We start from the raw sequence: 144179 nt of genomic DNA on the forward strand, positions 1-144179 counted from the left end.
TTTTAATCAATCCTTTTAAATTAGTAAGTTCTAATAATACGAAACATTTATGACTTTCAGTTTTGAAAAAATTAATGACTTTCATTTATGACGGCAGATGGCTGCCGTTCATTGGATTCGAAAGTAAATAAAATTATAAGATATTATTGATGAATTTACAAGTACAATATTTTATGAAACACACTGTATAACAGATACACACAGAATCAGTAAGTTACCGAGCCGGATAATGTAAAACTCAATCACTGTGATTCAATTTCTGACATTTACTACCCCACAACAACATTTTCACTCGTTCCATTATATTCCAATTTCATTTCAGTAGGTTGTATGTTGTGTTGCCTATTATCCTACCATATCACCATCAAACCTCATATATTTTCTATACCTTCTCTCCTCCTCAAAAACCAACCACCAGTTATTAATAACTTCAGTAGCTAGGTTGTAGGTAGGTTAGGTACTAGCAGTACCTCTTCGCTGCTCCCTACATGTATATACATATATACAGAGCTAACTAGCTACATATACATGTATATAATATACATAGATATCTATAAAAAGAAAAGGAAAAAAAGAAAAACCTAATTATATTTTTTTAAATCCTATTACAATGGTTAGTTGTTCCTGTTCTGTTATTTATTATATTAAATTTTAATTCGGAATTTACATTGTTTGAATTAATTATTTATTAATTTATTTAAAAATGTTTTATTATATGCTTTACTTTTTTTTTATTATTATTTTTAGTTTTTATTTTACCATCTTGGTTAAATAAAAAATCTGTTAATTTTTTTTTTAAATTTTATCTTATAATATATACGAACACCAAAGAAGATTTCCTCCGAAAAATAACGTTTTTCGAAAAACTGTTTTGAAAAACAATTGTCATTTTTTTTATGAAGTTCAACTTTCTAATTTAGACTGTTTTTCTATCTCTTACCGTTTAAAATTTAAATTGGCTATTAAAGCAACCCGAAGAATTAAGTCCAATCTGATCTGTCAGAACATAATGTCCCCCATCAAACTCTACATTTTTTGTTTAAGTAAGTTTTTGATTGGTTGGCTACAAAATGAGCTATTTGCACATATACATTAAAATGACCCACCCTGTATATGAAATATATCAGAAGAAAATTAAATTTACTCCAAACTTTGTAACAGTCGAAAACTTGAGAATGCCACACTTACAAAGGCTTATCATAATTGGGTAACATAGAAATTTCTAGAGGTGAATGAATGTTGCACCCAGCGATGTTATCAAAATTATTGTAGACCAAAGAAAAGTATTTATTTGTGCAACTGTAACTTGGTTGCAGGTTGCAGAATCCTAAATCAATTTTCATAATTTTCAAGGATATGTTTAGGAATATGACTAATGATAAAATATGTATGACACCCCTCAATTTGAAATGACAAATGTTTTATTTGTACATTTCCAATATTAGATTATCAATTACATATTAGGACATATGTGGCCCCTCTTAAATTTCACTTATGCATGATATAATAAATAATATAATGTAATGTATAATGTAATGTATATATCTTTCTGTATATTTGAATGTAGTTTTCAATTGCATGAAAAAAAATATAATGCACATATAATTATCATAGTATCAAAATAAATTGAATTATATAAATATACATAGTTAATTTGCTAGCACTAATTTTTCAAAATAAAACTGGGTACAATTTTATTTATAATTATTTTTAAAATAATTTATTTAGTGATATAATTTATTTTTTTTTACCATAAAAAGCTATATAATATTGAAGAAAATACAAAACTAAAGAGATAGTATAGGCATAGAAATCTATTACATGTATGATAAACTTTAGAATCACTCTTAATTATAATAAGCAAAAACTCCACAGAAAAAAATACTTTTTTTTCTGAATCAAAAATATTTTTACATTTTTAAAGGATGAAAATAATATTTTTCGAGCGGAAATGTATTAACTTGAGGCTAGAAATTTGTTTTCTTATTTTAAGACATTTTTTGCCTTTTTATACCATGTATGTATGAAATATACATAGTATATTAAGTTTAGTCCCAAGTTTGTAACGCTTAAAAATAATGATGCTAGGAAAAAAATTTTGTAATAGGTGTTCATAAAATCACTTAATTAGTCCATTTCCGGTTGTCCGTCTGTCCGTCCGTCCGTCCGTCCGTCTGTGGACACGATAACTCAAAAACGAAAAAAGATATCAAGCTGAAATTTTTACAGCGTACTCAGGACGTAAAAAGTGAGGTCAAGTTCGTAAATGAGCATCATAGGTCAATTGAGTCTTGGGTCCGTAGGACCCATCTTGTAAACCGATAGAGATAGAACAAAAGTTTAAATGTAAAAAATGTTCCCTATCAAAAATTAAACAACTTTTGTTTGAAACATTTTTTCGTAAACATTACCCGTGAGGGCACCAATTAGGCGGAAATTTTATAATATGTACTATACTTGATTATCAGTTATGTATGTGTCACATGTTTGTATGTGTAATGTGATAAAGAAATTCATAAATATTTAAACTATTCAATAATAAAAAAATTACTAAAATTTATTTAAACGAATAGGCAGCTCTACTTTACGTATTCCATTCAAAAGTATTGGTTTTTTCGATTTTTTGGAATTTTTTTAATCCTTTACAAAAACCGAAAAAATCGGAAAAAAAATGTTGACTCCGATTTCGATAAAACTCTGTTTATAAGGTAATTTTGACCCATAATTTACAAAAATCGTATTTATATAACGATTAGGAAACTAGTTTCGGAGATATCGAGCCAAAATATGGGATAATGGGTGATATTTCAAAAACTATGCTTCCAATCATCAAATGAATACGATTTTTGAATTTTTTGGGTCAAAATTACCATATATACTAAGTTTTATCCAAATCAGAAACCATAAATTTTTTTCGATTTTTTGGAATTTTTTTAAGGGGTACCCCTTTACAAAAACCGAAAAAATCGGAAAAAAAATGTTGACTCCGATTTCGATAAAACTCTGTTTATAAGGTAATTTTGACCCATAATTTACAAAAATCGTATTTATATAACGATTAGGAGACTAGTTTCGGAGATATCGAGCCAAAATATGGGATAATGGGTGATATTTCAAAAACTATGCTTCCAATCATCAAATGAATACGATTTTTGAATTTTTTGGGTCAAAATTACCATATATACTAAGTTTTATCCAAATCAGAAACCATAAATTTTTTTCGATTTTTTGGAATTTTTTTAAGGGGTACCCCTTTACAAAAACCGAAAAAATCGGAAAAAAAATGTTGACTCCGATTTCGATAAAACTCTGTTTATAAGATAATTTTGACCCATAATTTACAAAAATCGTATTTATATAACGATTAGGAAACTAGTTTCGGAGATATCGAGCCAAAATATGGGATAATGGGTGATATTTCAAAAACTATGCTTCCAATCATCAAATGAATACGATTTTTGAATTTTTTGGGTCAAAATTACCTTATATACTAAGTTTTATCCAAATCAGAAACCATAAATTTTTTTCGATTTTTTGGAATTTTTTTAAGGGGTACCCCTTTACAAAAATCGAAAAAATCGAAAAAAAAATGTTGGCTCCGATTTCGATAAAACTCTGTTTATAAGGTAATTTTGACCCATAATTTACAAAAATCGTATTTATATAACGATTAGGAAACTAGTTTCGGAGATATCGAGCCAAAATATGGGATAATGGGTGATATTTCAAAAACTATGCTTCCAATCATCAAATGAATACGATTTTTGAATTTTTTGGGTCAAAATTACCTTATATACTAAGTTTCATTCAAATCAGAAACCATAAATTTTTTTCGATTTTTTGTTTATGTATATGAAATATACCAAGGTATACTAAGTTTTGTCCCAAGTTTGTAACGCTTAAAAATATTGATGCTTTGAACAAAATTTAAGTATAGGTGTTCATAAAATCATTAAATTAGTCCATTTTCGGTCTGTTTGTCTGTCGTCTGTCCATCTGTCATCACGATAACTAAAAAACGAAAAAACATATCAAGCTGAAATTTTTATATAATGCATCTAAGTGAGCAGTATTATATACATTCTGTTTTCTCCCACTCTATGCAGGCACACAACAGAAGAACTGTTGTATAGCTAAAAAGACATCGAAGCCACGATACAAGTCTTTTTTGCAATTTCATATAATATCTCTTACTTAGATGCATTGCTTAACGTATGTACTTTGTCATACTCGCGATATTTATATGCCTAGATGTAAATCGAACTAGTGGTATATGTGTGACATGTATGTATGTGTAATGTGAAAGAGTAATCAACACTGCCTATACATGGTATTTCAACAATTAACTCAGTCAATTGTTTGTTTTCACTTGTTTTTTTTTGTTCTCGAACCAGGAAAACATTTTTCTGAGCAACAATATTTCTCGAATCATAATTAAAAACCATTTACTTTGCTTAGACTACTACGGAAACTTTTAAGCTAGTTTATCTTCCAAATAAATAAAAATACTTCAAAAAAATTTGTTAATGTGGTAAATGGGTAAAGTTACTTATTAGAGCCTGTATAATATATTTTTTTTAATTCTTTGAAACCTATCAGCCTTTTCTCTTCCTATCAAGCCGCTATCCCAGTGAAGGTAGTTGTAAAAATAGACGGGAAGTATTTGAAGAGTTATAAGTCCAGTTTATTTCTTTTAAATATTATAAGTTCTTAGATGTATTTGTAGAAATCCTATTTAGCCTAAACAAAGGATTCGCCCCAATAATCGAGGAGAAAAATAGACTAAATTTCTAAATTTTGACTTATAGCACCGATTTTAATGAAAATTTTGGATTAAGCTTGACACACCCTTTAAATCAAAATTTACATGGTTTGTAGTGGTGCTTTTGTCCAGGAGGTGGTAACCACTCCTTCTAGAGTGATGAAATATAAGCAAAAAGGGTTATTCAAAAAATTTTTTGAAAAGTCAATCCTTTCCGAGTATTTAACGTGAAATAACTGAAAAGTTTGATGTATTTTGGAAAAAGTATGTCGTTAAAAACTTTGCAAATGCAAAATGTTTGAAGTTATTTGCACGAAAATTAACGTAGTTATAATGAAAAGAAAGTTTCTCGCACCTTTTCTTTATGTTTTTTTCAGCACAAAAACGGTTGAATTTTCCACGGGAAGAAAAATTACTGTTTGTCGCTTTCCAATTTATTTTATGTAAGTACTGACAATATACTCAAAAAGTTCTACTGATTGAAGAACTTTCATATCCTGAATAAGGTGAGAAAATATTCTGTACCATATTTGGGTCCTTTTTCCCCAGTTTATTCAGAAAGCGAAAGTTGTGTAGTCAATTATAGAACTTCCTGTATATTTTTTGATATATTTGGACCATCCTGTATATCCATTTTACATAGATGAATCTAGAAAACCAACTAACATCCAACCACAGGAGAATGATAGTATATATACATATAGTATATACTATACGTACATATAGCTCTCAATGAATGCACGCGACTCTGGAGTCACGTGATCAAGCATGACAGTTGTAGTTATAGGATCACATCACCACCAACCAATACAAATTACTATTGATTACGGTTATTTTAACATTTAAGTATTTTTTCTGTATTATTAAATTTAATATGATTACATTATACACGGTTTTAATATTGGAGCATTATATTGTATGCTCTGTGGCCATATAGTCGTCACATTATATTAAAGGTAGGTATATATAGTCTTTATAGATTAAAATGTTTGTTTTCTATGTTTGGTATACCTTTAATTAATTATTCAAAACATTTAACTTTTATAAGTTGGTAATAACACACACATCTAACTTTATTTAATTAGATAAGTAAGTAATGATCTAGACGTACATCACGTTCTATTTGACTTATTGTATATAATATTAGTTTTGGTACTATGTTCTTTATCGCACGATATTTGTTTGCTGGTTGGGAGACCAAAAAAACTTCAACAGACACTAAAAACCGACATCTAGGATACCTAGGAAACTAAAATTTTTTCAGTCGATTCAGACTGTCATGAATTTTGAAAAAATGCCAAATCTGTCAATTTGTAATTTTGGTCAAAATTTTACTTTTTATCATTTAAAAAAGTTGAGTTATGAAAGTTATCAGAAGTTAAAGAAAACAGAGGTAATTTCAAGTTAGTACAACGCAATTTTTATGCTATGAAATAATAAATATCTTAATCAAACCGAACGTAATGTACTCACATATTGGGTTGACCATTAAATCAACAGTAGTCTTTTTTAAACTAATATTACAAATAATTCATACAGCAAAAGCTAAAAGTAGTTATTAAATTAAATTCTTCATCAAACAATTATTTGACTTTTAAAATTAATACCTTAAATTTTCAAGAAAATTTCTTGTAAATACAAAAAGTAGGCGCTACATTTATTATGTACGAAAGGGATATAGTTCCTATCGGGTGTTCTAGAACACCTCTTGGTCCTTATTTTTCATAGCTATTCGATTAGTTATCTAACTTATAGGCCAGTGGAAAATAAATAATATGCGTTTTGTAACTCTAATAAGAAGTTAATACACAATAGATGCAATAATTAAAATCTTGAGCCAGAATAAGTAGAATTACAACAATTTACACAGATACAGATGTAAATAAACTTTTATTCACTTCTCGCTAGTATTGTATTTAACTAAAGTGTGTCGCATTTAAGTTGAAGACATCATATTTTCGTTATATATTAGAACTGACAAATACGTCCGATTAAATATTTGCCTAGCGCTACAGATGTTTAGAGTTAACGAAACAATTATTAGAAACAGTTGCTTAGAATATTTTTATACACCTACATTATCGATTTTCATGACAAAAGTAGCTTTTTTAATTTTTTTCATTATTTTGGTCTACACTCCAAATTATTATAAGTATATTGAAATATTTGAATACATAACACAATTAAAATAACAATTTGTCCAGTTTATACATGTCATTGAACACTCGTTATAAACTTAAAAATTAAACTTGTAATAATTTTGAGTAAAGACCAAATGAAAAAAATGCGACTTTTCTCATGAAAATTAAATGGTATAAAAAATATTTTAAGCTACTATTTCTTATAATTTTTTTCGATATCTCTAACCAGCTCTGTATGACTGGAACTCTTAAATAACGAAAATATGAGGGTGTCTATATCAAAAATGCAATAAACTTTATTCACTGCGTGTTTGAGACTTCCTATATTTTTATGAACTTAAGTGAAACAGAGGAAATGAACATTTATTTTAAGAACGAGTCCTATCAACAACATTAGAACTACTACTGTCTAAATTTTGTACATCATATCTTAACTATACAATAGTAAAGTGTTTTCATAATTTCGAAACTTTTGTATTACGTTTTAATCAATTAGTTTTTCTTGGTTTTTCCATAAATAAGACAAAATGAAATACATAATTTTTTTCATGATTCGGTACGAAACAGTAAATGATATTTGATACAGAGATTTATATTTTATGCGTATAGAAAATGACTTCCTTTGTTATTTTTTGTTGTTGTTATTTAGAGAATTGATTGGCAGCTAATTGCAAAAGATTTTACGATTAACTGAATACTGTCAATACAATTTCATTCAGGATTATGTTTGTTTGCAAGCAAAACGCCCTTCCATTCGTTTGTTCTATTGTTTTAATATTAACAAAACCGAATGTGGTCTTTACGAACAACAAAAAATAAGCTGTCGCATACTGAGAGTATTGTTATTTAGTATTATTTCAATAAATATAAACCACAAAAATCAAACAAAAATTAACGACAATACTACCCAAATTTCTATTGATAATTTTAGGCTTTTATTTTTATAACAAAAATATAATAATGGAAACACGCTGCTTGATATTTATAATTAAGCGTCCCTTAATTGGATGACATTTCTTGACATTAAAAAGAAAGTTATTTTATCGTCAATGAATGAAAACAAGTGAAAACAAACAATTGGCTGAGTTAATTGTTGAAATACCATGCATAGACCGTGTTGATTACTCTATTACACATGCATACATGTCACACATACATGACTGATATTCCTATATAATACAAACTATAAAATTTACACTTAATTTGCGCCGACACGGGTAAAGAGTGATGTTTACGAACAAATGTTTCAAACAAAAGTTGTTAATTTTTTTATAAGGAAAATTTTTTATAGTTAATCTTGCTCCTTCGAACACGACCACACGTTTTACGTCCTGAGTACGCTGTAAAAAGCGTACTTGATATTTCAGCTTGATATCTTTTTTCTTTTTTGAGTTATCGTGTCCACAGACGGATGGACGGACAGACAGCCGGAAATGGACTAATTAGGTGATTTAATAAACACCTATACCAAAATTTTGTGCGTAGCATCAATATTTTTAAGTTCTACAAACTTGGAACTAAACTTAGTATCAGAGTTCGTGTATGTTCGGAATCACAAACGATGTTAGAACTCATTCTTAACAAGGCATATTTGAGATTACCTATGAAGCAAAGAGTCTTTTACATTGCATTTCTACTAACCAATAGATAAGTATTCGTGCAGACGCATTGGAGTGAATGACAAATTTTAAAGGGGGATAGGAGTAAATTTCTTTTATCACTTTTCAAATGAAGATTTCTCACTGGACATGCAGAAAAAAGAACTTGGTTTAAAAAAAAGTGTAACTTGTAGGCCGAGGCAAGGATAGTGAAAATTGTACCTCGGCCAAGGTGAGGTGAGGCTCAAATATCAGTTTTCTACCTAGAACGTATTAACTATTAAAATAATTACGTAAATCGTTTATCATTTGATATGGAAAGAAATAAACGAAAAAAGTTTCAAAACAACATGAATATAAATCGAATATATGAAGGCCATTTGTAAAATTTGCTTTTTTTCCTGTTGTAACAAAATCTGTTACAAAGAAAGAGAAAAGAATTCTCATATATAGAAGAATTGTTAGCCGTTAGCAAGGAGAGATATATTTAATAGAGAATGAGTAGTTGCTATATTCAGTCTATCTGCAAGATGTCCTTTCCCCTCCCTTTTACTATACTCTATATATACACATATATAGAATATAACATGCATGTCTCTATATTCCCTCGGGACACCATTTTGTAGCTATCCCTCTATCAGCAATGTACAATTTCGTAAACTAAAATTGCAATAGACTAGATGATTTTTATATTATACTCATGGTTATACAATATACCACTTAAATGTAATATCTTCCTATGTAATAATCAAAAAAATGTATGCACTTTTGTTTTTTTCTAAGCGGTGCTCTCACTAAATTTTAGTAGGATATTACTTAGAACACTAGAACAAACTCTAGAATCTGAAGTATCATAAGGGATAGCAACTTTAGTATACCTTGTATATATGAAATATATCAAAGTATACTAAGTTTAGTCCCAAGTTTGTAACGCTTAATGATATAGGTGCTGCGAACAAAATTTTGGTGTAGGTGTTCGTATAATTACCTAAGTTCCCATTCTCGGTTGTCTGTCCGTCTGCCTGACTACACGATAACTCAAAAACGAAAAAAGATATCAAGCTGAAATTTTTACAGCGTGCTCATGACGTAAAAAGCGAAGTCGAATTCGTCAATGAGCAACATAGGTCAAATGGGTCTTGGATTCGTAGTACCCATCTTGTTAACCGTTAGAGGCAGAACATAAATTTAAATATAAAAACTGTTCCTTGTTAAAAATAAACAATTTTTGATTGAAACATTTTTTCGTAAACATCACTGTTTATCCGCGAGGGCGCAAATTAGGATTGAATATTGTGCATACATACTGCTATATGGGAATATCAGTCATGTTTGTGTGACATGCATGTATACCTGGCTATCTAAGAGTGGCTATCTCTCTTTACTTACATGACGTGTGAAAAAATAAACTTTATATCAAATTTACTTTCAAAAAAATCAAAATAGGTTCCCCCGTTTAGTATCTACGATGCTACAAACAAATCGATTAGACCTGACTGTATGTCGGGAATTCCTTTAAAATTTTAATATTGAGACTTCCAGAATTTAATTTTTTTTTAAATAAATTATTATCAAGCTCATTTTTTATTTGAGATGGCTGGTACATGATGCACTTTAACCCTATTGTTCATTGTGTTATCTGAAGAGATATAAGATATGATATATTGACCGTTCCTATATTCAAATAAAATTAACAAATAATAATAATAATAATAAATTATGGTCAAAAAGACCATGATTAACGTATATTGTAGGTTTTCCATCTCTAAGATTGTTGGAATTAAACAATTCCCCAAAGTTCTTACAAAAATCAAAGTGTTATGTAGCCATTTGCAAAGCAAGTGCTTAGTTTTAAAAGCAGAGAGAATATATTTGTTTACGACTATCACAGAATTTACCCCGTACATTCGATCTTTTTTCTATTTGATTCTTGAATTCATAAAGACGCAAATTAAAATCTCTGTAAACAATGTCAAATCGTACAATAACGAAGCTACAATATATTATTCTAAAATTATTAAAACTCTGCCTCAAACTTGTAAATTTCTGTCGACTGTTTAGAGTCGAAAGCGTATACGATTTTAATTTGATTGAATGAGATAAGACTTACCTGTCAATAATAACTGGATCTGATGGTGTTTCATTTCTATTACCACAGCTTTTTTTATCACAGCATCGACTGAAATGTTAAAAAAAAATAACATTCATTAAACATTTAAAAACAAAAAAAAGGTAGTAGATATATATAAAAAAGAGTTAGACATTAAAATTGTCCTAAATGTTATAACTTTTCAACGATATTATAGTTACTGTGACTCTGTCTGGTGAATGCTTGCCTATAGTGCTCGTCAAATTGTCATTTTACAGAAAATAACAATTTAAAAAAAAAAAAAACAAAAGCTCATAGAAACTAAAACTTTTTTGAAAGCTGGTTTATTACTTTTTACTTAGATGGGAGGTGTTAAAATTAAACCATTCTTTACCCCATATAAATTTAAACGTTCACCCGACAATTTTATAATTTAGGTTTTTTTCACGCTAATGGTATTTTTATAATATTTAGATGCATATTCTTTTAATTTAATTTATAAAATTTGCTTAGGCATGCCCGTTAACATGGAATGTCAATTCATAACAATTAATATCACGCCAACGTGTGACTTTACATAAATTTTTTGAAAAACTAAAAACAAAACTTTATTTTTATGACAAGCTAGAAAATTCATTGAAATAATTTTCGTTAATTATTTTATTACAGAAATAAATTTTGCCAGGTATTCTTCTTATGTGATTATTATGTAAAATTTCACTAAATTATCAGTTTTAACGAAATTGTTTCAATGTCAATACAAAGTTAAAATAATTTTGTACATATAGAAAATACCGAGACATACGAATTTAACTTTCAGCTGAGATTGAGTCACCAAAAACATCGAGTGATTGAAGATGACGAAAGCGATGAAGGAATATAGTATAAATGTATGTAGGTATGTATGTATGTATGTATGTATGTATAGTTTTAGGTTTGTGTTGTTTGTTATGGTAAGACGAGGGGAAAAGATAGACTCCCTCGGGAGTATGGACCGCCTATTCATGGATAAGAAAAAGGGGACCCTTTGCCTTCAACATCAGGAAGTGTATAAGAAGATTCACTCTCTTTGCCTCTTGTTCCTTGATGGTGTATACGTGAATATATATCACCATCCCCGATATATATAACATTGTGTTAGCTTGGCATTGAAATTGTTGCTGAATATTATTCACCCTCACATTCAATTCATTCAAATCCAAGTAGAATCATCTATAGCTATACCATTAAAATTTATACAGCATGTTTTCATCTTTCCATCGATTTTCATGGATTTTTGTCAAAATGTTTAAACATCGATAAAGTGATGAAGCGCGCTATATTTAATCAAAACGATATACTTTTAATTACCACAACAGTAAGAGCAAGTCTTTTATCTATAACTTTATATTTTGACAAAAACGATGAATATGAGGTGTCCAAACCTGACAAACCATGTGAAAAAGAAAGGAGAATAAATTTTCAGTTCATTTTATATGACTTTAATTTATAAAACAAAATCTTTGGGTAATGATGCGCAGAACTTCTAAGTGCAAGATCACAGTGGAACCGAAGATTAGAGACAAATTTTTTTTGATTATATTTCAAACAAACTTATACGTCATAAGAACAAAGATAGATTAGTCTTGGTTTCTTAAGACGGAAACTGATAAACTGGCTAAAATAGAAATAGAACATGATAGTTTACGGCGTTGACTTAAGTACTTAGACCGTTAGATAGGGATATATTTGAATGCAACACTCTATTGTCATGATGGGAGCTGAAGAGTATATCAACAAAATTTTTTCTACTAAAATTATGTTAAAGGGATGGGGTGATAAATAGATCTTCTTTTCGCTGCTCAGGGTAGAACTACGACCAAATTATTATATTTTATTGAGCAATTAGGTTTCAATCTTTCAAAACCTTAATCTAACTCCGTCATTTGCAAGCTTTATGCCAACTCTTTAGGCAGTAATTTCTAAAACGAATAAAATTTTGATTGTTTTTCCTAACAAAATCCGGTCCTTATGGTTTTCGTTAGAATTTATTTCTTAAATATGGCAAGCAAATTTTTCGATATGCATTAACCGTTTTCCATAATTAAGTTTAATTAAGTACGCCTGGCATCTGAGAACCATTGTGATAAATAACCAAAATTTTCGTCATACTAAGATTACAGACCCACTTCAATGGTTGCAGAAAGTTTTTATTATGAATTATCTAGCATACTTTTAGCAACGGAAAAGCTGTCTGGAAAACATCATTTATATTGCTTATAAGAAATCGGACAATGATCAAAAATATAGTGTCTAATAATGATTTTAAAAATCAGCAGCTTTTCAAAAGTTCGCATCCCTGCGAATGGTAGGAATGAAGTACATCAGCTGCCAGATATACTTCATCCCTTACCTAACTTCACTAAAACCATAAATTCCATAGAGGCTCAGTTATCCGATCACTCGATAATTTGAAACGTCCAATTATCTGAACACTTTTCGTTCGCCCTTTCTACTCCGCTTCCTACGCCCGTGAGAGTACAATCATATAAAATTATATATTTCCATACAAGCAAACATTCTATGCAATCCCAGTAATCCGAACAAACCGTACATTCTGCAAGCCCTTGTTTTTTATTCTATCCAGATTATCAAAACTACTGTATCAAAAATCCAACCGTCTTAGGATCGTGTTTTTCGTGGCATTGCTTTCTGTTGTACCAAAATGTTTTTATTCCAACATGAACATCCCTGTATATAATATGTACACATTTTGTGTAGTTAACAAAACTGTACAAGCTTCACTGTATATCTGCCCGCCCCGCCTTCCTTTGACTTCCCCAAGTTTTCGAATCTAATATAAGAAATAGGTGGTAGGTAGGTAGGTAGATAGATGGATATTATTATGTTTTTGCTGCCTTGGTTACAATAATAAGTACAAGAAACGCATTTACAATGTAAGCAGTTAACAACTTAATTTATGTTATATTTATAATGTCAAGTTTAATTTTCAACTGTATGTATGTAAAACGTTATACCGATTTTTTTGTTTTTTAAATAATTTGAATAAGTAACCCTTTTTCATTTTTATGACTATGTAAATGACGACATTTCTCCAATATAACATAAAACCGTAAAAGAATATTTATATGCAATTAAAATAGAATTCTTCTGTCTCTTCAGTTGAAAATTCCTATTCTAATTTTTTTTTTATTATTTAAACTTTCAAAATAATTTAAAAGTATTAATTTTTATTTCTTTTGGAGAAAAATACAATTCTCTGTAGATTAATAATAATCGAACTTCGAATTTTTTTTCATTCCTGTAATTTTTGGTTAAATAGCAACAACTTTTATGAATAGGCCCAGTGTATACAGGGTAGGCTCTCATCTTGCGTACGCATTAAACTTGACCTAGGTTTTCAAGCTCAATGAAAAGCTTAGTCTACTCACAATAACTGATAATCGATAGATGAACACTCTGAATTAGAATGTTGTTTTTGATTAAAAAAGTAACATTTTTTGTTCGAAACATTTTCCCGCAAACCGTACAATTTACACTTGTCGAATTTGCCAATCAATCCAATAAAAGTGGTTTGTTTTCTATAAGGACCATTTTTGTTCAAAATGAGTGAACAAACACCGAAAAAAGCTAGATTTTTGTTATTAAATTCTGTCGGTTTACAAAAAAAAGTTTGAAACAAAATATATTTGCATTTTTATAAAGAACAACTTTCTAATTTCAAGTGTTCGTCTTAAATTTTGCCACTCATGAATAAGACTTTTCTTCGATTAAACTTATTTTTCGTGTTTCACGTATATGTCAAATTAAAAAAGAACCCTGTATAAAGTGATTCGGAAACATGATAATGACTACCCTATATAACATATAGAAAATTTTTGGTTGCACAGTAAAATTTTGCATAACAAATAGAAAATATTATTTCTTAACTCACCTGCACATAACTTCATGTGTTAATAAAACTCTGCACATTTCTGGATTTTTATCTTGGCCTTCATACATGATAGCCTGAAAACAAAAGTTGAATATGAGAAATTTTTAAAATTTAAATTAGTTTTCTTATATTAAAGGCTTTAAAAGTTATGGAAAAAGGTAATGACAAAAACAAGTGCAATAAAACTAGACGCGTGCAACAAAAATTGTCGATGAACTTTCCAAATTTAAATTTTAAACAAAATTCAGTTTTAACAAACTAAAACTGAATTAAGATTCCTTTTCTGTCAATCAATAAAAATATTACATCAGAACTTTTGTATTCATGTTGTAAATGTTTACTATTGGCCGGTGATTATGACAGTTCACCTTTCTAAAATAACTGTGATAATAAAATTTAAAAGATGCCGATGATATAAAAAAAAGACTAAAAAAAAAGCCAAGGGAACTGAATATTAAGAACTCAATTAATTTTAACACCATACTTAAATTAATCCGTTAATTATTAAATTTTGTCAAGTGATATGTTATACTACACCTAAATATTTATTTCAGTCAATTCAAATATAAACATCATAAATAAATGTTTAATGAATGTTATTAAACAAACAAAAGTCACAAGTACTCCGTACATACACGGAGAAAAATTTCTTATATTAATACTTAGCTCTGAACTACCAAACAAATATTACTTGCAATCATCATTCATTAAAATAGCAAATTTCAAGTTAAAAATGGCTATATATTTCATTACAAACGTTAATATGGTAAAATGGAGAAAATTTCTAATTTATATTATTTTTTAGATTTCAAAATATTTCCGATCGTGTCAAATAAGATCATAACTGGCGTTTAAAAGTACAAAATAAAATATGGATACTATTTGGTTAGAATTTTGAAAATTCCTATCTTTGTAAAATATTTCAATTTTCTATGAAAGTTCAGCTATGAAAGATTATCGCATTACTAAAAGTTCAAGAATGTTCAAGTTGTAGAGTTTGAAATCAACATAGTACACTATCTACTTTGTCGATTATAAAGAGATAGAAATTTGTGCTTGTAAGTTGCCATTAAGCGTGCCTCTGGTCAAATATTTAGCAGGCCGTCATAAAACAATATGGTTTTGACAAATTTTTGTGATTTTGATAAATGCTTTGATTATTTTACTTATAGAAAACTAACACTTACAGAGAACTGTGTAATAATAACGAAATTTTTCGATATCTGCCTTGGTTTTCGAAATATCGAAGGCTAAATAATCATCATCTGTCAAGTTATCTGCCAAGTTATAAAATAAATCACCATCAACATTGAAAATATTCTTTTCCCATTAGACTAATGTTAAACATGCCTACTTTTGAAATCATTTATTTATTTATTTAAATAAACGAGTAACTTCCACCCCCCTAAAATTTTCGAATTTGATTTAGATTTAGCCAACTTTATATTTATACAGAATCATGCTGTAATTTTCCTGGCGCTCCTACATCCTTAAATGCATTTCTATCGATAAAATTTAACAATACCACGATTTAAAAATCAAAATTTTGATTACATACAGAGTAAAGGTGAGTCGCAAAATATAAAGAAAAATTCACCGCATACATTGTATAGTATAACACATACGTGGCAGATCTAGATAATTTTATCCAATGTGATAAAATTTTGGTGTTAGAAATACCTTCAATTTAATTTACACAATCATAAAATTGCCATACCATATTGGAATAAAATGATAATTTTATATATTATTAGATGTAATAATAAGGAGTTGTAAGTGTAAGTATTGAATTGCTAATTGACAAATAACTTGATTACGAGTTTGAAATATCGTAAAATTTAATTACAGTTTATACAGTACATTATATGGCCTGGAAATGGTACAATTACAGATAGCGATAGAATACTATATACCTACTAGGATACTATATATATGGGATATAGAATAGCCTCCAATGGTTATGTCGTAAAATGACGGTCGACGATCGTTTCAATGTACACGTTACGACCTCGAATAGCCCTCAGGACGTTACGAAGATCGTGTGTCGATAAGGATAACGTTTGTTTGTGTGTAGTTACATCGCCCGACAACGATGCAATTACTATGTTTAACTACTATCCTCATTGCCACAAACCTTTTACTATAGTTAGCTTGATATGTGCTATATGTTATATCTATGTATGCTACGGGAGTTTATTTGTATCCACGATATGAATACTACCAAACAAGAAATTATTGAAGAATGTTATAGACTACTATCTGAGTACAAAAAATTGAATTCTTGAAACAAATGAAAATATGTCAAAAATAAACTTGAAATTATTTCTCAAACCATTAAATAATTACTATAAAACTTTTTTGAGATATTCTTACATTTAAATAAGATGTTTTTAAGAAACAAAATTTAAAAGTCCAAAATTTCTTACTTCACAAACCAGTATTGAAATTTTCAATGCTTCAAAAAAATTATTAAATATAATTATCTGTCAAAATATTAAATAAAATTAAAAGTAAGGGGAATTTGTTAAAAATAATTTTATTGCTTCAAAAGACGTTCGATATCAAGCCAGTATTAGTATCAAGTATTATTATATTGTCAGTTTCAACCAGTAGATGTTTTGTCAACAGAGTATTCAAGTTATCCACACACGCGCATTACTAAAAAGTGAAAGGTAATCGATCACTTGATTTTAATCCTCATACCTTTTTTTCATACTAAGCGCCTTATATGAAAATTGATTCTTAAGGAGTGAACTCCAAAAATTATGTAGTTATGGTAAGTTATTATCGTTATTTGGTCATTTGAATATGTGGCACCATAAGGATCGCACTCACATGAACAGTTTGATTCATCTTGTATAACGTAACTCCATAAAATATAAAGTTGTACCATTGGTACAAAATATTTATAGGATTTCACAGAGAGTTGACTAACTAAATTTAGGACAAATTCAATGTTAGTAACAACCTGCTACCTTTGAGTATATACAAATCTAAATACTAAACTAACACTTTAATATCGAATAATAGATACGTACATATTAAATACAATACAAACTAATATGTATTATAGGAAATACCAACCAACTATAAGAGAACGATATACACAAACATACTATTTATCACTAAATATTATCATGGTTTTGCTTATTCTATACTTATTTAGTTGATACTCGTTGAAATAAAACAATGAAATATTCAAAGTTACTTGATTTTAACTACGCTTTTAGAATTATGATCCTTATTGCATGATATTTCTCGTTTGCTGGTTGGAAGATAAAACCAAAAAAACTGCAACAGACACCAAAAACCGACATCTAAGTTACCTAGGAAACTAAAACTTTTTCAATCGATTCAGGTTGCCATGAATTTTGAGAAAATGTCATATTCTTTTTAACTTGTATAAAATCAAAAATAAAATCAATAAATAAATTTTTTTATCAAATAAAATCAATATACAAATTTAGAACTTTTAATTAATGTTTTGCTGCAGATGCATATCCCTGTCTCTATATATTATAAATGTGAAAGTAAGGATGTTGGTTAGTTTCTTTGTTTGTTTGTTTGTTTGTTACGCTTTCTCGCTAAAACTAGCGAATGGTTTTTAATGAAACTGAACAGTAATATAACTCATACATCAGAATAACACATGAGCTATAATTTATAAAGATATATTAGAAAAAAATTACAAAAATTAAATTTAATCTGATATTTACTATTTTAAATTTTTACAGAAATCTTTAATTTATGGTTCAAAATGATGATTATAGATGGAGCAGATGTATGATCATAATTTTGAACTATAAATTGAAGAGTTCTGTAAAAATATTAAATGTCAAACAATTCATGGTTATCTTTTATTATATACTCAATGAATTATGACTATTTTACAATTTAAAAAATTGGAAAATGTGCATACCTTTTAGCTGCATAAAACAATGACTTCAAGTGTTATTGAAGGGAGATAAGTGAGATACAGCGAGGTGGGGGCTATAAAGCGGTGATTTTAACTTTTAATCCCAGTGAAGCGGCGCGGCGGGTATCAAGTTAGTATTCTTATAAAATATTGGAATATTTTCGTAAACAGGTATTGAGGACCTTCAATGAAATATTGTATATATTTGGCAGTTAAAGTTAATATTATGTATACAAACCTTTAAATTCAGTATCTATAACCTATACTTTGGTATCAACTTTGCCATAGATATATTGCGTAAGTATATTTAGATAATCATACCAAAACTAAATCTATACATGCATAAATATTTAACGCTAAGTTTATTTTAGGGGGTATCATTAGGCAAGCATTGTTCCTATTTGTTATTACAATCTAAATTTTCAATTCCAAACATTTTCCTGAAATATACTACAATATGTACATAAAACTGGATTTGCATTTAATACCGCCTATTTTAAGGAATGTTGCTAAAACAGCCGAATAACTTTCTTGTGATTGTTTCAAGAATTTCTGAATGTGTCAATTTATAATCGGTTACATTAATTATATAAAAATAGCGATAATATTAATAATAATAACCAAATTATTGTTCAAATTCTGCACAAAAACCTGTAAACTAAACTAATGTTTTGGTTTAGCTCTTCAGTTTTTGACACAGCATTCAAGGAGTGTTAATGATTCAATAATACACAATTTTGGATCAGAACAAAAAATATCTATAGAAGTAGATAGGTTAGGTTAGGTTATAGTGGCTGTCCTGGGGTGGGACACACTTAAACCATAGGGTCCGTTGAGATACTGAAAAAAGTGATTGTCCATCCCCGGTCACTACTCCATGAACCATTTGTAGCTGTTTAAGAACAGCAGGAGAGCTTTGACGTCGACGGACTTTAGGTCGAAGAGGTCGTCAAAGAGAGGCTGGCTGAAATAAGTACATCTCCTGATGAAAAGAGCTGGGCAGTGACAGAGAAGATGAGACATTGTCTGCTCCTCCTCACCACTGTGACAGCTCCTGCACTAGTGGTGATACACTGCCAAGTCCAAGCGTTCAGCATATGCCTGCCGCCCAACGAGTGTCCTGTAATAGCCGCCCAACCAGTGTCCTGTAATAGCCGCAACAACTTTGCGAACAGAGGCCCTTGGAAGTGATATAAGATCTTCAGAACGCCTGTGCCATTTCTGGCAAGCTCGTCGGCTTTGCAATTTCCTGAAATATCCTTGTGTCCCGGTACCCATGCCATGTTCACATTCATTTGTACCGCCAGCTCCTTTAAGGATGTACGGCAGTCCTGTGCTACCTTTGGCGTTAGATATACTGATCTGAAGGATTTAAGAGCTGCTTGGCTAATAAATCGAAGTAGGTAATATCAGTAGTCTTTAAACTTCAAAGCATGAAACAAATCATTTACTTGTTTTCAAAAATTTTATTCCAAGATGGACTAAATCGGTGCATTAGGAATTTTAATCTAGACTTCTATTATATGAAAGTCCACCATTGTATTCAGGTAAACATTATACTAATTGAAACATTTATACATCCATTTTGCTAATGCATTCGAAAATATTTTTTAAAAATTTTATAATATTCGAATGTCAATTAAAATTTGCAGACAAAACAAATATTTGAAAAAAAAACATGATAAATAATTTAATCCACATAGAATATATTGTTTTTAGTTTTTTTTTTAACAAAAAATTGTTTCTTTAATTCGATAGACAATATTTGATTAATTAAAAAAAAATTTATTAAATAAATAAAAAAAACTATTCAAAAAATAATATTTAAAATACAGAGTTTTGTTGTTTGTTGCAATAACAACATCACACAAGAATTATTTGGAATATTTCCAATATTGTTATCATACCCATTTTTTGTTATTGATATTCAATGTTTTTGTTTTAATTTAATTTTTCAACACTGAATTTATAAGCTACAACATTTTTTTTTTCATTTGAATTGTTATACGAAAAATATTGGTTTTTGATTAATTTTAAAAAAATGTTTTTAATATTTCATAGTTTTTTAGACTAATTAAGAGCATTTAATTTCATTTATCAAATTGCTTAGTTCATTTACACACACACAAATTATGGATTGATTTTTTAAATTTAATAAAAAAATACATCATTTTGAATTTTAATTAAATCAAGTTTAATTTGATTAAATTTGAATATTTCAAATAAATCATACAATATTTTTTAAAATTTCGATAAATTTTCAACAAGCAATTAATTTTTGGATCATTCCTTAGAGGAACTTTATAACGTATTTTTAACTAATCTGAATATTCTCCAAATAGTGCAAACATATTGTGTTCCGTTCGAAATGTTTTCAATAGATAATTTTTTGTTTCGTTTTGACAGAATTAATAAAAAATTTAAAATGTGTTATAATTATATACAATATACATCCGATAATACAAAGTGCTACAAGATCGTCTGTCATAGATATCATAAAAATAATATTTCTCTCATCAATCCTGATCCTGATATATTATAAATGTGAATTTTTGTGAGGTTGACTGAATGTCAATCTAATTATAACTGCTAACTCGTAGGTATATTTTAAACATACAGGACATGCCATATTTGAGAGTTACGTAATTATTTTAATTCGGTAATTTTTTGCTTTAAATCCGGAACTATTTTTTTAAAATCTTGATTATATACAGGCTATACTTGTCTCTATACATAATTTAACGGGTTGTTTCAATCATTCTAACCAATCCGAACCACTTGGTATCCTATATATTTAATATCTTTGCCTACAAACGTTTTATTACGCTTTCACGCAAAATTACCGAATGGATTTGAATGAAACTATAAAACAATATAGCTCATACATTAGAATAACACACAAGCTATAATTTATAAAGATATATTAAAAAAAATTATTAATTTAATTTGACATTTTAATTAAAGATTTCTGTAAAAATTTAAGATAATAAATGAATTTATGGTCATCTTTTCTGATATACTCAATGAATTATGATTGTTTTACACTTAAAAAAATGGAAAACTGTTCGTATATATTTGATGTGTAAAACAATCCCTTCGGGTGTTAAGGTACGGGGTAAGAGAGCTAGACGCTATAAAGCGGTGATTGTTACTTTTAAGCCCAATGAAGCAGGCGTGTATCACTATTTTCCTATTAAATGATTTGTATTGTTAATTTAAGCAAGTTGTAAATAGCAGCTTTGGATAATTGACATTGAGGTCAAGAATTGGGATATTGATGGATTACCATTATATATTGAGTATAAGAATTGTATCGAGAACACTCTGTATATTATAAGAAGAAAATTCTGAGAAAAGTGTCATAAAAAAATTACCTTTTGATAAAAATTCAAGAAACAAAAATTAGTCGTTATTGTTTTTAAGAAATTTTTTTGAATGCCGCACATAATCAGAGTTATTTAGTTTGAATAAAGACAAAATAATAAAAATAATTAAAATACTACTGAAACACTTTGTACATAAATTTATAAATCTGCTGTGACATTTAAATGCACTTTTTAAATATTTTTATTATTCACAATCTCTTTTTCCAAACCATATACGAATGAATTTTTTTTTTTTTTTTTTTTTTTTTATATAATTTTGTTTTTATTTTTTTTATTTTTGCAGATTTAAAAATTGCATTACATAATATAATAACAATAACAAAAACATTAACTGTCGTTCTGTCAGCAACATTGAATTTTTAGTACATATTATAAATATTACACAACTCTATAGTCCTAGTTCTATGTACCTACCATAGAGTAGACAGATTGTATTTGTATCTCTTCTCTATGCTCCACATATACAATGTATACGAAAAAAGTGCTACTAACAATTTTAAGTACATATCTCTAATATAACAGAGTTATTTAATTGTTTTAATTTTTTTTGGGCTTTTTGATATTTCAATAAACCTAAAGCATTATGTTCGTTTTTTTTGTTTAAATGTACAAAAAACTAAAAGCTTTATAATCTATTTGAATTAAATTACATTTTTATTCTTTATTTCTTCTAATCCATTGTTTAAAAGTTAAAAATCATTTATAAACAAGATTTTTTTCATCCAACTCTGCTTTATTTATAACAAGTTTAATTATTTTAAAATGTGTCTCTCTAAATAAAATTATCACTCTCAAAATAAAACGTTTTAAAAAAATGTGAATCTTTGTTAAATTTGTACTCACCATAATAGTGAAACACTTTATTAACAACCGAAAAACAATCATATAAATGTCGAAATATATCTATCGCAACGTTATCGAAGTTTTATCAAGAATATTTCAAATTCGGTAGTTTTTCACTCATCATGGTCGTTGAGTTGAATTTATTCTTTCGATATATCGCTCTTAAAATTATATGCCAATTTGTATTTTTTTTTTCACGATTTACGTTTTAATTTTGACGTAATAAAGAAACCATGCTCAATAATTATCATGAAGATTCGATAAGTATGAAAGTATTTTTTTTTATTTGAGAAGTATGAAAATATGCAATTTGTGTAATTAAAAAATAATAATTACGCGATAAAGGATCTTGGAAAAATTGGTGAACGTAATACAAACCTGAAAAATAACAATCAACCTAGAATCACAAATAATAAAAAGAGCGAGAGACGTCATAGGACACCTGGTAGGAACTATATTCCGTTCGTATTTTTTTTTTTTAGTTTTACCTCCCAACCAGGAAACAAATCAGAACGAGAACGTGCGATATGAAACATCGTTCCAACAGTTGACTAATTGTACTAACACCGGTTCAATTTAACTGTCCATCTGATACATGAAAAAATAAGACATCTCGGATTAAAAGTATTTTCTGAGTATAATTTATTAAGAATTGTTCTCAACAAAAATGATATGATTAAAAAACAATTTGGTATTGACAACAACAACAATAACAACAAAAAAACACCATAAATAAAGCAAGCAAACACACAAAGACTTTATAAATAGGGAGGAGAAGACCAGAATTATAATAAGGTCTTTTAATACAATAACACATGTTGCTGCAATATAATACATAATCCAAGAGATTTAAGCGCATCTATATTGTATATGTAGGTACACACTATTTAAGTACATAAACATTACATATTCAATTAAACAAAAATTTATCAACTGGTTTTAGTAGCAAAAGCATCTTAATCCTTGCAACACAATTTAGAGGGTATAGTTGTTAGTTTGTATTGGGGGTATTTAACTTTTATAAACATATTTTATATCAATGAAAATTTATGTTGAACCCTATTTAATGTTCAATACGTAATTAAATACATAATTATTCCATGTATTAAAATAATAGTTTTTTTTTTTTTTTTAAATAATTTTTTCAATTTATAGGTTATTAGGTATAATCTATGTTTGTTCGTTCTCGAGGCGTTTTTCCGTTTCTTTTTGCACTTGACAAACAATTTTTCAAGACCCAACTATGTTCCTTATCGCACTTTATCGTTCTGATTTGTTTGTATGTTGGAAGTTGAAACCAAAAAAAAAAAAAAAAAAATGTAAAATAAAAAAATTAAAAAAAAGGATACCATAAAACCGACCATTTTCACCCTAGGTCAAATAGGAAACTAAAAATTTAAGAGATTTATCTTGCCATGAATTTTGCTTGCTTTTTCATTAAAAAACATGAGTAGTGAAAGTACCAGAAAATTTTCTGTTATGTAATGTATATTTATGTGAAGTATGAACATATTGGGCTTACTACTAGACCAAAACTGTCATATATTTGACTTCTAAAATCAATACCTTAAATTTTCAGAAAAATAATATTGTAAATGAAAAAGTAAGTGCTATGCATTTATAATGTACGAAAGTAAGAAAGGGGTATAGTTCTTACCGGGTGCCCATTACACCTCTCGTTCTTTTTGTAATATTTTAGTCTAAAATTATATTTAAGTACTTTGTGCATGCATAACGACTTATGGAAAAGTGCTAGTAAATGACCAATATTTTTCCCCTCCTCTCCTGCATCGTTTATGACTGAGTTATATAAATGATGCGTTAAAGTAAAAGCCACTCAGTTATATTTAATGTTGCACTTGGTCTTTTAGATATTAGCATCTCAAGCTTTTGCTTTTAGTGGTATATGGATGACTTAAGGAAATTTGTTGTTATAGATTTCAATTCTTTAATTTTAACGTAAAACATATAATTATACTCCGACACACAGTGGAAGAAACAAGAAACATAAAAATTAAACTTCCCAACGCTTCCATCATTTTTTGTTACAATATTACAGTATTACTTATTCTCAACTTTTTATCTCAGCGATATATACCTAAATTTTACACATAATTACCAATGAACAAACAGGTAGGTAATCAAGAAAAAGTATTGTAAAAATAAAGATAATTTGTAAAAATGATTTATGCCATTTTTATTACTTTCAAAAGAATATTTACACTTTTAACTGACTTAAGTTAGCGAAGTTTTTTATTTGAAATGGCGCCGTTCATAAATCTATTATAGACATGTGTAAAATTGGACTGGAATAGAAAAAAAAAGTGAATTAAAAATGATATAAACTTGTTGAGAAAAAATGATCTTAACTCGATTGTTGAAGATTAAAACAAGTTTTTGATTGATCGTTGATAATGATTTAATGAAATTGATTGATTGCCTGAATTGATTATTGTTAATGCGTATTAGATTATTGATATCTGTTTTTAATAATCAAAAACTGTTTGTCTTTACACCGATATAAATAATGAACCTATGAACTTAGCAACTTTTTTACTGTTTACCTTCTAAAGTTGCTAGAAGTACGATAATGGGTATATTTATCGATATGGTCAACATGGGAAGGATATAATAGTTTTATCTAGCGTTAGTCCATAAACTATCGTTAGTTTTGCGATTTTTCTGTCTAACTAAAATTGAAGTGGTGGTTTATCAATCCTTTTTTAGATTGATTAAAGTTTATAGAAATTTATTGGTAATAGGATCAAAATGTTGAATAACGTTTCAGTAACTTTCTTTTAGCATAACAGATATAACCACTTGTCGAAAAACACGAAAATAAACTAATTCTATTTTATATGAAATTAACACTCGAGCAATTTAAACTTCGAGTTACCAAGCCTACATTTATCAATTCTCAAAAAAGCAATCGAATCAAGGAAATTTCGGTTCCCGATCTTAATTCCAGCGAACTTTGGACTCACTTTAGTGAAAAATAAAAATTATTTGTGTAGTACATGAAATAACATTAATTTTTCGTAATGCAACTAATTTAAATTTATTGTATTAGCAACAACGTAGAATATATTTAACTGTTTAAAGGGTTATCAAAACAGGATTACTTTCACAATCCAGTAAGATAAACCACTTTTATTGTGTATATTAATGTTAAAGTTAACGTTATATTAGTATAATCAATTCTATACAGTTAAATCATATATCTGTATACGGTGTGTTTAATGTGTAAACTTCAAAGCTAAACTATATAGCATTTTATACATACTGAGTGAGATTGAGATCAAAAGACTACCCTTTTTCACTTTATAAGACAACAAAGTTGAAAGATATTGCAACACCATTAAAATATTTCAATCATTTCTATAATTCATTTCCAAACAACCACGTTCAAAATTATAGCATTTGGAAACCTTAATAAATTGTCCATTTTTGATATTGTAAATCTTACGATCTTTAAACCAAAAATACCTCAAATAAAGACCAAAAAATTGACAAGGTATTGTGTTAAATTATATTTTCTAGTTCCTTTTACAACAATTGAGAGGCTAGTCATTTGTACTTTGGTCAAAGCTCGATTATTGCATTTGGGGGATAAGTGTCAAAATTTTTTTTTTTTACTTTAAATAGAGTTTAAAAGTTATAAAATATAACACGGACTTCAAAATGTCGTCATCTTTTCCAAACATATAATGATTCGTGAGAAAACCTATCTTAACTAAAGATGAATTGATTCGTGAATATCGCAAATCTTAATCATTTTTCTATGTTTATTGCATAGTTCTTTGGTAGAAGGATCACAAATCACGATTCTTAACAGTCTCTATCAACCATAGTAACGCAGTTGGTTGTAGCCTTGCCTAATTTGTGATTTTGAAAAAAAAATTTATTTTTGTTTTTCAAAAAAATTGTTTGTAAATGATCGTGTAACGTCATAATGTTAATTCATAATTGTATACCATTCAATTAACATTATTACATCACAACGATGTTTCACGAACATTTATTTTGTCGGGCGTTTTCGTAAAGTTCTTTTCAAACTATCGGTAACTTTAAAATGATCATGAAAAATGGGTGACCCCATTTACCTAGACAAGAAAACCATTTTGAAATTAATAAAAAATAAGCTATTTTATAATGAACTATGCTAGGGTTGCCCCTGTTTCCGCAGAATGCTACAGGCTCATATTTAAAATTCTTAAGAATATTTTGTGATAAATGAACGAAAGTTTCTTAAAATTTTCAAAATATTTGCAAAAGCATTTCTTTAGCATCATAAGGGTGCAAAAACTTAATTACAGCTTTGCGTAAAAAGTTCGGTATATAACTTAAGCTTAACAGTACACACATTATATCACCCTTTATTACAAAAGTTAATTACAAATTCCATTTTTCATAAAGATAACGATTATAAATCTATTGATAAATACTATTCAAAAAAGACTTAAATAATAATATTGTATATATTGAATACTGAATTCGTCACTGATAATACCACTATCCAGCACCAACATCGAAAATATAATACAAAAAGTGATTACCAAGTCAGAAGGAGGGCAGTATGAACGATTTGGTAGGGTGAAGGTTATACAATATTACATAGTGAAAAACAACATTACCCTCATATTATTAATAATATTATAGTTGTAGAGTCGTAGAGTCCTAACTCAAATAAGATCATAATCTTTTGTTGGCAGAATATAATAACAGATATTTTAACTTGACTACGAAAAAAAAAAGTTTTTATTTATTTAGGAGAAAAAAATAAATAATAATGACCATTTCATATTTATAAATTTAATATAATATTTGTAAACAAAAAAAAAAACATTTTTTTTTTATATTTTCCATTCTCTAATATTTATTTTTTTCTGGTAGTAGTAATGCAGATTTTTCACGCGATTGTAGTTTTTGTTTTGTTGTCTATTTGGTAAATTTATTTTAATGTTTATATGGTTTCCTCTATTGATTTATACGCGTGTGTTTACATTTCAATATAGGTAACTTTCATATACTAATTTGGGAAGATTTGAAACGTATCTTCATAATAGGATAATAATTTTCCAAAATGAAAAAGAATTTCCAAAATAGAAAGAGGAGAATACCCTACAGTTTTTATCTCGATGTTGAAGCTTAAAAGCGATATCACAATAATGTTAGTTGCTTTTACAAAACAGTTCCATTTTATGAAACAACTGAATTGCGTTCAGCTGGAGTAGCTATTTGTTCCAGGAACAACATTAAAACAATATTTTTGTGGAATTGTAGAAATCAATATTGATGTTGCTACGAAGTTGAAAACAAACGTTTATGACCGATTACTGAAGTTAAGAAACATTAGGTAAGGTCAGTACTTGGATGGAAGACCACTTGAGAACATTGGGCTCGCTTGCCTTTTTTATTATTTATAATAGTTTTTTTATACCCATTAAATATCTTTTATATCTTGTATATCAAAAATTCAACCGGCTAGTAGCCGATCTTGTTAAGGCGTCTTAAATTGCTTTGACTACTGGCTGGAAGGTTGCGGGTTCGAATTCAGGCAGTGGCAGTGTGAACAAAAAAGTTAATGAGGCGATAAATTGATCACACAATCGTCGTTTTATAGTTTCAATTTTCAAATTATAAAATTTAAATTATTGATGCTATATTTAATTTAAAAATTGAAAGAAACACAGTTATTCCAAAGTTTTGAATTATCACATCCATTGGCAGTCCCCATGACTGTCTTTTTTTTTATTTATATGTGGACTTATTTATATTCTAAAATCTTCCAAGAATGAAGCACTAAATTCTAGCGAGTAATAAATGCTTCAAACGCTCGTAAGTACATGAGAGTCATGAAAATTTGTGACTAATAATTTTTTTTATCAAAATAAGTAATCTGTTTTAATAACCACCACTAACAAGATACAAAAAAAAAAAATAAATTTTCATATTCATTTAAAAATCATTAACCTAATATTTGCTTTGAAATAATAATTTATTATTACACATTAACATGCTACAAGTATACATATACCTAATAATATATTAAATAAAAAACATAGTGTAAACATTTACTTTTTACGGGCCAAAATATTGTTGAGTACCTAGATATGCTTTTTAATTTTTTGTTGGTATAAAATCTTTATACTAGATAAGGCAATATAAAATTACTGACATAATAAGTATACTAATGACTGACTACTAGTATTGTTATATTTATTTTATGGCTTTAAAATACCTACCTATAATTTATTTATTTTCTATTGTTTAAAACAATTTTTGTTTATAAATATGTAATAATTGTTATTGTTTTGTAAATAAAAGCATATTTTTTGTTAAGTTTTGTTAATAGGTATATTTTAAGGACTTTGTTGTATAAAAAAAGCATTTCAAAATATGCTGTTCAGGTGAATTCGATCTTTATAGATCGCACATTCAATTCCTCAATTGATGAAAATTTATTTAGCTATCTTCCTAAAACACAACAAAGTTAATTATTGTATGGGAACAGAAATATACTGCTTAGAAGTTAAATACACAATTTCTATGCAAAAGGAACCAAGAGAAAATTAATTTTGATAGATATTAGGACGGCAATTAGACATATTTGATTGCATTAAGACTTTTTGCAAAACTTGACAAAGTTTCACAAATCTTAAATTTAACAGTTTTATTATTCGCATGAGAATAGTTTTCAACTGCTAAATCTCTCGTTTTTGGTAGTAAAGCCCGAACAAAACTTTTATTACAAGATATTTCCAATGTTTATCCAACTAATTTCCAATGAAACTTTACAATTCACATCTATGTATCTCAAATTATGAATTCAGCATCTATGACTTTGTCTTAGTGCAGTCTGGTGACACAGGTGTGACACCAGACTGCAAATTTGCCTTTTCTTCGTACGATTAGTACTTCCTCATATTTAAATATTAGTAAAACTTGATGTTTTTACAATCCTTTCTAATGTAAATTATTTTGTAAGAGAACTTTTATTTCGTTTCCATGTTAATAACTTGCAAGTTTAATATCCAAAGTATGTATGTTAGAAACGACGAACATTATAATAGGAAATTTCTTCGTTGAAATTTTACGGTATTTTGATACCAAAATTGTGTCTAAAAATTTCAAATATCATTTATTAATTAATCATCCTTTTTTACGTCTAGAACTCATGAAGAACCAAAAACCAAGGCCCCATTTTTCATAAACCGTATAGAGAATCGATATGAATTTTTCACAAATTTTAGAAATTTTAGGTTTAGTAGAAATTAACTATGTTCTTTTTACCAAAAAAAGTCTTTCATTTTTATGCACAAATCTATTTTTCTTTTAATGATTTTAAAGCTTAAAATTTGAAGAATATTGATAAAAGTTTTAATGTAAATGGTAAAACATTTTTAAAAGCACTTATTGTCAAAAATGATTATTGACTTGAAATATATTCAGAAGGCGTTTTTGATACTCAGTAATTGACGCACAAAACTTCAGTTTTTTTATGACACTTTCGTTTTGGTATCGAAACACCTTAAAATATTTATATAAATGAAACGAAAAAGTTATTGTTTTTTTTTTTCTTTTTGTAAACCATTTTATTTTGAGCTTGTATATTTTTTTCTAAACAAAACGAATGTGTTTATAGAAGATATTGTAAAAATTTTCGAACAGAGATCACATCAAAAAAAATAGAAAGAGTACACATTACACTTGGCATATGTAAAAATGACAGTATGAGTATTTGTTTGAGTGAATAAGATATATAGATAGTTACGATAGATAAGTGGAGTGGTTTCATGTTAAAACCTCAAGAGTCCAATACCATTTTATGCTTATATATTGACAAGCATTGTCTTCTCCATCCTCTTTGATCATAACTTCTGATTACACTATTTCCAAAGCATATTCAAAAGTACTACATATATAGTCATTCTTAACGATGTTAAACTTTCAAGTAATATAAAAATATATTTTACAGGAGCAACTCAAGTGATATTCATGTTATTATTATTATTAAGCATTTGAGACTCCAAACATTATTTGTGCGACTCAAACAGGGATTAGATGTCCCGCTTGTGAGACTAAACTTACAAACAAAATTGTTATGTAGTATATCAAATATATAAAAAAAATAAAAGATGAGAGATAATATTGCATAAAACACGAAGAAAAAGTATACGAAACTATCCACAACGGGATGGCCTCCTGGTGCAACAATATTATTGCGACACCCCACGAGAATTAAAACCCATCACAAATGTTCCCAATGAGAATTTTCATTTTAAATTCCCGAGGGAATTGCAACAATTATTAGATAACATTTATTTTAATGATTAACTTTGTGTTCATTTCAATAATATTTTCTTTAATTACCACAGTTTACCCCCACTTTTACTAAATATTCCTTCTTCTCTAAATATATATATATTTTCAAATATTTTTCAAAAGGATGAAAAATAATTGAATGCTCCCATGGGAATAAATTTAGTGTGTATTCAAAAATGTTAAGTCAATGTATCATGAATATTGTTTTATTTACTAATTTTAGATAACGTTTAGAATTCGTTATATTTTAGAATAGAATTAGTTTGATGATCCTCCTATGCAAAAATAAAGTGTTCGATGAAAACAGAGTGTTCGTACCATATTCAAGAATGAATTTGAATTAAGTTTTTAAAGTAAAAGTGACTTCAAACTAATGCACAAAAAAAAAAAATAAAATAAAAAGTTATTTTGAAACAAGTAAGATTTCAAAAATTAATGGGTCACAAGGGAACTATTAATAAAAATATTAAAAATTTGTTATTGTTTTTGACTTAATTATATGTGTAAAAAATTTCTTCTATTACTTAAATTAAAATTTTCCTATTAGAATATTGATGATCCCAGTGAATTAATTAATTGGTAATGCAGTTTCTTTTTCTTTCAACTAAAAAATTGTGGAAAAAGGTATTGCCTTACAGACGGGCAGGAGAAATAGAACGTTTCTTTTATGAAGTCGGTTGAAAAATAATTTTTAAACAATTAGGATGTCACTTGGAATCGAGAAGTTGTATGTATTTTCATTTTGTTCAAAAGTTTTAAAAAAATAACAAGAAAAAATTGTTTTCAAATGATTTTCATGTAATTTTACAATTGGAAATGATTTTTCTAAACCTTAATTTAAAACGCCAGTCACGTCAACACATCATATTAGCAATGCCACCGCAAGTACAAATGAAAAATAACTTGCAGAATGATATAGGTTTGTTTCTAAGCATGCTTTCACTATAATTTAACCTAATTATCAATAGAAACAAGCAGAAAAATGTGAATTTAGCGTGATTCCGATTGGTTCACATCCTCAACGAGTGCAAATACGTTTTTTTCGTTGAGGTGTAACATTAACCCGAATTTTTCGCCGAACGATTATGAGACAGGAAAAAATTAATATTGACTTAAAAACTTATTTTATTCCTATATTTACACACGTATAAAAGTCAAAGTTTGTCGTACCTTTACGAAACAAAATGACTGGTATTGATGAAATTGTTCAGTTTTCATTTTTTTTTAAATTAAAGCTGACTGTTTTTAAACTGATGGAAATCAATTTTAACGAAGCAAAATTGCTGAACGGATATTGATGAAATTTTTGTGCATTTTGGAGATGTCTCACACTTTTTCTAATATAGCATTTAACTGTTAATTGTCCAAGTAATTAATGGTATATATGGCCTGCCATTTTATGACTTGTCATTAGTTAATGAAGGCTGTACCGTAGTATTTACCATAACAACTTAATTTGAATAAATTATTATTCCGATTAATAAATTCATACTTGGAGGACATTTTTATTATTTTGGGGTTTCAAGATTTATTTCAGGAAAAAATTCATGTAGCATATAACTTACAACTATAAATACTTAGCGTGTATAAGCTATTAAGAATTTCATGGAGATTTTTACTCGATTATCTAACAAAATGAATGTTGATTAAAGGCCCCGGTTCCCATTGTATTACCTTATAAAATTAATATATATGACTACGATAACTTTAATTATAACGCTTGCATAAAGAATGAACGATATAGGAAAGTCTTTGGTAAGGTCAAAACTGTTTGAATTCATCCCTCATTATTTGTTCAATACTTTGTATTTACGATGGACAATTTCAGTGATCCTCCTCTATTGAACTATATAACATATCTGTCTATATAGTTTGTGTTATTTCTTCCTCGCTATTGTCTCCTTGCTGTGGGTTGTGAAATAATTATCATTTTATGTGATTAAGATTCATATCTCTATGATAAATCGTAATAAAATGTATAATTTATGTAAATAATATTTTTAATTAATTAAAAATATTAGATTAATTAGAGTGATTGTTCATCTATATCTATTCATATCTATCCTAAGATATTAAATATCTAATTTAATAAAACTTCAATTTTGATTATCTCTAATAAATTTGTAGAAATTATTTGAGTGCGTGTTCCAAAACAAATTTGTTTAATTATATTTTAAACAAGGGTTCCATGTTCAAAGACACCGTTTTTCTGATTTCAATCCTATATCATTGATCATTTCAAGTGCAGAACGTAAAAATTTAATGTAATGTTAAAACAGCAGGTACATGATTTGATTTCAAAATATTTCAAAATAATTAAATAAGCTTAAAAAATCTGATGCGACTTCAAAAAAGAAAAAGATTAAATAAGCTAAAAAATTCTGACATTTCACATTAGAAATATTTCACGTAGATGCCTTATACACTAAAAAAATAGAATGATTAAGAAAAAAATCATTTTTTGGTAAAAAAGCGTGGGATGCCAGGTTTCAATTACTGTAAATATTTTTATTGGCAAATATCGATACAAGTAAAATGATTATAAAATATCTTAAAAATCATCCCTCGCTTTTTTACGATAAAATTATTTTTTAATAATAAAAATTAGTTCTGCGTTTCCACCATCAAAAATTTTTCATGTTCAAAAAAACTTTACATAAATAATAAAAAAAAAAAGTGAACTCGACTGGCATTTAAATGTGTTACTTTTTTTAAATTTCCATCCCCTTAAATTCAAAACGAATGAAGTAAAGCTTTCATTGGACAAAACTAAAAACTTTGATTTTTTGTCAATTATGATTTTTATATGCAAATATATACATATTATTGATAAACTCATAAAAGTAAGCACGCTTTTATTTTGGTCACAGCCATATTTCTGTTAAACAATGATTTAAAGATTATGTGTGCTGTCTAAATCACATCAAATTATTATAAAATAAATTATTATTATTAACTAATAATTTTTATGAATTTAATTTAACATATTATTTTCATACAATAAAATTAGTGTACCTAGGTAATTATATATTATTATTTTAAATTATTAAGTTTAAATTTAAATAGTTAATATTAAAATTTATTCGATAATTTAATAAAATATTCAATTATAATTACCTAACAAGGTAGTAATTCTGAACCGCTTCTTTTGTTACATATGTAAATATTGTGTTCTCTATTATCTGGGAGACATTAACGCCGACGAATAAATTGTTATTCCGATTATTCCGCCGACGAATAAAGTTATTATGTTTTTTAGAATGAATGATACAATCAGGACTTTGGATTTTACCGATAGAAAATTCTTGTCCTTGATGAAAAATTCTCTTACTCTTATGTATGAAAAATTCAGCTCTTCATCTGATATATATCATAATCGTGAAAGTTTGGATGGATGATATTTGATTTCGATGAAATTTGGCACAGTGGTAGATTATAGACTGGAATAGCATATAGGCTACTTTGTATTCCGCTAAAATGTATGGTTCCCGTGGGACAGATTTGATTTTGACAAATTTTTCATAGAGCAAAAGATCGACATGATTTTTTGAATAGATAGTAAGTGTTAAGGGGCCAGAAAATGACATAGGGTAATTTTCATTCCGGAAAAATTCACGACTCCTTTGGGATAGCATAAAGGAAGTGTATTTTTTGAAGGGTTTTGTAAAAGTTCGTAAAAGGGAGTACATTTTTAGTGCATTTTTCTTAAGAAGGCTTCATTAATTTACACAGTAACGATCAAAGTATCTTTTAATCGCGGGTAACACATCGGGGCGCAGCTAGTTATTATGAAATGTATTTCTCATTTAGCAGTTGGTACGCTTTAACCAACTGAGCCATTCGAATTTCCTTTCCAATTCCTGTCAACTTTCCTTTAAAATGTGCTCCTCATGTTCGCCTGATTGATGGATTTGTTTGACCATGGATTCTTCGGATTTTATATTTTCAACCCAAGTTTATTTTTGGGAATCTTTCAACACTGCCCACTCTTGTTTTATCTGACTTATTTTATGGTTCATGTTGTGCGGTTAGTGACCACTGCAGTTATTTTTTTATCGCCTTTATAAAAACTTCTTGTCTCGATTTTGCCTTATGCACAGTTAAAATTTTATATTTTTCGTAATACGTAAAATACTGAATGATCCAAATACATAATCAAAGAATTGATAGATATATGGTTCATGTCTGTACAAAACGTAATAACATAAACAAAAAACAAGAGAGGGTTGGTTGATGTAGGTAAGTATTTTAATAAAATTATTTTTACAATACCAATTAATTAGCATGGTGTGTGTGTGTGCATATGCATTTAATTTGTATCTGAACCGCGAATGTTTTATAATTTAATCAACTAATGCACTTTCTTTGTACAAGTGAATATAACTTATATTAAATGTTTGTATGTATATATAAATACAAGTACAACGCTGTATATTCGTATCATATAGTATTTTATTAGTGTACAAACGTAATACAGGATCGGATTTTTATATTTTTACTGTGAAGACTTTTTTGTTAGAATAATCACTATATAAGAGAGTTTTGCTTTTTTCAATATTAAATGGGATTATCGCAGTTTAAGTTTAAGTCTTGAAGGTGAAAATAAAGAATTATAATAATTGAAATTCTGAAAAACCAAAAAACAATGCAGAAGAAAGTTGCCACGTTTGCTAGTAAAGTAACACTAATAGCAATTTACTCAACGATGTTTCATAGCAATGAAGTAGAGTTTTTCGTCAAGTTAAAAATTGAAGACTTGTAGGTAGCTAAAAAGTAACTAAAAGGAAAACTAAAGTAAACTAAAAAGAAAATACTAATGATTGAGGTGCCGAATCGATTTCAAAGTTACTAATCTCAGCTCCACTTATTCTAGATACTCTTTTACTTAAATGAAATGAAGATAAAATAACCGAAAAAAAAAAACTATTTTCCCTAGGTTTAGCAAAATTGAAGTATTCTCTTTCCTGAACTTAAATAAATAAATTTTCTCATACTATTTAAGTTTTCTTTTGTTATTTGCCTACTTTTGAGAAATAATGCATAAAGTTATAATCCATAGAACGAAAACCTTTATAATTCCCAAAATTTATCTTTTACAGTGTGTGATAAGATACCATAAGAGATAGAAGAAAAGTTATAAGACAAAAACGCAATATAAAATAAATTCATAAAAAAAGAAAGTACATTTTACATATCTAATACATTTAAACGAGCAATTCTTGTATATATATAACAACAATCTCGAAAATGGCTCCAACGATTTTCCTGAAATTTAGTATGCACAGGGTTTCGGAGGCGAAAAATCGATCTACTTAGGTTTCAACTTTTGGAAAACGTCGTTTCATTATTATAAACGTGTTTTCAGGAAAGACTGAAACATCTACAGTGCACAATATGACTCTTCCTGGTATCGATTGGCGAGTATCTAAATTGTACGTGGTTTTCTTCGTGTATCCTGTATAGTGTGAACGCCGCGTGGCTTTGGTCAGTTGGTGTGATATACGTGTATTGCAATTAACGAAATAAAGTACATAATTGGGACATTCATATTGGTATTTTTGTGCAGATATTTCCAACAGTTCTTATATTAGTGATTAAATTCGTGCCTTTTCAATTAAAAAAAAAGAAAGCTCGGTCATCCAGGTACTTATACCGTTCAAATACTGATAATCATTCTCATTATCTGTAGATATTTAAGCAATTATATTCTATTAGTATTTTTTCTTATGTTGAATTTACAACAGAATGACAGGCGACAGGCGACAAGCGATGATTTAAAGATAATCCAACGAACAAGTATGAAATTATGATGGAATATCGATTTTTTACAGTTTATTGAACAGCAGTAGCTTATCGCTTTATATTATCTATTTAGCACCTTGAAAAGGTGTAAGTCATACAAAAGTTTTATTTATCGTTGCAATCATTTCTAAAGATTGATCTTGTTCTGCGTTCTGAGTGAGTGAGTTCGGCCCTTTTTCACTATATGTGTACAAATAAATACATCTCTTGTACTACTTTTTTAGTATCCTTCCAGCATGAACCATGAACAGTTTATATAGTTAAAAGTATGTGAGTATATTTTTTTTTCATATACAGGGTGTTTTATAATTGTCTGCAGAACTTTTGCTCACTGAATAAGCTGTGAAAAAAGAAGGAAATATTCTTTATCAAATGTGGATCTGATGCCTAATTTACGAAATAATTAACCTACTCTTATATTAATCAATTATTAAAAAATTCATTCTCAAAATAAAATTCATCCAATAAAATACTATTCAAATAGTGTGTTTTAATGTGTTTTAACATAGTGTGAAGGAGTGACCTAAATACGAAATTACTACAACAAAAAAAAAACCCAAGCAAAATATTAAACATCGTATCAACTTAAAACTTCAACACAATGCACATAGTGTGATTTGTCTGTGAGTACACCGTTTGTGTTGATAAATACAGCTAGAAATATATCATAAGCGTACGATAGGTTGTGTAGTTAATTTACAAAGAAAATGAGTGTAATAAAACTTGGTTATTATGGGCTAGTTTCTAAAATAATTCAAGTAGCCAAATAAAGTGTTTTTTGTATTTATTTTGCATTTAGGCCACTCATTCACACTATGATAAAACACGTCCTCTGTTTAAGTAGTGTTTTATTGGATGAATTTTATTTTGATGAATGTATTTTTTATTAATTGATTAATATGGGAGTAGGTTGATTATCAGCTTATTTATATTATTTCTCAGCTTACTCAGGAGGCGAAAATTTTGCAGTCACTTTTAGAACATGCTGTATATTACCAACATTACTACAATATTATGTTCAAAATGAAGCAAAACAAAGTACCAACACACAACAGGTAAAATGTTATGTGTAATCAGATGAAATTATACTACATATGTATAGTAAAGTAGAACAGATAGTAGTAGTTGGTCATTCATTTACCTAAGTACAGAGTGATCTACAAAGATCCCCCAGTGATACAAATGTTTCATGTCTAGCGTTTACCAGAAGGGAAGAAAAAATATCTGACTTTGATTGGCTAAATTTTAGCAAGTTTCTCGTACGTCATTAGGCTTTTTTTTATGCGTAATTACAAAACTTCTCTAATTTTTCTATGGTTCTATGTATTACAACAACATAACAAATAAGTAGTTTTTACATATTTTTTACAAGTGTAATTTGACCTAATATCTACGCATTTTTTTGACGTGTATATTTTTTGTGACCGCGAATGCCGAACGCAACTGTTAAAATTCGAAATATGTGAAAATATTCGATTTTGGTATTTTTTTCAGATTATCGCTATTATAACTCTATAGGATTTGACGCAGACTGTAAACTACTATGTATAAAGTTCCTGGACTTTAGAATAATTTTAAATGTTTTAATTGATCCAATCCAAAAGTCCGTAAATCTATCTGTTGATCGTTTGTTGTCTAATTGTGTGTTCGTTCTTGTAAAAAAAAGAAATTTAAGGTAGTACCAGCATGAAATCACTTTTCGACAGATTTGGCCGAATTTTTTTTCTCGGGTTTATAATAGCTTTATTTATGAATTCCTAAAATTTCATAATTTTTGACCGTTTAGATCGCGAGATATTTAAAGACAAAGTTCGCGATTTTGAGGGTCATGTCCCATTTAAAGCATGTAAAATGTCCGGTCTCTCCAACTATTTTTTATGATATTATTATATATTGAAGAAAAAGTAGAAAAAAATGTTTATACAATACAATTCTAAAAAAAAAATTTAGAAATTAATTTTCACTTTCGAGATAATAATTTTGACGTAAATTGATCGAAATTGGGACGTTGGCATAATTATTTCCCATTTTAAACGGTCAAAATTTCTGAAACTTTGGGAATTAATAGTAAGCATTATTAAATTCTTAAATTTAATTTTTCGTTAAATTCTGTCGAAAAAAAAATTGTACCATTGCTTTAACATAGAAACTGCAAATACCATGCTGGAACATCGTTAAGAAAATTGGTATCAGAACACTCGGAGAAACGAAAAATATAGATTTGTCACACTAAAATGATCGAAGTAATTTTTATTTAGTAACTTACAATACAATATATTATAGTAGTTACATAGCGTAAAGTTAGTAGGGTAAAGGCTGAGAACTAGTGTGCCAAGGATTTTTTTGTGATGTTATTCGCATACACCATTCGGAATTCCCCAACGGAGCAAAAACTTCAAGCAAAAAATTAAACATGAAATATTAATGTAACACTTTGTACAAGTCCATTATTCTTGACTTTTTATTTGTAATACTTTCAAAATAATATGTTAATGTTTATATCAACAAACTAACAAAGAAGTGAACAAGGCGTGGTACGTAGGTAATATTAGATGTCAGTAAAATTCATGTTACATGCAATGATAAATATCTTACTGCATTTTATTTATCTGAATGTACGTACATGTATGTATAATAATATGATACCAATCATCTTCATATATACCTATCCAACTGATACATTATATTGAATTGAATGAATATTTACGTGATCAAACAATTTAAAACTAATACCACGTATCAGATACCTACTAATTAATTATGATCATCAGATAAGATTTATCATCGTATTATTTTAATTTTAATTCATTTATAACTTGGCTCAACCTTTTGTGAATTAATTAACAAGGAAATATTATTGAATTGAAGATATGTATCTTATTTATACGAATGAATTTATCTGCTTTCATTTATATTTTGAAAATGGCGTACTTTCGTAAGCTGTTTTATACATGATTTTGCTTTTTGTTAGTCCATCGCAATAAGATTGGTATTGTTAATCAATTTTATTGGGAAAATCATTTTGGTGTGCGGCAACCGGTTCCCGAAGGTAAGATAACAGACTAAGAGTAATTTTCCCAATAGCAACAAGGTCCGATTTTTAAAAAGCCGATTCTGTCGATTTAAATGTTCTTCAACTTTGAATCAGTCAGTTATTTAGGAACAAGAAAGATTAACGAAAGTGAATTAGGTAAGTTTAGTAAGCGATTTCCATCTTGTTTGCATTGTCCAAATAAGAAAGATATCTTTAAATTTTGTAAAGCTAAATTTGATTTTATATTGAAATTTTTATTGAAATCAATATCATCTTACAGAGTTAAATAGTTAAATACGTTTTCATATTAAATATCCACCAGCCAATAATTATGTAGATTACGGCATTACCAAAAAATACGGCCGAGAAAATTATCTAAGACCATTAATAGTTATCGTATGAAGTACCTATTATGTGAAACAAAACTTATTTGTTTAAGAAAAGAAAACAATTTTTGTATTTGCACTTTTTTTTTAATAATGTCCGAGTTTAAAGGAAAGACGGGTTTAATAGACTAATGATTCGTGCGTTTCCAATAGGAAAAAATGAAATAATGAAGTCATTCTAAAAACATAGGTATATATTTCGAAATTTTGTTTCTACCATCAATATTTCGAAGCATTACCAACTAAATGTGGGTAATCTTAGAAACTTTAAAAATTTAAATTATGGGAATGTTAATTATTAAATAATGAATCAAATAATTAAAATATTGAATACGTGAAATAACTAAGAATTTTAATTAGGTGATTAAAAAGAGGAGCATTTTTTCTTTACGCTGTATCTTAAATATCAAGTATCTTAAAATTATTACTTATTTCAAATATGAAATGAATCTACAAGTGATTAAATCATCTGTCGGTATTATTTAAATTAAAATGTTATAATTTTTAATCTAGATGCATTTAATTTTATGTTGACGGATTTATCAACTTAAAAATAAATAAAAACAAGTGAAAGCAAACAATTGACTGAGTAAATTGTTCAAATACCATGTATAGGCAGTGTTGATAACTGTCACCTTACACATACATACATATCTGACATATTTAACTGATATTCTCATTTTCGCGCAAGTGTTGATGCGCAATCGTTTGTTTTTTGACGTCACGTAAATAACAAAAGATATTCACTTTGATATTCCTATATTAATACATACTATAAAATTTGCACCTAATTAACGCCCTCGTGGGTAAACAGTGATGTTTACAAAAAAATGTTTCAAACAAAAGTTTTATATTTTTTTATAAGCAACATTTTTTACATTTAAACTTTTGTTTTATCTCTAACGGTTTACAAGATGGGTCCTACGGACCCAAGACCCAATTGACCTATGATGCTCATTTACGAACTTGACCTCACTTTTTACGTCCTGAGTACGCTGTAAAAATTTCAGATCGATATCTTTTTTCGTTTTTGAGTTATCGTGACCACAGACGGACGGACGGACGGCCGGGCGGACGGACGGACGGACGGACGGACGGACAACCGGAAATGGATTAATTGGGTTATTCTATGAACACCTATACCAAAATTTTGTTCGTAGCATCAATATTTTTAAGCGTTACAAACTTGGGACTAAACTTAATATACTATGTATATTTCATATATACATGGTATAAAAACTTGGTACTAAACTTAATATACTATGTATATTTCATATATACATGGTATAAAAACTTGGTACTAAACTTAATATACTATGTATATTTCATATATACATGGTATAAAAACTTGGTACTAAACTTAATATACTATGTATATTTCATATATACATGGTATAATAAACCGTATTAGGATACACAAAGTTACAAAACAAGTATATACTCATAGTCAGTTTAACTAGCAGCATAAAAATGAATAATCGTTTTAATCAGTAGGTAATATCCGGTCGTTCTGTTAATTAAGAGGTCAATTTGGATATTCTATCAAACAAACGGTGGTTATCATGAATGAAAATTCACCTTCGGTCAATGTAAAGAAAGCAGTGGTCACTTTTGAGTTCAAATGCTTATTTTTGCCTTTAGAAAATTAATTTTTAGTTTTCCGATATTTGGTTCAGTAAACAAGTTCAGTCAATAAAATTTAATTCAACTCAAAAAATTGCTATAATTGATCGGTAACCCCCAAGGCGAACATATATTTTATCTTAGCAAAGAAAATTTATATAATAAAAATTATAAAAAACATTCTAAATATTTCGTGAGAGAAATAAATTTAATATAAAATATAAAATAAGAGATAAAAAAACGCCCATTTGTATAAATTTAAAATCAATTATTTAAAAAATAAATGAATATAGATAAGCTTAATTATTTTAAATGTTTCAACACGTTTTAAATTAACAAATTGATAAATTTTTTTCTATGTAGGTGCACTTTTAATAATATAAGGTGGAACGAACATTCGACGTAAATAAGAGAAATTGTATTTTAATTGACTAAAGTGTTTATCCTATACTAATTAATTCAATTAATAAAATTAATTATATACAGCAGTCAAATCCTCAGTCAAAGTAGAAATAATCTATCTTGCAAAAATAGATTATCGACAACTCAAAAACTATTTTTCGCTGCTTTCGAAATTTAAAATTGCAAACTTAGAATCAGAAAAGCTCCTACTCATTTCAATTACATCCCCTTCACTCCAGGGACCACACGGAAAGCAAGAGCTTTCAAATAGATAAAGAATCATCAATTGGTTCACCAAGTCAAAAGTTGTGAGGTAACAAACATTAAAATACTTTTTTTTTGCAAACCTCCTGCAATAATTGTATTGCCATTAACTTTCTTTTAGAGAGTACGGCGAAAAAAAAAAAAGTTGTTGAAAATCGAAAATGTTCCATAATTTTGATATCCAATCGAAGCACGATGAAAACCTGGTTTATTTTCGTTCTCAAAGTAACTTTTATCAGTTCTCAGAAGGCAACGGACAAAAAGAATAATTTAAATTAGCTTCTTTATGGGCGCACGATGGCTTTGATTTCAGACTGAATACTAATCTACTGATCTAAAACTACTAACGAAATAAAAAAATAAAAAAATTTAAATAACATGTAAGTACAAAATAATTTGAAAAATATTCAAATTTTATTTAAAATTTTTATAAGCAGATTAATAATAATATATTTACTATACCCGTTATCTATATCTTATTTGAATATTTTATTTAAATAAAACAAGCAGTATAGTTACGACAAAGGGTATTTTGGATAGTAAGAACGGTCATTTTCTATTTTATTAATAAAATGTCATTAAATAATCTGAGATCATGAATTCTACTTGATCAATTCAAAAGACATTAAGATATCATTTACATTATATTTAAACGTGTACAAATAATAAGAAATCTGTTTGGTAAACGGATAGAAGCTTGAAACTGATTAAATTGTTTTTTTAAAGGTACACCAAATCAATATTTTATCAATATAAATGACATGTTTAGTTTTGTTTGTTATGTTTGTTTTTATTAAGATTTTTTTTTTAAATAAATTTTAGCTTCAGATTATAAAAGTTTCTATCCAAGACAGTTCAGTAGGTATATGCAGAACAATTGTTTCAGTATTTTCGTTTGCTAAAACGAAAATGAACCATCTTCAGAAGCCAGTCACCGACAATCATGAACTATTTTACCAAATCCTAAATTTTCGTTAATAGGTACACTATTATACCTGCTGTTAATCAAAACATAACTAATTTTTCTAACGATAGTGTTAGGTACCTGTTGAGTAATTCACTTTCGAAAGGCGTAAAAATTTGGCCGAGTTCAATAATGTAGTGCCAAGGCTCCCATTTCAATATTTTTAACCCCCAAAAAAGCCAAAAAGGGGTATTTTAAGTTTGACCGCTATTTGTGTAATAAATGTGGACAAACAAACAATTTAACTATTCGGTTGCATGTACGACTTGCTAACAAATTGGGTTATAATTTCGATGAAATTTCATTTTGGACGTAACGCTCAAATGACAACTAGTTTTACCGAAAGGATCTTATCTCGGAATAATACCTTTAGCATTCTTTATCCTATTGCTATATCTTGGAACCCCTCAGGAGAAATCATCTTAAACGACATCAAATTTAATATAAACGATAAATTAAAATGGTCGCCTTATTATTTTGGGAGATAAATTTGTACCTTAATACAAAAAAATTCAAAACAAATTCCAAAAAAAAAAAAAAAAACTATATAAAAACGTATTTTGTTCTGAAATTTTCTTGAAATAAGTCGCAAATATAAGGGTTGTTTGATTGTGCTTCATCTACCCCTCAATCAATGCCACCATCACATTTACAAAGATATTCCATTATCAATTTTTAAACAATCCGAAATTTAAGTTAAGAAATATCCAATAATGGTAAGTTTAATAATAGTTTAGTGATAAAAAAAAGTAGTAAAAAAATGAAAGTTAATTACTTGAAAAACACTGTGTTTTACCAAAAAAACCAAGAATGTATGTAGTTATTGAATTAAATAAAATTTTGATTGCCATTGAAGTGTGTATTTAAACAATTTTGTTTAATTTACTGGAATAATTTAAACTCAGACTACATTTCAGGACAAAATACATAGAGGAATGAATGTATAGCTACAATATATATAATCAAATAGAGAATATACATTTATTAGTGGAAAAAGGTATAACCGATAATGATTTCAACTTAACAAAATGAAAACTAAATATTCGATATAGTGTTTTTGTGTCTACGGATAAATATCAAAATAAACGAGACGGAAAACTCATTGAAAATTCTACGTAACCCAGTCCAATATGTAGTAAGTTACAAAACAAGGTATTTTTTGCAATAAATGTATATTTGTAATTTAGGATTATATTTTTGCAATGCATTTAAATTTGGGATTAAACTATTAAGAATTAGTTCTTTAGAAGGAAATTTTCCCAAACGATTTTGTTTTTACAGTTTTTACGACTTTGTTTTACGGTTTAATATTTAACAGTTTTCAAATTGTAAACTATTTTATATTAACAACAAATTTTACACCTTTGCTCCCTTGAAAGTAGAATTTTTCTCAAAAAATAAACATATCCGTGAAAAATATTAACTTATCGTTGGACATACGAGAAAACAGTCGTACATCGGATGAAAGATGTTCACAAACTTTATGATGAAAAAGATGATACTTACAAGCTGTACATTTTAATGTGGAAAATATGATTGTTATTGAATGAAATTTGCATTCAATTATGGCTTACTACGGCTATGTGATAAGCATTTTCAACTGTAACCATTATCACTCATTTTTTTTATCTCTTAATAACAAGATAAAAGTTATAAATTTGTTATAAGCTCAGAAGTTCGTACTTGGAAAAATTAGATGAAAATTAAGAGTACAATTTTTCGATATATTTATACCATAGTTTTGAAAAATCGCATCACTTCAAATGCATTTTCTTTACTGGAAAATAATTGTCATGCTTTAAAAAATTAATAATAAGAAAGTTATTCTTGTTACATAATAAATCATATTTTTAAAATCACTTCAATGTAGGATTTATATGCTGAAAACGGGAACTTGAACTTCTATAATCTATAAATATAACCTGCTTTCAAAGGGTATTAATGAGAATACATATACACGATTTAAAAATTACTAGAAGAAAACGTAGATCCCAAAAGGACCAAAGATAGCAAAGGCACACATGCCGTAAACAAACAGTGTTTGTTGCAACTATGTTTCTTATCGCACGTGATCGTTCTGATTCGTCAAGATAAGAAAGTAATATAGTTCCTATCGGGTGTCCCACGTTACCTCTGGTTTTTTGTTTATACAGTACTTTGTTTATGTTCATGTTAGAATATTCTTCCTGTACCCTATACATTATGTATCACTTCGGTATACAATCATTGTACCTACTTGTATACTACTCACTCATAGGTAGGTTGATATCTATGTTACGTATTGCAACTGTTATGTTGTTGTATTGTATACGTTATACATAGTATAGAGATGTTTACAAATGAGCAGCAAGTCGCGTGCCATCGTCTAGATGGTCCATTTACTATGAAAGTCGTTGAGCCGCCGCCGGTTACCATGACAACAATAACCACCCCCTATATTGTATATCTATAGTGTAGGTTATATTCTAGTGTTGTTATTATATTGAATGTTTCGTTGTCTCATTTTATTTTACAACAAAATCATATAAAAATAATAATAAGAGAAATAGTTGTCCATCCAAAAATGTTCTAATATTAAAAGTCATTTTATTTTTTAAATTTAGTTGTTCTATTTTCTTATTATTTATAATCTGTCAATAATGCTTTTGATCGTTGTGTCGTTTGTGATATACCATACAAAGGTGAAAATGATTATTAAAGCGATACAATATGATTATAAAAGTCACTTATTATATTTATCGACAAATTCACGATAGCTTTCACGTGATCATAATAATCGTTGAACAAAGACTTATGGCGATGTAAAAGCTATTTGGTGTTCCATACTAAAAATATTAATTCTACTGCTTCTCATTTATGATAAGGAAAATTTCAAAGTAAATTTATTTTTTTTATTAGTTTTCCCGTACTGGTTAAGGTCAATTTTTTACCGATATTCAAATATGTCGTTGCGGCTTAAATAATCCCCTTTGTATTCAGTCAAAAGATCTCTATTTAATGTGTGAAATTTTAATAGGTAAAATAATCCCTCATAAATATGCAATCATGTAGTGGGTCGTGAATGTGTTCATTTCGACGATTATACCTGAGATTTTTGTTTTTATACTAGTCGTTGATGCATCGTAAAAGAACGATTACTATTTAACGTTACCTGTTAACGCATTGAAACACGATCCCTTTTGAGAAATATTGAATAGTTCTAAAAGTTTGAACATATCAAAATAATTTGACATGCCCGTATTGCAACATTTGAAGAACACGTAGGGGGATCGTTTTGGGACACCCTCCACTAACAAAAGTTCCAAATTATCGTCCATGCCTTCTTAGTATTTAGTGGGATCTTGCAGTGGGCTGTAGGACACTGCAAGGGTAAACAGAGGAATGGTTTAGATTGAGAGATAAATTTATCAATTAAACGCCATCCAAGTGAAAAACCGAAAAAAGGTAGAATAATATTTTTTGAATTTGTGAGGGCAAATGTTTGTGTTAGTAAAATCGACGTTTTATCGTAAGCAAAGTTGTAGCGAATAACTTTTATAATAATTTAAATATTGAGTAGTAAAAAGTTTTCCAATAGGTAATACCGTTTTTCTCATTCTTCAGCATTTAACACAATTAATAATTATATAATCAGATTATTTGAAATTGTTTAGAATAAAATCGAGTAATGCATTTTTGACATTCCCAAAAATAGTCAAATCATATTTTATGACAAATAACATAACTAGACATCACATTTTATGCTTTAATAACTAAATAATTATATTACTCACCATCACGATATACACGTTCTATCAAACAAAGGGTAGAATGCTGTACCAGAGATCAAAAATTAATAATAATAATAATAATTATTAAACATAAACGGGGTACCGCAAATAGGTCCATAGTACTTAAGCCAAGGTATCTTTTGTTTCTCGTTAAGAAAAACCTGTCACTCGAAATTGATATATTTCCGGGTAACCGATGCTATTTTAACCAAATGAAGCTTTAGGGTTCTGCCTAGGCCAGACACCACACAGAAAGCTCACAAATTCTAGGCCGGGATATCTTCAAGGATTTGAGGACTGGCGGCCTGTAGGTATTTGAAGGTGAAAATATCATTAACGGAGTCTTCATCGTCCTACACACAGGCCCTAATAGAATCATCAGAGATCCCTATGAATCCCTATGATCCCTTCAATCCGTAAATTACGGAACTAATTATCTAATAGCAAGATGGACAGGCCTAAGTGAAAAAGAAGTTTGAACTCATTCGAATATACTTAGGATCACCCCCCTTGATTATAGGTCTCATCAATGTGTATGTAACCATTGCAGTTCACTCTTGGGAACATACAAGATACGTAAATTTCTTTAAGAAGTTCCCTGAGCATCTAGTATAATCTTCAACTGGCATTTTTATTGGTCGAGGTGGAAGTAAGTTTTTTCCACGATTGTTGCACTAACCTCAACATTATAACCCACAACCGAGAAGAAATAAATTGTAAAATTTAGTACATACCACCTCATTATTTTACATTATGTTTAAAACTGAAATGTGGCATTACAAAATATCCATCAATAAGCAGTGATTTAGGTGGAATGTGACTTAAAACACACTAATTTTGAAACACTAAAAAATGTTATTACTATTTTACTTGAGTGCAAATGAACATGGATTACCATTATCTCGATTGATTCTTTCTTTCTAGTAAGTAAATTTAGATATCACATTTAAATATCAGTCGACAAACTAAATAATTCAAAATAAATTTGGTCCGGGGTTCTATGTATACCACGCGTTACCCTATTATTCAAAACATGTTTAGGAATGTATCTATCTATACAATATTATATTTTTTTGATTTTGTATTTTATGTTTTTGTCTGCAATAATTCACTGTTTAAGAAGTGATATATTACGCTTAATAACAAATAATTACATAGCTGATAATAGATAATATTTATGTATGTACTGGACTAATAATTAACGTCTATTTAGAAATTAATTAAATGCTTTGTAGAATTGAAATTCATTGATCTAAAGATAAAACTTTCAAGTTGTAAATTTTGACAATTAGAGAAAATCTTCAATGTTAACGTGAAAGTATATTTAAGATACACCTCAAAAAACTTTATATAAGGTCCATGATATTTTCGTTTTCTAAATAAATAAAAAATTATATCATTCTCAAACATGAAGATCGAAGTACCTATTACTGGAAACTGTCACATTCTACTATTCTCAGATATTCAACGAGCACGATATTGGTAACACTCATGGGCGCAGCAAGGAGAGGGTAGATCATCATTGATTTTGTTCACTAAGTATGTGTTTATGCCTAAATACTGTTAACTTTAAGAAACTTTTGCTTCAAAAATTTCATATTTGCCCCCGCCTGGACGAAAAATTCCTATCTTACCTCCCCCGTCTTTTAGGCTAAAGGGTGAGTACATCCATGGTTGGACTTTGAAGGCTAGAGTATAAAGATTAAGGAAAATATCCTTCAATGTTTATAGTACTTACGATAACATCAAGATGATGAACAAGAATAACTGCAAAGGATAATTACACCCTGTATACAGAACTAGTTTCCAGTTTGTGGCGCTTAAAAATATTGATACTACTATCAAAAGTTCGGTATATATATGTTCATAAAATCATATAATTAGCCCATTTCCGTCTGATATCAATCGTAAGTAAGCAATGTAGGTCAATTTTGACATAGGTCGTTAGATAATTAATATATATTAAAGATAGAGAGTTGAAAATTTGTGGGTTGCTTCACCTGTTGAATCTCGTAAAACATTTTCGAGAAACAAAAAAAAATGTGTTGTGTAATTATTTCGAAAAATAAAACAAATAGCGGCCTTTTTTTCTAATATGTTAAAAATAATGCAAACATTGATATTCAACACTATCTATACAGGATACTTCGCAATTAACTCAGTCAATTGTTTATTTTAACGTGTTTTTAATATTATTTTCAGAAATAAAATAAAATAAAATTTTTTATAAATTAAATAGAAACTACATGAATGTGTGTGAAATCTCTCAACTTAGGTTGAATATTTTAATTTAAGTAAATGAAAACATCAAATCAAAGAGATTATAAAAGATGGCAATGAAACTTTTATTTTATTTCTTAATTTATTTTGAATGTAATTTGATTTTAAATACGAGAAATGATTTCAACATTTCACTTACTCTTTTCGAAATAAATAAGAATTTTTTTAATTTTTTTGATAGACAAGATTATTATGAATATCAACAAGTATAGATCAACTTAGTCTATTGCATATAATAAATGACACAAAAAGTAGTCAGACAACGTGATCTATATGTGTATATATTGTATATCTATATCTATAGTACAGTAAAAGATGTTACAAACATCGATTATTAAAAGAAAATGAAAGAAAGAAACCGCACGCATTTTGCTAAAACCTCATGGAATGTGTTTCTTGGATGTCAAATATCGCAAGTAAGGCATGAGGTAGTGGTGTAAATGTTTCTACCTGTTAATAAACAATAATTTTTATACCATGTAGGAAATATACATAGTATATTAAGTTTAGTCCAAAGTTTGTAACGCCTAAAAATATTCATGCTACGAAAAAAATTTTGGTATAGGTGTTCATAGAATCACCTAATTAGTCCATTTCCGGATGTCCGCCCGTCCGTCCGTCCGTCTGTGGACACGATAACTCAAAAACGAAAAGAGATATCAAGATGAAATTTGTATAGCGTACTCAGGACCTAAAAACTGAGGTCAAGTTCGTAAATGAGCAATATGGGTCAATTGGGTCTTGGGTCCGTAGGACCCATCTTGTAAACCGTTAGAGATAGAGCAAAAGTTTAAATGTAAAAAATGTTCTTTATAAAAAAATAAACAACTTTTGTTTGAAAATTTTTTTTGTAAACATCACTGTTTACCCACGAGGGCGGTTATTAGGTGCACATTTTATAGCATGCATTAATATGGGAATATCAGTGTGTGTGTGTAGCTATTTAAAAGTGAATATCTTTTTTTATTAACGTGACGTCAAAAAACAAACGATTGCGTCATCAACGCTGTCTATACATGGTATTTCAACAAATAACTCAGTCAATTGTTTGTTTTCACTTGTTTTATTAAATGAAACGATCAATGTGAAAGTTCACTTAAAAAGTTAGTAATTAGGCAACTTTTATGACGTAAATGTTAAGTGTTTGTCTAATAATCGAAAACAATTATTCATGTATAACGTATACGTAATTCAAGTTGTCTATTTATTAATTTCGTAAGTCAACTTTAACATTCACCGTTTCATTGAATTAACAATTTATTGTTTATTAACAAATACAAACATTTGCACCACTATCTCATGCCTTAATAATGATATTTGATATCTAAGAAAAACATTCCAAGAGGTTTTAGCAAAATGCAAGCGGTTTCTTTCATTTTCCTTTATTTGTAACATTTTTAACTGTACTATTAGTGAAAATGTGAATATTCAAGCATTATAATAATTCTATCGCATTGTTGTCATGAATGAATACAACATGGTTTTTTATGAGTGGCATTTTAAATTATCTGTTCAAATTGTCGATGTCGATGACGATGATCATGAACCATACGCGATGAATTCTAAATAATTCTAGCGAATCCATAAATATATCTATAACATAATAGAGATTGATTGTCAAATTCGTCAATGTTTGGTTTGACTATGTTATGCGTTACTATTTTTCTTGGATGTGCCTACAATAAATACTCAAATGCTTGTACTAGCTTTATTTCAACCTTTTCATGGAAATTGAAAGTTGGCAGCATTGGAAACAAGATCATAAGTTCCTTCAGTTAAAAATATATGAACATTACAGCAAAGCTGCTTTGTATTATTTAATAAAAAATGATAACTCTTTGTAAAAATGGATGAAAAGCCCGTGATGTAAATATTATTTTATTTCATGATTAGAAATACGACAAAAATTCGTTTGACTTTTTAAACGGATTAAAGTTAAAATAATTTAGAGTTTCTAAAATTTTCGCAAAATGAATTTTCTTGCAATTTCTTAAAATGATAAAGGTGCCGAGACCAAGTATACCTAGACCAAGTAGACAGCATATATGCAATCAATAAAGTTCTTATGCTATAAGGCTATAAACGAAGTGATGGATTTGATTTTGCACTATCAACTTTATAAATAATGTTTATCTAGTCTATAAATTCAGCCATTGTTTACCATAGGTATGTTTAGTTCAAAAATTTTACGTCTATATACAAACTAGAGCACATTTGAGAGGTTTCTAATATGCAAAACTATTTTGAGGTTTTTAGTTTTCATCAAATTTCGTACAAATAAACATTCATGAAAAGTTTTGAAGAGTTTTTAAATTTTTAACACTTTGTGTATTACAAACGAAAATTCGTAGGGCAGGAACTGCGTTAGCTAAGCGAATTCCCTCTTAAGAGAATGAAAAATAACACATTTATGAGAATTCTTGAAAATTAAAAATCGAATATTGCATTTTGAATTTTTCAAGAATTTTTATTTCGAAAACTAAGCATCTAGAGAAAAAATTAAAAAAAAGAGTATTTGTTTGCTTAAAATTGATCAAAAAATGCAAAAATATTTAAATTTTGAAAAAATTCGAAATTTTGTACTTTTTGCGCTCCTCCAGCTTTTGTTTATCTGTCGATTTTTCTCAAAAACGAACTTGTCCTTGCAAATTTCAAAACTCATCCTGATACCAAATTTTATTCAAATCGGACTTAAATTGCGGCCGCTAAACAGAGAACAGACACATAAACGATGATCATTTTAAACATCTATAAGGTAGGATCCATGAATATTTGAAGAAAATTTTTAAAATTCCATCATCAGTACAAAAGCAATAGCTTCCATTTCCTTCGGAGGCAATTCGCTTAGCAGTGTTAAAATAAAATTTAAAACCTTAAAATCAAAACAAAAAACATTAAGACGAAATTATACTGAGAATCGGAATTTTTTCTTATGGTTTTTCGTTTCCAATTAATTTAAAAACATGAAATGTTTCTCGAATAATTGGACTATTAATAAAACTAAATACAGAGATTGTGTGGCGTTCATATGATTTTTCCTTTTTTTTTTTTTGGTTATACAAAATTGAGTTCAATGAAAATTTGACATAAATAAACCATTTTGTATGCTTTATTTACGTGTCTGTTATATTAAATTTTATTGTCTAATTCATAACCAAGTTTTTGAAATAAATTTAGTGCAAATAATGTTTTGTAAAATTTTTAAAAGCGTTTGGGTACTTTTGTAATTGTAAAAAAAAAACTGTTTTGTAATATCTTTACTGATAGAGCTTAACATTGGTGCTTGGTGAACAAATTGCTCATGAACAAATTTTACGACTATTAATACTATTCTATATACATAAAAACAATTTTTGTGAAAATTGAAAATTAGTTTAAATAATTTGCTTGATATTACTACGTCACTCTTAATTAAGTTTTCAACCACTTGTGGACTTAAATAATATAAAATTTTCTGGATATACAAATTGAGGCGATATAAAGCAACTAAAAGGCGATATAAAGCTGAAATGTGAACTAGTAAGTACAAAATCATTTTAAAAAGTCTCTACATACATTTTCATAATGAACATTCTCATGACGAACAGTCGCAAAGTAGCCAATTTGAAGACTTTGGTATCATTAACATTTAAAAAAATTATTAATATTATAAATTTTAATTCATATCTACAGTTCTACAGTTAATATTAAACAAATTGCTTTTAAATTAAACAGACCTATTCAAAAAATAATAAATGAAATCAATAAATGAAGTTTAAATGAAGTGTAGTATTAAAACACCCACAAAAATAGTTATAAAAAGAGAGTAGACAAAAAGTAACATATCAAAAAATACAGGCATTTATCGTATTCATTAAAATAAAAAACCAGAACTGTGTGTTTATCAAAAATAAATCATATACAAAGAAATTAAATAAGATTGAATCGAGTCGAATGTATAAATGGTTCTGTACATCATTAAAAAATGTACGATCAAATTTCATTTCACAATTTATAATTAAACTTTTAAGAAACAACAGTGGGTCGGCCCTATTTTCGGATATGCGCTTTAGTGTTTTCAACTCTCGATAGAAAATTGTGTTTCTTTGCTTTTTTTAAAAATTTTATCTGTCATTGGAAGGTGATCTTATCCTTTTTTGTAAATGTGATATGTTGAGAAAGTGCAACCTCTGGGAAGCGTAAAAATTTAAGTATGTTCAGTAAATTTGTTTTTAAAACTTGTAAAATTCTAGAACACTTGCATGTTTACAAAAACATAAAATATTTGTTTTTATTTTAATCTGAAGTTGAACTTAGTCTAAATCAATTCTGAAAATTTTAGGGAGTTACCCGATTATTGACATAAATTATTGGCTTCTAAAGTAGGCTTATTTAACACTGGTATTGTCGGGAAACGGTAGATGAATAATATGTTTAGATAGATTTATCTAAAACTAGTCGGTGAAAATTGAGAATAGCTATTTAAATTAAAGTTAAAACCTGAATTAATTTTTGAAAAAAAAAATACGTTGTTTCAGACTAATTAAGGATATATGAGCACGGTACTGGTGACACAAATTAAAGAATATATATATTTTCAATTTTTATGGTGAATTATGATATACCTTGATAATCTAAATCGAAAAGTAGCAATAAAATGTTTCGATATCTGGAGTAATCAAAATATGGAATTTTTTTTTAAATTATTCAGCTTTCGATATTTCAAAAACAAAAGAAAATATCGAAAAATCCTATTCAAATTTTTCATCTACATTCATGTAGTTATAACAAAATTCATCATTAAAGATACAAATAATTTCATCCATAACCTTAAACTTGCCTTAGAGATCGTGCCACCTTAAATTAATGAATACTTTTGGTACGTATCCCCAAAAACATAAATATTACATGCACAATATAATATGGTACAATATCAAAATATATGTAGTTGCTGAAACATGTATATTATAATATGAATGGGAAATACTCAATGATTGGGGGCGTTTTAACGGCGGTAGAAGTGATCAAATAACACGTGATTGCCACGTGTACAAGCGAATGGTGGTCTTGATTGCCTACAATGTAAGTGTGCCACGTTATAGGAAATACTCATTACTCATTACAATGTTATCATAAGCTGATTACTCCATCAGTAAACATACGTATACACATTCATTTAAGAAAAATAAATGCATATAATGTATATGAAAATCTGTTCATGTTTCTCAGAAACTTTATTTACGTATCAATTCTTTTTCCCCTTATTATTTGATGTAATATTCTGTCAATTTTATGAAGTTAATCAGAAAATATGATTCCAAAATTATAATTTGGCACATGTCAGTCAGGCATTATCATCATTTATATTTATTTCTAGTTAAATTTTTAACAGTTCTTATTGTCCATATTTTTTTGTGGATAAAATAAGTGTGATAAGTGTAGATGGGAATAAAAATAAGCAATTTTAAAACACTTCTATCACAATTTTTTTTTTCATTTAACGTAAAACGAGCACCAAGACAAGTTTAGACCTGTGGTTGAAATTATTTGTACCTTATTTTAAACTTTGATGATGAATTTTGTTTTTGAACTTCATGAATGTAGACGTAAGAATAAAATTTTTCCATGTCTGTCTTGATTTTCAAAATATCGAAAGCTAAATAATTAAACAAAATTTTCATATTTTGAAAATTACTTTAGATATCGAAAAGGTTTTTCGTAATTTTTCTCTTATACTGTCTAGTTATAACATAATCCATCATAAAAATTGAAAATATACATTTTTTTAATTTGTGTCCCCACTACCGTGCTCATATATCCTTAATTAGTCAGGCACAACGGGTTTATTTTGTTTTCAATAATTTATTAAGGTTTTTACTTTTTAAATAGTTTTTTATTCATGTTTAAATAATCGGGCCATCCTCCTAAAATTTTAAGAATTAAACTTAACCCAACTTCATATAAAAAAAATCAAGCCCTTTATCCAAAATTACCCTAGCGTTCGTACATCCTTAATATACATCAGCTCTCTGCCTCAACCTTAATTTTGACAGACAAAAAAGACAATAAATAACACTATTTCTAAAGCAATTCAAAAATTATAACTAGATTTTCAGGCCTATACGGTCGACACTTCAGTTACGAAATCACCATTTCATAAACATTTCTAGTTGAGTAGTAGGTATAGTAATAATTATTATTTTAAATTGTAGTGAAGTTGTAATGGAGATTATTATCTACAGCATTCTTAAATTACCAAACTTATGAATATTTAAATAAAATAATTTAGAAAAATAAAAATTATGATTATAACAATTATATAAATAAACTGTAGTGGCATTATGTTAGTGTATACCGCATCATAAACATGTTACAAAAGACTAATAACTTAAGTATATTTTTGTTGTATTTATGAGTAGGCCAATTAACTTATACGCTACACGTAAGGTTGTTGTCTCGCTATGGGCATATCAATAGAAAATTCGAATTAGGTGTTCACTTATTAAGAATATTATTATACATTTACCATTAAAATTTGAAATCAATTGACTGTCTCTAACTCGAGATAAAATCAATTAAAGTTCGGATAATTAACATAGTGAGCATGGGAAAGTTTGTGTTTTTAACAAATTTTTTAATTTTAGAAACAAAATTAGATTTGATATATTTTCAAAAAACTAACTGAACATTCTTGTTTTGAGTTTAAAATAAAAATACCAAAATTATTGACCGCTTGTATAACAGAAACAATTATATTTAGAGTATAAGTAGTAGAAGAGAGATGTTTATTTTATACAGAATGACAAATGTTTATTATTATTATTTATCATACAGAATACATACAGTACAGTACAGTATATATAGTATGTGTGCTAAGCACGTGCCAAGGATGTGTAGGTATACATACATATTATTGCTGTACATATAATAATATAAGTAGTACAGAATATTTAACAATATTTTACGGAGACAACAGCCTTAAGCTATGCGGGGATTAATTTCAATAAATTGTTTAAAATTTCAATAAAATGTTAAATTATGTAAATTTTTTATTTATTTTTGCTAATTTGAATATTTTTCCACTATATCATAAAATTAATTAATATTTTAGCAAATAATTAAATGATACGATATTAAATTATTGTAAATTTATTTATAAACAAAATAATTAGATTATATTTTTATTGGTTAATAAAATGTCAACACACGTGTTAATAAAATGCAAATAAACGGGTCATAATGAGTAAATTTTATTGCAAATGTTTTAAGGGCCTTGTTTAAATTTGATATCGTTTACCATTTCCGATATTCTATTTTAATCTTTTGTAAAATGGATCAATTGTTAGAGAACATTATCTTTACTGGAATTTATGTATGTGCTCGTTACACAAATATTTCATTGGAGAAACAAAAACGAAATACTCCTAGTTGCCCAAATATTTCGACAAGACAATTTTGGACATAATGAAATCAAAAGACTGAATTAACACCTGTTTCCAAGTTCAGTAAAATTACTAATTGTGCCTATTAATTTTGTAGTAAAATTTCACATTATTTTTGTAGTAACTTCTCAAACTGTAATAGGATGGTCCCAAATTTAAATTAAAAACTATAGTGAGATTTACTCAATCAATCTAGAAATTTTTATCGTTTTTGATTTTGCGATATTTGCTTGGTTTTTCGAAATTTCGAAAGCTAGTTAAGAAGAAATAGTCAAACATTATGTTTAATTTTCAATATTTTGAAAATTACTTTAGATATCGAAAAATTTTATTTATTTTAATATAATTTAATTTAATTTAATTTTATTTAATTCACGATCAAAATTAAACTTGTTATATTATTTTTTTAAATTTGTGTTTCCCATTACCGTTCTCATACATCCTCAATTAGTCGGGCGCAACGTGTATTTTTTTTTTCAATAATTTATTAAGGTTTTAACTTAAATTAAAATAGTTTTTTTTTTTAATTTCCACCGATTTTTTTAGCACCCATCTACCGTTTTACCATAAATGTTAAATATATCAAGTTTTTAAGTCATTAATTTATTGAAATAAATTTTAAATTGCTTTGATGCTCGTTCATCCTTAAAGAAAAAACAAGTGTTCAGGAAAAATTCCATTCTCACTTTGCAGTGAGTAATTTTGTCTTGAATTTGAGTACAACAGTTCGTATGATCTGCTACAAATAAAAAACTAATTACTTAAGTGAAAATTGAGTAAAATTATAAACATTTCTTGAAAAAAATAAATAATCGACATAACAATATAAAGATGGTATAAGTTAATGTAGTGAAAACGAGGTAAATTTAAAACATGTTTAAATTTTAAAATTAAATTCTAGTCAATCATCTTGCAAAACTGAGAACGATGGATGCAAGAACATAAGATACAAGTACTTGTATAGAATGTAGTCCAAAATACAGTACAATAAGTACCTAGTAGTAGTAGGTAGGTAGTATGAGAAAATAAAATTTAATTTTATATTGAATCATATCTTGTTGTATATATATTGTGCAAGTACAAGAACAAGAACAAGAACAAGTAGAATAGATTGTGTGTAACTATATACTCAAAAACGAAAAAGCTTTTTCTATAAAGCAGTGGGGTGTATCATGCATTGTGCGAATATACAATATGGTTAAAATCAATATGAAATATTGTATCCAAACTAATCCATCGGACCGACTGTTGTTTATTGTGTTAATCAGCTAAATATATACAAATCTAGATAATTTCCCGTTCCGAAATTACGTAGATGTAGGGCGAAGTTGGAATATTTCTGGCAGCAAATAAATCAGATTTTATTACTAGTACAGTCAAAGATATAACAAATTAAGGAACATGAAATAAACCGTCCACTTTTTGCCAAAAACGGGAGATTTTAAAAATTGATTTTTGTGTGTGCATATTTTCAAAGATTAGACCCTTCAGAAAATGTCTTTGAACGGATTTTTCAAAATTCGAATAATTTTTAATCAAAGTAGCAGTTCGGTTGGTAGAAAAAACTTTGCAAAACATTGCATATGAAGTAGAAGAAGGTCCAATGTATCGATCTGGGATCGCCGATTAATCAAAGGTGATTATAAAATATCATTATCCGAGTTACTCTGCCGGAATTGTCTCTCAAACTTAAAACACATTTTTCTTGAAACAGTATTTTTCTAGATGGTTTTCATGATATTTCAAGTTCTACTCGGCTGATTCCTTGAAAATTTGATAGGAATCTTCTTATTCTCGACCGATTCCTTTGAAATTTGATAAAGGAATTGATAAGATTCTTTTGAATTTTTTAAATTTTAGTAAACCATACAATATCATTTAATTCATATAGAAATAGGATTTGGTCTATTTTAAGGGCTGTAATTCCGCAACGAATAGTTTAAGAACATTCACCCGATTTGGATGCTCCAGGTGACATGTCGTCCTATATCTACGATTTCGTGAGGTTATAGCTAAAAACTTATGGTTTAAAGTTTAAGAGGCTTGTCTATTAAAGTTTTTGGTTCAGTTTGTGAACCAAACCTTTGTCACATAAAAATGTAATTTAAATAGTTCCAAAATAACAGTTAAGTACTCCTAAATGGTGCCTGCTTTATACTTGAAAGTAGTGCATGCTATGTGCTTGAAAGAAATATACTAAGCCTTTCTAAATAATTTAGAAGCTGAAATAATAAACGACAAGGGTGATAGTTCAAAGAGCGCAACATACTTGGCCTCAGGCATCTAAGAGAGTATCGACACTAACGAATTAGCCCGCCCACCTATCTACTGTTTGCTGTGTTTTTAATTTCTGCAAATTCTTTCAATAACTTCCAGTGATTCTTAGCCACCAAACCTAGCGGTTTCTAGACTTTCTATTTACCTCTCTTTATAACTGATCCAACATTAAAAGTTTAAGTAAAAATTTATGAGTTTCGATATTTGAGCAGACCACTCGGTTTTATCACGTAGTATACGAAGTTGTTCGGTGTGATTGTATAACATGTATGTGTATATGTCTTGAAACCGAATAAAATTTGTATGGGATGAGTAGAATGAGTGAATTATTTTAGAATAGCATATAACAACTGTGTTTATTTCATATTATTTTTTACCCTCTCTCGTCTTGCGAAATCTAGTTGAACGAATTCTATAAAATATTCTATATAATGACATGTATTATACATTTATTTAAATTTTACTTTATTCCAATTGAAATTAAATTCTGAAAATTATAACCAGAAATTTTAGTGAAACTTTATGAAATTAAATATGAGCAAAAACATAACGATATAATTAAAAAACATTAATCAGACTGATTCATGCAATCTGTTTTTATGGCTACAAATTTTTTTATTTCTAGAAAAACTTTTCCAACTCCGAGGGAATGGAATAGATAGAACACGATCCTTGAAGCAAAAATTAAATATGATTTTTAGTTTTTATTATGAAAGTTGGTCTAATTATATGGATTCCTATGAGGAAGATAGACTAAAGCTATGTTAGTTCAGTTGTATTAACATTTTTGAGCCGTGAATGAATCCGGTACGATGATTTTCTGAAGTACATTTTTCATTTGAATAAAACTGGATTTTTAACGAAAAACTTTAATATCTCAAAAACTACTTGATAGTTTTAGTCAAAAATTGTGGTTATTTAAGAAACAAACAGATATTTTTTCCAGAATTATCTATTAAATTGGACTCTCTTTGGAGAAATAAGAATAAAAAATAAAAAGGACGGTTTTTCACTATCCTCGGAAATTTTGTATGTTAAAAATGGCTGACATAAAAGTTTTAGATTTTTGTATGATCTAGAGCTTTTCTACTGAACACATTTTATTTTGACCGCAACTTCAGAAAACGCAATTATACAAATTCCCACCCCTTTTTCACCTTATAGCCTCCTTCACCATTTCCAATTGTAAAACTGTTGAATGTTAATATATCTGTTCTAATTATGTTAATATATCTTGTCTAATGGTAATTATTTATTTTATGATTGGTTTTTAGAGAAAATCTATTACCGGTTGAGTTTCATGTCATTACCTAATTAGATTTATCGATCTAACGGTCAGTTTTCTGAAGTGTCACTAGGAAAAAAACAATTTTTTTCTTAGCATCAATGATAATATCCGGCTTTAACTCGATTGAAAGATAAAGAAAATATCAAATATACGCCATAAAATTATTTATCCTTCATAACGGAAACAAATTATATTAAAAGATATAATACTTGACAATTACATGACCTTGTCTTCAATTTCAATGACATTTTATGTTTTGATTCTTAAATTTTTTTGGTCATATTCATTAACCGCACTGATAAGTTAATTAATTAAAACTGTTTTACCACACTTACATTGAAAAGAAAGACAATAGGCAAACTTTATTTAGAACCTATTAAACCTATAAAACGTCCTGGAGAGTACTTGTTATAAAATGATATAAATAAGTTGCCAAAGTCACGGCTCTAACAAGCTTCCTAAGATACAAACGTGAGTACGATCAGACAAGTTCATATCAAGTAAGTTCAGTATGAATAAAAATTTTGATTATTTTAAGAGTATACTATTCCAGCCGTTTTTGGCAGCAAAACACATCGATATGGATATGAGCCATTTAACCGATATATTGCAGATGATGAAATTTTCTAAATCTCTTTTCTAAATCTGAATTTTTGTAAACTTGACCGTTAAATGCAAAATTGAGCTTGCGTCAGTGGTAATAAATTTAGTGGTAAAAAAAAGCTTCCATTTACTATTGATTAAAGGCAATATTACTACATAAGTGATAAAAATCATAGAGGTTTTAAACAGAAAACAAAAAAAAACTTTTGAGTGGAAACTGAAAATATTAAAATATTTTTTTATCGCGAGATAATAATTTAATACACAAAATTTGTAAAAAATTACTACAAACCTCATTTAATAAATAATCTTTTAATGAATAAGAGGATAATTATTTTCTCTAGTCAGTGATGCCCACTTTGGCTTTGCACTAATTGTTCAATATAAGTACAATAAGATGTAAGATTAAAAATATTGCAGAGTTCTTTAATGCGACTAGTGCATATCATCGTTTTTTTTAAATTTTTTAAACTTTTTGTAAGACTAAAAACAAAAAACATTGATTGCTTTGTGCATCAACTACAAAAATAACGTACCTGTTTCGTGACTGAATCAATTAATCTCACGTAAATATCCTGTTCTTGTCTGACACCTAAAAAAAAAGAAAAATATCACATTACTTTAATTTATTAAATGACAAAAAATAAACAAACAAAAAACTAAACAAGATGTTTCCGTAATTATTATTGACAAGATCATTAATTTAAAAATTTTTAATGAATACGAAAAGATAATATTTTGACTATCGTTCATTCACAGGTTCATTTGTCGAATATTATATAATTATTAGTTTATCATTCAATTCATTTCAATTAAAATTGAAATTTGTTTTTTTGAGATATTTGATGGTTAATATCCGCTTCCACTCCCCATATCTCACTTGTGCCGAGGGTAAATAATAGATAAAAATCCTCTAATCGGTTTGTATATCGTGTAAAAACTTGATCTCAATCGGTGCAGAACTTTGTATATATAATAATAAATAATAAGATTACTGTTATTAAGAAATATGTTTTATTTAATGTTTTTATTGGCTGAATCGAAAAATTCATACACTTAATAAATCAAGTGGCGCCTTTATTTTATTAAAATCCATAAATGTAAAAAGACGTTATCATAACCTGTAGAAGAGTCAATCATAGATTCAAACATAAAGGCACCACTTGATTTAATAAATTCAATTGAATTACTACTAAGTATCTCTATATATTATAAATGTGAAAGTAAGCATGTTTGTTTGTTTGTTACGCTTCCACGTCAAAACTAGCGAATGGTTTTTAATGAAACTGTACAGCAATATAGCTCATACTTCAGAATAATACATGAGATATAATTTATAAAAATATATTAATAACAAAAAATTAAAAATTAATTTAATTTGACATTACCATAAATTACAGATTTCTGTAAAAGTAGTCATTTGACATTACCATAATATAGATTTCTGTAAAAATAGTCAATATAAAATAATCCACGGCCATCTTTTCTGATATACTCAATGAATAATTACTGCTATACATTTAAAAAAATAGAAAACCATACATATATTTTACCTCTGTAAAACAATCCTTACCATTATTTCGAGTGTTATAGAAAAGGGATAAGCGAGAGCTATCTTTTTCAATCTTTACTTTTAAACGCAGCGAAGCGAGTGGGTATCACTCTAGTATAAATATAATCAATTAATAAATAGCATTAATAAAATAATAATAAAATTAAGTATACATTTACAAAAAAGAAAATTAAATTGTTGTTGCGTTTAAAAGAATCATTTATACAATAAATACAATGTTTTTTATCATAAATATATTAATAAAAATAAAAAGATTTTGTCATTTTGTTGTTAGAAGAGACATAAAGAAAATCATAAGTGAAAAAAAAAATTAATAAAAGATAAAGTGATACAAATAATATGGTAAATGTATTGAATCAAGACAAAGATAAACAGTGTAATAAATGAACAAAAGAAAGAAGTATAGTATGTAATAATACATCACGAGTTAAGGAAGAGTAAATAAGGATAAAAATGAAGTAGTAGATATAATAATATACATACATACATACATACATACATGTACACTCATGTAATATATATTTTTTTTAGCTTTTTCAGTAAAAGTGGTGGAAAAATTACTCAAATACAGTATGTCTAGAAAATCGTATTCCTAAATTGGCAAATATGATAATTGACTGACGACGCGGACGTTGGCTCAAGCGAAAAATAATAACCGCCAATACAATATTAATCGTACTCTTATTGAAACCAGTCAGTTGAATCCAATCGATTTTGAAAACAATAGAGTAGAAAGAAATTCATTACCATAAATTGCAATGTGCAACAAGTTTTTACTTTGTGTTGTTATACTTTTTAAATTACACAAAGATAGTATCATAAATATATAATAAACTAGCGGACCCGACAGACGTTGTCCTGTGTAACTCCCAATTCATTAATAACTATACTACGCTTAGACTGCCTGCTAAGCCAGTTAAGTCTACCCGCCAACCCATTCCCTCAGGCTCGCTAAATCAACCTTGCTAAACTCAACCCGCCCAATCCCATTCCATATACCTAAAGCAAAATTTTACTCCTATCAATTGCCTCCTATACATCCCGCTAAACCCATCCCCGTAAATCCATCCCGCTAAACTCAAATCTTACTCCAATCTATTCGGCATTTGGCCATTTATATGCGTTCCCATCATTTTTGATGTAGAGAACTCAAAAACGGTTGTAGTGGACTGAATGGTAAATCTAAGCCATCATCAGATTCACTGGAAATCACACAAAAAATGTCATCAAAATCTGCCCTTCAGTTTAGATAGAGTATAGTCACTAACATTTACACACTCGAAATATGTAAAAGAGATAATCACATAATATCACCAATTAGAAATAATGCAGTTTAAAAAACTAAAAAACACGCTTGTTGCTTGTTCTAAGCATATATGTATAGTATGGTTATCGGTAGTATAATAAATGTATATAACTGATGATATCCTATGCATGGGTATGATATAAGACGGTTACATACAAAAATACATACAAACAGGTGAAGCTAATATAAGCGTGTTAAAAAAATGAAGGTTGTTCATATTGCTCTCAAATTCTTCACATCACAAGAACACATCTTGGGGGGTATTTTAAAGAAAATTATGGATGGTCAAGATACTTAATGAAATTCTATACTTTTATTATTTGAAATTATTTATCTGATTAATTTAAAATTAAAATGAATTTTTTCTTTAATTTTTTTAGACATTTATGTATTTATTTATATTTTTTAACTCGTAATAATTATTTTCTTTTGATATTTAACAAACACAAATTCAATATATTCTTTGTTTTTTAAAGACCAGTTAGTTTGTAATTGATTGACCTTCCAAAATAAATTGGTTTTTTGTTTATTTTTATAGTTTGCTTGTTTTATTAAGTTGTTTTTCTTGTTTATTTATGTAAACATTTTTTGCCTAGGATTCTTATTGGACATTACATTTATACCATCTAACTTAAAGTATTTAAGTGGTCTTAACCAAACCCAATTACGATGGATATCAGTTGTTAAGGTCATACATAGTTCAATTAGCAACTGGTTATTACAGTTAATGATAATCGGATAAAATGTTATATGTCAAGATGGTATCAGAGAAAGAAGAAACACATTCCATGTAGTTTTTTGCAAAATACGAGTTGTTTCTTTCATTTTCCTTTATTAGCCGATTTTTGTGACATCTTTCACTGCTCTGTGCTGTAACTTATTGAAAGACTTAAAAATAAATGGTTTAATCATTCTAATTGAGTAGTGAGATTTTGACCTAAGCTTTTTGTCAGAATTACAACGCCATTTATGGAACACCCAGTAGTTTTGATATGTTATAGTAAGTAGGTAAAATAGCAGGTGAATTGAGGAGAGAAGAAGCCTTAGGGTTGTTTTATTCACAGTCTTTTTCAGTCCTAAGAGAGCATTTGCGAGGTTATTTTATTACTTTCGTATAGCATAGTGTACAGTGTATAGAAAAATATTCCTGCGGGATATCTCATCTTCTTAGGTGTATTCGCGTGGCAAATGAGATAAATGGGTAAAAAAGGTAGTACATATGGGATGTATGTATGTAGTGTAGTATCATATGCATGCGTGTTTGGTAGCATTGTCGTTACCATGATATACTTATCATTATTCATATTTTGTGTGACGTAACAATATATTATATTTTTAAAGTGTATCTTTTGTTTTAATATACAAAAAATTTTAATAATTAAATTTATCTAAGAATTTTGGGTAAAAGGTTTGGTTTTTTTAATATGAAGGAAGGAACTTCAAAATTAGTCATATTTAATATTGCTCTTATGGGATCTATTTTACTGTAGATGGATGATATCTTTCATAGATTTCTCCAAAACAATTTCAATTAAAGTTAAAACTTAAATTAATTATTGAAAATAGAAAAAAACCCAATTTTTTATTCTTATTTTTCGTCTACATTCATGAAGTTATATCAAAATGTATCATCAAAGTTGAAAAAAAGGTGCAAATAATTTCAACCACAAGTACATACTTGCCTTGACGCTCGTACTACCTTAAATCAAGTTAATCAACTTTTGTTAAAAACTTATTGAATACCTTACATGCATATTCTTTGGTATTATTTATCAATTTCAGCAATGGCGATTGAATCAAATAATTGTGTTGATGACAAATATCTCTAGATATATTTTGATTTTTGATGTACCCTTGACTCAAAAATTGCAAAGCGCGCGTGCATAACTGAAGGTGGAATATACAAATAAAATATTTTGCTAAAAATTAATTTAATAACTTACATACATATTTTTTGGTATTATTTATCAACAATTTTAGCAATGGCGATTGAATAAAATAATTGGGTTGATGACCATTTGTTACTAGATAAATCTAGATATATTTAGATTTTTGATATGTCCTTGACTTTAAAATTACAAAGTGCGCGTGCATAGCCGAAGGTGGAATATAGAAATAAAATCAATGTAATTGAATATGGTAATTAATTATTTGTTTATATAATATTTTAAGACAATCTAAAAATTAAATTTTTGCTTGATTAGTCACACGACAGCAACTTTAATATTTTACATTCTTTGATCAATATTATAATTAGTCTTTCCTGTTAAAAGATATTTTTTGAGAACAATAAGTAGGTTTATTATACATACGAAACATTTGATCTAGGCATTGGAGAGAATTTGAAATTTCATTTTTTTTGTATGTGAGGAGCAAATCAAAACAATGACTTTCCGAGAAATGTATTTCTCCCAAAGTGATTTAAAAATAAGTATCTAAGTAATTGCGACACTTTTTAATAAGTAAATTTTAATAAAACTGCCTCGTAAGGTGTAAATAAAAATCTCCTTATAATTAAGAAATGTACAGAACCTTGGTATATAAGAAAATAAATTTTCTCGAATTTTCCACTCTGATATTCATCTTACATTTGTACTTGGATTGCATATATATATATCGAAAGATACCTTTTGTTTTCGAATTTATTAATTTATGACAAAGTAGATAAAAAAAATGACCGAAACTTGAGACAAATACAAATTAATTAAGCGTAAAAGCTGAAATTTTAAGGAAGCATTTCCCCACATTTTTTCAAAAATAGTCAAATATCAAAAAAACTAAATACATTTTTGTGTGAGGCGCAACCCGACCCACTTCAATGGGCCTTTATAAGTCTGCAAGAAAGGAGAATTGTTTGACCTTTTGAGGATATAAAACATTTCAAGATGGTATTTGTGGGTATGTTCTCTTCGAGTTTTATATATCTGTAGTCATACACTATATGCGTGAATGAAACTAAAAATTTTGAACACATCTTACATGTGACTGAACAGAATATTTTACTTAACACAAATAAATTTGGCAAAGTACACCTAATATCATGTAATTCGCGTGATGAATATAAATATTGTTTAGAATATCCTTGACTTACAAAATACAGAGCGCGTGCATAGATGAAGTGTAACTCAAAAATAAACCTTTTTAAATATACCTCTTAATATGATAATTATTGGCCATAAATAAACAATATTTACATATTAAAGAACTTCATAAGTTGTTTTAATTGTGCTCTGTTCCATATCTTCTTTTCAACAACTCTTTCTAAATATAATACAAAAACTAAAATCCGATGATTTGCCTGAATTATACGAGCTGTTGAAATTTTTCAGAAAAATTCGTTTTTCTCAAAATTGAGATTATGTATCGATCGTAAATTTATTACACTTTTTTATTATCAACTTTTTCCAAAATTTCTATTCAATTCTTTAATTTTTTGAAAAGTTATCATATAAAGCTAAAAATATGAGGTTACTGTGGCTTTTTTGAAATTTTAAGGTTATTTTGCTATATTCAGGGCTCAATAGTAGACAAGGACGATGCAGAAATTTATAACAAAGAATTTGTGTTTTATTCGACCCCATCCGATCAATAGAAGCCGAGAAATTGAGAAAAATTTTCCAAAAAAAAAAAAAAAAACAATGTAGAGATAAATTGTCCCAAAACACGTTCTGCAAACTCAAATTTCACATAATTTTTTTGCATTTTCGAATTTCTGGTGATAATTTTTCCTGATTCAATTGCATAAAATCTTTTAGGTATCTTTTTTTGTTATAAAAATTATTTTGGTAAAGTAATCAATTTTTTTCAAGTTAATAAAAATTTATAATCAATAAAATGATATAGATGACTTTTCATCAAGGTTTCTCATATTATAAAACAAACACACAAAAAAAACACAATCTATAATAATAAATATTGTTTATTTTTGTTGTTACTACAGTTACTACATTCCAATATTAATTTTTGAATGAAATATGTTCAAAAGGAAAGCCTCAAGGTTGTAAATGAACTACCACGGTTAAAATACCTGCTTACCAAACATCGTAAGTACCGCTTGGTAAGTCATCATGTTATAACTAACAATAATAGCATTGAACCACCTACAACAACGGCTTTTAAAGAGATCAAACATATGATCATACATGTGTGAGCGAAATTTTTTATGAAATTGATAAATGATATTTGGTTTAATATGAAATTTAAGGTTTTAATCGTTTCACAGTGAAGTATTTATATAACATTTCTGGACAAAAGTTAAATAATTCAACTCTTTTGTTTTGCATTGAAAGTTGTTTTTTGATGTAGTTAGATAACGACTTCATCTCACACAGGTCACTTTAGTTACATCAACCTCACCCCCCGACTGTTATATAAGCCGCAATCTATCTGCTCTTACGGATGCATGATGTTATTATTGTTGTCACTCTCGAATTACCGTGTCATTCAATTTACGTTTACAGTGTTAATTCAATCAAGTAAGAATTTTTTTTTAAATTTAAGAAGAAGGTTTGTGATTTATTTTTTAGTATTTAATTATGTTAATGTTAATTATTCAATTAATTGCTATTAAAAAATGGTTTTTTCATTAAATTTATCATACTCTAAGCTTTTTGTTTATGTGTCAGGTTTTGTCATGCATAATTATTTTTTACAATTTTCCCCCTATAATTCATATCAGACAAAGCCACAGCGAATCTAGGCCTCGTTTAGCTAGTATATTAATGATTTAAATTTTCAAATTATAAAATACTATTAATATTTATTTAAGAATAAAAACCTCTTTTGTCGGCAGTCCATATACCTATTTTTTTTACATTCGGTTAAAATATTGTCAAAATACCATCAAAAAACAAAAAGATTCATACAGTTATGACCTATATTTACCATGTACTAATTTTTGGCTGAAATAAATTTTTTAATATTATCTTGGTAAAAAGCACACTACGGGGATAGCGACGTAGTTGTTTAACTCAAAAGTCACGCGGCTAAGCATCAAAGAATTTTCAATACTATTTGATTTTGTCTGCATCATTTGTTTTTAATCAAATCAAAATCAAAGAAATATAGTTTTTTTTTTTTTTAAATAAGCTTAGTTTATCGAAATCATTTAAATCATTAAATCTTTCAGTTGTTTTACTGATTTTTTAAAATTTCAATTAATACATTTTTGTTATTTTTATGGCAGTTGAATTTCCGAACAACCTTTCTCATAGTTAATTGTGGCGTTAAAGTTATACACGAAAGATGTGTGGTAATCATATCAGATTTTTATCATGTGAAATCGACATAAACTTTGAATTTAATCAAATTTTAATTATTTTAAATGTTTTTACTTTTATTACTTTTTTAAAATTTACGATTTTTTTAGTACCTAGATATTTATTATACTATTATTTTAGTATCTAGATGTTAACTAAATATATTTGGTTTATTCAAATTAAAATATTTTTCAATGAAATTTATTTGAATTTTTTCTAATAACAGGAACAAGAAAATGATAAAAAATGTCAAATAAATTTTAAAATTTTATCAATATAATTTTTAGTTTTGAAACGTTTAAAGCAGAAAAATAAATAAGATCGCAACTTATGGTTTTATTTTATAATAAAACCACAGGGCATTAAAACTTTTTAAATAACATTAACAAAAAAAAAATTAACTTAAGAGTTTAATTGTTTGAAAATACTGTATATGATTGAGTACCAATAATTGAATATATTATTTATTACTTAAATTGTTAAATTACACAAGATATAATAATAAACTTGAACTAAATGGATAAAAAGAGGTAAATTTGGGACGAGGGAACCATACCTATTCAATTTGTCAATTTGTTAAGGTCGTTTATATTTTGAACCCAATATTTTGATATCTATGAATCCTCTTTTTACTTTTAGTTCAAAAAAAAAAGGGAAAAAATTTTTAAAAAATAGTCACTGTAGATCGTGTGAGCATCCATTGACTCAGTGTACAAGTCACGCTCTAAAAGATATGGAAAAAAGGAAATATTTTTATTTTAAATTATATTTACCCGACTGTCAAGGTGTGGTAATGCTATTCGCGCGTATACAGTATGCATGTTTGTATATTTGCCTTTTATACCTCGTTTTTTCCAAACGTTTCAATGGATTTGAACCTTGTTTTGAAAAAAAGGGAAAAAAATGGCGAATTTTTGGAGCAAAATAGTCATATTAATAAAAAAAAAATTAACAAAACCTATCGAAATAAAAAGGGGTGTTATAAGTTTGACCGCTATGTATGTGCGTTTGTGTGTCTGTCTGTCTGTGGCATCGTAGCGCCTAAATGGATGAACCGATCTTAAGTTTTTTGGTTTCATTTGAAAGGTAATTTAACGGAAAGTGTTCTTAGCTATGTGCATACTTAGATTTTTGTACCCTAAAAAATTGGCGATGATTTTCAAAATCGATTCAATTTGGAAAAGGCATGACATAATTTTAACATATCAAAATAAACATGGCTTAACTCATTTGACCATCACTTTGATATTGATTAAAGAAGGAGTGTTATAAGTTTAAAATGTTTATCTGTGTGTTTTCAATGACATCGTAGCCTTTAAACGGTCGAACCGACTTGATTGAGAACATTTTGTAGCTAAGTTTCCAAAAATCGGTTTACAAAAAATAAGTCGCATTTGTCGGGGGTATTTTAATTTTGTAAATTTTACTTGTTTATTGTTTTATTTATATTAGTTTCTACATAGAAAACATTGTATTTTTCTTCTACTTTAAGTAGAAAACAAATAATTAAATACTAAACTCTACTTCCATTCGTTTTTATTAAAACTCTACTCTCTACAATTATTTTAATCTACTAATTGATTGATACCTATTCAAATAAGGTAAGTAATTGAGAGTACCTGCTTTAAGTGGTGTATACTAATTATTTTTATTTAAAATAAATCATGTGTGAAACAAGATTAAAAGAAATATTATTGATTGATTGATTATGATATCTAATAATCATTCTTACTATACATATATAATGAGAAATGGCTGGACAACGTGATTGATTTTTGAAGTACGTTTTATTTTAACTGTCGTACACATATCAAAGTCACTTAATATAAAATTTAAAAAAGTTAACGGTTTCATTTTCATGTTACAAATAAATAATCTACTTGTTGAGTAATTCAGCTTGATAAGTACAAAATGAGAAGTTCAAATACTTGACCAACACAATACTGACTGGCCAAGTGTTAATAGATTATAAATTACCTCCTAAAAAAGAACTACTTGTTTTTATAGATGTTTTGATCCATCAAACAGCTGTGAAGTTTCTAGAATTGTTAATTTATATACGCTTAAACTATTTAGGCAATAGGGGACCGGACTAAATTTTAATTTCAGATGAAGAATTCTCACATCACGAATAGAAAAATGAAGTTGATTTTTTAAATGTTTAAAAAAGAGAATGCAAGATATGAACGTTTAAAATTTCAAATTAAACAAAGAGGAAGATACCCACTAGTGACGTGATACGTTTGTATCGCCATAGAGATTACATATAAAACTTTGTTTGCTAAAAAGAAATGGGCAACCTTTGAATGCAATCTTTGATTGCTTATAACTACTTCGTTTTTAATCAATTTTAATTTCAGTTTCAAATTTTGTTATGGCATCAAGTCTAGTTTTACATTTTTGGGTACATCGGTAATATGACCAATTTGACATTAGGATTATCCCCTATTGTTAATTTATACACGCATAAATTACTTGGACAATTGTTGAAAATACTAAGAAGAATCATTTCGCGAAATTCTTTGGTAAATTATTTTTAAAGATTCATCGAACCCGTATTTTTGTCGCATTAATAATCTTATTCTTCAGTAAAATTGCCGCAAAAATTATGAAAATGAGTAATTTTTTCAGATACGAAAGTATTATTTTTTTAATACTACGCATCAAACATTATATGATCCGACAATTTCGTATCTGTATAAAATAACTATACGGAAATACAGTAAATTTTATGGTGATCAATACTCGGCACGTTTTTTTATAATAAGCATTTAACAGGTAGGTCTCACGGGCATAATAAAAAATGTTAAAATTTTTGAAGGTGAATTTTTCTATAATATTCTACGATAAATTTGCATTTTTTTTGTTTACTTAATTTTTTTATACAAAATTTAAATGCCGATTTGCGATTAAAATTAATGTGCATCGCATTTATTAGTAAACTTGAGCATGTCTTTTAATATAGTTATTTCTGTTCAACAATAAAATTGTTTTACTTTGCGTTAAAATATTAAACATTTAGAAATTTATAACACTATACCCATAACGGAATAATAACCTTTAGGGACGATCTATATGTCTAATATAAAAATTTTCATTTTAAAAATGAAATATTATGTATTTTTCAAGTAGGATAACTTGTTTATACTCTCAAACGAATTAATATGAAGAAAATCTTTTCAAATAATAAATACCATACATGAATAAAACAAAAACCAATTTGTTCAGGGAGTTTAAGCCACTAAAACGAAATCTCTTCGAAGAGTACATATAACACTATAATATAGTGTTGTTACTTTGTCAGTATTAATAATGATATGTACAATAGCCTTCTTGTATATAATGTACCTTACAAAAGGCTTATGGCGATCTATATACCTGGATATTATAACAACGAGAAAGTAATACATGTACAAGCAAACACCTCGTCCAGTTAGGCCACCGATACAAAACACATCGTCCATATGATAATTCTGGTTATAATATGTTTATGTAAATTGGGCATTAATTCAAGCACATAAGTGTTTTGTTTGTTGCAGTACAGGTATTTAAATACAGACCCCAAAGCTATTGACCATAGCTTTATATATGGACTTATTTAACTAGAGAGTTTTATGTATAAGCTTTTGCTTCTTTTACCATTGAAAATTATATAATACTTTATCATAGAAATAATGCTAAAGTGTAACAATTTGTATAAAATATTACATGTTATTTAACCAATAAAAACACTTGCACGCTACTGTATTGTTTAAACCTTTACTACCATAAATCTGCATATTGAATATATTATTATTTTGTAATCAATTAAGGTAGTACAAGCGCCAAGGCAAGTTTAGAGTTGTGCTTGAAAATCTGTGATTTGTACCTTATTTTCAATTTTTATGATGAAGTTTGTTATGAACTTCACGAATGTAGACAAAAATAAGAACGAAATTTTTCGATATCTGCTTTGGTTTTCGAAATATCGAAAGCTAAATAATTAAACCAAAATTGTTTCAGATATCGAAAAATTTTATTCTTATGTTTCGTCTTATATTTTTTAACATAATTCACCATCAAAATTGAAAAAACATACTTTTTTAAATTTGTGTCCCCACTACCGTGCTCATACATCCTTAATTAGTTGAGCGCAACGGGTTTTTTGTTTTCAATAATTGATTAAGATTTTAATTTTAATAGTTTTGTTTTTAATTTCCACCGATTAGGTTTGGGGAATTGTATGAAAACATACCATCGATTTACCGTTTATCCATAAAATATTAAATATGCCTATTTTTGAAGTTATTTCTTTATTTAAATGATCGAGTAACCTCCCGTCCCCTCCTAAAATTGATTTAGACTTAGTTCAACTTCATACTTAAAAAAATCAAGCCTTTTTTCCAAAATTTCCCTGGCGCTCGTGCATCCTTAAAGTTTATAAATACAATGAAATTACAGGTGCTTTTAGTTTGTTAATTCTGTTGAATTTATACAAACGAATTATTTACAATATGAGATCCTTGAATTTAAAATAACTTATTTATTTTGTAAAGTTAAAAACTCACTAACAATTTTTACCTGACTACGCGAGGAACTGTAACCTTTTTTCTTTTTTTTGGTGTTTGTGTGTATTTTTGTACAGCAGATAAAGTAGCAAAAACACATTCTGAATCTTTAAATATGGCGTCTATAATTAAAAATAAAAAGTGGGATACAAAATCATCGAGTGGGGAATTGGTCAAAATATAATAAAAAATTTTAAATATTTATAAAAAATAAAAATATTAACTATTTATACTCCCCCTCTCGCTTAATTAACTTATCAAATCAAAAAATCAATAAACTTGTCAACATAAATTATGAACAGGAAATATACTTAAATGCGTATATCAATCAAAGGCGCAATCAATATTTTCTCTTTAACGACAATATTTTTCCCTTCAATGTTTAAATTGCATACCATCTATACCCACAGTTACAATCAGGGGGGGGGGTGATCCAAGCCAACTAGATTATGGTCCATGAAACACTATGGTCTTGTAGGTCTTTTACACAAACTTTCAAAAATAAATAGTGATCCTCATTTTAATTATAATTTAGGTATAATTTTTCATTATTATTATTTTTTTTAATTAGCTTTAAAAAAACATACACCCATATTAAAATCATGGCTCACGTTACATCAACCTCTATCATAATATTGATAACTTAACAGTAATAAAATAGATAATAAAAAAAATAAAAACCCAACTGCGTTAAATAAAATCTCAAAAGAGAGAATCAAGTCCAGTAGTTTACATAGCGACTTAATAGTCGAGACTCATCAGGAAAATTTGAGTTGGTCTAGATTTTAATGGGTCACAACTGTTAAAGACGCTATGTAAACTATCACACTTTCTTTTCAGATTTTATTTAACGCAATCAGGTTATTTTTTTAATAATATAGATTCTTAGACTTTTTAGTGTTCCAGCAATAAAAAAACTTTTGATTATACTCTATTAAAACATTTAAACTATTTAATCTCCTTATAATTTCCTTTATATTGTTACCCTTTTCGATAAGTTTTGATACTTTTTTACTATTTCGCTCCAAAAATCTGCCATTTTGTTTTGTTTTTTCAGATCCCAATATAAGAAACTTTGGATTTTCTTGAAAAATATAATGATACCTTAAATGCTGAAATCTATTGAACCGTTTGGAAGATATGAGGTAATAAAGAAATTTACAAACAAATATAAATACATACATAAATACAAGATCATTGATAGTCGGGTAAAAAGGTCTAAAAATAATTTCAAACATAAAAATTATCATAAAAAAATAATTAATTTAATGAGTTAGTTTCAAATGATTATGATTGAAAATTATTTATGAATGTATACTTTTGATTTACGTACATAAATAAAATCTGTAAACGGGAATGGTCATACAATCAAGTTATACGAATAAATGCAGTGGATTTGATTGGATGTAGACATGACAACAAATAAAACATGTGTAGTAAATTTGGAAAAAAATATAAATTCGTTTAATTATGTTTACTGATTAGGTAGATATTTATAAAACTTGAAACTCAGATTACAATCATGAATTGAAAATATTGAATTAACTTCCATTAAATTAACTTACACATGTAATTTTGCGGAATGTCCGCTATTATTTGTGTCATTTTCTAGATAAGATAGACTACTGGTTTTTTATCTTTCAATTATCATGGAGATGTGAGTATTATTTGTTTCTTGCGTAATCGTACAGAATCATTATTCAAATTAAGATGAGCATTTCTATGGGCTGTATTATGCATTTTGTTAAAATATATCCCCTTAAGGACCCACAATAAAAATATTTAGCTTCGGGATTTAATGTGTAGTATAGTAAGTTCTTAAATTTAATTTCTCTTTAAATGTCGAAAAATTTTTTACCATAGCTTTATCATAGGAACTGCAAATACTATGGTGGAAATATCTTAAGATAAAGAGATAATCAAATATCCTCTCGGGCTATCCTTCTGGGATTCGTGTGTCTTTTTACTCGCTACGATTCATTTTCTTCCACGGAATTGGTGGCATTGGTACATAAACGAATTATTGCGTGCAATTGTCCTAATCTTGAACATTTGAATGAAGACTTTTAAGGTAATTTTGATATACAAATATCAACCCATAGTAAAATTTGAAAATATCACACTAATTGACTAGCTAAAAGTGAACTAGAAAGTTCACGTAAATGATGGAGGTAATATGAAGTAAATTTTATGAGCGATAACGCTGGTAAATTATAATATTGCCCTCTGATAATTATGATTTAGTTATGTCATAAAAATTTGAAAATGAAATAGTTTTAATTGATGGAAGTAAATTTCATAATTGAAACTTTATTGATAATTGAGAAATAAAAATTTTTAATAAGAGTAATAATTCAACACTAAAAATGACAATTATTATTTATTAAACACAATATTTTTTGAAAACTTGTTCTTATATTTTATAAAGTAAAAGTTACAATACGTGAGATCAAGTTAACTACAAGAAACAAACAAAACAAATAATAATATAATAGAACCAATTGATAATATAGAATGGAGCAGAAAGTGTGCGATTATGAAAACGCTTAGTTTTGCAACTTTGAAATCAATATTATTAATTATATGAATTGTTTTGGAAATCACTACGCCTGGGCCTGGCAGTGTATCATGACTACTGCAGGAGCTGTCACAGTGGCGAGGAGGAAGAGACAATGTCTCATCTTCTCTGTCACTGCCTAGATTTTGTCATGAGGAGATGGACTTACTTGAGCCAGCCCTTCTTTGACGACCTCTCCAACCTGGAGTCCGTCGACGTCAATGCTCTTCTGCTGTTCTTAAACAGCTCCAATTGGTTCATGTTCATGAGTAGTGGCCGGGGATGGGCCAACCCTCTTTCGGTATCACAACAGACCCTATGGTCTTAGTATGTCCCACCCCTGGACAGCCACTCTAACCTAACCTAACCTTTGGAAATCACTTACTAGATCATATTATCACGTTTTGGGGTTATTACTGTCATTTATATAGTCAAATGGATAGGTTGATAGTTCCCTAGCCTTGGCTCTACGCTGTGTTTCTCACGTTTTATCAAAGCAGTATTGCTCTAGAAGGCAATACTGGCAATGTTGCGCAATATCAAAAGTCGTCTGCAAAAATTCCTATATTTACAAGTATGTCATTGTAAAACTTTTTAGGAATACAACTACATTTACTAAATTAACTAAATTTATTTTAAAACACGATAAAATTTGCTTAAATATTATTATTTTCTTCAGGGCTTAATTTTCTTAAATACTTTTTTATGCAGTTTAAGAGAGAATTTACAAAAATTGGTGTGATGTCTTTTTATACAGGGTTTTCAAAATCATACAATTCTCTGCCTCACTTTATATTTGTGTCTGTATATAAACATTAAAAGGCTTTAAACATAAATTACTAATAATATACAAAGATTTCATGAGAATATAATATAAAAAAACTAGCCAGTTATGGAAAATAATATTTAAAAAAAAAATTAATTTATTAATTTTATGATTGAAATTCATCGTACAAAGTAAAATTAACTATTTTTATTTTACAGATTATGTTAGTTTACAACACCTCAAGGGTTTAATAAACATAAGATACGAAAGTGTTCAAATTTTTTGGAAATAATGTAGACCAATTAAAAAATTACAGAAAATTATAGTAGTTTATACGTAATTTACTTGTAAACTCACTTTTCTTAAGAATTTGATGGCATGAGAGTATGATAATAACAGGATATGGCAATGAAAACAGGTCACTCTATAAAGTACATTACCTTCAGTCATCTGTTCATTTGTTCTTTTAGATACTCCAAAAAAAGTGGATCAAATTTATTTTTGGCTTGAAAATTTGATAGGTTACTCAGATATTTAACCCCCCGAACCAAAAAGTGCTTAAACGAATGAATCTATTTTGACTTTTTTTGTATGAATTTTGTATGAATCTATTTTGACTTTTCTATTTTGATTTGTTTTGAGTATTGTTAGCTATGTTTCAAGTGCGAGTTTAGGGTTCCGTACCCGGAACAACTAAAAAATAGACGATGATTCTCAAAATCGGTTCAGTTTGGAGACGACTCTAAGGAAAAAGGTAATTTAATAGAGAGTGTACTTTTATATGTTTTAATGCTAGTGTAGGGTTCCGTACCCGAAAAATATGACTCTAATCTAGTCGAAATTTGATGTGTTGTTTGCAGATGATTCGCTCTGCGGGTGAAATGGTTTGCAGGTGATTTGTTACTGACCAAATATATATTATGTTTAATTATTTTTTCTGAATCTGGATTGGCTACTTGAGAAAGGTCTTCTTTATACAGGTTTCTCTTCTCATAAATTTCAACAAGCAATGTTGGTGAAGCGATTCCCATATTATTAGTAACTTGAGTGTACATAACTAGTAAATAATTGACCACAGGAGTATATAAAAAGGTATGAGATGCACAGCGGGATATACTCGGGTGGGCCCCGTAAGTAATATGTAAATTTATCTGTGAAAACACTGCCCATATCTTATACTAGTGGTATTAAGTGTGGTATTATGTTTAATTTGAAAATATTTATCATAATATTAATATGTGAAGAATTGCAGCTATCACTACTGCTGCATTTCTCGATAAATCATCGGAAAATAATGGTACATAAAATTACATATTGTATTTTTGAATTCAGTCAGACCAACTCATTTTTTAACGGAGCCCAATATGTTTTCTTTTTGCAAAAAGAAACTAAAAATGAACTACTTTATTTTACCGGAACTTACTTTAATTAATTTTCTCTTTTAATTTGGCATATTCAATGAGCAGCTATTTGTCGCCCACATATTTACCATTTATGACAACACTTAACTTTCAGCTTCCAGCAAGTAATATTTGATTAGTTGCAGTTTTTTTGAATTTTTACACATTCTATAAATATAGAAGCCTTGAAAAGATAATAATATAAGTAACTCTTCAAGTAGGAAGTAAAAACCCTGATGATGTAATTTTTAAGACAAGATTAGGCCAGTTTTGATTTGTCAAGTGTTGCAAACCAGTCCTTTTCCAACCAAATAACTCTTGCCATGGTTTGCTAGCCATTGCTCAAGCTTTGGCCAAGGCTATTCACTTCCCAGCCAAGTTTGTTTACTTCCCAGTATAGGAAGTTATTTTAGTGATATTTTCAATATATCTTTACGTTTCATGGTCAGGACAAGGCATTTTCACCAATTTTGAGAAGAAGTATGTGATAGTGTACGTACTTACATTCGTGGTAACAATGGGATCGATTTCACCGAGGTGTCGATCGAGGCGTATTAACCTCACTATGACCCGAATATCATATTGTAACATTTGGTAGAGTCGTTTTGAGTCACGCTACTTGTTTGTTATTATTTTTTATAAAACTTTTTCTAAAGCTCTTTATAAAACTGGGAAGTTATTCGTGTTTACCTCAAGGGTCTGGCCAGACTAATTATGATAAATACTAAATAGGATAAAAAATTGGGGAAGGAAACTTAAAATTGGGTTAACCACTTGAGTTTGATCCAATATCCTTGTTATTTTCTTTATGGGTCGTTTACTGCCTAATTTAGTTGAAAAATCCCAAATTCCAAACTTACTTTAATTCAATCAGTTACACAGACTCTTAAGTTAGATAATAATCTGTACATGGAGGCTGTAACTGATTTATTCTATATTTGATTTTTTTTCAAATACACTAAGTACTTACTCATAATAAGTACACGTACTAACATCATTAAAACATATTATTGAGAAATAAATAGATATATAGGTTTACTTTTATCATTTAATACAATATTTTTTTAAGAGTAAGAATTAATTAACACATAATTATGATTTAATATCAATTACGTTATACCCACAATGCATTAATCTTAAATTATAGACAAATCATGCACTCAGAATGTTAATCGTATTTTAAATATATGTTGATATTATTTTTTTTTTTGTAAATTTTGTAATATTCAATAAAATAGATAGAATTAACACAGAATGTCCCAACTATTCCATCCCACTGAAGAAGTGCTAGTGTACATCAGCTAGAAAGAAATTGTAATGTCGCTATAATATACAGCTGAAAATTGCAGATAAAGTGTAAATTAAGAAACACGTGCTTAAAGTTGGGGCATTCAGTTAAGGGACACCTTATGTATACAAAAGTATTAATAAATTTTGTATAATGTAATTAAAAAAACCCGTTTTGAGTTGTAAAAACTGATTATTGTTTCATATTTTCATTCAATATTGGTTTTGAAAGGAAATATGCTTAATAATTGGTTCTCCTTTATTCATGGATATTATTTTTATATTATATAACACCAATAAAAAAGTAATAATATGTTTCAAATATATTGAAATTAATTATAGATTTAAACAACTAATTAGTGAATAAAAATTACTTAATTATAGGTACTTATGGTAGTTTGAAGTAGAATTAAACCTTTACTTAATTTAATAATTATATAAATTGGAAACAATTGAAATTGTAAATTAAAAATAAATAAATTGTAAATCAATAAACATAGATTATTTATGGAAGATAAAACTTGTTACAGAAATTTAACAATATTTTTTTTACACACATCAAAATTGGTTAAAACAACTAATGGTTTAACTTTTTACAATTAATTGAGCATTGGGATTTATAGCTTTGGTCATGACTGCACCTTTATTTCTTCATTTAAGCCTAGTTTTACTTTTTTTTTCTATGGCAAATTTTTAACAAATTATTAATAAAACCATAATTTTAATTCTGAATTTTAAAGTTTTTTAGAAGAGTTGTTAAACAAAGTAATAATCTGTTTGAACTGTTTTCTAAACTTTTTATGAAAATACCGTTCGAATTTCGAATTCATTTAAGAAATTTTTAAGGTTTTTTCTCGAATAAATGATTAATTTTTTAATTAATCACCTTTACTAATTAATATAGAACGATCATTAGAGACTGGTGCCTTTAAAGGATATGAGGGAACGTAATGATGAGTTGTCAATAAAAAGTAAAAAACGAAAAAAAATTCATGAAACTTACCGTTAGCGTATAATAATTGAAGTCTATATTGTATTCCATTATTTGTTTTTTGACCCTCTGTTTCCTAAAAATCAAAAAATATTCCTTTAGTTAAACATATATTCAAAACAACCCAACTAAAAACAATTTTATCTTAAATTGTACGTACTTGATCCTTTTCGATAAATCCAATAAAAGCAGTCCGTTCAATTTCAATTGGCTGACCAGATCGATCATACAATGCAATAACAAAATGAAAGAAATTTGATTTTCTTAAATTACTTGGTGGTTGTTTTTCAAAATGTGCACGACCAACTCCAATACTGAAACCAGATAAAGAAACACGTTATAAAATATCGGAAAATAATTCACTATATATAAAAAAATATTAAATATTAAATTTTAATTTCTGTGCGCCACTTGAAATATTTTTGGAAACACGATAAATAAAATATTTAGTTTGTCTATGTGACATTATTATGAACCATTTTGTATTAAATATAAATTTTTTTTAGCCATTAAAAAATAATAACATAATAGAATTTAATTAGTTTAATTCTTAGCATATGCAGTATAAAAGAAAAATTATGGATATTATATGAATTTTGTGAAAATTAAAATAAAAACGTTTTACTAATATTGTAAACATGCAAACAAAACAATCCTTTTATATTTATTGTTCCTTCTAAATGTAGACGATACAAGATGTCCCATCAGCTCAGCTGTATTTATTTATTTTTTTTAAAAGCACAATAAAATTTTTATCTGAGACAGGATTAAGAAATGTTTAGAAATCTAATTATTGAGAGAATTTATGTATATATACTATTTTATTAGCTGGCTGGATGGAAAATCTGAAAATTAACATAGAGTATTCTGTACCGACTCGTTTGGAATTCGGCAAAATACTTTGATGAAAAGTTATTAATTTTTTATGGCCATCCTTTTTCTTATTAAAAATCTGGCTCTATATTTTTATCGAAAAAGAGCAATTGAATTCCTCTACAAATCAATGACAAACTTAAGCATGTAGATTTTGAATCGATCAGGACTTTAATTTATTTCAACGCTATAGGCGGTTCTGTATAATGTTTTTCTTATACGTGTGGTGAAAAATAAGTAAAAATTTATTACATACATTTGTAGATTACATTTTTTGTTTGTTTATTTTTCTACCTACAACTTGCAGCCATTATATAATAAAGCAAGTTAATTTAATATAGGTATACTTTAATTTCTACTAATAACGCAAAACAAAATATAATGCAGTAAGGTAGCTTCGCCTAAGATGGCCCACTTTCAAAATCTCATACTTTTTACCCGTTTAATTTCGCACTCATGTTCGATTAGTGTCATAAATAAAACTGCAACTTCATATCAAAGATAGGAAACGATATTTTTGTGCCATCGACGATTTAACTTAATTAAAAAACCAACTCTTTTAGTGTTTTATTTGTAAATATAAAGTTAATAAGATTCAAGACAATTTCTAAGAAGGTCAAAGATATTTATATACTTTGCTGGTTTTCATTAAAAAGGACTAGCTATTGTATCCGGCAAAAGGTCCTTAGGATGTGGTTCTTTTATGTTCCGGATACAAGTAATAGCCTACTTACTAGACTCATTTGCGTGTTATTAATAAGTGATAAGAGTTATTTGTGTTTATATCATAGATTTTTATATACTCCTAATAAGACCCACCAAAATTATGAAGAAAATTTGCAAATTTGTTTATGTTTTCACTTTCAAAAACCCATAATTTTGAGAAAGCAAAATAAAAATATTGAAGGTGTTGGTCGCATTGAATTGTTAAGAAAATTCATCTCAATAGGAAAAATCTTATGCGTTATATCCAATACATTCATATGTGTATGTCATTATAGAAAGATTCGATCAGGAGCGTTTTATTTCGTTGTTATAATGGATGTCATTATAACTGGTTTTGTCTATATAAAAATAAAAAATGAAATAAAAAATATTTAACATACTTCATATTCTATTCATTCTTCATATATGTATTTAATAAAATAAAAATGTTTACATGTCAAAACAACATATGTTTAAACATAATGAAAATATAGGTACAAAAAAAAATGTAATTTTAACATGATTTTTATTAAATATAATATTTCATACTTCACCATTAAAATTAAATAAATATATTCATTAAGTCAGAAGAGGTGGAAGAGAATGTGTTCAAGTTTTAATATCAATGGAATTAGGTCTGCAAATCAAATTTATCAGTAAAAATGTATATTTAAATATTAATGTATGCAATGGAATTTATTGTTACTGAGTGTTTCAGACGTGAAAAATAATACTGCGATTACTAATAGTGATCGCAGTTATTCTGTCTAAGATCGAATTAAGGAATCCACGTGAATGGCTTTGAGCCATTTTATACGACAAATAGTTTCAAGTTTAAAAAAATAATGATTAAGAAAACCATCATTTAATCATTATAAAGCGTGCTAGATTTTAATTATTAAAGAAAGGTTTTTGAAGCCCAGATAATATTTTATATGACATTCGCAGTATTGATTTTTTTTTATAATACCAATGGCATTTTCGTTATTCTTAACAAAACATGTAAATACCGTAAAATAAATTACAAAAATTCAAATTAAAATTAAAATCGGTCAAGATATACAGATGTTATAAGCATTTTTAACTACAAGTTAGACAATAACTAGACGTAGCGATCAGACATAATCTTTGACTTCATGCACTATGTTTGCCATAAAATTCCATGCTTTATCTCGTTTTGCATTAAAAAAATTTTTTTTTTTTTGATGGTTTGTATCTTGGTTGTTTTTTAATAGTTTTTCGAAAAATAAGTTTTTCTAGTGTTTGTCAGCTTTGAATGAGCTATTATTAAAGCAAAAAATGAAAATTTATCTATAGCATATTAACTATTAAACATTTATCATCTACTTACTTTTCTTTTTATGGCACCTAAGTAAAGCATCTTTTATTCCAAATTTTTAAACAATAATTTTTGTATTATTAGAGTCCCTATTTATTAATAAACATCTGTGATTATACACTGCCCGATGCTAGTCTATAAAACACGCATGCATGCTCTCTGATGGAGTACTACGATATCGTAGTACATATTGAAGTAGCATCATACTACAGTATGTCTCACAAGTACTTAGTCAATTTCCGCTAAAACCACGAATATTTTTTGTTTAAAATTTTTTTCAGTATATGCAAATTTTAAATTACGGCTCCAATTTCAAGTTTTAGTGACGTTCTACAAAAAAAAGCACTATTAAATTTGAAAGGGAGCCCTATAAAACCCTATCCTATGATTATACAGAGCTAAAAATTCCAAAGGTATTTTCATGCATCTATGGGCCAATCCAACTAAAGAAGACTCTGTCTAGTGAATTTATATTTAAAAAAATGTGTCAAACAGTAAATATAAATTTTTTTAACCTAAGAAAAACAGTCTAATTTAAAGTTTTCTTCTATCTCTTAGCTTCAACGAACTGACCTTCATGGTTCAATGCAAGGTGCCCATGAGATGCCATCTTTTCATACGAACAACCTTTGCTTGAAACATTTGTTGTATTTAGAATGCTTAGCATAGTAGTAACTATGGACTTATGGGTACATACTGTATAATATATGGTATATTCTACCCTATATTATATATGTTATATTCTAACATAGCATGTATATCGTTTTACCCTGTTTGTGATCAAACATTGTAGCCCGTCTGTCATTAATTATTCAATTTAAATGATGAAATCAACATTAACACATTTTTAATTAACAAATATTAACAAATTTGCGTATCAAGATTTTTATTTGAATACAAATTATTTATTGATTTTTATATTCAATACCAGTGCAGTAAATGAGTAGCATATTACATAAATAAATGTTTGTTTTACATTTTTATTTTTTATTTGTAATTTTTTTGACGTTTCATTAGCACCAAGAAATAATTACTTAATAAATGTGAAAATATTTATGTTTTGAACTTTAAATTTGTGGTTGTTTTATAATTTATATATATATAAACTTTAAGATCCTCCGTATAATGTGAACATCTTGATTGACGATATTTCGGATCTTCTTTATACTCGATATTCGGTATTCGGTTTTGAAGTCACATAGAAAGAATATATTACAATACACTAAAGATATTGTTGAAGACTAGTAGAATGTCACAGATCACCTTTGAAAATAGAGATTTTGTTAACCTAGATTATACGGGTGTTCTTTTTTAATCCACTTTTTACACTCGGATTGCCTTTCTTAAAGTGTCCGACCCTGACTGATCCACAATTTTTTTTAGAGTTTATTATCTTGAAATATGAATAGTATTCTCAAAAAGGCCGTTATTGAGATTACGGTGCCCGCTTCAAATGTGGAAGATTATCAGGTCGAAACTACACGTAGGTAAAAACCTTTTTAAATTTAAAAAGAAAGAAAGTGAAAACAAAAAATTGACTTAATTGAGTTAATTGTTGAAATACCATGTATAGACAGCGGTGATTACGGAATCTTTTTTTTCCACATAATGTAAGTAAAGAGAGATAGCAAGCCATACATACATGTCACCTACAGACAGACAGACAGACACACAGAAAGACGGAAATAAACTAATTAAGTGATTTTATGAACACCTACACCAAAAATTTGTTCAGAACATCAATATTTTTAAGCATTACAAACTAAAATTATTATACCTTGGTATATTTCATAAACGTGGTATAAAAATAGTGATTACGATTATTTTTTTGAATTGGCGGGCCTAATATTTTGAATTAGATGACAGTTCTTCTTAATATCTACTCAAATTTTTATTTTATTCAGTAAAAAGGTGTACAAGTAAAAAATACGGACATTTTTTCTAGCTTAATTATGTTCATGTAACAAAACCTTTCTTTTCAAAGCATCTAAAGGTTTTTATTTCTAAATGTTTTAAGAAGAATTATACATTAAAAAATCGTTTAAAACCTTTAAAACAAAACGTTTTTTGAAAATGTATGTTTTTGTTATTTTCGTTTAATCAACACATATATAACAGTGTTTTGATTCGAGTCGTAACACACTAGAATTTGCGGTGTGACTACCGTTCTTGGATACAGTTCAGTGCCACAATTTTATCGCTAATTCGGAAAAAGGAAATTCTTTAAAATTCGAGTTAGTTAATATAACAAATTCTGTTACTTTTCACAAGTAATTTATAAATAATAACATTCATGATTGGCTATGCCCAACCTTTGGATGCTCTTGATATCATCATATCATTATAATTGACTTAAGGTTATGTTTATATCAAACAGAATATAGATTTTAGTAACGACAGTATTACATGGCGATAATGATATGTGCCATGCAAAATGATTGCTTCTAATTTTGCTTCATTTAAGGATGTACGAGCACCAAAGCAATTTTAAATAAAACGTTTGATTTTTTTATGATGATGTTTATATCAATTCTAAAAATTTTAGGGGGGTTTGCGGAGTCCCGAATTAAAAAAAGGGGTGTTATAAGTTTGACCGCTATGTGTTTGTCTGTCTGTGGCATCGTAGCGCCTACATGGACGAACCGATTTTAATTTTTTTGGTTTCATTTGATAGGTAATTTAACGGATAATGTTGTTAGCTATGTTTTTAAGTGCAAGCTTAGAGTTCTCGATAAAACTAAAAAATTGGCGTTGATTTACAAAATCGATTCGGTTTAGAAAAGGAATGACGTATAATTTTAACATATAAATAATTACTATGTAAATGAATGGTCAAATAAACATGGCTTAATTCATTTTGAAAAGTGAAATGGTCATACTCAACTCAAAAGAACATACTCAACTCAAATATTTCAATTTCAATTAAAATATTTCCAAAAATTTGTCCCAAAAAATGATAGCTCTCTAAGTATCCTTTTTTGATGTCCTTGACCATCACTTTGATAATGATTTAAGAAGGAGTGTTATAAGTTTAAAGTGTTTATCTGTGCGTCTGTGTGTTTATCGTAGCCCCTAAACGCATACCGCGAACAGAATGGGTTACACCTTAACCAGCCTTAACCAAATATCGAAATATTTTATTATTATTTTTCGTCTACATTCATGAAATTACAATAAAATTCATTATCAAAGTTGAAAATAATATACAAACAAGAGAAAACAAACAATTGACTGAGTTAATTGTCGAAATAACATGTATGGACAGTGTTGATTACTTTGTCTGATACTATAACTGATATAACCATAACATACATACTACACAATTTTGTGCTCTCACGGGTAAACAGTGATGTTTACGAAAAAATGTTGTTTAATATTTTATAAGGAACATTTTAACATTTAAATTTTTGTTCTATCTCTAACGGTTTACAAGATAGGTCCTACGGACCAAAGACCCAAATGACCTTATGACCCCTTGGAAAAATTCAAAAAAATCGTAAAAAATTATTTGTTTCGGAATTTGATGAAACTCAGTTTATAAGGTAATTTTGACCCGAGAAATTAAAAAATCGAGTTTATTTGGCGATTCGTAGCATCAATATTTTTAAGCGTTACCAACTTGGGACTAAACTTAATATACTATGTATATTTCATATATACATGGTATAATAATTTCAATCCTAAATCTAAAGTTACTTGGTGACGACCTTAAGCTCCCAATTGAGTCTTATTAGACAGGGAACTTAACTTTAACAATATTCTTCACATTCTTTCACATATTTTTCAATAAAAATTTCTTTAATAAAAATTAGTAACACTCAATGTATATCATTCTATTTGATCATTAACCTGCCACATACGTAACGTAATTAGATCCTTGCATAATACACACACACAGGTTGATAATCATTATAATTAGCGTATAAATAATATATAGGTACAATTTTATAAACATACATGTCATGCATGTAGTTTTTAATAACGAATGAATAACAGTAATTACATTTATAATATTTTAAATTGTTTATTAGTTGTTTATAAAAATAAAATTATTTTAAAAAAAAAGAACCATACTGATTCATACTCACATTGTAGAAAAAGAAGTAACTGATTAAGAAATAATAGGTTAGGTTAGGTTTAGTTATATTGGTTGTCAACGAAAGACACACTTAGGCTATAGAGCCCATTGTGAGACCATATATGTCTTTTACGACCTTTCCGTTGATAATTTCACTTATCAGCTTCTCAATTATTTTCAGATACTGCGTGCGCCTCCTTTATGCATATACCATGCACCACATCAACCCATAACAACCATTAATTAAATTAATTTTTGTAGTAACGGCGGGAATTGAACCCGATACGCTATACATACCGCTAAGGTTGGCATTAAGAAATAGTAGAGGTAGATAAAATTTAAATTTAAAATAGTGATTTTAAACCCATTTTAAACAAAAAAATGGTTAGAGACATGGACAACCGATATAACATTGTTTGTCATTAGTCTGAGGGTCTGAGGAAAAACACAATATACAAACAGAAGAACTTTTGTGGAAAATTCATTTCTGAATATTTTTTTCTCAATTTTGTATTTAAAAAGTTCCGGCCATGAAAAATATTTTCGCTATAAAGTTCGGTCGTATGTATGTGGAGATTTTTTTCCTGTTCGATATCGTGTGAACAAAAATGATAACGCCTTCGTTAAAGTGTTGATCCAAACTTATTCAAGACTATATGATCCGAAAAGAATAACATTCAGTCGAGTCATTTTTCAGAGAATTAGAAAATTCTGGAAATTTATCTGATATACTTCTCAAGGTTAATTTATAAACATATAAATGTGTTGACATTTTCGATTTTTTTTATAACTCTCTATTATACTAGGAAGTTTTTCGTGTGGATCTCAAAAGTCACACAATACCCACCCCACGGCTAGTTTATTACAATGGTGGAACGTTTAAATGTGTAGGTTCAATCGAATTTAAAAGAATGATGTTAAAATTGCGTTATTTTGAAGTATACGTATGAAAAACAATATTACAATTTTTCTTATTTTAAAAATTTTATACCAAGTGAAATCAATATACTCGAATCATTTTTTGGTTTCACCTAGGAAGCTAACGGCATAAGCTAAATTTTTGTTAAAACCTTTATTTTGATAGTACAAACGTTGTCTCAAAAGTCATATACGGTCACGTGTGTCAATCCTTAGATATTCAAGTTCAAAAGTAGCAAAAATTAGTTTTTTGAAAATATCACGTTTCCTTTGCCTTCAATCGTATTTACTTTTATTATAAAAGTTGGAGAGAATAATATAATCAATACATTTTGCCTACACCATTTTTTGAACATTGAGCCATTTTTGAAATAGATGGCACAGAACATGGTGCGCTCAGCTTAACATACTTTAGTGCTAGGTTTAATATTTATGTGAATAATTAAGTAAAAAAAGGCTGAGATCCACGATTGATCCAGTCTATTATAAGCTTAGTAAGTATGCATTAAGTACTACTAATTATTAATTATCATTTTCATAACAATTAGTCATCAATTTCTAATATTGATAGTTTTTACATTTCTTGAAAACTCCATGAAAATAAATTACATTACTTGTTATTATTAAAATTAATATAAATATTGAATTTATTCGCAATAATTAGATCAATTCGACATGCACATTCAACAACCCATGGTGTTATTAGACATTACAAGTCCTTATTATTATACCATAAATTACTTAGAACCATTATTATTAAATTCATATCTTACGGTACAATGTACACATTTTATTTTATATAAAATAAAATATATAAGAGTAATATAACGAAGGAATCATATTTGAATCATACATTTATTCACCATCCATATTATGATCCTCATCCAGTTAATATTTATACCGTGTGTTTCAAAATTTTATAGATAAGCAACTGATTTCTGACTAAGATAACAGGTTATAAATGAATTGCAGGTAAAATTATGACTAAGATGAAGCAATAGGGTAAGTACTTTCAGCATTGAAAAATAAATTATGAAATTTGATAAAAATTAAAATTTATATAGCTTTAAAAGCACATAATTTTTTTATTATATTAAAATTAAAAATCGTAATTTTTAAACTGTATATCATGTGACCTAAACACGAGCGAGCCCTGATGTGTTGTTATATATGCAAAAACTGTCAGTTCAGTGTAAGCAGCTGGGTACATATTTGTCAAATTTAACTACGTTCTTTCGTCAGTGCATTTTATTTGTACTTATTTATTTATTAAAATGCAAATAATAATTACTAAGGACATGATAAAATGAAGGCCAAAGTATTGATACAGTGACAAGTATGGTAGAAGATTTTTTGACAGAATCCAAAAAAAATATTACTAATGTCAATACTTAAAACAAAGTCTCTTGTTTGCAAAAAAATTAATATGCTCTCATTACATTATCTAATGTGTAATAAAAAATGCCATGATTGTGATTCATTTTTGAAACAAATAGCATATTTGTTCAATGACATAAGTATTAGAAACGCAGAAAAAGAGACCAAGAATCACCAAAGAAGTAGATTATGAAGGAATGACTGTTGATTTTACCAATATTACGTCACCCAAATGGACGACAGCGTTTTTGACAGAATAAAAAAGTTTAAAATTTAATTTAATTTTATGGTAAAAAAGCGTGTTAATTTTGCCAGTATATAATTTTTTGTGGATTTTCATTAGGAAAATCAACATTTTGAAGTACTTTTTCAAACATAGCAGAATAGCCATTTATTTAAATTATATATTTATATTCTCACCGTGTGTGAGTTTTATTGGAGGCGTTTTCATGGTAACGATACACTACTTTAATTATAGAATTGTATGGATTGCATTTATGACTTACATTGAAAATTTAATATTATTGTCTCACAAATTTAAATAACTGATAATTAACATTTGAAAAATAATATTTGTGCAATCTGATTTCTTATTTTCGCAATTTTTAACGCATTAAGTTTAATAAATTAGTGTTTTTCAATAATTTTCATTTGACATTTTCTATAACATTAACATGTAAAGAATTGCAAATAAGTCATAACAGCCTCCTTTATCGAGAAAATTTTACCAATGGAAGCGCTGGCATCGATTTTATTGTCCCTATCATGACTAAACACACAACGAATATATTTATAAACGATATATATCTATTAATAAATCGTTTTGTCTATTTACTAAGATATTTAAATTTTTCCACCAATAAGATATTTAGAATATCGTTTTAATGTGTCAATGTAAATGAAGGATAGAACTCAGCATACAAATAATATTTGGCAACTTTTGGAACAGCCGATAAACGTAACATATAGACATCAAGTTTGCAAGCTGTTATTTTACTTACGCCTTATAATGTACATATAGAGAGTTAATAATATTGCAGCAGCATGATGCCTGTGGCTTTTAATGATGTGGTAAGTTTGTCCATGGGGTTGACAAATCTAATTAGCTCCTTCCTATAACTAACTGACTATACATATTTGTATCACAACCCCTCAACATAACAATCATAATTTTAGAACCTGCTATAATATATTCGATGTCTCAGGGATACATAGATGGATGGATGTATGTTTATAAATGCTTATTCAAAGAACAAAAAGTATATTTACATTTATAATATCATTGTAGAAGAGATGTTAAAGGCATGTATACTTTATGTTTGACGTGATATTTTCGAATTTGACAGACATATATTGGGAGTGCACTTTTCTCGTAGATATATCTATCAAATTTCATTGATCAAACTATATTATTTCTTTAACTCTATTTAACTGTCGTCTGAGAGACAGGTGATGATAATGCTCAACAGGTGAAATTTACAAAATTTAAAAAACCATTGACAAATTTTTCGGATACGGAACCCTAAACTCGCCCTCGAAGCATATCTAAGAACACTCTCCATTAAATCACCTTTTACTGAAAGCATTTTTCAATCTGAGGAGATTTTGAAGGTCATCGCTAATTTTTTAGTTTTTTGGGTACGGAATCCTAAACTCGCACTTTAAACATAACTAAGAACACTTTCTATTACATTACCTTTTAAACGAAACAAAAAACTTATAAAACCTTCCATTTTTTAGTTCGGGGGTTAACAAATAATCTTATCAAGTGAAAATTACAAAATTTTAAAAACACCTCCGTCAGATGCAGATTTTTCCTTGTAGCTTTATCCAAACTTAACCGATTTTCTAGAAACATAATTAAGAACACTCTCTATTAAATTACCTTTCAAACAAAACAAAAAAATATCAAAATTAGTTACTCCGCACATAGCGGTCAAACTTCCCTCTTTTTGCGTAGGGGGTTAAAAAAGAAATAGTTAAATGAAACATTTTTGTTCTAACTAGATTCGTAGGCTATTTCACACGTTTATTAATTCTTACAGTTTTTAATTATACCACTCGTAATACGTTCTCCAAATAAGTTCTGAACTATTAACTATTAACAAAATTTGAATTTTTTTTCAAAATGATTTAAATTAATGGTTTCATTATTCAAGACTTGTCTTTTCTTTTGAAAATTTATTTCTTACTTTTTAGTTCAGCTAGCTACAAAAACGTGTTTCTCAGTTTTTTAAACTACTATTTATTAAAACCATCAAATGTTATCTGCGCTTCCACCACCAAAAATTTTTTGAGCAATCGCTAATCCTGATGATCAGGATAATAGGGCCAAATTATTAAAATATTGTACACTCATCGATCCTTAATTAGCGTGTTAAATTTCAATTCGATCCGTTGATTTGAAGTGTGTGAAAGTCACCTTCAAAAATTCCATTACATTGATACATACCAAGTTAATAAAAGTCTGTTAAAAAATGGCCACTCTCCCCAACGTACTATCACTTACCTTCCCTTGTAAGTCACCGTCTATTAAATATTTCCTTAATTTTAATGAGTAAATGTATTATAATGTATATTTCGTTACTTCCCATTGCCTCCACCAATTTGTTAGAAAATATTTCGCAAAGATACTATTAGCAAGCTTTTTTATTATCATGGAAGACCCAAGTGATATATATCTTCCACTTTTATGGTGATTTAATTCACGGGGTAACTAGTAATATGGATAGTCAAGAAAAAGGTATTAATAATAATAATAATAATAATAATAATAATAATGGGGTAGAACCTCCGTTTTTCAGTCATCTATCAATAACAGAGGCCACCCACATCATTATGTTATTAATCTTTATTTATTTTATTTCAAAATGCATCCAATATACAATTAAATTCTTATGATGTGGGTGGAATCGGTTACTTCGCCTCTTACCCAAGTGACGAAAGTGTGATTAATTTTACCACATCATTAATTATAATTTCTCAAACAGCCGCTGCCTGGATTCGAATACGCAACCTTCCAGTCATTAGCCGAACGTTTTAAAAGACGATTTAACATGGCAAGAGAAATACAGAGCAACCGGGTAACAAGAATTAGTACTAAGTAGTGAGTACACAAACCGCCACAAATATGTCCCCTAAGATGAGCTTTTATAGAACTACCCTGTATGTAAATACATAGTAGCATATATTAAGAGTTTTAATGTAAGTAAATTGTTTACTTTTATAATAATATTATATGAATGGTAAACTTATACATTTAATAAATTTAACTTTATTTAATTATTATATTATACACACACTATTTAGAGAATTTTATGTGTTTTTATAAGAAAAAAAAAAAACTTGTTTTGGTATCCATTATTGTATATATTCATATATTTTATTTTTATATTATTTTTATTGGTTAAGTTAGTAGATGGAATGGGTCTTTTTTTTTAAGTTCACATTAAATATTATTATTATGGCCTAATGTAAATATTTATCTATTTTATTAGAATTTTTACATAAAATATCTATTTAAATATTACTTAGGCGTTAATTACTTAACGCCGTATGACTGACATCAAACCAAAATAGTTGAAAAAACTTGTTTTAATTTAATTTCGCAAAATTAATGTAGGTATTAATGTCAAACTTAAAAATTTTAAGAACACCTGGTAATCTAAAAGACCGTCATATATTAATGTTTTAATAACTGTGCTTTGATTTCCAAGAGTGCTTGTAGACAGAGTTTCGCAGATCGTGTTTTCTTTTTTGTATTAAGTTCTTTTGTCTGCCATGTATATTAAAAGCAAATAATATACTTAACATAAAATGTAAAAAAAATGCTTGCAACTTTTAAAAATTTATTATTTAAATAACAAAAGTCAAATAAATGCCAAGATTAATGTAGCGAGTTGATTAAATTGATTTTTTGTGATTATAAAATGTACTATGATCAAAATCTTGTAAAAAAAATAAAGTGCCAAAACGTGTTAACTTATAATTTTGATAGTTTCTAATATTGTGACATCTAAAAAAAATTAGCATTATTAATTGAACACATTCAATTAATATTGCTAATTAATAGCATTATTTATCTAGCTAAAAAATAACTGTTCATTAATGTAAAACCATACTAACTTTAAATGAAAATTATAATAATCTAAAGACAGTGCCCGGCAAACTTAACGTATTTTAATGAACCATCTTAGTTTGAGTTTAGTTCCAAATTTGACTTAATTAAATATACGCTCAGAATATTATAAATAACAAAGTACAAAGTGGAGTACTGATTTAACATATCGCCTGCTGGTTGATGGACTATTATACCAATTTGTCTTTAAAAATTTGTCTATTTAACTAGATATGAACCAACCGGATTTCAAACTTTCATAAAAAGTATTTTTTTAATACTCCAAAATTGTATTAACCAACAACTGTTAGGAAATTTTATTTTTTGTCAACTTTCGAATTAATATGACATAAAAATACGCACATAGTGAAAAATGTGTTTATTTAAGCTGTAACGTACTGGAACGATGCGTGTTGAAGGTCCACTTCAACACGCCGTAAACTTTCTAAATTAAATTTTTTTCATAAATTGTCATAAGTGAAAATAATTATATTCACTGGTAATACAAATTTTATAAACTTGCCTTATTAAAATGGTTCTGAACTGAAAAAATACTTAATTTAAAAACATAGGTGATGGGCTGTCTTAGCAATCTAGTTGTCCTTACCCAAGGAGCTCCGTTACGTTAAACAAAACTGTGTGAAATTATCATATGAGTGTGTTTTGGTTTTTTTTATCTATCATTCTAATTTATAACGAAAAGGAATATAAAGAAAAATTAATTTAATCAATTAAATTCCAATTTTATCAGTAATGTTGATCCACTTCATGACTATTATTAACAAAACTCGATTCTTTTGCTGTTTTCCAAAAGTTTCCTTCATCAAGAAGGTGTATTTCATTCATTGAATATGATTTTTCCCTACACAATTTTCATTTTCAGGCGTGGATTAAAATAGACAACCATATTTTTTTTGAAAAGATAGTTCTATTAAATTGACAAATACAATAAATATAAAAATACAAAGTGATTGAAAACGTGTTTTTTGAGTAGGTATGTTTTTTAGTTGGCTACTTTCAAAATATTGTCAAATAGAATTATGATATGGTCCGTCAAATTTTATCAATATAAAATATTCATTGTACATGCTTATTAATTAATACACAAAATGTTATATAAAATATCTGGTTATTATAAACTTATTTTTTACCAAAATATTCAGGTTATTACCAGAATTGTATTTTATAATTAAAATACATATACATTTTTATACCATGTATATATGAAATATATATAGTATATTAAGTTTAGTCCCAAGTTTGTAACACTTAAAAATATTGATGCTACGAAAAAAATTTTGGTATAGGTGTTCATCAAATCATTTAATTAGTTCATTTTCGGATGTCCGTCCGTCCGTCTACCAACACGATAACTCAAAAACGAAAAAAGATATAAAGCTGAAATTTTCGTAAATGTTCGTAAATAAGCAGCATAGGTCAATTGGGTCTTGGGCCCATAGGACCCATCTTGTAAACCATTAGAGATAACACAAAAGTTTAAATGTAAAAAATTTTATAGTATGTGTTAATATGAGATTATCAGTTATGCATGTGTAACATGTATAGGTATATGTGTAATGTGATAGAATAATCAACACTGGCTATTAATGGTGTTTCAACAATTAACTCATTCAATTGTTTCTTTTACTTGTTTTATTTAGTGGTTTATTTTTACTTATCTAAATGTATCTATCCTATACATGTATATAAAGATAGTTGTTTACTGTTTTAGACAATTATGTACACTTCAAAAAATACCAGAATCGTAACTAATGTTTTTCAAAACAAGACCATAAAATTAATAATTTTTTGTTTTAAAATTCAAAACTTCTGTTGCATGTGTACTGAAAATAAATATGAATGGGCGTCAAATGATTGCTAGGAAACGATATAAACTTTAATTCTTATTATCTATTCAAAGTTAATAAGTACCTGGTTAAGAAAGAGTGGTGTTATAACCTTAGCGTACCTATTAGTCTATGTTCCCTTAGTCTGTGTTTATGTGCGTCTGTCTGTGGCATCGTAGCTACTGAATGAATCAAGCGATTTTGATTTTGTTTTGAAATGTAATTTTATTGAGAGTGTTGTTAGTTATGTTTTAAGAACGAGTTTCAGGAGATGTTTCCGATAAAAACTAAAAAAGATATCACATCTTCAAACGACTAAGCAGATTTTCCTGAAACATAGATAGAACATTCTCGAAGAACTTACCTTTATCACAAACAAAAATCAAAATCGGTTCATTCGTTTAGTAGCTACAATTCCACAAACGAATCGATCAGACTAGATTGAAATACGGGGATTTATTTAAATTTTTTATTTAGTATTATTATCATTTCACTTCATAATCTATGTACTCGGGTTTTTACATTGTAGTACTTCTAGAAAATCAACATACTTTTTAAAAAATCAACACACTTTTTTATATAGTTTTGGAGAAAATGGACACCGAAGTTTTTTCGTAAGTTGTGCCCTAACGGGTAAACAGTGATTTTTACGAAAGAATGCTTCAATTAAAAGTTGTTAATTTTATTACTAACGGCTTCGAGATGGCATATCTTGATCAATTTTGTAGTTATAAAGTCGAAAAATATAGGAAAATGTGCACAAATTGAAATATTTAAATTATTACATAGTTTTTTTTTTGTAATTTGTAAAAAACTGATTAAAACCCAAAAAAGGGGCTAGGTACGGCCCTAAGAGATCGATTTTTTTGTACAAAGTGTTTACACATTATTAAACAACTGTGGAAAATTTCAATGATGCATTCATTTTTTCTTTATCACCATGATTATTTAATTTTATTACACTATTTTTAGATTAACTAAAGAGAATTGAAAAAAATACACTCGAACCAGGACTCGAACCCGGACTTCATGTTCTTCATTCATGTTCTTGACATGAATCCAAGAAGTCCGGGTTCGAGTCCTGGTTCGAGTGTATTTTTTTCAATTCTCTTTAATTAAGATTACTAGACAAAATATTTGTCAATATTTAGTTTACGAATGTGTAACATATTATATATCAAAATTAGTCGAATAGACCATGATGTAAATATCGTGTGCATGATTAAATGTAAACAACAACAATAAGTAATATTTTTAGATTTTTCATAACAAACACGAAATGTCACTCTGCTAGTAAACATTTATTAAAAAAGGCGCTGTACTGTGGACTAAAATGACTTTAATGAATTGGAGCGGTAATGTATATAGATTTAAAATAAAAAAAGATAATATTTTGGTGTGTAAATGAAGTGGTTTGGTTAGAGTATCATATTATTTGACCGTATCAATTTGTTTAAAATAAATTTTTAAAAAGGTATCTCGGTTGCGGATGATATCTGATGCTACATTGACTACTGTTCGTATAATATAAATCAGTATACCTAATATGTTAAATTCTTAATTTGTAATAACAAACATTAATTACATGTCATTTATAAGGCATTTTATTGTAAATACATGTTGACAGGAATTATTTATTACTGTTATAAAAAAGGCGTAAAATAGTTTGATCATATAGTTTTTTATTAAATTTGAAAAGATAAACAAATTTTTTGGTGACACTTAGAAATATCAAAATAATCTTTACTTAATAGATTTCAAAGGTAACTAGCTATAGGATACAATTTCTTATTTTCAATGAATTAATTTGTCATTTTTATATTAAAAAAAAAAAACACAATTTTGTCTTTTTGATGTGTTAAATGATTAAAAATTCACTTCGGTTTATGTAAAAAGTTGCGACATAATATTGTTCTTTTAGTCTTGGTGTAGAACATTTAGTGTAAGTAGAAAAGTAAAGTATAATAAGGCTATCTTTTGCTACTTACATTTAGTGTATTAAGTTTTACACTAGAATATAAAAATTAAGAATAACAGTGTTTTTTTTTTATAATTTTTTAAATATTCATGGTATGAATAATTAAAATTTAATAATTAACCTATGTATACAAAACTCTCATAATTTAATCATATTTTTCAAATTTTATATCTAACACTATCTATGAACAGTTATCAGAAGTTACCAAAGAACAGAATCACTTAGTTAATGGTTAATTGTGCAGCTTTAATTGTAATGGCATTGGTGTCCCTTTTTCGGTTGAAAAAAGTTGTAGTTTCCTAGATGTTATATCTGTTGTTATATCATTGTCATCATGTTGCTGACGATGATGACGATAGAAGTTTTCTCTAAAGAAATAAAACTCTCAATACACGTGCAGAAGAACAAGCTCGGGTTTTTCACGTACTAATCTGACATCTAATAAATGAGCAGGTTCTTGGGCTTTAATAAACTAAGCTATTGGAAACATTTTTTCCTTCAATACAATTAGTAAAAATTTGCAAAGACAAAAAATTATTTGAAAATTTGGATTAATTATGGTATTTTTTATAGAAAGGTAGAAAAGGTAAACAATCATAGTCTTCGCTTTAAGAGTTGATATCCCAGATTGGCATAGAAAATCCCAGGCCTGGATGATCTAAACTAAAAATTAACTTCAGTAACAGTTGTTAAATTTGTAAATATAAGTACAAAATTTTCTCGTTTATGGTACGCTCCAATTTTATGTGAGATAGTGTTAGAAAAAAATTGGAATTTATATTACATTCTATTAAAAAAACTATAGTACTGTATTGAAATTTTCGGGACAGCATGAATTCACGGTTTAATAATCTATAAATTAAAAAGACTAAATTGCATCTTATGAATTCATGTTAAAGATACTGACAAGTTTATTGACGAAAAGTGTATTAAAAATTGTGAGCAGTCTAATTAAATTAATGTAATTTAAATTTTTGTTTGTAACATTGTAACATATCCCACCCATAGATGGTGTTGTTAAAGCTCGAAAGCTAAAGTTGCTAGTAGTTAAACATACAGTGCCGCAGTTTAGTATTTAAATTGGTGTTAGTTTATATACTTTGATAAATGAGGCAATTAGTATGTAACACACAGTGAAACACCTGTATATAATACGTTGGTGCCTCCACTATAGTATAATCGAGGTTACTACCTTCAATATTTATAGTCATTCGCAAATCAGATAATGGCGGTGTTTATGTCAGTTTTTAGCTCGTTTGTTTCCTGTGGTCAATTTCACTAGGATATACATGTATTTATATATCCATGCATGTTATTTATAAATATATGTTCTATATGCAAGCCCAACGAAATATGCGTACAAATTGACACACCAAAGTTTCAACAAATTCTATTCATAAAATGCCAGCAGATGAAGAGAAATTTAGAATTATCACCAAAGTTTTGTTTTCGGTATCGAATAATAAATATGGAACTTAATAACACAGCAATTTTGAAATGAATACATATTTTACTCTATAATTCATAATATAGTTCTATAATTAATAGTTTTAGGAAGTACTTGAAAATTTGGATAAAGGCATTTAAAAGAATGTAAAATAATATGTCAAAGTTTCTCTCTTGTAGACCCTTTGGAGAATTGAAAAATTCAAAATAAACACTTATAAAAAAAAATGGTTTTCTTCCAACAACTTGAAAGCTATACATTTACTGAACAAATAAATAATAATAAATAAATGTGAAATACTTATATTTGTACCTGACAAAATTCTACCCATTTTCATTGATTCGAGTTTTTAGTATCAAAATTGACTGTTAGACGTTACTTGTTTCATCTTTTTATATAAACTGCTAGGTCTGAAACCCCTAATTTTAATAATTTTTCGCGAATACACTTTTTTGCTGTGGAGTGTACAGTTTTCAAATTATCAACGAAATTTTTTTTTCAGTTCTCTATGTTTTTATAATAATTATACATGGGAAAATGTCTATTTTCATAACATAATAAACTAAAACTCATTAAATACAATTTTATTATCATTCTTTCATCGTGCTTGTTATTCAATAAAACTTAATTCATAACAAAAGGACGATGTTCCCACCGGGTGTCGACCCATGACACCTCTCATTCTATTTGTTTACAAACGACGTCGAGTACTGCAGTGATAGAACTTAAATAGATAATACTCCAACCAAAAAGTACTGGTAATTGGATATTAGCGTATTTTATTTTAGATTTGTTACACGCTTATTGCAGCTTTATAGGATTCTACATATATAATTATACGATTTTTTCTCTCTATGAGTGATAGAAAAAACATTGTTTACCTTAAACATTACTTATTACATATCTACTTTAAAAACAATACTTTTGGCCATGCTTATTTTATTTCTCTTTTTGTGGACATGGGCATTTCTCTTTTTGTGGAAGGACATCCTGTACATAAGCATATACTTTCTCTATTTAGTATATTTTCGTCTATTTGTATTGAAGTTTTGTTGGTCTCCAATTGACTACTAAATAAAAATGTATAACAATTTTTGATCTTCAAATTCATGTCCAAGTAGTTCATCAAACTTCATTATAGGTATAAAGTTTTTGGTGGATATTTTTTTAGATTTTCATTAGAAATTAATAGTTTTGCAAATATTAAAATTTTTGTATGTATAGTACAACCTCGCGTTCATGTTCGCTCAGACTGGCTTTACAATTCATGGATTTTCTGTAACGTGGAGTCGAGTCCAACGGCCGCCTTGCGAGCACAGCGTGTCATTCAACTAACGCTCAATTTTTAAATTGTTCGCTTGTTACAAAAATAAAAAATCGGTTAGAACTGTATAAGGACTTTAACGGGAAGATTATGGCCAATTTAATCGTTCTAGTAAGCGAACATCTCGCATTATTGTGGAGAAGTTCGAAGAGACTGTAAGAGTTGGATATAGGGCAAATGGAGAGTATCATCGTAGTTTGAGTTCAATCAAAAATTAGCGAATGGATTTCTATTTATAGATTTTTTTTTAACAGACCTGCAATGTTAAACGTAAATAAACTGCCATCGAAGGTCCAGTGGTGGTCATTTCACTGATATCATTTTTGATATTGAACGAAGTATAATTAATATTCGATTAAAAATACGAGTAACTATAAGATAAATTACTTTTTTCTTTCTTTAAATTAAATGATTTCTATATAAATCAATATAATTAATTGTAAGATAATTATAAAATTACAAAATCCAATGATAGAAGCATTAAAAGAAGTACCAGAAACTCGTTTTGGTTTAATTTTAAAACTCTTTTAAAAGAATGAAGATGTTTTAAATAAATTTATATTTTTAAATCATTATAATAAAAATATCAATGTAATTATTTTAATCTTAAAAATGATAACATTATCAAAGTTATCTTAATTGAGCTCATAATATATCGAAACAAGATTCATAATTAGAGAGGTACCGAATACGCAAAATAGGTATACAATTTTGAAATATTTAAAGAATTGATTTGATGGAATCAAATAACACTAATCACATTTTTCTATTCGCTCCGTGCGTGAGTTTCGTTTCCATGGTAACGATACACTACTTTAATTATAGAATTGTATGGATGCATATATAATTGTATGGATTGCATTTAAGACTTACATTGAAAATTTAATTTTTTTGTCTCACAAATTTAAATAAATAATTATGATAATTTACATTTGAAAAATAATATTTGTACAATTTGATTTCTTATTTTCACAATTTTTAATGCATTAAGTTTAATTAATTCGTGTTTTACAATAATTTTAATTTGACATTTCTATAACATTAACATGTAAAGAACTGCAAATTAGTAATAACAGCCCCCTTTAACGCCAAAATTTTTCACTGGAAGCGCTGGCATCGATTTTATTGTCCCTACCATGACTACGCACACAACGAATATGATCAAATTTTATTATACTCAAGGAATATAATAATTGAACTGAATCAGAAAATTGCTGATTTGACCCCGTCAGAAAAAACAACGTGGCTATATCAATTGTTTACACATTATGGTTCCGTCTATATACATGAGTATCTACTGCAAAGTATTAGGTAGATACCTACTAGTAGATATATTGACTATCGTATATAACATAAAGCCTTGTGTAGTATAGTATTGAGTGACCATTATTGTGGATAGCATAAAACAAAATGCGACTAATCGGCAATTTATTTAAAACATATATAATAATATAACAACAATTGTAGTTGTTAGAGTATGCATGGCCATTACAAAAAGTGGGATTGGGAAGTTTTGTGAAAATTGGTGATGTATTCGCATATATTATTATTATATTACACCAATATACTACATACACTTTCATTCTGTTTTAATTGTACCATTCTATTATACTTTTTAATAGGCTTTTTGTATCTATGTTACGGAATCTTTGAACGAGATTTTCAGCCACTTCAAAACGTCAAATTGAATTTAAACATTGCACATATATCAAAGATCGTTGATAGTAAAGAAATTTAATAAATTTGTCCGATTATCCTGTAGTATTTGTCCTATCACGATCTTCAGTATTAACGATTTTATAATAATTCATTTAATTTTGGTGGAAGCGCATAGAACATTATATATATAATATTAATAAATAATAGTTGAAGAAACTAAAAATCACGCTTTTGTAGCTAGCTAAAGTAAAATGTAGGAAACAAATAATATTTGTAAAACAAAAAAAAATCACGCCTTTGCAACTAGCTGAGCTAAAAAGTAGAAAATAATTTCTAATAAATTCAAAATAGAGTAAGTAATAAATAATTTTATCCTTAAAAAGACTGGGGTGCTTTTTTACATATAATAACTTTACTTTACCAATATCACTGAAGTATTTACAATAATTGAAATCTAGCACCCCACGCTTTTTTACGATTAAATGATTTTAACCCCCGAAATAGGAACTGGGGGTGTTATTAGATTGACCGCTATGTGTGTGTGTCTATTTGTCAGTGGCATCATAGCACTTAAACGGATGAACCGATTTTGATCATTTTTTGTTTCGTTTGAAAGGAAATTTAATAGAGAGCGTTCTTAGCTATGTTTCAAACGCGAGTTTAGTGATTCGTACCCAGAAAAACTAAAAAATTGTCCATGATCCTCAAAATCGGATCAGTTTGGAGAAGGCTCAAAGAAAAAAGGGAATTTAATGGAGTGTGTTGTTAGATATGTTTCAAGTGGGAGTTTAGGATACCGTACCCACAAAATTTATCGGGACTTTTTTTAAACTTAGTGTTTTTTTATTATAAATAATATAATATTGACATGTGTGCATAAGTATTGGTTCAAATTTTTTGAAAAATGGATTACCACATCATTATATAAACTCCAACCAACCCACCCCCCCCGTCCCATTCCGTTATCCACATCACATATATTATTTGTTATATTGGTTAAATGTATTTTGAATATGTAATAATAATGTATTACTTGATAAAATTATCATTATTTTAAATAATAGGATACCACCATCATACCTCTGCTATAGTAGAGACTAACCGTACGCCAGCCGAGATGGTCTAAATATAGTATGGTATGTAATGATCATCATCTGCCCAATATTCTCTTATTTCCGAAAGCTATATCTAAGGTCTTAAATCTTTTAACAGAAATTCCTTTTTACGCTGCATCCATAAGGTACAGAATTGTCCTGGAAAATGTTTGCCTGGTCAAAAGTTTTAATTGTTTAAAACTAGTTGATACTGACGGAGCTTTAAGCCGGTGATACTAAGGGATATAGATGCTATTTTTTTAACTTAACAAATGCTCGAAACTTGAACAATTTAAATGGAAAAGGTAACATTTTTGTTTCGAAGCACCTTTTTAAACAGAAATTGAATGCACAGCTTCTTCCAGAGTGGTTTATTCATTTATAGAAAATTTTTGCTATTGAAATAAATTCGGTTTTCAAAAAAAATGTCTATCATAGATGTTGATATTTTGTAAACAAAAACTTTCTAAAGTAAATTCAATACCCGCGTAAGATTTACGCTGTCAAGTATGTAACAAGTCAACAAGTTAAAAAAATCCATTCCAAATTGATTTTTTAGGTAATTTTACAATTGAAAATGGTTTTTCTAAGCTATAAATTCCAACTATAGTGACGTCAGCACTTCCCTTTCGTAACGCCATCGCACGTAGAAATGATAAAATGACATGAATAGTGATTAATGGTTTGTTTCTTAGCTGGCTTTCACTATATTATAACGCAAATTTCCATAGAAACCGATAGGCTCACAGTGGTTAATATATTCCTTCAACGGGGGTTAATATGTCCCTTTTTTTAATCAAAAATATAACTTTTTTTTAATAATTAATACAAAAATGAAATTATTAATTTAAAAAAAAATTACTTAATGGACTTCAGATTCTTTCATTTATATATGAATTTGTGGCAAACAAATGAAACTTTTCTATTATTATAGAAAAAAAACCGAATCTTACAGCTAACTAAAAAACAATTGAACGAATAAGATGGACCTGTGAAACTAATCAAAGACTGAGAACAACGTTAATTTTTCAACCGGTTTTTCCTTGTACCCGTTATACCTAGTTAGTTTTTGATACAATATATTATATTTTACTAATAATAATATTAATAAATTATTAATGTTTGGTTATATACAGTTTGTCATTTATATTGTTGTTATATGGTTAATTGGTAGCAAAACATGATGTGTTCTGGCTGCCAATGCCATGTGAAGGGTAGGTAATGTAGATACCTATATGTATGGACCACTATCATCCAAAACCTATTTAATATTATATTGTTTGCTTATAATTTATTTGTTAATGTTATTACTTTTTTATTATTATTATTATTAAATATGAAATTTATTTTGTGTGTTATAGTGGGTAGTTTATCGTGAATTTATGTAATTTTATAATTAGTTAAAGTTCATTCATCACGTTCAATTATAATAAGGGCTTATTTGAATTACTACGATTTAATCAAATTAATTCAATATATTTAAATCTACTATGAAATTCCAATGAAAACAAGGTCAAATTTAGAAGAGTTATAGAACAAAATGATATCCTGATCCGTACAATTGAAATTTTCCTAAAATGGAGTATAAGCGAGAATGTTGCATGTTCAAAGTATAACCTAATATTTTGAAATTTGTTGATCAATTTTTAATGAAATTTTTTAGAAAGATCTATAACGAAGGCCACCTACATCATGATGCTTCTGTTTTTATGTATTATAAAGATTATTTATACAATTAAATTTATTATTTAGGAGTCGGCGGCTATGCTACCTGGATTCAAACCCGCAATGTCCCAGTCAGTAGTCAAAGGGATAAAGGCGATAGCACCTTTACTCGCTCGGCCACTGAGCCGATATCAATATTTAATAAATTTTCACCTGAGTAATTAAACAACAAGTTATGTTTATTCCAACATTGCCAATAAATTCATTTTCGGAAATGTTTTACTATAAAATTTTTTTCGCATTTCAGTTTCTTGTAAATGAATGTTAGATTATAGTTGTGTCCTTGTTATTCTTACGTGGGTAGCGTTATTGAATAATTTTGACAGTCAAAACTATTAATTGCTTTAGTCATAATGAAAAAGTATGAGCTTTTTTCAAAAATACTATCTTATTTCAAACTAAACAAGACGTTAAAAATTTTGTTTGAAATTTTCATATTTTAGTTAAAAATTTTTTAAAAAGCATTTACTCATATGTGTACATATTTTACCCACACATTCATAATAATGTTTCTGTTTATACATAAAAATTTCTTTCTACCTAGTTTACCAACTAAGATTTCTGATACTTTCGTATAATATTCTCACAGATGGCGAAACTATAGCTCTTCCTAGACCATCTTCCTTCACAATACATCTTAAGGTAAACATGCGTATAAGATTGTTTTAATGTAAGTAGTACTAAAATAAACATTTTTAAGTCGTAGTTTTATATTCGTTAACAATGACAAGTGGTTTATTTTGACATTTTTAAAAATAAATCAACCTGGTGGCCTTGAAATAGCCTACCTTTTTAAAATTTAAGTTAGGAGTTTCAAAAAATCATAAAATGATTGTAGTAATTTACAATAACAAATATTTTGATCGTATTTCTACATGTTTGATTTCTTGTTTTTATCACCTCAATATGAATTTCGTGACATATTATTTTATGACATCATTCATATAATTTATGAAGGTTATGAATAAATTTTTGTTCGAATTTCTGTGTGTTAAAAATAAATTAGTTTTTCCATTTAGTAAATCATTGAAATTATTTTTTTTGTATTTTGTAAAAAACTGATTAAAACCCCTTAACTTTCCCCTAAAAAAGTGGTTAAGCACCCCCACCTGAGTGGCCGATTTTTTTAAATGAAGTTTTTACAACCTAATAAACAACTGTGGAAATTTTCCAAACTAAAACACTTTTTTCTTACCACGATTGTTTATTTAATTTTCTTGCGCTGAATACTTTTTTTAAGTGTATATTTCGATATACTTATACAACGTCCCAATTTCTTTAACAACGAGATGAAATAGATTTTATGAAATCTAAAAATGTTGAAATAAATGTGTATACTCTGTGCCATAAAAAATCATGGATTTACGTATATATCTGTATATATCCGTTATTTATGGCACAGAGTGTACATACTTATTAGATATGTTTTTTTATTTATTTTAGAACCAAAAAAAAGTTGTTCGGAAGTGTGCTGTTTAGAAGTGTGCTGTTTAGAATGATCGGAGGTGTGTTTTGTGACGACTAAAATTAAAATTTGAATAAATTAGAGGAATGTCGGGAACAGTCGAGACACGGGCATAGAGAAACAACAGTAATATAGGCATCTATCCCCAGGAAATTTCAGATTGATGTCCATAAATTTGTTACCAAGTATTTCAATGCAGCTACCGTTTTCCTTTGATGAGTGTATTGTTTAGTTATTTAGAATGTTCGCATTTTGTTGATATATGTTTCATATCAAATGTTCTTATAAGGCAAAGTAAAACAAAACATGTATAGACAGTGTTGATTACACTGTCACATTGCACATACATACATGTCACACATACATAAATGATATTACCATAAAATACATACTATACAATTTGCGCCCTCGCGGGTAAATAGTGATATTTACGAAAAAAAGTTTCAAACAAAAGTTGTTTATTTTTTTATAAGGAACATTTTTTACATTTAAACTTTTGTTTTATCTCTAACGGTTTACAAGATGGGTCCTACGGACCCAAGACCCAATTAACTCATGTTACTCATTTACGAACTCGACCTCACTTTTAAAGTTCTGAGTACTTTTGACGCTATAAAAATTTCAGCTTGATATCTCTTTTCGTTTTTGAGTTATCGTGTTGACAGACAGACAGGCGGACAGACAAACGGAAATGGACTAATTAGGGGATTTTATGATAACCTATATCAAAATTTTGTTTGTAGCATCAATATTTTTAAGTTTACAAACTTGGTACTAAACTTAATATACTATTACATATATACATGGTATAAAAGGTAAACTTCTTAGTTGAAAGAGGAAAGATATTGAGTGTTACAAACAATTTTTAATATCAACACCTTACATAGAAACTAAAAAAATGGAGTTTTTTCTGAAGGTCGCTCGTATCATAAAGCATAATTTAATTTTTACTGTGGATTATAAAAAGTAAAAATTTGTTTTACTCTTAATTGTAATTTTGTGCTCACAATATTACTCATTGATCTGGCATTCGTATTGTATCACTATAAGACGATCCTTATTTCATTGTGCAAAAAAAATTTCATATCGAAGAAGTTCCAATAACATTAGCTTGAAAACATATTTCTCAAATTGATATATTCTTTAAAAAAAATATTTATTTTTAATGTTTTACACATTGAATATTTTGTTTTTAAAACCTCAATAACATTTTTTTTGTTTCACTCTGCCTCAGTTTCCCCTACAGGTATTCTTATCTTAGCTATTCAAAACTTTTGCAAAAATTGTGAATATTTTAAAATTTAAACATGTAAATAAATTAATGTAAGTAAAGTTTAAATAATATATGCATGCGGTGTAGATGTTGAAGAGACATTAAATTACCATAAATTTTGAAAATTATTGACCATAACCACATTAAATTCTCAATCTGTCCATTAACAAAATGTTGTTTTAGATTTTTTTATAAAAAAAAAATTAGCGAATAAAATTTAAATATACATTTTTAAATCAACAACATTAATAATTATTATTATATTTTGACTTGATTTGTTTAATATCAAGCTTTGGTTTGCTCGGAAACCAGTGGCTGATAAAATTTTTTTGTGGCAAATAAAATCTTGAAAACAAATATATTTTTCATCTGTTCTCCGAATAAACCGTACAGAAGGATGGAATTTATCAACAAAAAATTTTAGTAACAAGTGTACCGTATATGTAGGTGTATTATTTGAATCAGAAAATAATTCAATTCTAATTTTTTCAGAATTTAATCAGCTTTTCGATACTCTAACACTGATTTTATAACGTTTTACTTAGAAATCGAGTTTGGAAATTGATATTCTGTTCAACTTATAAAGTTTCTTCAATATTGTTTTTGTTCGTGCTTTCGCCTTTGGACACCCTGTAGGCTGAGCGAAGATCAATGATAATCTATCTTTTCCAACATAAGCAGGGTTTTTAAGGGACATTTTGGGTCGGAAACAAAAAAACCATCTTTTTTCAAAATTTCGACACCCACGTTTACTTCAGAATTTTTTTTGTGATATGTGATACCACACCATTCCGCTAATAATTCACGGACTATCAGCTTATTGGAGAGGGTCAGTACCCATCACAAGTATTAATGAAATTTTTTTTTGGAACCGCGGAAATTAAACCCGCTACCCTAAGCTTACTTGTACGGAATTGGTTTTAATAAACTGAGCCAGCCGGGTTGGCTATAGATATCATACTTTTAACTTAAGCTTTTTAAAAACCACTATAAAATAGGTGTTTGAATTTCAATACCAGCAGAACCAAAACGAATCTTTGTGATATATAATTTTTTCTTCTCATTGAATACATCGAATAGTTGGCTATATTTTCATAATTTTCTCATTATTTTACTTTAATGAACTATATCTATCCCTATATATTATAAATGTGAAAGTAAGGTTGTTTGTTTATTTGTTTGTTACGCTTTCATGCAAAAACTGCTTAATGCTTTTGAAAAAAAAACTTGTCAATATAGCTCATACGTCAGAATAACACATGAGCTATAATTTATCAACAAAGCGGGCGGTCCACAGCTAGCAATATAATAAATACCGGTGCGAGAATTATTTATAAATTACCATTTAAACCATTAACGTCACCATTTTCAAAATGAATATATTTTGTTATTATCTTGAATTTTTAATCACGAGGTTTTAGTATGCTTTGATTATTCGCAGAAATTCAAATAAAATAATAGTTTTTTATTGTCATTTTGTTCATAATTATGAAACCAGATATTCAATTATGGAAATTACGTCAGGGTATTACATCCAATTTAAAATCAAATTAAAATTAATTATTAAATTATTATAATTAAATTTTTTTTAACATTAACATAACATACTTCCAAACGATTTTTAACATAATTCCTGACGTTATCTTGTAATTCAAAAAGAAATATTTGCAGAATATTAAAATAATTCGTTAAAAATATCTCTGCGATAAAAATATTTTATGTTAAAAATGTTTGGAAATAAATCCATTTAATTAAAACCCATTAAAAAATCAACTGTTTTTGCGATTATTATAATTTTATAATGTAAAAAAAAATTGATTATTAAATATTTTTCTTACATTAAATATTTTTCTTAAGTATGAGATGTAAGAGAAGTATTAGTAAATAAAAACATAAATTTTACTTAATCAAAACCAATTTTAAGTTACTTGAAAGTTGACCTTTTTTAAATTTTGTGAAAAGTAACCCTCTCTCCTGAGAGGATGTATATAAACATTGAATTCCATTGTTTCAGATAAGATCTTCATATTTTCAATAGTGACACATTTTGAAATATGTTTGTTGGGATATCGGAAAATGAAGAAGTAAGATAGAATATATCGAATTTTATATTAACGCTAAGCGCAATAGTAATACTGCATTATTGTTTCTTTAAGGAAATGTTATAAAAATTCATTAGGGAATTTATTGATTAATTTTAAAGTTCATGATTATTAATTAAATTTAAATTTTCCTGCATTTTTTATTTTCAAAATACTTGTTTACTTAGAAGCTAAATATATTTTTATTCGGTTAAGTAGGAACTGTTTTGTATCCAAAAAAAAAATTTTTCAAGTTTTCTCTCGTAAACAAAACGTCAGAACAGGATTTTGTTTTGATATTTTATATATTTGATACTAAACAATAACAATAATATTTTCATGTTAAGATTCGTCTTATGTTGTTTACTCGATATTTATTCTAACATTTCAAAAATTCAAATTAATATAAAATGTGCTATTCATAGTAATGGCCAATGTCTTCTTAATCGAATTTAATATTTTTTTTTTATTTGTATTTTTATTGATATTCTTCATCGTTCAAGTTAATTAAATATGTTTCGAATTTTCAAAACACATAATAGTGCAAAAATTAATTTTTTTACGATTAAGTAATTAAATTATTTCATTAATTTATCAATTTTTTATATTCTTATAATCGAACAAATAGATTACATATTAAATTTTAGGGAAAAAATAAATAATTAAAATTTCGACAATTCAGCTTGCCGACGGAAATGAGAAAATATAACTTATAAATTTTCTTTTTGGAAATTTATTTACAAAAGAATTATTTTAAACGAAATTAATTAAGGAATAATAATTTTTTTAGAATATTTTCTGAAAATCAATAATTTTTATTTATGAAATTATTTTTAGAAGACAATTTTTTATAGTTTTTAAATAAACAAATATTTGACGAATATGTAGTTACAATATGAACTAATTTTAAGAGAAAGTTTAGATTATCTAAGATTTTTTTAATTTTTTTCAAACAGTAGTATCTACTTAGATTACGTTGTCTTATCTTGTAATTTGAAGCAACCATAAATTAATTTTTATTAAAACTGCACCTTATCTCGATAGAATACAAGTGTATAAAGGTAACTAACCTGCTTTGATCAACAACAGCGGGTTGCATCCATGACCGTGCTGCAGCAAGTTGTGATCCACTGAGTGGTTCCTCCTTTAAACTGGTAACTGGACCGCGTGGTTGATGATGATGATGCAATCCAGCAGCCGTTGCAGCATCTTGATGATGATGTAAGCCAAACATTAAACTACCTGGTGTGACACCGGTTCCCACACGTGTGGGTCCGGTGCCAACTCCAGGCGGTGGATACAGTTTACGACCCCAAGCTGCTGTCACAGGATCTAAATCTACGGGACCTCCGGGCAGCGACAACGCCGGCCACGGAGATGCCGTCGTATAGCCGCGCTCCACCGGGTTCAGCTCGTCGGACCGCGTCTTGAATTTGTTAAATACGCTTATAGAAAATCAAACAGTCCGTAGACTGTTATTGTGGGTTGTTGTAAATTACTTTTTAATTATTTTTAATGTTTTTATTACTTTTTTATTTTTTAACACTTTGAACACAAAAATTTTTTTTTCAAGTTTATTGTTCGAACACTAATTTTTTTATTAATTAAATTAATTTATTGGTAATTTTCACTTGCACTAATAAAAAAGTTAAGAATACTGTGAAAACACAAAATTTTCATAAATAGTTCTCATATGGTTAAGTTTTTAAAATTTATTGTTCATGTCACGAGACACAGTTTTATTGGAACAATTTAATAACTTGTAAATGTAAATAATTTGTAAAACGCCGACAAACAATCTGCCTGTGACGAAGTAATATTCACGACTGGTATATCGATAACCATCGAATGCAGGACTTGACGCGAACCTCATGAGAACACTAGTTGTAAAATGTTTAGACGCCTCCTGAGTACACAGTTTGCCACTCCTCTGTGCGACGCTTGACGACGTCCTGAAGGTTTGTTATTCCCAAACTAACACCCTTATGTTTATGCTAACCAATCAACGTTCTATATTATATTCTCGTGCATCCAATAAGATGTATGCGTCGGTTATCTAGTATACACCCTGTAGTATTAGTACATTTATAGTGGGGATGCTTTTATACGAATTTATACTTTAGTTGTGATCTCTTGGTACATGTAGTTTTCAGTCAGTATCAGTACTGTGGATGCTGTACAGCTGCAGCGTCTGTTGTAAAATCAATTTTTGTAAACGTATATCCTGTTTATTTAATACGTATTACAAATAATTTGTTTTTATAAAAACTTGTTCAGTTTTTTGTACTTACGACTAAGTAAAAATGTAAACCGTATGTTATTTTAGATAATTCATAACCCGAATAATTTTAACATGAATAATATTTAGATAAAATAATCTAAAATTAAAAATTATGTCTTTTTTACACCTGTTTGCACCAAAACTTGATACAATCAAAATATATTACGTATTTAGGTACAGCCAAAATTAATATAAACTTATTATTTCGAATAATTAAAATTTACACGTTATGCGCTTAGTAATTTCTACAAAATTAAAAAATTTTGTCCATGAAATTATCTTTGATTAGAAGAAGTATAAGTAATGTATTAAAACATTATTAGAATTTTGGAAAAATTCTTAGAATAGTTATATCCATAAAAATCGCAGCTATTATTTAATTTCATATGTATAAATACAAGTTTTTTGATTTTTATGAAAAACGTAATTGTTTAAATAGAGATTTTAGCTGAACTGGTTTAATCAAAATAGTTCGTAAAAATGTTATATAATATTTTACCTTTTTCAATTTGTTCAATAGAAAGCTAAGATTTTGTAAAAATGTAGGACGCTTTTATAAGAACCGAAAAAAAGTTCATGAATACACTTAACAAGTTACATATTACGACTTTCAAACAGAATGTTTCGAACTTTGGGTTTAATTAACGTTAACTCATTTCACAAAAAAAGAGTTCAGTTGGATATCTAGATAGGTACCCATCTAACAATTTAAGTTTTACTACTTTGACAAAAGAAAATTTCGTAAAAATAATGATATTTATGTAAAAAAATTATAAAATTTCTTGCAACGCTTAAATTTCAAGATTTTCACGGAAGAAAGTTCTCGTAGAAACTGATGATATTTGTAAATAAACTATTAATATTACTGTAAATATAACAAAAAAGTTATTATCTAAAGTAAAATTTTAAATTTCGTTAGTATTAAAAGTAAAGTTGTAAGTTTAATGATATAAGCAAAAGAAAGTAACGAATTTCATAAAAAGGTATTAATTTAAGTACTAATAATCGTTTGAATAGCAAAAGAAAGTTCGAACTTAACGTTCTTTTAATAAAATCTGTAATAAATACTAAAACATATAATAGCGTTTTTAATTTCAAAATTTTAAAAATAGATAACGGTATAAGCTTTACGATTTAAACAAAATAGCTGCAAATTTCCTAAAAATAATAAAACTTTTATAAAAACGAAATATTTTCATGTTATGTGTAAAGTTTTATGATGTCATTTCAAAAGTATGAAATGTCGAATATCGAGAAAATTAATGATATTTTAATAAAAGCTGTATAGAGAAAGGTTTAAAGCGTTTCTAATTCAACATTTCAATATACTAGTGCCTGCTTGGTTAAGTAAGAACATTGATATTTGTGCAAAAACCTTCAAGGTACGTTTTACGTTTAACGATTTTATCAAAAGAATGTTACGAATTATGAAAAAACAAAAGTATAAGTTTTGTTTTTGCCATTGAAAAACAAAAGTATTTTTTCGATTTAAATTTATTATATTTTTATAAAAGCCGCGATTATCCAAGTAGCGTTTCAGGTTTTACAATTTTAACAAAAGAAAATTACAAATTTAATAAAAATTAATGATAGATATTTGAATATAAAACTGTACTTATTTTAGTAACGATTAAAGTTTTTGGATATAAACTAAAGCTACAAATTTGGTAAAAAGTAATAATATTTATTTATTAAGGAGAAATAATAATTAAAAATACCTAATAGCATGAATACCTATGGTATGATCAGCCTAGGAGAATAGAATTTAGAAGTTTGTAGAGATTCTACAAGTTTACTTATCATTTATGATATATGTATATATATATATATATATATATATATATATATATATATATATATATATATATATATATATATATATATATATATATATATATATGTATATATATATATATATATATATATATATATATATATATATATATATTATGTCTAAATTTACTTTTCAGTTTTCATCGCAATGGATGTTTTTTTTACTATAAGTATGGTTTAATCACAAATCGCATAAAACAAATCATAGACAACCCCAGAGTCTTCAGATTGCATTTTTATAATTGAAATATTTTTAACATTTTTTAACATTTGGTCAAAATTTAATATTCAACATAATTAATCGGTTAAATAGGCCTGATTTAGGAAATTTGCCGACGCTGAGAGATTTCATATTTTGTTTTCAATCATTTCAATCAATCGTTTTGAGTTTATCTTCAGTTAAATTCGTTGCCAATCTCCTTGAGATTTTCGAATAGTAGATCCAGATTATATCAAAAATAATATCCTAATATTTCGTAAACATTGCAACGCCAAAATTCGAGAAATATTTCAAAAAAAGTAAAATAGATTTTTGTTTTTCATAAGCTATTTAGTTTAATAATAAATATGGTGGAAGCGCAAATAAGGGCAAAATTTAAAGCAATACCGAATTGTAAATATTCTAAGGCAGAAATAATACGCCACGCGACCACTTGAAGCTTAAATTATAAATATTGTAGTTTAGTGTAATTTGATACTTAAGTAAGAAGAGGATAATATATTGTTTTAACATTCAATTAATGGATTTTTATTATAATTTTAAATAAATAAACAAGTTTTATTTTATTTTCAGTAGGCTTTTAAATTCTCCAAAAATCTTCGGAGGGTCTTAAAGGTTACAAATAATCGCTACTGATATTTTTAAAATAAATCAATACAACTGTTTGAAAGTTAGATATTTGAATTATATCAAATTTATTCAGTATTATAATAGTTAAAAATATTAAAAAATTTTAATACATGCGGACACATAAACAGGCATGTCAAATCTTTTCGATAGATCAAAGAGGTAGATTTTATGAATCCACTTTTTCTTGAAAAAGACCTTTGTTGGAATAAAAAGCGAAATAAAATTTCAATAAATAATTCAAATAATAAAAAACAATTTTATTATTTTTATATGACTATAAGTTTTTTTATTTTATTTCAAAATTTTTCGAACTTTCGTTCATTCTTAAAAGATGAAATTAATTTATTCACCATGGGAACTGATTCTAGCGCTGTTTGGTGGTAGAAAATAGAAGCTGTCTATGATAAGTCAAATTTCAACAGAAATAAGAAATAAATCACATGGCATAGTTTAAATAATTTATTTTTTTTATTTCCGGGACATTTAAATTGGTATTTGTGTGAAGACATTTTAAGCGATTCTTATGTTAGTGATAAAATTTTGTTTTTTTTTCACTCAAAAAATGTCGAGCAAAGCTAAGGTACTTATAATGTGATTCAAAGTAAAATGTATTTCGAGTAGGTACTAAACTTTACCCAATAACATAAAAATTTTGTACAGTTTGTAAATGGAATATAAATTTCTATATATTTTTGTGAATTGTAAGACAGTGAATGTTTTGAGGCTTATTTCACGCTAAATGAATTCTGTAAAAGCAATCTGTTTATAATAATGAAGTCTTTATAATACACACGCTGTTTATATAGATATGCTATGCTATGTATTGTTACATAGTAGATGAGGCTACGTTATGCGTGAAGAGTTTTCTTCAAACTTGTATACCATTAAAAAACAACATATTTATTTGTGAATTAAAAACATTGATGAAATAATTATACTGTTGGAAAATGACATATTCTAAGAAAATAAATTAAAACAATTAAAAAACCGAACTGCGTTTGATAAACACAGAAAGGAAAAAAACAAGTTAATTTAAAGTAAGTACAATGCAATTATTATATAATGTCATAATAAATATCCTAATCAAACTAAACGTAATGTGCTCACATATTGGGTTGACTGCTAAATCAGAAGTATGTCTTTTTTATACTAATACTAAAATTATTGCATACAGTAAAAACTAAAAGTAGCAATAAAATTGAATTATTTTAAGAATTAAACAAGTATTTGACTTCTAAAATTAATACTTTTCCTAAAAATATCTTGTAAACAATAAAAATAACGCTACATTTATAATCCTTGGGTGTCGCAAGACGCCTCTCGATATTTTTTTACCCAGTCAGGTTTTTTGATTTTTAAATTTTTGTTATTATTTTATACTTTTTGGTTAGGATTTTCAAATACAATTCAATGATACTTACACCTAACATAGTTTGTAGAATTTGTCTTCGATTTTCAAGCTAGAGACCAAACACATTGAACGATATTAAAGATTTTTAAGTCAATCGATTTATCTATTTAACACCTAATCAATGACATTCGACGGGTTTTGAAAAACCTTCGATAAAAGTTATATTGCATCTCATAAGCATCAAAATCTAAAATTTTCTTTTATGATTTTTGGAGTAAAATAATAACTTTTTATCAGAAAGTTTTTCAAAATAATAGCTTTAAAAGAACAAAGAAATAAGAAATAAAAATATTATTTTAAATAACAGAACAAGTCATGAAAACCAGCAGCTATTTAAAGAAAGATTTGCCTAAAGAATGAATATATTCAAAACATGTGTAAATACTTAAAAATATTAGAAATATTCAAACAAAAATAGATAAAAATGAATATACATTACATGTAGAATATAATTCCTAAGTGACTAATTATTGGTTATATGACACGAAACATTTATTTCACATTTAGCAATCAGAATCTAAAAACAAAGTAAAATTGGAAAGAAAAGTTTGACTTTATTCAAAAACTCGATTGTTTTATAAAATAGAATCTGTTACACGTATATTTAATACGCGTTATAAGTGTAAGTATATATCAAGTTCTTACGACAGGCTGGTACAAAAGAAGCTAGGCAAGAATATTTATTTGTATTTTTTATATTCAAATACTGAGTATTATAAGTTTAGTCCTGAGCTGTGTTCATCCTATATCATCCTAATGAATCACGCTTTTATGAATTAGCTGTCATAAGTTCTACTTAATCCGCTATGACTGTAATACTACAAGTTCTAAAATTATTATTAGGCAAACATGTATTTAAAATAGTAATTATATGTCTAGAGTATTAGGAGAGCATCTGTAAACATGTTTGCCCAATAAACTGATTGTTTAAATTTATTTGAATTTATGATATTTTTCGTTCAAATTATATGTCTAGCGTGTTTTTTCTTAAGCGGTACATTTTTAGACGGTGAATATATTTTTCGTCAAACCTAGACATAATAAGCTTAAAAATGAGGGTGAATCATGGAATTTGGTAAAGGAATAAGGAAGATAAGGGTAGGACAGAAAAAAACTTGCTAGAGTAATAATGGATTCTATCTACATTATATTTCGCTTTTTATATAACTGATCAATATAGATAGTAGCAAAGATTGTTCCCTAAGTTCCTTTCCTAATATCAAGTTTTGTATTATATAAAAACGTATTTCATGCCATCGTCAGCATGAATTAGCTAATCGTTATTACTCTTATCACACTAGCATGTATAACTTATCCCGCCATACCTAATAACTAGAGCACCCGCTATTATCATAGATATTTTCCATAAGCACCTTAAAATAACGGATCCCACCTGTCATATATAACTCTGTGTAATTTATATAGCTCCTAACCAAATTTGATATGTCTCTTGGCATGAATCCATGAGGCCCTGGTTCGAGTCCTGGTACGAGTGAATTTTTTGGATTCGCTTTAATTAAGATCCCTCCTGATTAGGAGGATAAAACAGGTCAGTCTACTTTACACCTTTTAAATTAAGCAAACTATTTATTTAGTTTACTATTATAGTTATAAACTGGAAGTAGGCGTTACTAATCTATAATCGAGTCTTCCAACGAAATGTTTAAGAGGGTAACGTCCTTCACATCAAGTATTGCAGCATTTTTTATAGATTTTTGTTTCAAGAATTCGTATGGTATTTTACCTAATGATTTTGACAGGTCCTTTTTATAATGCATCATAAGATTTATCAATATATTTTTATAAAAATACCAATATGAAGAATTTTTATTCAATTTATAATAATTTAACCACAATAAGCTTCATTGGAATAACAATAAACCTTCGATATTCGTGTAAACAATAATAACAACATACCTTCGACATTCAATAAAAATCTCCTTATTGCTGATAAAACATTTAAAACGAATTGTGATGAAGAAATTTAAATAAAATTCAATTGTATTACAAACAAAAATTGTATACTTTCTTCTTTTAATCAGATTAAAATAATTAATACTATTCTTCTGGCGGTAAATTTTGATTTTTATTACATTTGGTGCTTTGATAAAATTGGTCAATTGTTGATAAAACTCCATATTGCTACAAACGGTATAAAATTCCAAGCATGTGTGATCAAAACAAGGTACAGTAAAAATGTGGTTTTGTGTCTCTACAAAACTCCTTATACACCAAACATAGCATCTCAAAAATCGTGACCAGTGTTGGTTACCCTTTCTTAAATAAGAAATTTTATTTAACTACTCTTTCTTTTTATTTCTTCCCCGGGAGAAATCCACCAACCCAGGTTTGGTACTAATATTCCGCACAAAGGTGAATGTTAGCTTAATTATAACATCAAAATTGAAAAGTTTTATCCAAAGTTAGTGGGTTTCGAAAAAATTTTTATTCAGATCGGTTATTATTTGGGTGTGTTATGAAAAAAATTGAGTTTTTGAACTTTTTGACGTCATCAAGATCCTAAAAATTGACTTTTGCTCTTTAACATCCAAATTATAGGCAATTTTAATAAACCAAGTATGGAATTATACTTTTTGGGTCATACTTTTCAAATTTTCTTAAAAATTACAATTTTTTTCTTGTTCTCCTAACTATACCCGTTGAAAAACTGGACGGGTTAATTTTATTTTTAATTGAGGTATTACAACAATACAGACCAACCAATATTGGTAAAGGTTTTTCTAAGTGGAACCATTTACCTCTAAATGGGCTTACAGTCATAGAATGAAATTTTTTTTACCGGAAAAATATAAAATTGTAAGCCATAGATTTAATACACTTTTGAAAATAACTTCCTCTTGCCCATTTCTATTTTCACACGCTGTATAATGAGATTCTTCTTCCTATAAACCCATAAAAAAGTTTTTTAATACCCTTACGAATATATGTAAAATAGATAGATTACATAATCAGAATTTAAATGTTTTGTAAATAAATGACGCGGGTGTAATAATTACACCAGAAACTTAATTTCATGACAATATCCTTTATTTTATATACATTTATGTATTATGTAACGTAAGTATTACATAAAGAATTAAAAATTATTTCAAACTCAAAAAGTAATTGGTTTTATTTGTTCGTGCGTCATTCATTGCATTGTTTATTAGGAATCTGATACTTTTTATTACATTTACTCATGTTCCTTTTGACTGATCCTTCTGCTCATTATGTGATGCTGTAATTTTCGATTCAATGTTATTTCTGTAAAACTTCGAGTCTATTGCATTTTCACAGTTTAGTTGGCGTGTAACAAACAGAAAAACTATAAGAATAGGATAAAATTGGAATTTTTTGGTTAATTTAGTTTTTTTGGTTTATTAAAAACTAGTATTTTCCAGAAAAAAGTAGTAATTATAGAGCTGTAATAATTTTCATTTACCTTTGGTTCGAAATACAACGATTTTTATTAGGGATGATATTTCTAGTTATTCTTAAGAGGACAATTCGCTTTTCTTATGCAGCCGCTGCGTGAATAAATTTTTGTATTTTTGTCTTCAGAACCAAAAAACGGGTGCCATAAGTTTGACTGCTATGTGTATGCGTAGGTGTTTGCATGCTGTCGGTGACATCGTAGCGCTCAAAAGAATGAACCGATTTTGATTTTTTTGTTTCTTTTGATATGTAGTTTAATGGACAGTGTTCTTAGCTATGTTTTAAGTTTTTGTTTAACGTTCCGTACCCAAAACTACTAAAAATTAGGCGATGATCTTCAAAATATTTTCAAGTTGGAGAAGGCCCTATGGAAAAAGGTAATTTAATGGAGAATGTTTACCACTATATGTTTGTGTATCTGTTTGTCTGTTTGTCTTTGCATCGTAGCGTCTAAACGAATGCACCGATTTGGTTTTTTTTGTTTCGTTTGAAAGGTAATCTAAGGGCAATATTCTTAGGCATGTTTCAAGTGCGAGTTTAGGATTCCGGGCCGGAAAAAATTGTCGGGGATTTTTTTTAAATTTGTTAATTTCACTTGTTACTAAAACACTTGTTTCCCAAAATAGAACGTCAGCCCATAATAATGATATATTTCAAAGATTATTTTAGTATTGAAAAATAGGAGATTGGTGATGATAATTGAGGTTTTAACCGTGTCTTGACTGTCCAATTTATGGTAATCGAAATTTTTGTGTTTTTTTGCTTTTTTCTTTTGTCGCCCATATACGTGAAATGAAACTTATAACATCACAAGACATAAAAGACATATAATTTTAAATATTGTAAAGGTCAATAATATAGAAAATCACGAAAATCGAAAAAACTCATTATGAATTTCTTTCTTTTATCAATCCTTAAAAAGGCAGACGAAAAGAAACATGACAAATTCACTTCAGCATGGGCACACATAAAATATGAAAAAAACTATGATCAATTAAAAATAAATGCTAATTAAAGTACAATAAACCCGGTAATTGTAAAATGATAAAATGATTTATGCAATACACGCCCAAAATGAATAGGATGCAGTTTTGAATATTAAACTTTTAAAAAACCTTTTTCTTAATTTAGCGCTAATGCTATTTATTCCTGTTTTTATGCATTCCTTTTATGGCTTAACTATAGCTTCATTTAATTACAATCTCTTCGATTCTTTTTAATTAGTTAATTAACACTTTTGTTAATATCATTGTTATTTGCTACGTGTGTTTTGTATTTAGAGGCTAAATTCATAACTGAAAGTCACCATATACAAGGTTTTATGAAAGTTTATAAAACTGTAAACCCTGAAAATTGTGAGAAATAAACTTTTCATGGAAGAAACGAAATAATGACAAACCAAATTTTAATTGAATTAAATATGCAAAGGCGATTCCAATATAGAAGATTTGAATATTTTCGCAGTTGCGAATGAAAGTGTTGACAATGAAAAATCAAAATACAGTAGAACCTCGATAAGTTAAAGTCCAAGGGAAACACAAAATATTTTAAGTTATAGAGGTTTTAAGTTATCAAGGGTCTATGTTAGGTAAAGGTTAATATAGAGGTATGTACATGTTTCTATGTACCCTAGTTAATATAGAGGTATGTACATGTTTCTATGTAGTTACTGAGGGCCTATACAGAGATTATTTATTTAAGTTATAGAGGTTGCGTATTTTAAGTTATAGAGGTTTTGGGCTCTGATGGGAAGGGAACATAGTATTTTTTGAAGTAACAGAGATTTTTATGTTACCGAGGTTTAAGTTATCGAGGTTCTACTGTAATAAAGTTTGAGAAAATTTATTTTGCCTATTCAAATCACAATCTATGATCTTTCTTTTCTTTTTTTGCGTGATATATTCTCGTGAGATATAATTTTTTTTTTATACGAAACGTCTTTTTTGGAAACTGAGTAGGAACTATGTCCCTTTCGCATCTTCATACATTATAAATGTAACACTAATATTTTTATTTACAAGATATTTTCCTGAAAATTTAAAGTATTTATTTTAGAAGTCAAATACTTATTTTATTCTTTCAAGAATTTAATTTTAGCTCTTTTTTCTTACTGTATCAATTATTAGTAATATTAGTTTAAAAAATCATACTTCTGATTCAGTATTCAACCTTATATGCGCGTTCCTTCATTTGGTTTGATCAGGATATTTATTATGACATAACATAAAATTTCCTTGTACTTACTTTAAATTATCTTTAAGTTCTGATAGCTCAATTTCACTGTTAACTGACTAACAACTCACTTCCACATTTTTTAAATAAAAAAATATAAATTTTTGAATAAAAATACAAAATAACAAATTATAAAAATATACATATTCTCAAAATTCATAGCAAGCTGAATCGTGTGGTTTTATAAAAGTTTTAATTTCTCAAGTGACCTAGGTGAATATGATCGGTTTTTGGTGCACTTTTTGTGGTTTTACCTTCCAACCAGCAAACAAATAAGAACGATGCAATGAGAAACCTAGATTCAATAAAAAAAAAAGAAAAATGTATATATAAAGATTTTTTTCGATCGAAATTGGTTCCAGTTGCATTCAATCTAAGTTCATTGCTTTATAAATATTCTTCATTTATAAATATTTTAAGACAATACGCAAAATTATAAAAAAGTTGAAATAGATTATAATCAAAATAAAATAAATTTTATTATGCTGAATTTATTTGTGAAATAATCTTAAATAAATTTAAGAAAGAATAAACAGTTTTGTGTTAAAAACTTCCAATTACGTAAATAATTTATAAATTTTAAACAGAAGATATGTTATTGATTTGGATAAGATATGTATTGATTCCATATTTTAATGTAAATTTACTATCCAAAAATGGATAAAAGATTGACTATAACGCCGTTGTAAAATAATCGCTATACATACATAAAACATATATTAATTACAAGAGAAAACAAACAATTGACTGAGTTAATTGTCGAAATACCATGTATGGACAGTGTTGATTACTCTGTCTGATACTATAACTAATATAACCATAACATACATAACATAATATACAATTTTGTGCTCTCACGGGTAAACAGTGATATTTACGAAAAAATGTTGTTTAATATTTTATAAGGAACATTTTTTACATTTAAATTTTTGTTCTATCTCTAACGGTTTACAAGATAAGTCCTACGCAGCAAAGACCCAAATGACCTTATGACCCCTTAGAAAAATTCGAAAAAGTCGTAAAAAATTATTTGTTTCGGAATTTGATGAAACTCAGTTTATAAGGTAATTTTGACCCAAGAAATTCAAAAATCGAGTTTATTTGGCGATTGGCCGAGTAATTTTCGAAAAAAACGATATTTCGGATCGATTTCCGGTATTATCTCGATAATTACTCGCCCAATCGTTAAATGAAACCGATTTTTGTATTTTTTGGGTCAAAATTACCTTATATACAGAGTTTTATCGAAATTGGAGACGATAAATTTGTATCGATTTTTTGCAATTTTTTCAAGGGGTACCCCTTAGAAAAATTCGAAAAAATCGTAAAAAATTATTTGTTTCGGAATTTGATGAAACTCAGTTTATAAGGTAATTTTGACCCAAGAAATTCAAAAATTAAGTTTATTTGGCGATTGGCCGAGTAGTTTTCGAAAAAAATCATATTTCGGATCGATTTCCGGTATTATCTCGAGAATTATTCGCCCAATCGTTAAAAGAAACCAATTTTTGTATTTTTTGGGTCAAAATTACCTTATAAACAGAGTTTTATCGAAATTGGAGACGATAAATTTGTATCGATTTTTTGCAATTTTTTCAAGGGGTACCCCTTAGAAAAATTCGAAAAAATCGTAAAAAATTATTTGTTTCGGAATTTGATGAAACTCAGTTTATAAGGTAATTTTGACCCAAGAAATTCAAAAATCGAGTTAATTTGGCGATTGGCCGAGTAGTTTTCGAAAAAAATCATATTTCGGATCGATTTCCGATATTATCTCGAGAATTATTCGCCCAATCGTTAAATGAAACCGATTTTTGTATTTTTTGGGTCAAAATTACCTTATAAACAGAGTTTTATCGAAATTGGAGACGATAAATTTGTATCGATTTTTTGCAATTTTTTCAAGGGGTACCCCTTAGAAAAATTCGAAAAAATCGTAAAAAATTATTTGTTTCGGAATTTGATGAAACTCAGTTTATAAGGTAATTTTGACCCAAGAAATTCAAAAATCGAGTTAATTTGGCGATTGGCCGAGTAGTATTCGAAAAAAATCATATTTTGGATCGATTTCCGATATTATCTCGAGAATTATTCGCCCAATCGTTAAATGAAACCGATTTTTGTATTTTTTGGGTCAAAATTACCTTATATACAGAGTTTTATCGAAATTGGAGACGATAAATTTGTATCGATTTTTTGCAATTTTTTCAAGGGGTACCCCTTAGAAAAATTCGAAAAAATCGTAAAAAATTATTTGTTTCGGAATTTGATGAAACTCAGTTTATAAGGTAATTTTGACCCAAGAAATTCAAAAATCGAGTTAATTTGGCGATTGGCCGAGTAGTTTTCGAAAAAAACGATATTTTGGATCGATTTCCGATCGATTTACCTACCTATACCAAAATTTTTTTCGTAGCATCAGTATTTTTAAGCGTTATAAACTTAGGACTAAACTTAATATACTATGTATATTTCATATATACATGGTATAAAAATATAATTTAAAATCAATTGTAACTTGGCTCTATCAAACATGATTCAGTAAATGAATTTATTTATTTGTTTTGCAGTAAATAAAACCGGTTAGAAAATTAACGGTAAAATTAAATCCTTGGATAATTGGATAACAATACAGTCGTGACAGGTGGCGCTAGCTAAAATTATTTTCAGAGAGTTCCAATATATGCCAGAAACGGTCAATTTTATTAGTTGCATTCGATTAGAAAGGTATTTCTTTTTAACTAACTTCAAGCAAAAAAGGTGGAGGTTATCAATTCGACTGGTTTTTTTTTATGTGTGTAACCTCGGACCTTTCGACTTTATTTGATATTTGATTTTAATGATTTTTTTTATATATTTGAAAGCTGGTGCTTTCTGTGTGGTCCCATTTCATTTCGGTTCAGTTCTGAAAACGGCATCCATGAGGAAACTATAAAAGTCTTAAATTGCATTAAGTATGCACGACAAGAGGACGAATAACTCAACATCACGCCAACCGATTTTGATGATTCTTTTTTTAGTGACAAATTAGTTTTTAGGCCTCGAAGCAATGGTTCAGAGCACCTAGCCAAATAGACCCTTGTACTCTTTCCCCGCTACGCTTTTCAGTGGCTATTATAACCAACTGATGTACTGAAACTTCTTCTCCAAATTGGTGTCAAAGCCTTGTACCAACCATGAAATGGAAAGATATGTTGAAAATTTCGATTTCGAAAATAGGACCCATTAGAATAACTTCCTATAGTGGGAAGTTAATTAAGTTTTTTAAGTATACCACTCCTTAATTCTTCAGACGTAGAGTTACATCGAAATAAATAGGCTTTAACAATATTACTGTAAGAACACCCGGTAAACAAATATATTATACACATTGATATAAACTATATTATACCTAACAACTAAATGCAGACGACATGATGCGGTTAAAGGATAGAGAGAATGGTGGCTTTAGTACAATATATTGTATTGGAGGAGGTTAGGTAGCCATAATAATAATCAGTGTATCTCTCACCAAGCTCGAGTGCCAGCTCCTGTTGAGCTTTTCTCAGGTCCCATGCCTACTTGGCCAATCCATCACAATCCAGCACAATATAACAAGTATTATTCAGTAGTAGAATGTATTCATATAACTTTTGTAAAGGTGATTTTATATTCAAATAAATACTGAAATTCTTTTTTTCTTATAATACAATTATTTATTTGCATTTAAAGCAATTATACATTGTCAATTATTGTGGTTCGACTAAACAAAAAATTTTAATTCAAATAAAAAAATTAAAATAAAGTAGATTTTTCAGAATTATTAACAAATTTGGAAAACAATTCGGAACGTGCTAGACTGATAATAAATATTTTCAACACATTTGGGATTTTTAAACTTCTCTAATAAAAATAATGCAAGCACTGTCATTCAATCTTGTCTATACAAGATATTTATTATTTATTTATTTATTTAAAGTTGCTTTTTAACGGCTTTACAAGATATTTCAACAATTAAATCAGTCAAATACTTGTTTTAATCGAGTGTCCGCTTAATTAATCGCAGCGGACTAACATCAAGCAATGGCTAATTTAAGAATATGCTGCTCTGGTTGATGAGACTAGCGCACAAACATCCCACTTACACGGATTTTTTAAATACTTTACTTTTAGTATTCTTTGAAACGATGCATTCCAGTTTAAATTGAGTCCAATTTATATTATGTTCCCTTAAACTATCCTGCTCAGTAATTGCCTACGTGTTTTGATCTGGAAATTAGTTTGAATATATAATTTGCTCGTTTGTGAGTAGGTAGACATCACGAGCTAAAAACAATTTCAATTGAACATAAAATGAGTATTAAAGAATCGCCTGTATATAATATAATATATATAGCCTTATAATATAATGTGGGTATACAATTTAAATATTATATAATATACATAGTAAAGCTTTAACTTAAAGTCCACTAAAATGCACAATACAGGTATGTTAGGTTTAGGTGGATAGGTATTAGGTAACAATGCTTTTATTTTGAAATATATTTTACCAATTATTGTAAGCACTAACTGTTTATATGGATATATAAATATATATATAATATAATAATTAACACCACAGATTCGTTGGCCACAAGAATAAATACTAAAATGCTATTTATTGGTTTGCACAATTTACTGTTAATATATTTCAACAATATCTGTAAATTAATCATTCAGCTGATATTATTTACCAACTGTGGATACTCAAGTCTACAACTTAGACCGTTAAGTTACATAGACTGAGCGGCAAACGATTTTAAACGAGCCAATATCTGAGGTAATTTCTTGGGTCAAATCGATCATGACGGCGGAGTAGAAATGTCTAATAAAAGTGTTGTTGTCATACTTGCCATTGTAAATTCATAAGATAAAAAGTGAAGTGATACAAGATAAGTATTTTTGTGAAAAAGTTCAGTGAAAGCACGATGTTTTATGTAAAACATTTTGTGATATGAAAATTATTAATTCAATGTATATTTTTTGATAAATGTTCCTTTATTATTTTGATACATGTATTTTTTTTTTTTATAAATGTCCCTAGCTGATCCAGGCAATTACTTCATATGTTGGCACACCTCACACCGTAACGAAAGATAGGCGATGATCAGTCTATGTGCTTAATGGTCCAAGATCTATATTGACTTTTTTTAAATTTCATAATTTGCTTATTTAAGTTTGAGAGCGTTAATTTGTGGAAGTTATTAAATAAAGTGGATTTTAAGCAAATAAAATGTGTTTAATTAATATTCATAATTTGCATTTTTTAATTTGCATAGTTATCCAGTCTCTATTTTTTTAATATACAGTGTGTCCAATTAAGATTTGGTACCATCTTGGAATGGAAACTTTTTTGTTATTTGTTATGAAAATAAGTTATTCTTGATAAAAAATCCGGCATGGCCTAAAACGTAATATGAAATTATCAAATATTAATTTGCATTCGTATACAATGTTTGTCGAAAAATGTAAATTTTGTCTACGAGATAAAGTACCTTTATTTTTTACAATGTCGACAATATTTATAGAAAAGTGTTAATTGTCAATTTGTAGTAGACTGAGTTTAAAATTCTTATTTTGGCTAACTATCTTAAAAAAATGTGCCTCGTTACCCTATATCACTATGCAAAATCGATATTCCCATAACTAAAGAAAATAGGAAGGTGTCTTCATCTTAAATGCGACACACAGTGTGTATAGCATGAGTAATAAGCCAATAAATTTTGACTGGTCTGTTGGGAAAGAACTACCTTAAACAAAAAATTATATAAAATCTGAAACAAGCACACGTATTGTGTCAAAGCAAATTCTTGACAAACAACAAATATCGAGTAATAAAAAATATTAAACATTTAAACAATTACCTACTCTTTTTAAACAAAAAAAAAACTTGCAAAATTCTTAAAACCAGATTTATTTATTTATAGCGTGGATGCAATTCTTGTGTTTTATGTTGTGGTTCTTGTATGTTGCATTTGTTCATAATTATATCATATCAATATCATAAATCATCGAAATTAATTCATAAAACTGTTCACTCTACACGACTCGAGCCGACGGTAATTGAACGCATCAAATACTTATTTATCATTTAGAATTTTATAAAACCCGTTGAGTAATCAACGGAGCAGCTACATATTTGTTTCAATAACGCGGAAACGAAACAATGATGTTCGAAAAATTTGAACAGTAAGACGGATTTGAACGCGGTTTTGTGCATTCGATTTTCTAGATCGTTGGGAAACTTTCTGAACAACATTGATTTACAAGAAACTTAAAATATGCAAATTGAATAAATCATATTCATTTTATAATTGCATTTTAAATTGACCGTAAATACTAAATTCATAATTCGGTTAATAAAGATGAAAATGGTTCCAAACTCGTTACTCCGGCGTTATTGAACACGAATATCGCGATAGAATTGGTCTCTAGTACTGCCCATATTTTCTCAGCAGCAACTATTTAGGTGTTGGATATATTTTCCTGTATTATGAAAAATAATGCCCCATGTACTCAGGTCAGAATATATCAATATGTTAGTAAAAAGCTATTTACTCTAGCTTTTCGTGTTTGAAAGCTCCACAGTTTTTTGTGTTTACCACGGAAAACTGTATATTTATTACAACACAAAGCGAACTTTTGAAATTTGAGTAATGATTTTATGATAATTATAAAATTTAAGAAAAAATAATGATGCCTGCTTTTCTATGAGTACCTTATGCATGATATGGCTCAATAATTATTACCAATTGCACAAAATTAGCCAATTGTAACCAATTATACAATTGTTTGAAATAGATTTTCATTAAATTATTTTCAAGAATGTAAAAAAAAAGTTTTTACATTTAAAAAGCTTTTCCTAGCTTTTGGTGAAAAGATACTATTATTAAGGATTAAAAATTCTGAACACGACGCATGCACAAAAAACCGGACACCTTAAAAACAAAGTTAATTAAATGACATAAGAAGTAACGCAAAGTTTACCAGAACATTAAACATAGGATATTTAAAAAAATGAAAAGTAAACATGTATTTTATACAAAAAAATGTATATATAAGGTGATTGCTATGGGTACAACTTCAATTTGAATTGATTTGGGAGTTAGAGAAAGGAGAAGCGATATCAACCGACCTGAATTTTTATCTTGAGCTTTTAGACATAGCAACCCTAAATTTTAAACCGCTTCATAGCCCCCATTCTCACTCTCACCTGGTTGGACATACCTGACACTTAAGATTCTGATCTTTACCAATCACCGATCCTTTTCGAAATCTTATATATTTAAACAAACAATTATTGTGTATTTTTATATATATATATATATATATATATATATATATATATATATATATATAGCAATCTCGGAAACGGCTCGAACGAATTTCATAAAAATTAGTATGTAGGCGTTTTTCGGGGCAAAAAATCGATCTAGCTAGATTTCATTTTTAGAAAATGTCCTTTTATCTGTTTTTCAGGAAAAACTGAAACAAACTGCAAAATATTACTCTTTCTGACATCTATTGGTTTTTATCGTGGTTAATGAAATAAAGTACATTACCGGGAAATTCAAGTTGACATTTGTGTGGAAACTTTTTAAACGGTTCTTATATTAGTGATAAAATTTGTGTCTTTTTATCTCAAAAAATATAAAACAAAGCTCGGTCATCCAGATACCAATAATAATGATACTTTTATGCGACAACAAAAATAAATACTGTCAAAAATCGATCACACAGTAATAATTTTTATAATTATACAATTAGCATACTATACACGAGTTTAAGTAATCATTGCAGGAAATCATAAAAAGGATTATTAATACAGTTTATAATTTTAATTTTATACAATTGCAATAACTGCAAAACAATATGTAACAGGTTATCAGTTTCAATTAAAAGAAATAATAGTAAATACATGGGTAATAATGTTGTATCCAGGACAATGTATTTTTGTATCACTTGCTTTTAAATCAGAAACCGTATGAAGGGAAGAAACGGAGAGAATGATTGTTCATATGATTTTGTTTAAAAGTAAAATAGAGATATGAACTTGTAATTAAACTTACAGCTCTTTTTTCGTATTAAAAATTAGCCTATGTCTTTTTTCAGACTCATTTCATTTATATCGGTTCAGTTGTTGAGGCGTGATTGCGTAACATATATACATACAGACAGACAGACAGAGTTACTTTCGCATTTATAATATAAGTAAGGATATTATGGTAAATCGAATTCACTCTGTATTCATTTTCCGATCTCAACATGCACATTTGTTCATTTAAAAATTAAAAAAATAACTATTTAATCATTATATCTATTAATACTAATCCTATTTCTCACTTATGGCAGGACCTATAATTACTCTCCTTTATAGGAGATATATTGTTGCCAATCCAGGTTTGAGTAGATTTGAATAAAATGACTGTGTAAAATATACAAATATAAATTGTGATCCAAGGTACGACGATCTGCCCTATTAACAGCAAAAATATCACAAAAGCTATTAACAAACAATAAAATTAATTATAAGATTTTAATCAATTGTAACAATTTTGTTTAGTTCGATGTATATGGTATTTCATGATTAATTCAATTTAAAAACAAAATTTCTCAAGAGAATTGGAGAGTGTAGCGGACTTTGGTATACCAAAGGCAAACGCCAATGTTAATTATAAAGATGGACTGATGTAACTGTTGTATAACCAAAATTGAAATCCGAAAAGTGCATTATTAATTACTCATCAAAAGTCAAAATCTATTTATTATATTCATTAGAAAAATAAATTTTTACAATGTTTCCCCTAAAATCAAAACTTTCAAATAGCGCTATTTGATCGCATTGTAAATACTATATCATAATCATGATAAATACCAATTAATTTGCGTAGAATAGAATGTGGATAACTTAGAATGGAAATCCCTCAAATTTCTACGTGAATGCTGGTAAAGAATTTGGAATATGAAATGCAGATGAAGAGTCAACTTTCTTTAATAAAAAAAAGATAAAAGACTGGTGATGAGACTTAACTACTTTCTGAAAGACTTACTTACTGGAAATTTCAATTTTAAACAGTGAAGGCAGTTTTAACACAAAAATTGAATTAATATTATGAGCGCAAATTTTAGCAAAACCAGAGACCATTTTCTTTGAGAAAATTCGTTAAAAACGTATTCTATATTTTCGGAATGGAACGGAACTGGAAAAAAGTACTTAAAAAATATATAAACCTGACTTTTGCCCACATGCAACATCTCTCCACTTATATTATTTGATTATAAATAACATTTTATTAAGTCCCCCTATTACATAAAAGAAAAATACTTTAAAATTGATAGGAATGACATTTTCTTGTTAAATTAATTTATTATATATTCGATGTGTGAAGATATGGTGTTTTCTGTTGAAAAATGTTTATATTGACGTTTTCTAAATTTTATTATTATTATCCCTAGAGATATATTGGGGGAACACGTCCATACTGAAGTAGCAAGTTGATAAATTCAAGACGAAGGCTATTATTTCAAAAAAATTTATATATACACCTTCCAAGGTATATTATTATTTTTAAATGACTGCCTTTTAACTTGTTTGTTAAATACAGTGAAGAACATCTTTAGTTGGTGTTGTTTTAAATCACATCTACGACTGCAAGTTTCAAAATGTTTTTATTTAAAATAACTCGCACTTTAAAGAGTAAAACATATTCAAGCTATGGGAATGATTAGTAAACGTTTTTCTTCATCTATAAAGCAAAATTTAAAGAAGCATACCCAAAAACAGTCTCAAATTTAGGCACTTTTATATATACGATGTTATTATAGTTGTAAATAATTGCTTTCTCTTGCCAAGAGATTCTTTTGTCAAGAGATTGAATAAGACTGTACCTTTCAGCATACCCAACCATTTTAAAAGAGTCAAAAAATATTAATCTCCTTTGGGTGGCTGTTATGTTGTTAGAGTTTCGTTTCTTTAAAACATCGATAACAGAAATTAGCAAGTGAAAACAAACAATTAACTGTTTTTAACGTAATGTAAGTAAAGAAAAATAACCACGCATACATACATGTCACACACACATAACTGATTTTCCCATATAATACATGCTATATAATTTGCGCTCTCACTAGTAAACAGTGATGTTAACGAAAAAATGTTTCAAACTAAAGTTGGTTATAAGAAATATTTTGTTCATTTAATTTTTTATTCTATCTCTAACGGTTTGCCCCACTTTATCCACTTTACCTATGTTGCTCATTTACAAACTCGACCTAATTTTTTGCTTCCTAAGCACGCTATAAAAATTTCAAGTTGATATTTTTTTCGTTTTTGCGTTATTGTTTTGACAGACGGGCAGACAGACAGACAAACGGACGGACGGACAACCGAAAATGGAATAATTAGCTGATTTTATGAGCATCTATACCAAAAGATTTGTTGGTAGCAATATTTTTAAATATTACAAATTTGGGACTAAACTTAGTATACCTTGATATATTTCAAATATATATGGTAAAAATTACATTATTTAAACCATTAAATTATAATATATACTTACTATACTTGCAATCGTCTGTACTTGTTTTTTGCTTTCACTATAAAATAAAAATGGAATGGATATGAATTTAATAAAATAATGTTCGTTTTTCTTTCGATATTAAAACCATTTATCCATTAAAAATAGATGTAATATAAATGAATGAGCACATTCAAAAAATTTGAAATTGAAAGTATCATTTTTCTAAAAATATTATGAGATATTTTAAGAAAATATCTGTTATCTAAATTACGTTAAACTACACATAAAGTTAAAACAAATTCATATTAAATCTTATCATAGTAATAATAATTGCATCCATAAAACAGAGATTTACCAAGTTTTCTTAGTAAACAAACTACTATAATTTTACTATGATGCTTTCTTTGTAAATTTATTTTCATATTCTTTAACCGGCTTTTTGTCTAATGCGCAAGTAATTTTTCTTCAAAAAAACAGTACACAGATCTCACAAAAAAATTTTCTCCTAAGCTAGCTATGTTTAATTGTTACAACTTTTTTTTTTTAATATTCCTAAACTGATTGTTGGAAAAAAGCCTTCCTTCGTCTATTTTTTTCACAAACATCGTCAACACACAACAAAGTAATGTTTGATATTCCGCTTGCATGACCTTTTTTGTCCTAGACCGAATATTACAAATAAAACAAGCCTCGCTATTCGAAACCATGAAATAAATGGTGGAAACGCAGATAAATATTGCATTACCTTACATCTAAGTAGTCAAATGCATTTCTTTGCGCTCCCACCATATTTTGCTAGAATTGTGAATAGCTATTTGAATAGTATTGAGATATTATTTATTACTATTCAGGCCCTGTGAACAGGTATTTATTAGAGGTATATGCCAGCACCGCGAACTGCACTATCGAAGGTTCTAGCTAGGCCAAAGGCCAGTTATTCCAAAGTTTAAAGGTTTCATTTCCGTCGGCATTCGCCATGACTAACTCTCTTTTTCATTATTTTTTTAGCCCCCGAACTAAAAGAAGTGATGTAATAAGTTTGACCGCTATGTGTGTGTGTGTGTGTGTGTGTGTTTGTCTGTGGTATCGTACCTCCTGAACGGATGAACCGATTTTTTTTCTTTCGTTTGAAAGGTAATATAATGTAGAGTGATCTTAGCTATGATTCAAATGCGAGTTTGTGAACCCGTACCCGGTTTGGAGAAGGCTGTAAAGAAAACGGTAATTTAAAGGAAAGTGTTCTTAGATATGTTTCCAATCTGAGTTTTGGAAAAATTGGTCGGAGGTTTCTTAAATTTTGTAAATTGTTAATTTTATTTTTACTAGAATGAAAATACTTAACCTTAACTTTCACCATTTCTTTTGTAGTTCATAACTTCTTCTTAATTTGATTTTATCGATTATTTTATTTACCAACTTAAAATCACAACCATTATATATGGCAGTTTCTTTCCTATGCTGTAACCATTTTCAAACTTTTGTAGTTGTTTAAAATCATGCGACCCTGCATTACCATAACTCTGTGTTAACCTGCGGAACAAAAGACTTCAACTTATTGTACAAAAAATGTTAAAATCAAATGGTACTCTTTATATCAACATATTGTTGTGAAGTTTAATGTACATAGCATGTTTTTTTTTAAAAAGGCCTGAGGAAATATCAAGAACTCAAAACACCATGAATGTATAATATAGGTTATGTTATGGAGAACCACATGGTATGATGATATTTCTAAAGTAGTATTTAGTTTAACTATCTAGAAGTGTTGTTTGCTTAAAAAAGATATCCTGGAATATAAGAAGTATAACCATATATAAATATATACAAAACATTTCACTATTTGTTATCAGGAACAGTGTGCGTATGAGTTAAAGACACTTATGAGACCATTTGTTTTATTCTCAAGAGATGATTGTGTCTTTGTTTTCTTGGTAATAGCACAACGTATTCATCGTATTACTGATAACACATACACATACCAATATACTGGATTAAGAGCCAGTAAAAAAAAAAAATCTTTGAATTTACTAAAGCTGATTTGAGGATTGGTTTTAATAGTTGTGTACACACACATACAATCGAAGCGGTTATGATTTACTTGGTAATGAATTTACTAAAGGTAACAATTGTTACATAGATTGTATATTGCATTTAAATAACAGATATGACTGTTAGTCAGATAAATGTTAGAACAGAGCTGGTCAGTCAGCTCTAATGTATGTACCATAAGATTCAATTCATTTATTAATATTGAAAATTTTTTAGAGGAACTTAATTGTTTACTAACCATAAATAAAATGGTCATCCAATCATAGTGTGGAACAGCTCCCGTCAATCAGCCAAAAAAATATTCAAAATGTATGTACTTCCGACAATATTGGGCTGATTTTCCAGCCCTGTTCTAACATTGAACTGAATAACTGTCAAAACTTTTATTTATATGCAATATACAATCTGTTTAACAAGTTTCAGTTTTAGTAATTTCATTTAAATATCACGACAATCATATATAAATCTTGTACATATATAAGAGCTGACTGACCAGCCCTATTCTAACATTTAACTGGCGGACAGTCATAACTGTTATTTATACGCAATATACAATCTGTATAACAATTTTCAGTTTTGGTAAATTGATTTAAATACCACATAAATCATAACCGTTTCGATACCATATATCTGACCCCTCTTCTATCGTTCGCTTGACTGACGGCAGTGTGTGTATGTACACAACTACTATATCCAATCCTCATACTCTCAGCTTTAGAAGGTTAGGTTAGGTTATATTGGCTGTCCACGAAGGACACACTTAGGCTATAGAGCCCATTGTGATACCATATATGTGTTCTACCACCTTTCCACTGATAATCTCATTTATCAGCTCCTCAATTACAGAGGCTGAGTGTACTTCCTTCATGCATATGCCATGCACTACACCAGTCCATCACAACTATTATTAATTAATTAAATTAATTTTGTTGAGAGGGCGGGAATCAAATCCGCTACCCTAACCATACCGCGGACGGAATTGGTTACGGCTTAACCAAATGAGCTTGAGCCACCTTAGTAAATTCGAAATATTTTTTTGGCCTGGCTCTCCCATTATAGTAACAACCGAATGATAATCGTTTATACCACCAACTATCATCACACATACTGTGCTTGTGCTGTCAGTTGAATTAACTGAAATGTTGATTGTAACATTTTGTAGCACGATGAATTAATCTTTATATACAATTATCATTACGTTGTAACGATTCTATCTATATATGGCCATAATAATTAAGTGTTAAAATACTAAAGATTACTACAATTTTCATATCAGTACCTACATGTGCTTATTTATTATTGTTGGTTGTAATAATCATGTAAAGACATTTATTAGAAACTAGATGTGTCTGTTACTTTGAAGAATTAGTAACAATATTTACACTTTTTTCTTTATGGAAAAGAAACGTGGAGAAAAAGATGTTACAGTCCTTACCTTATTCTGGCGGGAATTGAAAAAATAGAAAGCAAGAGGAAGCAGTCGTCTAAGAAGATGCAGAAGTGTAGAAAATACAGCTCAAACTTACTCTAGAAGAAGTTCTAAATCGACTATCTTTTAAAGGGAACATTACAAAATTGGCATAGTGAAAATAAGTTGATATCATTCACTAGATACAGAGTGATTATTTCAAAAGTATCAACTTTTATCAACTCCTGATGATATTATTGTTTTGAGTGAATACACGACGATTTAGATATCGAAGAGAAAGCTCAAAAATGGTACATAGAAAATTTTACGTTTCATAACCTCACTTTTAGCTACCCCAACTTTGAAATTTCAAATGGCACCCTACCCTTAGGTTAGGTTAGGTTAGGTTAGGTTAGGTTATATTGGCTGTGAATGAAGGACACACTTAGGCCATAGAGCCCATTGTGATACCATATACGTGTTTTACCACCTTTCTGCTGATAATTTCATTTATCAGCTCCTCAATTTCGGAGGCTGAGTGCACCTCCTTCATGCATATGCAAGGAGGACATGCACTACACCAGCCCATCACAACTATTAATTTAATTAATTTGGTTGCGATGGCGAGAATCGAACCCGCTATAACTTTTTGAGCATGTTATCATACGTAAATAAAGTAAATTCAAAAGCAGCAAGTATAAATTTTAGTTCTTGTGGGAAATTTCAACCAGTTTTTGTGCTGACTAAAACATAGAAAAAGGTACTTGTAACTTTCTTTTTATTGTAGCTCCGTTAATTTTTGTGCAAATGGGACTGTTTTCATTTTGAGGTTTTTTATTGTACTTTAAAAATGTACGATATACTTTTTTCAAAACCCTCCAATTATTCCCCTATTTGGCGTTAAATACGCCAAATTTCAATTGCCAATAACTCGGATAGCATTGACTTTTCGAAATATACTTAAATAACAATTTTGTCATAGAATTTGTCACTCTTACGATTCCTGTTTTTATTTTTAACATATATTTTTCCACCTTGTAGAAGGGACGGCTACCACCCCTTAAACAAAGGAATCACAATAATTCTTTATTTAACGATAATATATTCATTATAAAAAATTTTTACAGGTTAAAATTTATTTAAATGTATTTACTGTCCATATCAAGTTCGAGTCACCACCGTGCGGACATTCTGCTTCTACTCACATACTTGCCAAAAAATTTTGGGTATGTAAGTAGATACAACATGGTAATTTGAATGGGTTAGAGAAAGTATGTACATTTTTATACACGTTTGAAAGGAATGCAGGGAGCGAATATGCAGTAAAGTAATAACCATAATTTCATTTTTAAATTAATCACTTGAGTTATATGTGATAATAATATATTAATAACAAATCAATTATTCGATGTTGAATGTTATTCTTAGTAGAATAAAAGTCACGTATTGATGGCATATTATGGATTATGCCTATATTAGTCTACAATTAGGTGTAATTGATGATACATTCCAATCACATTACAAACATTTTATTTTTGCTTTTAAAGGTAAAAATACATTTAACGTTAACTGAAAAAAATATTATAGTTCAATTCAAGGAATTATATAGTGTTACAGTTTTTAAAGAGTATCTCAGAATTAAGTCATATATTATATTTTATATTGCGAAAGTAATAGAAGAGCGATGAAGTAACTCTATTTTTACAATCAAATAATAGTGATCTCGGAGTTTCGCTAATTTAGTCTCTGATCATTTACAGAAACAATTACGATAATTCATTTCATGAATTTTTATAGCATTAAAATTATATCTTTTTCGTATCATGTATTGATTTCAGTATTAATATTGCAGTGTTTTATTTTTTTCCTAAGTTGGGGAGACTTATTTTCATCATCTGAGAAGTTAAAAATGTGGACCTCGATGGTCGCACTCACATGGACAATCTGTTTAACATTGTTACGGAGTGTTAAAAGACGAACTGCCCAACCCATTCAAATAAAATGATTGTAATTACCATGATAATTTCCATATTATTACCCAGATAATCACATTGCATTATTCAGTTAAACCAATTTGTTTTCTTACAAAAAAATGTATTTACAAATAAATATTTTGCATTCAACCATATTTTAAACATTCAAATGAAGGTCTAATCTCTTCAATATTTTAAAATATTTGAATATTCTACTATTCAACTATTTTAGGATACCAAGTAAAATGAGTAATAAAAATGGGTTGTACCACAAATACACAACAATATTGTGATTAAAACGAACATTTACAACTTCTTAAGAATTTATCCAAAAATTTACCAATTTTTTCTTTCTTGAAATTGTAAGTGTTCAAAAGTTTTTTCTTTAGAAGGTTATTAAATATACGAAATCTATTTTTTAAAATTGTTTTCGTTTGGAACAAACTTTTTTTGTATAGCTAAATTTTTAAAAAGCTTTTGTATAGTTTTAAACTTATTAGAACTATGTTCTTTATCGCACGTTATCCTTCGGATTTGCTTGCTGATTGGAAGGTAAAACCAAAAATTTGCAATAAAAAAAAAGATACCAAATACTGACCTGTAGGTAACAAAGTTATCAGAAGTTAAAGCTAACAGAGATAATTTTAAGTAAGTACAATGAAATTATTATGTTTTGTCATAATGCATATCCTGATCAAACAGAACGTTATGTACGCACATATTGGGCTGGCTACTATATCAGAAGTATCTATGGCAGGCATGGGCGAGTTATTTTTGAATCCACCATTATTATAACTTTATTAGGTGTCATAAACTTTATTATGTGTCTCTTTATGCAAGTCCGCATTGCTCATAGAGGACGAAGCGAGATGTGTATACGACTCTTCTACCTATCTCAGTTTCTCTAATCGCAATGAGATAGGTAGAAAAAAATGTTGTTGCTTTGTCTTACTCGTATTTTTGGTTGTCACTGGTTAGGATATCACTGTCTTACTCGTATATTAGTTACAGAAGTCTGAGTGTCTTCTCTAAGCCACGTTTGCCCATGCCTGATCTATTGCTTTTTTAAAATAACACTACAATTAATTCATACAGTAAAAACTAAAAGTAAATTTGTTACCATAAAATTTAATTTAAAAAATAGGATCAATCTTAAAATGGTCTAAAATATTACTTAATGTCTTAAAATATTTTTGAAAATCTTTAATTTATAAAATGTTGAGATTCACTGATTGTTACCCAAAAATAATTTACAGTAGCATAGGTAACTTGTCCATATAATTGACTTAAGAGATTATCTCTGCGGGGTGTGACCAAAAATCAATTAATTTTGTGTTTTGAAATTATTATGACACATTTACAACATCAATAAACAAGTCAAAGGATTTTTGTACATTTTTTTTTAACATTTTATTGTATTTATATTGAAGTAGAAATATATTGTTTGCAAAACAAAGACGTTTTAAATGCTTAAATTACAGGAACAATTCCTTTAAGAAATTACATTTTTCTTGAATTACTAGCTTAAGTTTTCACCGACGTATGGGTTAAATAAAGAGGTCTTTCCAGTTTAAAAATAAAAAAAAAAAACGAAATTTTTTATTATTATTACTTTTTTTTTCAAAGATTGCCATTTTAAAGGTGAACCCAATCGGCAAGATGGCTTGAGCATACATCCACTCACCCCATTTCTTTCCCAATTAACGCCTATATCGAGTGATATGTTACTAATCCGCCTTTAAATAAAAATTCTCATCTTTGCGTAGTCTGTGTACAAAATATGGAATCCAAGAATGAAGTCAAGAAATACAAGTTGTCCTTTAAAGCAAATATATTATTAAGAGCAACTTGTATTTGTATTACCAATTTTATATACGTCTGTAAGCAAGTAGATTATGCTACCCGAGAGGGCTATTCACAAACCCTACTTGTTATATGAATGTCCGATTGCTTTTATAATATCCAATAGACAAAATAACACCATATAGGAACTATTTTTATTCGATTGTCTTGAACTGAGAAATGTATATGTTTCTATAGTCGCGGAAATGACGCACTAAAGCTTGAAAATATGAACGGTAAAACGAATTTGAATGCTGTTTTCTGCATTCAATTTGTTCAATCATTTCCAGAAATTCAGGATGATCTAAATTGATTTATAAGAAATGAAAACTATGCATTTTATAATTGCATCAAAATTCAAAATTTGGTAAATAGTGACGAAAATGATTCCAAACTCGTTACTCGGGTTGTTTTTAAGGTCACTGAACATGAATTTCTTAGTCAGAAATGGTTTCCAAAGTACCAGGTGCCAAGTACGAACGGTATCCCCGTCGTCTCTAGGAGCATCTGAGTTTGTTATATAATCGGTCAAAATTTGCTACCACTTTTAACCGAATTGTGAATAGTATTTAAAATGCATAAAATTCGAAATTGCATATTTTTAATTTCTCATCAATAAAATTAGGTCACATAGTTTCCTGGAGTTTCAACGGATCAAATGCAGAAAACCGCATTCAAATCCGTCTTACTGTTCAAATTTTCCGAACTCTGACTGTTTTTAGTGTTTCGTTTTCGTGACTCATGCACATATAGGATATCATAATATAATGTTTTATTACGAAAGTAATTTAAAATTACATTTACTGTATTTCAAATGAATATTTATAAAGGGGAATAGTAGGTAAGACTGGCTGCAAGTATAACAGATCTTTTATGGAGAATTGATTATCATTATGCAAAGACGCACCAAAATTGATAAGCCTGGACCTCTATTGGTATCGTTTGCATTCCGTTTGAGTCAGAATATGAAGTATTATAAAAAATTTGCTTTGACTTTGTAGTATAGGATTATTTCAATATTTTGTAATGTCCACAAATAAAAGTGTTTTTAGCCGACTAAAAAAAAGGAGGAGGTTATCAATTTGACTGTATTTCCTTCTTTATGTGTGTTACCTCAGAACTTTCGACTGGGTGAACCGATTTTTATGATTCTTTATCTATTTGAAAGTAGGTGCTTCCCGTGTGGTCCCATTTGGTCCAGTTCTGACAACGGAATTCATGAGAAAACCATAAAAGTCTTAAATTTGCATTATGTATGCACGACAAGAGGACGAAAAACTCAATATTACGCCAACCGATTTCGATGATTCTTTTTTTAGTGACAAATTAGTTGTGTACTTCAAATTCACTAAAAATCGCAAAATCAATTAAAAACTTTTAACAAAAAGAAAACCGACTTCAAAAGAAAAACTTTTTCAAAACAAATTAATATGCACTGAAAAGTAAAAAAATTAAGATAATATAATGTAGCTAAAATCATTGTTATTTTTGGAGTCGGTATCAGCCAAGCTAATGTAGCCAACTGTTCTGTCAGGGTTGTTTCCTTGGCTGAAACCGACTCCAAAAATAACAATAATTTTAACTACATTACATTATCGTAATTTTATTACTTTTCAGTGCATATTAAATTGTTTTGGAAAAGTTTTTCTTTTGAATTCGGTTTTCTTTTTGTGAAAAGTTTTTTTTATTGGTACGAAGTTTTGACAACCTAATAAACAACTGTGAAAAATTTCAAAAAAGCAACACTTTTTTCCTTTAAGATATTTAGTTTCATTGTACTTCAAACTTTGCACTATAAAATAACATTTAAAATTAAGAAACTCAAAAATGTGACTTATCATTTCCTTTCCCTGCACCCTTCATATGCTGGTCATGGCAAATCAAAAACACCAACCAATTGGTGGGTGGTGTGCTAATATAAAAATATAATATCCAGTAAAGTACATCAGCACAAAATAATATCAATTTTCCCACTAACACTTAGCAAGATCAAAACATAAAATGACGGTGATAATCCAACAAAAATATTTTCTATATTGTAAACTTCACTTCTAAATTACACTCAGGCCATATGTTGTATTCGATACATAAAGGTAAAAAACAAAAAAAAAACAATAACCATAAAATTTCTACAAATACAGCAATAACAAGATTAAAACAACATACCAACAAATTGATATCTATTGTTTTTGTACCTCAATATAAATTTATTTCGATTTAAGTTAAAATTACAATAAAGTTAAATGTGTGCGATGTGTTTGTTGGTTCATTGTGTGTGCAAGATATCAAAGGTGTTATCTAGATCTAGTACAATACCTAGAATCAAATGGAATGTTATGTTGATATGGAAGATGAAACACACGACTTATTCGAATGATGATGGCTATTCAGTTGTCAGTACCAAATAGGTAAGCGGCAAACCTCTGAAAAATTGTGTAGAAATTGCGTTTGTACTTTTCGTAAACATTACACATCTAGGATACCTAGGAAACTAAAACATTTTCAATCGATTCAGCTTTGCACGAATTTTGCGAAAATATTTTTGAGAAAATGCAAAAATTAAAAAAAAAAAATGCTAAACTGTCAATTTTTATTTTTGTCTAAATTTTATGTTTTATCATTTAAAAAAATTGAGTTGTGAAAGTTATCAGAAGTTAAAACTAGCAAAGATAATTTAAAGTAAGTAAAATGGAATTTTTATGTTATGTCATAATAAATATCCTGACCAAACCAAGAGAAATGTACACACATATTGGTTTGACTACTTAATCAGAAGTATGTCTTTTTTAAACTAATACGAGAATTAAGTCATACAGTAAAAACTTAAAGTAACTATAAAATTAAATTCTTTAAAGAATAAAACAAGTATTTGATTTCTAAATAAAAAAAGTAAGCGCTATACTTATAATGTACCCACCAAAGTAATATAGTTCCTACCGGATCTCCTACGACACTTTTTTTTATTATTCATTTACTTTTTCTCTTGTAATTTTTCAAAAAAATGCGTTTAAAAAAAGTTTAAACCATAAAAATTTATCTTGGCGAGGTTTGATCGTAATTAAAAAATCCTACGGCTAATATTCCACAGGCTTTACTGTCTATATTTTAAAATAAGAAAATGTACATTTTTCCCATTGGAAAATCTATGTATACATGTAACGTTTTTTTTCGACTTAAGATACATAAGATAAAAAATAGGTTGCTATATGTTTTTTTGAGAAAATTCGCCGGTTTATTTTAATTTTATGGAAAATATTACTAGTTTTATATTGTTTCATATGTTTGTTAACATGCTGATAACGAAGTTTAACTTAAAAAAGGTAAAATATAGGAAAATATTTGAAAAAACGTTTTAACAAAATTTTCGAAAAAATGTGATTGGTCCGAGGTTTACGAAAAGAACGAACATGTTTATTCGCATTAACATTTTTAGTAATTGATCAGTCATTTTAGTTTTTCAAGGGGCTTGCCGCTTGCCTATGAAGGTGTAGTGTGTGCCTATGGGTGTGTAGTTCATAGTTCTATCTTACTACATAGAAGTGTTACTTATGTGTGTGTGTGTGTAAACACATAATAGGTATATGTTGGTAAATACCTGGATAATGGGGCACGTGGTTTGACCACGAGTGTCAAGGGACACACTAGCCGTGTCCGCACCGACACCAGATTGCGTCTTCATGGGTATCGTACCTCGTTTGTCTTACTACTTCTCACTTCAAATCGACTGTGTATTATATAGAATATACATTAATACGGTGTGTTTATAAAATATTCAAAGTTCATTAATTTTAAGCGTACATATATATTGGCTATATGCAAACGATGTACAGTGATTCCAAAATCTAATTCGGAAAAAATTGACCCGCAAAAATAGACACGGAAAAAATAGACCGAAAAAGTAAAACTGTATGGACCCGGAAACTTTACAAAGTAAAACTATTATAGACCTGGAGTATTGTTTAAATTACTAGTTGTTTGGGTTGAGCTTTTCGAGTATAGAGGAGTTGACTGAGTTCTGAAATTTGTAGCCCTTGCGTTCTAAAATGGGATACTATTATAGAAAATTTTTTCTCACCATTTTGCCTTTTTTTTTTTGACTTTTTAACACTTTTTAGTTAATTATACCAAAATAATGATAAAGAAAACCCACAAACCACAAATTTAAGGTTTAATAAGTTTTTTAAACAATAATAAATTATGGTACTCAATGGTTAAAAAAAACATGAAAAATAAT

The 144179-nt window shown here is 28.0% G+C and overlaps 1 protein-coding gene across 1 annotated transcript; it reads right to left on the minus strand.

Moving 5' to 3' along the window:
• Positions 1–10607: 10607 nt before the first annotated feature.
• Positions 10608–111568, minus strand: LOC123298541 (transcription factor collier-like). Its single transcript, XM_044880572.1, has 6 exons — positions 111164–111568; positions 80954–81107; positions 80806–80869; positions 61645–61700; positions 14525–14598; positions 10608–10680 (listed from the first exon to the last, which is right to left on the minus strand). Exons 1-6 carry the CDS (start codon positions 111325–111327, stop codon positions 10608–10610), a joined length of 585 nt encoding a protein of 194 aa, XP_044736507.1. The 5' UTR covers positions 111328–111568.
• Positions 111569–144179: the final 32611 nt, after the last annotated feature.

The sequence above is a fragment of the Chrysoperla carnea genome, chromosome 4 (genome assembly GCF_905475395.1).
Source record: "Chrysoperla carnea chromosome 4, inChrCarn1.1, whole genome shotgun sequence".
NCBI classification, from domain to species: Eukaryota; Metazoa; Arthropoda; class Insecta; order Neuroptera; family Chrysopidae; genus Chrysoperla; species Chrysoperla carnea.

What these genes read in the sequence shown, in the direction of transcription:
- LOC123298541 (XM_044880572.1), bottom strand. Translation starts at nt 111,327, where the DNA reads ATGTTTGGCTTACATCATCATCAAGATGCTGCAACGGCTGCTGGATTG. An exon ending in GATTTATCGAAAAGGATCAA is followed by an intron (nt 80,870 to 80,953) that starts GTACGTACAATT and finishes TTTGATTTTTAG; the next exon opens with GAAACAGAGGGTCAAAAAAC. An exon ending in TTGATTCAGTCACGAAACAG is followed by an intron (nt 14,599 to 61,644) that starts GTACGTTATTTT and finishes TTTTGTTTTCAG; the next exon opens with GCTATCATGTATGAAGGCCA.